This window comes from Cupressus sempervirens, chromosome 4 (genome assembly GCF_028749045.1).
Source record: "Cupressus sempervirens isolate cs-2001-9-10 chromosome 4, ASM2874904v1, whole genome shotgun sequence".
In the NCBI taxonomy this organism is placed as follows: Eukaryota; Viridiplantae; Streptophyta; class Pinopsida; order Cupressales; family Cupressaceae; genus Cupressus; species Cupressus sempervirens.
This window is the reverse complement of record NC_143121.1, coordinates 628,598,943-628,743,121: the sequence shown is the minus strand read 5'-3', so window position 1 is coordinate 628,743,121 and position 144,179 is coordinate 628,598,943. Positions and strand designations below refer to the sequence as shown.

Genomic DNA, 144,179 nt, shown 5'->3' with positions numbered 1-144,179 from the left:
GTTGTTAGACACTGACAAATTGAGAGAAGCAGTGTCAAGCCACCAGACTTTGATGCACAAAGCATCAGAGAGCCTAACATAGCTATTAGCCTTGTTGCTAGAGGTGATTGGCATGAAGGCTAATGTTTCTATGACCCATGGGATACTTAATACAACCCAAGAACCATTGCTTCAATGGAAGTAATCATTGAAATTCAAAATTGAAAGCTCAGTGAAGTATGAGCATGAGCTGAAGGATGTATATGATTTAGTGAAGAAAGTAATGGACAAGATATTCAAACATTTAAAGGTTATGTACATTGAATCATATTTCACCAATAATGGTTAGTTGGTAGACATCGAACAAATGAAGACTAAGTTTCTAGCATTAATTAAAGAGGCTACTAATCCATCTAATTTCCAAGTGGCAAAGATTCTGGTCACATGTTGATGGAGATTGTAGAACCTCAAAAGGAGGGAAAATTTAATTAGCTAACTCGTAATGATTTTTAGATTACAACTATTGACATAGGCATTCCATTACACTATTCTATGGTCAACATCTAGAAATCAACAAATGTGAAGACTAAGGATAAACTAGAGGAGTTAAGATATATATATATATATAAAAAAAAAAAGAGGTACTCAAACCCTCAAACAAGGAGTTGATGGATTACATCATAGTTGCACTTGGAAGTACCTCTACAAGCACATTTGACCCTAGTGTTGAGGAGAACACAAATTTACTACTTAAGCTACAACAAGAGAGGCAATTTGGTAAAATTGGTCATGTTTGGATTGATGAAATAAAGGCTCGAGGTCCCCTTCTCATTGAGAACCTTGGGAATATGTTGTTAGACACTGAAAAATTGAGAGAAGCAATGTCAAGCCACCAAACTTTGATGCACAAAGCATTAGAGAGCCTAACATAGCTATTGGCCTTGTTGCTAAAGGTGATTGACATGAAGACTAGTGTTGCTATGACCCACGGGATACTTAAGTCAAGCCAAGAACCATTGCTTCATTGGAAGTAATCATTGAAATTCAAAATTGAAAGCTTAGTGAAGTCTGAGAATGAGTTGAAGGATGTATATGATTTAGTAAAGAAAGTAATGGACAAGATATTCAAACATTTAAAGGTTCTATAGATTGAATCATATTTCACCAATAATGGTTAGTTGGTAGACATCAAATGAATGAAGACTAATTTTTTGGCATTCATTTTATTTTATTTTATTTTAAAAGAGGGGTAAACACTTTGACCTGGAGCTATGAACCAGTGAGGCCACAAACGGGGGACCTCATCTCCATGAGATTTGAACCTTGATGGCAAGGATAACAATGCAACAATGTAACCATCACAACATGTTGTATATGAGAAATATGTTAGAAAAGGAATACTAATATATTAAAAGAACAAAGAATTAACTAACAAAATTACTATAACATATAAGAGAGACCAAAAGAGAAACCCTCAAATGAGAATATGAGCCATGGAATGGCTCTCTCAATGAGATTATTCTCTTGATGTATGGATGAGTCTAATGGATTAGTTTGGTAGGATTATGGGATGTATGCTCAAGCTTCAAACTAGCTTCCATGGAGATTTTTGGGATTTTTGGTGTGGATGTATGAGATTGGTATAAAACTTGGTCTTAAAATGGCATTATAACTTTAGCTCAAAAGTTGTGATGAAATGGCTTGGGAGGGGATTCAATTTATAGGCTAAGGGCTTGAGGGATGGAGGGTTAAGATGCAAGGAGAGATGAAATCTTAAGGAGGGTTAGGATGCACTCAAAGGGGAGCACATGGATTGTGCTTGTTTAGCACCAATCAGGGAGTGACACATGTCACAAGGTAAGTGGATGGAGGCAAGGGGATGGATGAGTCAACAAAGGAGGCTCAAGAGATAATATCTTCATAAAGACCCTTCATAATGGCTTGTAAGAGCAATGAATGGGCTTGTGAGAGTCTTTATGGACTTTGTAAGAGCATTCATGGCTTAGTGGTTGGGATATTTTGGAGGGAGTTGAGATTGTTGACTTTGCTTGGCTTAGGAAAGTCTTAAGCTTACTTAGGGAATGTGACAAGGTTGGGGGGGGGGGGGGGGGGGATTAGAGGTGATTTAGGATTAGATTAGGCTTGTTAGAGATATGCAAGTGGATGGCATTCAATGAGGGTGGGTGAGTTAGTGGCTAAGCTTGGTTAGTATGGGTGGATGGGGTGGATTAGGCTAAAAAGTGGTTATTAGATTTGAGGGCTTTATTTATCAAATAGATTTATTTAATAAATGGAGATTTTGGAATTATATAGAAGAATAGGATTAATTGATAAATAATAGGTTATTTGATTTATCAATTAGGACTATAGATGATTAATTAAATTAATCAGCTAGGGGATGGCAAATGATTAATTAAATAGGAATTTAATTAATGATGCCTTTAGAGATAACTAAATAGGATTACCAAAGCAGTGTAATCAAATTTAGGTGTCTACATTTTGCCCCTCTTTGACATAGTGTTGAGACAACACTATTTCAAAGAAGTTCGAATGAAGAAGATATGAGGAAGATGTTTTAGCAACAAGGTTGCCCCAGTCTCGGATAAGAAGAGGAGAAACTAGACGTAGAGATGCCCCCTCATGAAGGCAGCGGGGAGAGAAAGCGAGGCTCGATGGCTTCTTGAAAAATACAAGAATTTGGGATGAGAGGATGAAGAGTGGCTTAAGAGAAGAGGCTAAATTAGCTCAAATTCTCACTATGGGAGAATGATAAAGGGGAAAATCAGAGGCACAAGAGTAAATAAGCGTAAGACTTTCAGGATTGGGGGGGGGATGAAGGAGCGGAGTGCTATAAAAAGGAATCCAAGATAGGAAGATGGGTGAGGGGATTATAAAGCTAATGCAACAGGATTTCAAAGAGTCAGATTGGTGGAAGATGGGTTTCGAAGATCCCTAGGACTAGGATTGTGGATCTCGAAAGATGAGGCTTGGTGGATTGATTGGATTGGTGGATCCCTAAGACTAGGATTGTGGATCCCTAAAGCTAAAAGTGAAGATTGATTCAAAGAGATATGGATGCATAAGCTGGGGGAGGAGCGATAGATGTTGGAGATGGATGGAGGATAATGGAGATGAAGGGAGTCCATTGAAGCTTTTTGAGCAGGGGGATACTTCAAAGAGAAGTACCACCATGTAGTTGAGCACTAGATTTGCTATAGGACTATTGGTTAATTGCCAAGGTTACCAAGAACATCAAGGCCTTTTCACCAACCGTCCAGAGGACTGACAAACTGACTCAAAACAAACACGCAAGGATTGCCCCAACATCACACATGAATCTCAAAAGAATCATAGTGGAACCGACACTAGGTAACCCACAAGCAGAAAAGAAAAACAAACAAAAGACTTGATCAAGACCTTACGCCCAGATTGCCCCATTCACAGTATACCATGATATGGAAGATCGTGGCAACTTTGGGGAGGGAACAAAAAGATTGTTTGGAAAAGATACTTCAAGACCGAGCGTGCCAAAATGTATATGAGAAATATGTTAGCAAAGGAATACTAATCTATTAAAAGAACAAAGCATTAACTAACAAAATTACTATAACATATAAGAGAGACCGAAAGAGAAATCCTCAAATGAGAATATGAGCCATGGAATGGCTCTCTCAATGAGATTATTCTCTTGATGTATGGATGAGTCTAATGGATTAGTTTGGTAGGATTATTAGATGTATGCTCAAGCTTCAAACTAGCTTCAATGGAGATTTTTTGGATTTTTGGTGTGATGTATGAGATTGGTATAAAATTTGGTCTTAAAATGGCATTATAACTTTAGCTCAAAAGTTGTGATGAAATGGCTTGGGAGGGGATTCAATTTATAGGCTAAGGGCTTGAGGGATGGAGGGTTAAGATGCAAGGAGAGATGAAAGCTTAAGGAGGGTTAGGATGCACTCAAAGGGGAGCACATGGATTGTGCTTGTTTAGCACCAATCAGGGAGTGACACATGTCACAAGGTGAGTGGATGGAGGCAAGGGGATGGATGAGTCAACAAAGTAGGCTCAAGGGATAATATCTTCATAAAGACCCTTCATAATGGCTTGTAAGAGCAATGAATGGGCTTGTAAGAGTCTTTATGGACTTTGTAAGAGCATTCATGGCTTAGTGGTTGGGATATTTTGGAGGGAGTTGAGATTGTTGACTTTGCTTGGCTTAGGAAAGTCTTAAGCTTACTTAGGGAATGTGACAAGGTTAGGGGGGGGATTAGAGGTGATTTCGGATTAGATTAGGCTTGTTAGAGATATGCAAGTGGATGGCATTCAATGAGGGTGGGTGAGTTAGTGGCTAAGCTTGGTTAGTATGGGTGGATGGGGTGGATTAGGCTAAAAAGGGGGTTTAGGATAGTTTAGGGGTTATTAGATTTGAGCGCTTTATTTATCAAATAGATTTATTTAATAAATGGGGATTTTGGAATTAGATAGAAGAATAGGATTAATTGATAAATAATAGGTTATTTGATTTATCAATTAGGACTATAGATGATTAATTAAATTAATCAGCTAGGGGATGGCAAAGGATTAATTAAATAGGAATTTAATTAATGATGCCTTTAGATATAACTAAATAGGATTACCAAAGTGGTGTAATCAAATTTAGGTTTCTACACATGCCACTATTGGCAATTTTTTGGCATTCATTGAAGAAGCTACTGATCCATCAAATTTCCAAGTGGCAAAGATTATGGAACTCTCAGCAGTGGATTGCATTATGAAGCATGCAACAGAGAAGCTTTAATCAAAGATCTCCAGAGTTGAAGAATAGATAGAAATGCATGATTATTGGATGATTAGAGCTGACAACATTCTCATTCCAAGTGTCAATGAGCTAAAGAGTGTAACTAATGCAATGAAGGCATCTAGAGCCAAGGTTGTAACTCCAAAGAAAAATTAATGCTTTGACAAAAGATTACACTCTCCCTACAAACATATGACAAGTGTCACCTCTATCTCTCTCTAATAAATTGTATCCATATTTGGCATTCTCCTCATAGGCTAAAGTTTTGTAATGGATGACATATCCAGTCAATCCTATTTTTAGAATGTTCAAAGATTCTCTATTGAGTAATCATGAAATGTAACTGGCCAATTCCAAAAGGGCCTATAAATGTAACTTTTTGAAAAGTAAATAACATAGAAAAAGTTTTTGATGTGGGCAAACCCCTATAGTTGGGATTACTGTGTGAGACTCTATGTCTATGTTTTGATTATGTCATTCATGTTAGTCTAGTTTTAGTTCTTGTATGATTGTTGGAATGAAATTTGTTGTTGATAAAAAAATGTGGGATTGCAAATGATCTGGGTTTTGTTTCTTTCTTTTCAGTGATTATAAGCTTTATTTTGCTTATTTATAGTATTATCTCATTCCCTCTATTTTATAAAAGTTAGTTCAGGTGGATCTTCATGGCTGTGTGGGAAGTCCAGGATTTGGTCAATGTAAGCCACTAAGTGAGAAGCAAACGATTGTTGTGCAACCTTGTTAACTTGTGCAATCTGGGCATTGCTTAGTTAATCACCCTCTCTTTTCTTATGCAAAATGCATTATTAGTTAGTGTTCCATTGTTGCATCTTGCATTCAGTAAGTAGGGTAGATTGCATTTAGGAATTGGAAAATTGAAAATGACTAATGTATATTCATAGTTGTGGAGCTTTGTGAGTCAACATTTGAAAACCACCTGGGTTGTTTAAAGTCTTTAGGCAATCCTGTCATACTTCTTCTGCTCTCTGGTCAAGAGCATACCCCTAAACCTTGTTGATCTACTAAAAACAATATTCATTGCAAATCTTTGCATATGAGGGAGTTGTACCTTTTCAATTCAGGGGTCCTTGATAGAATACCTACATTGACCCATTTTGTTGTTAACTACTTTGTTTTTCACCAAATTGGGGACTTTAAGAGTCAAGGTATAAACCAAACCAAGGAAGACGAACTGTTAACCAACACATTCTAATCTATAAAATTTTTTTTCATAAAATTATACTCAATTCATTAAATGAGTACAATGATATTTTAAATCAATAAGTGTAAGTAGTATTATATATATTATCAACAATATCTAAACTATAACGACAAGTACAAGCCACTATGTGGCACTTGTTAATATATTTATATAGGCTTCCGCCTTTTGTTGAAAAAATAAATATTGTGTATACATTTATTTTTATTTAATTTTTATTTTGTTCGTATATTAACTTAAACCAAACTTCATTTGTAATAATAGGTTTACAAAATAACTAATAAATTTACTAATTTAATAATATTAACTAAATAATTAATAAATTTATTTTTATTAATAAAAACTCATAAAGTAATTAAATGATTAGTAAAATTATTCTTACGAATAAAAAATTCAATCTTAATCTTTTATACAAATAGATTACATATACAAAAATGAAACAAAAGCCTACAACACAAAGCGAGTCTACTTGAGTTTAATAAATAATACTAATTAATCACAACACACAATAATGATTAGTCTTGGACCGATAAAAAAAATAATGATTAGTCTTGGATTTGGTCTCTTACCTATCAATATATAAGCTGATAGGCTTCCTTGTGTGGGAGGTTCTACTCTAAATATTGAATTTTTTTCATATTATGTTTTATTTGTATTTATCCTTCGTAAATTTTTTAAAATAATTTTTTTACTCATATACTAAATTGAATTTAAATAAATATTAATTATTAATCTATTTAAAATATTATTAAAAATTAAAATTATTAATAATCTAATTTATTCATCCAAAAGCATACAATTATTAATTAAGCCGATAGGCTTCTCCTATGGAGCAATAACTCTAAAATAGATTTTTTTTTTGGTCTCATGTACAGTCAGTTGTCTCACGCAATTAATAGGCAACTAAGTCACTACATGTTGTTAAATGATTCTCCACATCATGTGTTGTTAATTGATTAAAGCTATAAAGGTCGTTTGTTTTTTACCTATTCCTTTTTATATCATTTTTTTCACTTTTTTTTCACTCTTCCGATAATTCCTGTGAAACATCGAGGACGCATAATTTTTTTCCATTATTTTCCTAGTAGCCAGCTATTGACATGTGTTGAGAATGTGCTATGTCAGGTGCTCTTAGTCATTGGATGTGCGTGGGATCATCTTACAGGTCTACCCTAAATTTGGTGCCAAGTCGACGTTACTAGATATTTTTTCGATGGAAAGGAAGTCGTCAACGTGATTATTCAAGTAAACTCACTCCAAAAAAATGTCATTAAAATCAGATACCATAGACTATTGGAAAAGAAACCACCTAGATGCAATGGAGCATAGTCATTTAATGCAGAGTCCAAGGCAGATGAAGAGGTCCAAGAAAATATGTGGCCCCACACAGAGATGCATTGCCTAAATTGCCGCCAAAATAGCACACATGTTGTGTGGAAGGAAGGAACCACAATGTTGAACATGTGGTCTCCAAATCACCTAGAGCTGATTGGGTGGAGGCAACCAAATAGATGGAGAAGTTAGTGCCAAAAAGTGTGGCACTAACTAAGGAATAAATCACTAACTCGCTCCAAATAAAAAATGGCAAACAAGACAACGAATCTGCATTTGCAATGGGCTCCAAGAAATGATCTATTTTTCTTTAATGAAAAGATATATTAATGGAGAAGGCACTATATAAAAAATAGAATTCAACAAGTCCCACAAAGGAAGTCGTTAAGGTGATCAGTGCCACGTGAATGGAGTAGGCGCTATATAAAAAACTGAATTGAACAAGTCCAATTGCAAAATCCCCTACTATTGAAAGGGTATGAACGTAAGAATCTGGATATGTTTAGGGGCTAGACATATGACTCGGACCCCTGATTGTCCTCGAGTGTGTACTTCTTGAAGAGTTAGGTTTAGTTATTCTTTTGTTCGTGATAATACACTAACGTGGATCAATCTTAACATGGATCTGATGGCTTCAAATTGTTGTTGACAAGAGTAGAGTTTATGTAGAGGTTTAGTGCAGGAATGCCCCTACAGATGAACTGTCGAGTGTTGTCTTCATTCCTTACCCAGAAACATCATGGTGAACATCTCCTTGTGATTGAGATGAGGTACTCATAGTTGAAGGCTTTAGTATTCAAATTGAACTCAAATTCTTATGCCGCTATGGCCAGCGAGTTCAATTTGAATATGGTCCAAATTATCTTGCATTTTTATAGCAATATTGAATATTGAATATGGTCTAACTACAAATAACTAGCCCACATGAGAACTATCCTACTGTAGTCTGCATGTGCAAAAGCTAGGATGTTTGACCTGTCACCAAAGTATGTCTTCAAGTAAATAGTATAAATACAAACAATAGCGACCCAGTTTAGTTAGTATAGCAGTCTACCTCAATATTTTCATACAATCATTTCCAAAAACTTATACTTTGCAATTATTGCACTGATATCTAATATGTTGCTTTATTTCATCCTTTTTTTGCAATTTAGTTTAATAACAACTTATGTGTTGTCCTTTTTAAAAAATATTTGCTATGAATACTGTATTTTTAGTTTATATAGGCTGGAGAATACCTGCTCACTTTCCATTAGTCCTCTTGCTATCTCTTGTGCTTGAACTCTAGATAGTTGAGCAAAGCTTCCAAATGAAACATACAAAACAAAACTTTTAGGGTTTGAATCCAGCCATGGTAGGCAATTAGATTCTGACTATAGGCAAGTAATGATCTCAAACTTTCTATGGAGAATTCATGTTGTTTACCTTCTCCTTCAAAGTAAATTGAGCATAGTAAGGGACCAATCAAGCAAAAGAGAGGAGATTCTTCTACAATGACATCATTTGCTTGGCTTTCAAGTTCATAGACCATGTTTCTTACAACCCATGCAACTTCCTCCATAATAGGTATTTGTTGCAAAATAAGCTAATGCATAGGATTTGATGGGTTTCTTGATTGGATATCATATGGGAAATCTTCTGGGTAGATTGGGGTGATACCTGGGATGTAATCTATCATTTCTGTTAATGCAATCAGTAAAATTAGTACAATTTTTTAAACTTGAAAATGGGTTCACCATGTAGATATTTTAACTGGAATTTTTTTATCTTGTTTTATTTTCTTCACGCAATCGGTTCTTGCTTTTGATTGTTTAGTTTAATTGTTGCCTTATTTTTCTGTGCAATCAACAGGTATAACTCGAATCAAATAGGTGAAAGTATAAACTGGCATTCTAATTGCTTGTGGTTGGCGAAAACTCATTTTTATTACGGTAAGCATTATCTATTATTATATTGTTTGTATACGTGTTTGATTGTACAATGTTTTATTTATTTGTTGGCTCCTATTGTTGTCATCCATTTCTAAGGTTGTGAGATAGTGTGTTTGTACCTTAAACAACATCTGTTTATAACGAATACCTCTATGTTTAAGTAGCAGCTTAAACTTGAAATGCATAGACACCGTAGAAAATGTTTAAATTTAGGTTTGAACCATTTATTCCTCTGGTTGCTGACATGATTCTTGAGGCTAGTTAAATAGAATATAAGCTATAATACTTTTGTTTTTTTTATTTTCCATCAAAATCTCATTTTAAGTATCAAAATTGCCGATATGAATCTTGCCAAAGTAACCAAACATCATATTGATTAGGGTGCACTCTAGGGTTCATTTTTTAGCATACACCTATTCCATTTCATTAAGTTAATTCCCAATTACTACTTTGTGACCTCGCCATCCACATATTTTGAAGAGTTTGAGCTAGGTTAAGCATGATAATATAATGAAAAATAGCATGTACCATGATTTTGAGCAGTCAGATGGAAAAGTAGCAATTTTTCCTTTGTTTGCCACTATATTTCCTATTTTCTAAAACACACACACACAAACACACACATAATAATTTTAACATATTTTGGTAATAACCGTAACTTGCCTCCCTTTTCTCTTTGAAACCAAATGCATCACACTATTTATTGTCTTTGGAATACATTTATATTATAATATATTTTTTAACAATTGGTATTTACTAAATAATTATAATTATGACATGAAATATAATACAATGTTTATAAATTTATTTATTTAATGCTTAATGGGTTTGAAATGTAGATTATTAATTATTATTTTATGCTACATTTAATTATCATTATGTCCTCAACTAATGACCCACAATTTACAGTTGTATTTATTTATAATTTATTTTTATTTTTGATAGGTATAATTGTTTTTATTTCATCAAGTATAATTTAAATTTTTTATTAGTATAATCATTTTTCTTTTATCAAGTATAAGATTATTTTTCCCTCGTAAATTAAATGGATTATACTTATGAACAGTAAATTTTTTACTTATATTTTTTAAAATTTATAGCTAATTACTAAATTTCATATTTCAGTTGACAATGGTAGATTTTGCACCTTATAAATAGGAAGCAAGGTTGGTTAGGCATGTTTATCCTCATATCCTAGGTTCACTAAATTTTTTAAATTACAACATTTGAAATTGTGGATTAGAAGTAGGTATCTCAAAAATGCTATAATTTCATTGTTCAATTTTTTTTTTCATATACATCTATATATAATTTAATTTATTTTTTATTATAGTTATGTATATATTGCACTTCATCAACCCAAAATATTGTACAATTTATTTTCTATCATATTTTTAACATAGCAATTATTTTATAGGTCATGGCACATAATCCACTTCAAGACCAAATTATTGATATATCAAGTAGCATAAGTATTCCACATTCATCATCTACTTCAAACTCATCCATCAACTATGAAGGGTCTCTAGAAATAGAGATTGAGAACTATGCAAGTTCAATTAATTAGTCTTTTGATATTAATGTTCAACAACTGAAAGTTATATGTTGAAATACATGTGATGTCAAAGAAAGCAAAGTTTTGGCTATACACGAGATGCTAGAAAAAATATGTGCCCATTATGATATATTTACTGGATTCTATACTTTTCTGAGAGAAATGCACGCTGATGAATTCTATGAACAAAGCAATGCTTCATTCATTCGTCGTGTGTTCTAGAACTACCTCAACCACACTTAACTATTTGTTATGGATTTTAGACCCTATGTAGCCTTGAAATAGACGTTGGACATTGTAGAACTCATGACATGTTTTGGATATTCACTTCTAAATGTTGTAATTTTTTTACCTACTTGAATGTCCTATTTCACTTCTTACATCTTCTATAAAATCTATGTGTACACACTTTATAAAGAATGTAATTTGATAACTAGAGACACTTAGTCAAGTGTGACATATATAATTTATTTCCAAAATTTTTTTTTAAAAACCTCCTTTGTCAAAAGCTTTCATTATTTATACATTGTTTTTCTCACATTATGACAATTTGAACAAATTTTCATTACCTAAACAACCTACGTGAGTACACCCTATCAATATAGATGAATATGGCAAGTGGTAGCTACTTGTTGTACTTAAATAAAATGTAATAATATATTATATTATTTTGCATTTCTAAACTTTGAAAACTAGAAAGTAAATAATACTCTTCATTTAATACTATAGTTTTTATCTATTACAAAATAGTATTTTCTATTTTCTATTTTTTTTAATAGAATTATCATATTTGTAAGAAGTTGCATTTATCTCTATCCCTCATTGTATATTCTCCATAATAAAATTGGTATACTCAAAAAAATACAAGCATTATTTATTTATTTTTTATTGGTAAACAGCCTTAGCCTTGATTAATTTTATTAAATCAAAACTTAGAAATACAAGCAATTCCCCATTCTGACGAGCACTAGTAGGAAAGAACGGGGAAAGAAAACCTCCAGTCTTGCCCAGGATCGAAGTCCTATATTATACATTAGTAAAAGGGGCATACCCCAATTATTACATCATAATGGTGTCAAAAGACGATATCTTTATCTTTCTTGAGGAGTTCCAAAAGATTGGAGAAAATTACAATCTAAAATTTGCCAACAAGTCACCACATCCAACAACACATTAGGGGTTAGAGATAAACATAATCCTTAACACCTCTTTGTAAGACCAGAGGGAGCTTATTTCATTAAATATTTAAGTTAAGAAATTTTAAGGAATTGAATAATTAATTGATTAACTAATTTCATTATAATTATCAATCATGTTGGGGTAAAAGCACAAAGCTCTGTCACCGTTTGTGATATCTTGTACCATTTCGGCCGAAATGCTTTTGACCGTAACGATTTCGGCCATAACGACTCTGACTGTACACACGTGGCGGTTACGCGCGCCTACGTGGCGTGTACCATTTCGACTGAAACCTGTTCGGCCGAAAGGGTTCCAACTGAAACTCCGAGCCGGTATAAAACCCGCCGCAAACCTCTAGCGGCTATCATTATTACTGTTGCGGTTCCTGAATGTTTGGAGAGCGGGTTAAGGGTTTCGACCGTAACTGGTTAGTGGGTTTTTCCTCCCCATTTTTTAATAGTTTTTTAATGTATTTTTTGATTAATAGATGGTAATCGTACTTAAAATAGTTGTTTTTGACGTATTTTGTGAGTGAAATGCTTAAAATTATTATTTTTTTAATATGTTTAAATTATTTAAATTATTTTAGATTATTTTAGAATGGTATTTAAATTAATTTGTTAGCAAAAATGTAGTTAAACATGAGATAAAAATGTAGAAAAAGATTAATTAAAAGTGTAGAAAAACATTAAGTTAAAATATAGAAAAATATTAGGAAAAACATTAGGTTAAAATATAGAAAAACATTAGTTAAAAGTGTAGAAAAACATTAGGTTAAAATATAGAAAAACATTAGGTTAAAATATAGAAAAACATTAGGAAAAACATTAGGTTAAAATTTAGAAAAACATTAGGAAAAACATTAGGTTAAAATATAGAAAAATATTAGGTTATGAGGTAAACATGTAGAAAAATATTAGTAAAAAATGTAGCAAACCTTTAGGGGACATTATTCAGTTTCTAACATAACCTGATGGATCTAGAGGTGAAACAATAATATCTTATGGTGAAATTAATTTTGACATTAAATACACCTTCTAACATAACCTTATATTAACTAAAATCATAACCCATACCACATTCTAACCATAACATAGGCCCTCTACTAACCAAATGAACCACACTTAGATATTGACGATGTTCATTTTAACAACTAGTTATTGTTAGGTAATAATGATTCTTACATTACCAAATGACACATAACGACCTCATGATACATTTTTAGATATTTTTATCCATATATATGTTAAGGGGACCTAGGGACTCCTACTAGGTCATTACGTCTGTTATAGGTTGTAATAGGTATTCATATGTTTACTAGCACATAATAGGTATTGTCAGGTAATAATGAGTCTTACATTACCAAACAACACATTACTTGATCACTTATGTCAACTGCATTTTTCAATACGCTATCCATACATGTGTGTCTTAAGGGGACATAGAAGTCATAATAGGTCATACTATTTTTTATAGGTTCTAATAAGTCTTAATATGTATTATTAGGATATAATAGGTCTTATTAGGTAATGATGATTCTTACATTACCAAATGACACATAACGACCTCTTCATATGTTTACTAGCACATAATAGGTATTATCAGGTAATAATGAGTCTTACATTACCAAACAACACATTAAGATCACTTATGTCAACTGCATTTTTCAATACGTTATCCATACATGTGTGTCTTAAGGGGACATAGGAGTCGTAATAGGTCATACTATTTTTTTTAGGTTCTAATAAGTCTTAATATGTATTATTAGGATATAATAGGTCTTATTAGGTAATGATGATTCTTACATTATCAAATGACACATAACGACCTCATGATACATTTCTAGGTATTTTTATCCATATAAGGGGACCTAGGGACTCCTACTAGGTCATTACGTCTGTTATAGGTTGTAATAGGTATTCATATGTTTACTAGCACATAATAGACTGACCTTACTATCAACCTTAATAAAACTATATCCCATTTACTTTATTAACATTCTTAACTCTAATTCAAACTACTAAATTAAGTCATGAGTTCTAAATTGTAAACTAACATTTGCTAACTAAACTCATTTACATATCTAGTAACAAATTTTTCTATCCCTATGTCCTAACTCTCATCTACACTCCCCATAATCATCAAAGCATTTACATCAAAATTTAGATTTTAGTCAAGAATTATATTTTTTTATTGCATGTATGTACATGTGTACACTTAGTTATCATTTAATCAAGAAATTTTATTTTATTTTTATTGTATATACATGTACATGTACGAATATTTATTTTTCACATTTGCATGAGCACGTTACAATGTACATTAGATATGGTCTCTAAGATAATTTGTTTTAAAATACATATGTATGTTACATGATTGTTCATTTAGCACCATACATTTAATGTTGTGTATTTATATGTACATGTGTTTCAAATTAAATTTAACTTTTAATTATTTTAATTTAAATAGACTTGTATGTTTATATTTGTATATATATGCATGTGCAGATCTCTAATTATTTATCACTCAGATTGTAGCTTCACATTCATATTCTCATATTTATTTTCATATATACATTATGGCATCTGGTTCTGGGGATCGTGCTCCTACATCCTCAGGGGATGCCAGTGTTCGTGGTGGGGGTCAAAGTGCTGAGTCTGGTACAACACGTAGATCAACCTCCTCCACCCATGATAGACAGCAGTTATTTAGAGATACAGTGGTGAGATTATCTCGTGCTATGCAGGTTTTGGATACCTCGCTTTCCTCTTCTACCACCCTCCCTAATAGGGAGAAGTTCATAGCGATGCGAGAGGAGTTATTTCATATGATTCAGACAGTTGAATCATACAACCCTTTTGATGATATGAGCATTGAGACATTTTATTCTTCTTTATCTCACAGTGTCACTGGCACTATGAAGTACACACAGATTGACACTGAGGTTTCCACCGGCATGGTGAAAACCATGTTTCCATCTTATGCAGATCGTCGCAGAGTCAGAGGCTACTCTGCGACGAAGTGTACTAATCCACTCGTCACACCATTGATTTATCCTCGTTGGTTGGCTACTCATCATAGATGGCCACAGAAGGATGAGTTCCCCCTATATTTCTGCAAACAATTGTTTGCAAAATTTCATTTACACTATGATGTTGACGATACAGATTATCCAGGGCATGTTGGGCAGGGTCAAGGGAGACTTTCTGACAGATTTAGACCTGCGGACACTCATGCGCCCATTAACAAACAGGCAATGGTGGGTCCAAACCTTTTGGTTATGCCGAGAGGTCCACAGATGGCTACTGTAGGTGAGAGTGTTCCTAATGACACAATTAGGACACAAATTTTTTTGAGCATCGCCACCATCGCCACATAGTTAGACGAGATTTCTTTTGATCGATGTAGTCGATATATGCTACAGTCTCGAGGTACCGCTCCCACAGCTGCATCATCTAGCACACCTGTTGATGATGATTATTGAGTTGCAGACATACCTTCTCTTATAGACATTTCTGCAGTCTTAGAGGTGGATGCATTGCATCGTTTGGCATCATATTTAGCATCTAATCTTTTAGATGCATATCAAGCATTATCTACACTCTCAGGGATTCCACTTTGTGACATGAGTTCTCAGAGTAGACATATTTTGTCATGTACAGCAGTCCTAGAGGATTCACAGAGGCAGGAGGACATTCCTGCACCTTCTACTACTCCTACTGCTACACAGGCCCAGGCTACAGCACCAGCCCTAGCTACTCAGGACCCTACAACACCCCCCCCTACTCAGGATCTCAGTGGCACCATACAGCCTGGTCAAAATACTTCCATGCTTTCAGATCAGGGCTGCACTATTGACTTGGATGCTGATACTATTTTTTCATTACATGATTCAGATATCAGTCAGATCGGCAGAGCATTACATAATGCTACGGTAAATATCTCTATATGTTTAGATTTATTTTTATTATAGTAAATAATATGTCTATATGTTTAAATTAATGTATATGTGTGTGTTTGTGTATGTGTTATAGGGTTTGAGTGATAGTATGTTACATTTTGCTGATCTGCAGACACCGACAGATCCTACATGTCGTGAGTCCCAGGTATGTTACAATTTATATATATATATATATATATATTTGATTTATATACATGTAGATCTTGATATAATTTGTCTGTACACATAATTAAATGGTTCACTTGTTATCATTTGACACAGGGTTCAGATGCAGTTGATAGACCCTTTTGGGGACAAGGCCCAGGATTAGGAGGGGGGATGTAGCTGATTAGATCATATGTGGCCTTTTATTTTATTACACACATGTTATGTCTAGATACATATTTATATGGACAGTTTGATGTTTTATATGTTATTTCCATATGCATACATTTTATATCCAGACACTTTGATGTCTTATATGTTATTTTTAGATACATGGTTTATATGGACACTTTGATGTTTTATATGTTATTTCTAGATACGTGTTTATATCATGGACACTAAATGATGTTTTATATGTTATTTCCAGATAGATGTTTATATGGAGATTTTGATGTTTTATATATGTTATTTCCAGACATTTGATCTACATGATCTATTTTTATACATTTGATATGGGTACATTATATTCTCCAGATATATGCACATGTATGTTATTGATCTTTTAATGTAGACGTCTATTTTATTGATCTTTTGATGTCTTCATCTTTTATGTAACTTATGTATGTGTTATGCACATGTTTCTATATGTTATTCATATTTTCAATATTCAAGTTTACATGTATATGTATAGTTATTCATCTTAATGCCTTAACCTAAGTGTAATTAACTATATAATTTTAATGGTCGATGTACATAACAATATAACATATATTTAATGACATGTCTTAATTAACTGTATAATTAACTATATTTAGTCTAATTATATTTAATGTAGATCATGTATTAACTATATTTAATGACATGCCTTAATTAACTATAATTAACTATATTTAACCTAATTAACTATAACTAACTATATTTAATCTAATTATATTTAATGTCTTAATAATTAACTCTATTTAATGACATGCCTTAATTAACTATAATTAACTATATTTAACCTTTAAATTAACTATATTTAATCTAATTATATTTAATGTCTTAGTAATTAACTCTATTTAATGACTTAATTAACTGTATTTAATGACATACATTCTTAATTAACTATAATTAATAGCATTTAATCAATAAAATATAATGTACATAGAATATGTAACATAGTTCATATAACATATACATGTAAGAACATAACGATTATATACAAACATAAAGAATGTATCATATAAGAACATATAAAGATTATATGTACATACAAATACATACAAATACTAAAAAGGTTGTCTTAAGGGGAGGTCCTAAGAGACCTGCTCTTAAATGAGATATCCATGTCAAATTTAAATAAAAATAACAATATATGTCTAATTTTGCATATGCAAGATAAATGATCCAATGTACAAAAATTTATAAAACAAATATCCTATCAATATTAAATATGAAAGTATAAGAGCTATACAGGCATAACTCAACTAGAGCTCCACAATAAGTACATAGGTAAACTAGAGCTCCACAAACAATGTATTTTTAGGATCCTCTCTACTTTTTATTATCTCTAGAATTTTTTCATGTTCTTCAATAGGCAATTTCCACTTTTGATTTCCACGACGTCCTTTTCTTTGTACTACTTCAAATTGTAATTTGGTTGCTATAACATGGTTACTGTAGTGTAAAACCTTTTCTCCAGGCTTGTATTCAATGAATTCAATACCACTACCAATTACCCTTGTTTGTTGATAACATGTTCCTTCAATAACAACTGATCCAATTGGATATGACTGTTCATCAGCATCTATAGTTCCTTCTAGCAACTTGTGTTTTGCTTTTGTGCATCTTAAAAGATAATAGTCCACATTTTTTGCATTATCTGGTAAGGCTTGAACTACAAAAATATCTCCTGCATGTATATAAAAAGATAAATATAAATTAATTTTAAAACAAATATACATGTATATTAATTTATATATATGTATATATGCACACAAACCTGCCACAACTAAATCAGAAATGCGCTCATAATCAGCTGAATATACAAGATCATGAATGTCAATGTCAATGTCAACATCTTCAAAAGGAGGCTTTCTAACTATCTCCTTCAAATCCCAATGTGAAACATATCCATTCCCAATATTTTCACATGCACTCACTACATTGTCCTTAATGCAGTCATCACAAAAACATGTTTTCTCTCTTACTTTAAGTACTGGAGGTTTATGGTTTCCTGTATTCATCACTTGATGTAAACTTCTAATTCCAGGAATCGTTTGACAATTGTAAGGATTAGATCGATCTATATCTGTTACAAATACAAAAACTAATTGTCATATTTCAAAATAAATATTTAATTAAAAACTCAACTTGATTTGAAAAAGACATTAAAAATAAATATAACTTAGTTCACCTTTCACCTCCCAAAAGTAACGCTTATTGTATTCAGTATCTCGAGTAGCAAAATGAACTTTGCACCATTCAACAATTTGATTTGCGCTCTCTATCCTATTCCCTATATGTACATAAAATATGCATGTATATATAAAATTTAAAATATATGCTATTAGAGTATTAAACATGTACATTTAAAAATGCATATATTTACCTGCAAGTTCATGTTGTCGAAGCGCACGTTTTATACATGCTCCTGCTCCATCATGCTCCCCTTTTTCGTGTCCACTTTCAAAGAAATTCCATAAAAACTTAACATCGGTTCTAGCATGTTGCATTGCTAACCAATTAAATTGTTTTGCAGATTTGAATTGTCCTGTGAACGTGAAACATGATAAGTATCTACAATTATCCAAGTACATATATCAAATAGAAATAGACATGTCCAAATAAATACAAGTTAAAATAAAGTTAAATAAATGTGTAACTATTTCATGTATACTAACCTGCACATCCATCAGACCAAATCCAGTGCTTTGAAACATTTATTCCATGATTTCTGAGATCTTCAGAGAACATTGCAAAACAATGAGCCACATAACTCCTGTCATGAACTTTATCATCACTAATATAGAAATGAACCTCTTTGATGATGATGCGTTCATTTTCATCCAATCTTTCTATCTGATCCACCTCAAATTGTGCATGTCTATAGGTCACTTGCACAAATATTGCAACTTGTTCAGAATGATAATATTGGCTTTGGAGCTCTGTATGAGGTGCATATGTATAATTCTCAAAAAAATCTACAATTGAAAGTATAAAACCAAGTGGAAAACAATTTTTGGAATCACGAAACTGTTTAGCTTGCCATCGTGCACCATGACAATGTTGGATATGTGGATATATCAATGGATAGAACTTGGCCATGAACTCATCATAATGCAATTCACTCTCCTTCAATACAATTTTTCTGGATTCATCCCCTCTATTATTTTGGTATGTCTCATATTCATATCTCATCCATGAAACTGGTGTGGATTCATTAATATTCTCAACTTGCATGATTTCAAAAAATTTGTGTAAATCTGCACAATCTTCACACTAATTTTTGATGCATTGCACTTTGAATTCATCTGAATCTTCTAATTTATCACATAATATGGACCTCACAAATTGTGTTGTACTACTAGGGATGACCAAATTAGGATCAAGTATTGCCATAACTTTTTTAAATGATTGCAAGTGTAGACCGAATTCAACATGATTTCTACAACAACAAGTTGCTCGCATCTTATTTATGCATACAAAGGAAGGACGTAAACTCTCTAACATTCTCTAACATATTTTGACATTTGAAAATTCTTGTTTGAATGCTTCAAAAAGTTCACTTTGAGTTATATCTATGAAATGTTTTGGATGTTCAATTTTGGCCCCTGTTTCTTGATCTTTAATTTGTATAGTATCACGCCTGTTGGAAGAAACATGAGAATGTGTGGTCCAAAATTCAATAACTTGTCTTTTTACTTCTTTAGAAATCCTGTCTTTTCAAGGAACTCTACAAATATTCACATAGTTATTCTCAATGTTATCATCTAGCATATTTCTCCTCTTGATGTATCTCTGGACAGTTCTTCTAGATATATGTAGTACATCATAAATTGCACGTACCTATTTTCTATGTGTCAATTTTTTACTAGATATAGTAGTCATCAATGCTCTACGTGCATTACTCAAATCACCTCCTCAAGTTGTGTTGTCAAATTTGTTATAAGCATTTTGCAAATTTTCAACTATTGTTTATTAATATTATGGGCATGGCTTTTCTTGTTATCAACACCCAACAACTCTAAAACAGGTCTCATATCTCTTCTCCTAAATAACTTGACAAATAATTGTGCCTGTCCAAATATACTTTTATCCTTGAAATATTCATCCCACATGTTCTGACAATGCTTTTTGATAGTGTTATCATTTATCATATCTTTAGATGGAATTTGGTTAAAAAGTAGTTCTTCGTCCAAATCCATCAAATTTTTTATGCTTTCTAATTTGTCTCTATCAATAGAACTGCCAATTTCTTCCTCTTCATTACTTTCATTTTCTTCATGAATCTCATCATGTTCAGGACTTTCAGTAGGTTGGTTTTGAGCATGTTTTGTATGGCCTTTCATTTTGTCATCTCTTTTTCTATCATATTTCCTTGATCTTTTCCTTTTACTACCCATTGAATATTTCAATCTATAGAAAAAAAATTTAAAAAATTAGATTTCACTAAATATCAACTAATGGTTCAATATATAATACATAAAAATAAAAATAATTAGAAGAGAAAAAAAGCACCTTCAAAATATTCGATCCTTTGCAATATTGATTAAATCCGCAAAACAGTTGTTGAAAATTGCTTCAAAAATAATTGTTTTTTGCAAATCTTCTTCCAATTTTCGTTGTCCCTATATATTTAATTTTTAAAAAAAGGGAAAAAAAAAAAAAATTTATATCAAATAGTCACATTATCCGCTAGCGGTTTGTCATGCCGACAGGCATTTTGGCCGAAACAGTTTCGGTCGAAACTGTTACGGCCGAAACAGCCTATGTGGCAGCCAAATAAGCGAAAATTAGAACTTCTGTAAACATCTCACTTTGAAGGCCAATTTGACCTACTAAATTGAAGTATTTTTTAAAACTAAAAATATACTTTTGTAGTTCTCGGAGTCACGATTATGATTGTATAATTTTTTTAAAGTTTTGATTATGAATAATATGTTATAATTTGAAAATATTACAAGTAGGTATCTTAAGATTCAGGAAGATGTCTATTCAAAAATAAGAAAAAAAATAGTAAATCATGTTAAAAAATTAAAAAAAAATTATGGTACACTAGAGGAGAGAGTCTTCTTCAAGAATATGTAATTTTTTTAAAAAAATATGTAAATTTGATGGAAAAAGTTTGACGGGTGAAAAAAATTATCTATTTCTGATAACTTTGACTTTGACCAGTTATAACTTCAAAAATATTAGCCGAATTTCAATTTTTCTTTTTCGGTGCACCAGGTATACATGTTAACTCTAACATATTCCAAAATCAAACCAAAATATGAACATTTGCATATATTTGTTTGACGGGAAAAAAACTCTATATTTTTAGTATTTTTTTAAAATTAAAAAATACACTTAAAAATTTTAAAAATAAATAAAATTTTCACTCAATTTTTTTAAAAAAAATTATAGACATAAACTTCATCCAATTTTACACATTTCATTAGTTTACATCATCTTCAAATTCTAAGCACAAATGCTACTTTTATTTCGTTAAAGTTGAAGACTTTAAATTTTGATATCACTTCTCCTTTATAAAAGGTGACACAGGTTTGTGCTTTTACCCGTTGAAATTTGGTAGGTTATAATTACAGATTATGAAAATTAATGATTAAATTAGGAGTTTAGGTTTAGGAATCATTAAAGCTTAATATGAGTAATACTGGTGATAACTATAAAGAAGATAGTTATCAATACAAAATTAAATAAATTTAAAAATTGAATCCAGGGGGAGCAAATCGAGAAAGGGTGCCAGAAAAATGAGAACACTCAAGTCATAATGTAGGAGTGATAAGAGAGCCAAAACGAAGGGTGTGGTAAAAGTAGTACTCGTACTCTGTTTATCGATTTAATTAAATGCTTGAAACTTAGTGCATCAATATACAAAAACCAGATAATTAAAGAATTGAGATAAACCAAAATTAATCTGGAAGCTTAACTAGAAGAGCCAAAATGATATCTAGATCAAAACTGAAGCCAAATGCATATAATGAGGCTAGATTATAGATTTAAAACGATTTTCATTAATATATAGATAGATATATATAGAAACAAAAGTTACACTATTTCATATTGATAGGGACACTATATTTAAAATGTGCCTTGTATACTGATTTTGATCGAAATTAAAGGCGGAAAGACTATCTACAGTGGTATCCACACTAATGGTATAACGTTAATAACCAAAATTTTAGGTCTCAGTTTTATACAAAATGACCCAACTTACATATATTTATCATATTTTCATAAAAACCATAATAATTTCCATAGCTTCATGTAGAGAGGTAGCCTTAGATCCTGGGGGAAACTCAAAAGTCGATCTTCCCCTACAAGTCTTGTCATAATTTGACAAACATAATTCTATGTCCTCCAAGTTATTGAGGTCTACATCTGGATGAATGTAAGCATCATATGCCCTTAGGTAATTGATGAGCCAGTCCCTACCTAGGTCTTCGATGATTCTCCTCCATCTTAATAGAAAGTTGATACTTGATTCCATTCGCGGCCATTCCCGGAGGAACTGAACATTGTCCCTAATTACTAGGCATGTTCACCTTGGGCTTCTGCCAATTTCAGGGCTACCCACTTCAAATTCCATATAGGCTTCAGGGAGAGGGATATGAAGCCTTTATTCAATGTTTGCAACTGCATTTTCTAGCCCAACTAACCAACAGGGATCGAAAATGTTTTGGGTGAGCCTAATAATATCCCATTTTTCTACTCCAACCCTAGCCAAACAACCTACCCAGAGCCCTACAATGTCATTTTTGGTCCTCCATGAGTATTCATAACTAAAAGTACCCTCTCCTAAAGCCCGATTGACTGCAACACGACTCATATCATCTATGAGCCGAAGGAGCCGATTCCATCTTTCTTGTTTAATTGGCCCACAGAACACCATGGTAGGATTGTCATAAGCATGGAATAGACTTATATTGAAATCCATAAAACCTAGCCCAAACCGCTACCTATCTCAGAGGTGAAATCAATTTGCAAGCTAAGATGAATTGTGAGTGAGTCCCAATTTCACTTATAAATATGTGAAGGCAAAAATTTGGGATGCCTAATAACGGCGATGGTGTTCTAATGATTAATATGATTCCTCTCAAATTCATCATTTAAAGGATAATATTACTCGAGTGAAAGATTTTTCTCAAATTTGGTACTCTGTCCAATACGTATGAAATCACTTCACACGCAGGAAATAAAGGGAAAGGAATTATACCATAATCAATGATGATTAACGGATATGATTAAAAGTTTAGGTATTAAAACCATCAGTGCCTAAATTGGCTAATTTATCAGCCTCCTTGTTGCCTTCTTTGTAAATATGTGCATATCTTACTTCTTCAAATATTGAAAGGGATTTGATGATAGTTTCTAATTTGGAATTTAAGACCCAATTTGGGGTTGCTCCTTTTTTGAGAGCGTTAATTATAATTTGGGAGTCTCCTTCTATTATAAGTTTCTTAATTTTAAGTTTAATACATAGTTTGATTCCCTCTTCTATTGCTTCGATTTTGGCAATATTCTTTGATGCCATATCTAAGGATTTTGATCTTTTTATAATCCACTCTCCTGATTCATCCCTTAAGATACATCCAATTTCAGCTTTGCCTAGGTTTCCTTTTGAAGCCCCATCAAAATTCAGCTTCTTCCATCTTGGCGGGGGGGTTCCCATTTACATGTTTGTCTAGCTAGGTCGTTCTTCTTTTTGTAATACACGGGGGGGGGGGGGGGGGGGGGGGGGGTTGATTAAAAGAGGCCATCATTTTTTGATTTCTGCATCCCATTCAGAGAAGGATCCTTCTTCTCTTGGTCTCTTCTTGAGATCACTATTCATAACTTCTGAAATTGCCACTTCTATTTTCTCATAAAGAGCTTGCTCAGAAAGACATTGGTTTAAGAAAATTTGGTGATTTCGTTCTTTCCAAATTTCCCATAAAGCAATTGTTGAGGTGATATTCCAAAGCTTACCATAGATTTTCTTTGGATCATCTTTAGGCCAGCCTAATAAGTGGTCAACCCATTTGCCTACTAATGGGGAGGACCAAGATAATTTACTTTGGAGCCACCTCCAACATTCTTGAGAATATTTTCATGCATATAATAGATGTTCTGCATTTTCTTCTTCTTCTTTGCAAAGAATACACCTCGAGGGCCCTTTGAATCCCATTTTCTGGATTCTATCTGTTGTTAGTATTCTCTTTTGCATGGTTGCCTAGAGAAACATTACTGCTTTAGGATGACCAGCTGGATCCCAGCATAGGTTCATGGGGAGGGTACTGATTTCCCATTTCTGCATTTGTGATCATTCTATATCCTTTTTTAAGTTTGTATGTCCCATCTTTTGATGCAGCCCAAATTAACTTATCCTCCCTATCTTTAAATGTAATAGTTTGATTCTTTAGAGTGTTTTCTAATTTCTCTTTATCCTCCTAGTTAATGCCACAATTTGATAACGATTTCCATTTCCATATCTTACCCATGTCTGAGTCAATTTCCTCTATATAATCTCTTACCTTTGTTCCTCATAAAGTTTTTAGGAGAGATATTGCTTCTAAAGACAAGTCCATCCCAATCAGAGGGGAATTTCCATTCCAAGAATCTTCCTAGAACAGTGCTTCATCTCCATTTCCTATGTCCCAAGTTAGGTATTTGGAAATTAGACTTCAGTTATTCATAAGGAAATTCCAACCTGCAGATCCTTTTGGGGGGGAATTTAATTCTGAATAGTGAAGTTTTGTCTAAGGAGTTAAGATATTTATTAAATAATATTTTAGCCCATTTCCTATCCCTTTCTTGATAAAGTCTCCAAACTTGTTTGGCACCTAATGCTTCATTCTGCCATTCTAAATTTTTTATTCCTAATCCACCAAATTCTTTTGGTTTGCAAATTTTACTCCAGTTGATTGAGGTTGCTTTTTTCTTGTCCTCTAATCCTTTCCAGAAGAAGTTGCATAGTTTACTTTCCAATTCAGTGTTGATATTTTTGGGAAAATGTGAGCAAGAAAGTTGGTAAGATGGGATAGCTGCTAGGACTGCTTTGATCTTTGTTGTTCTCCCTGCCTTTGTTAACTATCTTCCTTTCCAAGATTCAATTTGGTTATCAATTTTCCTGAGGATATGATCCCATCCTACGTTAGAATGACTGCTCTTGTCAAGGTAGATCCCTAGGTATCTGAATGGTAATTCGTCTTTTTTGAATCCTAATTTCTGACAGATTTGATCTTCAACTTTTATATCAGTATTTAGGAAAAAGATTTCTAATTTCTCAACATTGATCATTTGCCCGAAAGCTTTTGTATATGTCTCCAGGATGTTTTTTATATGGTCTACCTCTTGCAAGGTGCTAATTCCAACAAGTATAGTATCATCAACAAATTGTTGGTGGGTAGTGTTGTCAACTCCATTCATGACTTTCACCCCTTTAATTTTACTTTCCTCTTGTACTGCCTTGATTGCTCTTCTAAATGCCCACGTCATAATTATGAACAGGAATGAGGAGATCGGGTCTCCTTGTTTGATGCCCCTTGAGATATTAAAGAAATCTTCCAGGGTTCCATTAATGAGAATTGAAATTTTGGGGTTGACATACATTGAAAAACAATGTTGATCCATTGTTTAGAGAAGCCAAATGCCTCTAAGCTTTTATAGAGAAATCTCCAATCTACCTTATCATATGCTTTCTGGATATCTAGTTTAAGCAACATACAGGCTTCCTTATTTTTAATTGCCAAATGAATAGTTTCCTGTATAATCGAGATGCCATCTAATATAGATCTACTAGGGATAAATCTGGTTTGTTCTTCCAAAATGAGTTTACGGAGGAAACTTCTTAGACGATTAGCTAGGATTTTTGAGAACACTTTATATATAGTGTTACATAAAACAATAGGCTTGAAATCCTCGGGCACTACACTTTCATTCTTTTTGGGAATGAGAGTAAGAAATGTATGATTAATTTCTGTTAAAATTGATCCTCTGTTACATGTGGCTTCTAAGGCTCTCCACAACTCCTCTCTTAGAATGTCCCCACATTGTTGAAAAAAGAAGGCTTGGAAGCCATCTGGACCTAGTGATTTATCCGGGTTCATACTGAAGAGTGCATATTTCACCTCTAAAAGGGTAAAGGGTTCATTAAGGAATTTATTATCCTCCTCTGAGATCAACTTGGGAATGTGTTTTAACATCTCATCTTGGCTATATTTGTTTGATGAGTCAAAATTATTGAGCGTATCATAGAAATACTTGATGTGTATCTGTAATTTCCTCTGGATTTTCATTTTGCTCCCCCTCTAAATTCTTCATTTTGGAAATTTTTATATAATTTCTATTGTTAATAGTGCTATCATGAAAATTTTTTGTATTTCAATCCCTTTCTTGGAGCCATTTTTCTCTAGACTTTTTTCTCTAGAATATTTCTTGTTTAGCCAGAATTTCTTCATGTTTTAAAAGGTACTCTTTTTCTAATTGGTAAGATTCATTATTCATTCCTTTCAAGAGGATCTCTTTATTTAATTTACTCATTTTTTCTTCAATTTCAAGTTCTTCTTTAAAAATATTTTTAAAATGTAGGTTATTCCATTTTAAGATATTTTTTTTTATACTTTTCAGTTTGGAGACCAGACAAAACATTTTTGAACCCTCAAACTATTCCTCCTACCACCAATCTCTAATCTGGTCCATAAAAGCTTTATCCGTAAACCACATTTTCTCGCATTTAAAGGGGTTTCTGCTAGGTTTTATCTGCTCTTTGATTTCCATTTTCACTAGGAAGTGGTCTGATCCGGCCATTGGTATATATTTTCTCATTTATTAGATTATCCATACTGAGTTCTCCTTTTAGAAGAAATCTATCCAGTCTTTTTGCTATATAACAAAATCCTTTCGTTTGATTATTCCAAGTGTAGATGCCATTCTTTGTTTTGATATCCATAAGAGAGTATTTTTGGATCCACTTTTTAAAATCTTCCATAGCTTTGCTTATTTGATTACTCCCTTCCTTTTTTTCTTCCTTGCTTAAGACTGCATTAAAGTCTCCTCCTACAATGACTGTTTCTTGGGGCAAAGAATTAATAAAGGTACTGATCTCATTCCAGACTACAAGCTTGTCTTCTATAGGTGTCGGTCCGTAAACATTAATTATAACTGCTTGCAAGTTAGATTTTGTACTAACAACTCTAACTCCCATCCAATCTATTTGTGACGAGAGTAATTCAACATTGATTTGTTGAGAATTCCATATTATACCAAGTCCTCCTAAGGCACCCTATGACTGCTGGAATTTTGATTTCCATTTTCCTAATTTCTGACTCTTTTTTATTCCTTCTTCTTTGTTTAATTTAGTTTCTTGTAATAATGTAATATCTTAATCAAATAAAGTGAGATTACGCTTTAGCAAGTGTTTTTTGCTAGAGGCGTTAAGGCCCCTAGCATTCCAAGTTGTGATTTTCATTGCTCCTTGGGAAGGAACTTCCCCTTCCCACTGTAAAGTATATCAAAAATCTTTGTCTGATCCTTGACTTGCCCTGCAGCCTCTCTAAGTTCTTTTAGTGATTTCCTGCCACGTTTCTACTTTGATTTTTCACAAATTGGTGTTTTCATTCCTTCCTTATTCATTGCTATACCAATTTTTTCAAGGTCTTACTCTTCTAATACCTTTTCTACGATAGCAGAGACCTTGCCCTCTTGGTTTTCTTCCAAGATGATTTCCTTGATTAACTTTTTGTTGATTTGTTGGTCCTTGCCTTTTAATACCTCAGCCTCTTTGTAGCAATCTTTTTTGATAGGACTCTCCATTGACTCACTCCCCCAAATTTTTTCTATGTTTGTTGAATGTAATGATTCTCTTAAGGTTGATCTAGTGTTCTTTGTTTCTATTGCAAACATATATTTTCCATCATTAGGTGTTTGCCAAAACTTATAACTTTTCTTTTTCCCTTTCTTCCTGATGCTTATATTGCCCCACTAGGCAAAGTCTGCAGGTGGGATGATAACCACTTGCTCTTTTACTCCCTCTTGAGTAGCCTCTTCTTGCAATATTTCTAAATCTTGTTCTACTCTTCTTTCTAACCTTTGCTCCTTTTGTCTTGGTTCATTAGTTCCAATATGGTCAAATTCGTCCTCCTGCCTCTAATCCTTATTCTGACTTGCACAAATTCTTGATGTTTCCCCTATTTCTATGATTTGAATCCTCTTCCCTTAATGTTCCTTATGTATTTCTTCTACTAATAGACTTTGATCAATTAAGTCATTTTGAATCAAGAGAGTTTCATGGAGGAGCTTGTTTAATTTGATGATATTCAAGTCCATTTCTTCAATGACTTCTTTTTCCAACTGATAGTCCTTACATTTCTTGAATTTATTAAGTGAATGCTGGTAGCTAATATTATCCTTCCACTCTGTTTCCTTTGATCTATCCAAATCCTTCCCATTATTTATTGGTTATGTTTTGCTCTCTATAGATCCTTTTTTCAGGAATGTTTGTTGCTACTTCTTCATTCAGATCTTCTTTGAGGTTTGAAGTTTTTATTATAGCCTCATCCTTCCTTTCTAATTTTTGCCTGGTCTCCTTTTTGTGGTTATATGGTCTTTGATGTTGTTTTTAATACAAGATTTTGAGAAGTTTGCATCTAACATTTTAATAATTTCTCCTGCATATTCTTCAAAGGTTAAATTGTATATAGATCTATTTGTGATGATCTTCTTACTGACTGGATTGTTTTGGTCAGTTTTAACCAAAACCCTAATTTTGTTGGTTTTATTTAGAATATCTTCAAATCCAATTATAGTTCCTAATGAGTTACCAATTTTTTTAACAGTGGCCTCCTCCATTAATTCTGACGGGATTTCTGTGCTCTCCATCCATTTGATAGTTTCTATATTTTTAATATGATTTTTGTTAAAGTTTGGTTTCCATCTTAAAAATTTAATATGATGCCCTTTATAGAAGAGAAGATCTATTTTCAAAATTTCCTCTTTATCCTGTGCATTTCGACATAAAATGAACCAAAATTTATCTGCAAATGAGTTAAGAGTACTTACCTTGTCACCCCAAATCTTAGAAATGATGCGTACTAGCCTAGAACTTTTTCTTGACAAACCATTCCAATACATGTAGATGCCCTTGTCCTCATAATCTATCCACTTTCTTTCACTATATGAATTGTTGATGATTACTTTGTCACAGTTTGCACTCTTATCTAAGAAACTTCACTTTGACCTTTCTACTATTCTTCCTTTGGATGTTGTTTGATCTATCTTCTAATGCGGCGAGATATAAACTGATTTTTCTTTATTAGAGTTTTTAATTCACAAATTCCTGTCATGTGATTGTTTTGATGGAGCCATGGTATTTTTGGGGAAATTTCCCAGAACCCGTCCTAGGGGGATAGCATTAGCTTCAAAAATCCATCGTGGTCTTTCTGGTTGCTCCTTCTGATTGAGATTTTTTCCTAACTTGAAGCTAGGGTTAGTCTCTGGTTTTGACGCATATTTGGTTTGACAATAGAAGACTTTTTGTTTCTAGATTTTTTCTCCCATTCCTTCTTGTTCATGCCGAATTTGGGGCCACTTTCTTCTTCTATGCACAGACTGCCAGCCATCTTTTTTGTGGATCTGAATGTTGCAAATTTCCAAGTTTCATCTAGTATGTTGCCTAATGAATGATTCAAATTTGTTTTGATCTACATCGCGAGTTTCTCCTTGATCTAAGTGTCATTGTGAAAGGGCTTCATATTTGTTTTTAATCACTAGAGGAGGCTACAGATAAGTCTTCTACTGATGTGCAATGAATCTTGAAATGGGGCAACTAAGTTTTGATTGAAATTTCACTTTTTTTTGCCATTATAGCAAAGCAAAGCTATTTAAATTTCTTTTTTTTAATTTAAATACAAGCATTATTATTACTTATTAGATCATTCAAAATAATACTCTTTACACCTTATTTTTTTGTACCATTCAAATTAATTAGTCTATCCTTTTATTTTGTCATAATTCTTTGTTCTTTGTGGTTGTTTTATAATTTGCTTAATTGAAGTCTTCATTTTTTAAAAATAATTACATGACTACATTAGTTATAAGTTAAAGTACATTTATTCCATGCCAAATTTGGATATTTATTAAACATTTTATTAATGGTTTGTCAATTTATTTGCTTTTTAATTATTTCTTTACAAACAAATACTATTAAGCTAATCTATCATAGCCCAATTTTTGCAAATGTTTTTCCATTTATTTCTATTATCTAACTTTGTTTTCTCTCTTGTTGTATTGTAGGATTTACTCTACCTATCATTTACATGTTCTACATCATACTTTCATCTACTTGTTGCTTGAAGGTGCCTCTTTATATCTTTTGCTCTGCTTTTTCCTTACAAATTACGTGAGCCCAACTTATTAATTATTTATTTTACCTGTTTGCACAAGGAATAATTGTCCAATAGTTTTCAAACATGTTATTAAATATATGACACCCTACAATTTTTCTATTGCCTTTCCTTTCATAGTCTTCTACTTATACAATACTATTGCTTGTGGTTCTATGTTCAAACAAACATCTATTCCTTGCTTTACATTTTTTCTTTTATGCTCTTTAGTATATAATTTATTTTTTCTATCTATTCTAAACAAAGCTTAACACCTCTCAACTAATAAGATGCTATTTATGAAACCATTTAGTTATGGCTTCATCTCTCACAAAAGATGTTATTAAATTTCTCAATAGTCACAACTTAGACATGCATCCATTTCTTCGAGTGTTTTTGCTTGCACGAATTGGTCAGACAACTCAATCAACAACTAGATACAAGTTGTAGTTCTCTGATGGGATCCACTTACAAAAAGCAACCTTGCCAAGCAAATATACTAGCCTTGTCACAATAGGATAGATTCAAAAGGGCACTATTATCCAACTTATTGCATATACTATTCAAACCATTTGTTCATCAAGGTAAACCATCTATTGTCTAAATATTCTTACAATAAACTATTTTTTTTCCATCCAAGTACAACATATACTTAATATACATTTCTTCTCCTTTCTGTAGGTGGATTGTAGTTTCCAAATTATTGGTCTCCTCGGCAACACATGAAATAATTGGTGACCCCACCTTGTACTACAAAGAACCCGAGAAACTTGTAGAAAAGGAACAACCTTCTTCAGTTACATTCACAAATGCAAAAGAAATTCTAGCATCCGTTCCATGTACTCCTCCAAATTTGATGTTTGGATTGCATGCATCCCTAATTAAAAAATCTCCCCCCATTACTTTTTCTCCTATCTGAAGCTTGAATCCATTCCAACCAGAATGGATGATACAAGGTCGTGTTACTGCAAAGAAGGAGATCCACCACTTCAAAAAAAATAAAGGAAATGGGCACATGTTTAGTTTTGATATGATAGATAAAGAAATAACTGAAGTTCGTGTCACTTGCTTCAATGAACTAGCTAACCTCCATTTCCAAAAGATTCAACCTGGAAGTGTGTATACATTGTTTCGTGGTACTATCAAGTCAGCAAACAAATTTTATAATAAGCTTAATAGTGATATAGAAATCATGTTGAATGATGATTCCAGGGTCAACCATTGTGAAGATGACCACTTGATTCCAACACTGCTATTCTCATTTACAAACATTATAGATATCCTGTCTTATAATGTTAATACTTCTCTAAATATTATTGGAATAGTTATATGTGTTGATCCTTTCGATACAATGAAATGAAAAAATGATGCAACTGAGGTCTTTAGGTGAAGTGTCAAACTTATAGATATGTCTTTGTCCACAATAATTGTTACTTTGTGGGGTAAAACAACCCAAATTAAAGGTAGTCAACTGCAAGAAATGTATCATCTGCAAAAGGTTACTGTTCTTACCATAAAAAAATTGCTGCATCGCTGAATACAATGGTAAGGTGGTGAATACATTGGCAACATCACAATTGTTTATCAATCTTGATATCGAAGAGACAAAGCAACTACAATCTTGGTTCACATCAAATGGCCTAGATATCCTCATTCCCCAAAGTGACTTTGTAGGGCCATCCACCATCTTAAAACAAAATACCATCTCATCTATCACTAAAGATCCTTCACACACATTACAACCTCTACATTGCATTGTTAGAGCAACCTTGGTTTTTATTAAGACCAAAACTACTTGCTATCCAGCTTGTCCCAATGAGATTGGGGGTAAACAATGCAAAAAAAGAGTAGAACAAAATGTTGATGAACATTGGTCTTGTTCAAAGTGTCTACTTACTTTTTCAGAATGCAACTATAGCTATGTTCTTCAAGTAAAGATTGAAGTCCCCATAGGTGGTCTTTGGGCAACAACATTTGATGAGGCTGCAACTAAACTCGTTGGGATGCTTGGAAAGGAACTGTATATGCTACAATTCAACCATGAAAATGAACATTTTGTTGAGTTCGTCATTAAAAATCTGTAGTACCTTCAATACCATTTTACCCTATCAAACCACATGGAAACTTACAACAATGAAACACGTTTGAAACAAACTATTGAGGATGTGACAAATTTTGGTTTCGCTGATGAAATCAACTTTTTACTACAAGGTATTTTATCCTTTTGTCTTTTGAGTGATGCCTAACATCTTAATCTTATATACCTATATATGTACCTCTTTACTTATTTCTTCTTCCATACTCTCTTTATTTTGTTTACTTCTTTCTGCACTATTTATGTACAGGGTTTCAAGGCCCCTTCAAAACTTGTTCCATACACTTGATATAGAGATAACACTTTATTTATGGTTATATTAAAGCATCGAATGTAGCTACTACTTACCTTGTATACATATGTGTGAGTCCTTTTAATAAATTATTTCATCTTTTCTGTCCACACACTTTGAAATACTTAATATTCATACTTGTTATGTTTAACTTTATGATTTTGCTTCTTTTTTTTGGTTTACAATTATAAATGTTGTATACAAACCAATTCAATCTACAAACACATAGATTACTACTATAACCTTAATTTTACAATTCTTAGTAGAATATTTTCTCATTTTAATGGATAACTACACATGATTAATTGTAACACAGTATACCTCGCAATGAAATTAACAACTAATTTTGTTGCTACCATACATGTTTCTACACTTTTATATTGTATTAAGGATAAGAGTTATTGATTACATGTATTGTATCTTTTATGGAGTACATAAAATTGACTCAAATGTACATGATTCCAATGGATGGCCAAACTTAACTAGCCTTGTTGATCTTCGATCACGTGAAAGAAGTAGGTTGTATTATGCTAGCCATAGAGCTGAGATTAGTGCGCGACGTAGGATCCATCATGCATCTTCCTCCACTGCCTCACTTGTTCATACACTCTAGTCCTACTCCCGTCCTTCTACTACCACCCCACATCAATTAGCCAATCCACCCATTCCAACACTACTTCCATCACAAACCCCACCACTTCCAGTTTCAAATGTGCAAACTTCTAAAAGCCTTTCACACTTCAATAGCCCCATTCAACTACATACACGTAAGAGAAGTCATTTGTATTATGCTCATCATAGAGAGGAAATTAGTGCTCGCTGAAAACTCCAATGCATGCAACGACTCCACCATACATCAAATCAACCACTTTGTTTGTCTACAGAAGCTCTTCCAACCAACCATGCCATCCCTTCATGTACCCCCTTTCAGACAAACCTTTCACAACACAGGCCTCCCCATCCACTCCCACTTAACAATATGGATTACAATTTGTCATCTTCCTTCTTAGACACTACCAAGTCATTTAGAACTAGGCTAGATGTATTGTCCAACTTACACATGTGTCATATATGTAATGAGCGCTACTCAGGTATGCTTGTGCACTCCTCACACAAAGACATAGCTTGTAGAAAATGAATTGCTAAGAAAGGTCTTCATTGCTTCTCACTTGCAAACAATATGGACCCACTTGAACAACCAAATGTTCTTAAAGTTCTCACACAAGTAGAAGAGATGCTCATTGCACGTGTTAATCCAATATTACAAGTAACACATGCCCATGGTGGACAATACAAATATAGTGGTCATACAATTAGCTTCCCCAAGATATAAAACTCATTGCAAAAACATTGTCACATAGGCTCCACGAATTGGATGTTTTAATAGTACGTAAGTTGAATTCACATGGGAAGGCTTATAATTGTTATGTCAATAAAAGTCATGTCACAATGCGCTCCAATACAAAATCAAATATGACCCTTATTACAATGATGTTATAATTGATGAGAGCACATTATCGCTATTGCCAGATACTACTACTGACATATCTAAAATGCTTCGCTCATTACATAGTGAACATAAAGAGCCACATTCAACCAACAATGACCTTGAAAGTGTACCAATTGATCATGAACAAAACACACAAAATTCTACTTCATTTATAATCATTCTACCAAATAAACAACGTGAGTTGCAAATCATTAAGGAATCATTGCACCTCAACCATGAACCTAGCACCAAACTCGATTGGCCCCACATCAGTTCAATGGCAATTAATGAGAACACGACTGAGGGATTGTTTGACATGGCATTTCCAACTCTATTCCCAAATGGAACAACATAACTCATGCAACCACAAGCAAGAGATGTGAAACTTCATGAATATGCTCTACACCTTATGCATTATCATGACAACAGGTTCAGTCAACACCCACAATTTACATACTTCCTCCTTAACCTTATGATGCGCCATTGTAGCCAAGCTCTAGCATCAATGTTTATTAAATGCAAAATTGATGATAATATACCTACCACTATAGAAAATCTTCAGTCCCACTTAACAAACGTGCCCAATTGTCAATTAGCTAAAGAACTAATGCATTTTGGATCCACCTTGCGAGGTACATGCTCATGTTGGAATAAACACCACACAAATCTAATAGATCTTATTACCCAAATAGATACTCCCACATTGTTCTTCACTTTAAGCGCAACTGACACCAAATGGCCTGACCTACATGCAATCTTATATCCAGACATAGCATTTACCAACCTAAACAACAAACATCACATACATAATGTCATTAGGAACCCCCATTCAACAACATTATACCTACATCAACATTTTACAATCTTTTGTGAAGAAGTCATCGAGAAACTAATGGGGGCAACCAATTATTGGTACCGATATGAGTGGAAAAATTGTGGGTCTTCTCACATTCATGGGTTTATTTGGCTAAAAAATGCACCCAATATGGATTCATTGGATTGGGGTAATCCAGATGAAGTAAAAAAGGCCAAAGAAATTTTCAACCAATATGTCACTGCTTGGAACCCTCAAGGCAAATGTGATATTGAAAATGTTATTCATAGGGCCCCAATTGACAATCTATGCTTGCACAACACACATGCAATAAATGCAACTAATCCACACATTGACTATGACGAATTGGTTAATCATGTACAATGACACACTAAATGCACTGAATGGACTTGCCTATGAAAAAAATGCCACCAACTAGAATGTAGGTATAAAGCACTTTGGAAAGAATGTGATGAGTCACAATTGATATGTGATGACTCAGGTCGCAAGTCACATGTGCCTACACTCAATGATGATAGGGTTAACATACATAATCCACAAATGCTCTCTATTTGGAGGGCAAACATTGATTGTCAACCAGTCATGTCACTTCTTCTTGTTCTCAAATACATTGCCAAATATGCTTCTAAAGCAGAGAAGAAATCTAAGAGTTGCGTAAATATGCTATCAAGGATATGTTTAGATGCTAATGAACAAGATAATGCCATCAAAGCATACCAAAAATTCATGGCCAAAATTGTTTCAGAGCGTGATATCAATGCACAAGAAACATGCCACATGCTACAAAAACTTCCTCTTGTCATTTGCAACCGACATTTCATATCACTTAATGTTGGAAAAAAAATATTTCATTGCATTAAACCAACTATAGATGGACATGAGATACAATCTACCTACATAAAAGCCTACATACAACGCCCATCACACTTAGAGAAAATTTCACTCATTGAGTTTGCTAGATCATATACATATTCAACCAATCATAAAGGGTGCAAATGGCATCATAGAGATGACAAAGCAATTGTTCAAGTCTACCCAAAATTTTATATGGTTCCACCTGAAGACTCTGACAATTTTGAACTATTTTGTTGGAATGAGCTTCTTTTGTACAAATATTTTCATTCACTCACAACAGATATAGGTCTTGCAAAAGAAGAAATCATTTCTCACTAGAAGGCCATGTCATTGCAAAAATACAATGTTTGGCATATTGATCGCAAAGAACAAACTGAAAATGACTTGGGAGAAGATATCGAAAGTGAGGATGAGCCATCTCTACAAGACCCACCCCAATTGCACGAGTGGGAACTTATTTCAAATATGTCTCATTCCAATAATTTCAACTTTAATGAACTTGACTTGTTGGGTAAATGTGATTTTAACAAGAACCACAACTGGGAAGGTCACAATCTTCCTTCACAATTGCACGAAGATGCAAACCATTTTGTTCCTAGAACTATGATATCTCAACAAGCTAATCTGCCACCAAAACATGAGTACAATTACCACTACGAGTTGTCACCTAAACAAAAATTGACCCTTCAACTAATTTTAGACCATTCCATTGCGAATAGTCATATTGAATCTTTGTAAGTGCTCTTGCAAGGAACAACATGAACATGAAAGTCACATCTAATCAATTGCATACGCACATCTGTTCAAAATAAATCCCCACATGACTTAACTCCTATCCTCGTTCTTGCACCAACTGGAATAGCCACATTTAATATACATTCAACAACTATACATGCAACCCTTAAGATACAAATTAGAGAAATGAAACCACTAGAAGGACAAACATTAACAACTTACCAAGAAGAAATGAAAAACATCAAATATATTTTGATCGATAATGAAGGTACGCTCTGATACCACTGACGAAGGGCTACACCACCCTTACCAAATCACAACCAAGAAATGCCACAATATGAAGACAAGAGATGACAAAATGCTTCAAACAATTTTATTGAAAATTCAATAACAATTACAATAACATTTCTGCTAGATCTCTCAAGATCCAATCCAAGCCCAAGCTAGTCCAGATCCACACTCTGGTAGAAACCTCCAAGATCTCAAATTGTGCTCGCAAGCCACCAAGCAACCTCCTTGTTTGTAAACCACAACCACTAGCTCTTCTCCAACCTTATCCAAGATCCAAGTGTAAACTGCCTCGCATTTGATGCTCTGTCTACACACTCACAACTCCATCACAATCCTGCTGTAAACTGCCTCACATTTGGCGCTCTGTCCACAGACTCAGGAAAACTCACTCTTCACTTCCTCCTTCTCTTTCACACCTTGAAGCCTTCCAAGCTTTCCAAGCTTCACCTTCCACAACTTTCACCTTTCCAAGCTTTCCTTCCAAAGCTTCTACTTCCCGAGCTTCTCCTTCTCAAGCTTCTCCTTCTCGAGCTTCCACTTCTCAAGCTTTCACCTTCTTCTTGAGCTTGATTAGAAATGCTCATATGCCTTGCTTAAATAGGCACTTACCACCCAATACATGACTTATCCACAACCTTTTAGAATTCCTCCACAACCTTCTACAACTTCCATAACCTTCTACAATATCCACAACTTTCTACAATATTCATAACTTTCTAGAATTCTACCCACACACCTCGATAAATGGAATGACAACCATTTATTTTTTATTTTTTCTATTATGCCACCTATGAACCTCGAAAATAGAAATCCCCTTTTCCTTTCTTTTCTCCTTTTTCCATTTATTTTATTTTTTATTATTTCTCCTCTAATTTTCGTCACTTTCTCTCTCCTCCACAATTTTTTTTTCCAATAATTTTCCCATGCAAGATGCTCCTGCATCAATCGATGAGATGAGTTTCATAGGCCCAAAATTGTTACTTAAAATTGATTCGAGGTTACGCGAGGCATTTCCCCACCAACAACACATTCCTTTTGGGGGTCTATCTATAATTCTAATTGGTGATTTTGCACAGCTTCCTCCTGTTATGGACAAACCTATTTATGTAGCACAAACAATAGCTCAAAATCTTTGGCTCAAATTTAATATCATTGTAACATTACAAACAATATTTAGACAAGATGGTGGTGACCCAACACAAATAAAGTTTCGTCATGCACTAAAAAACATGCACAATGCTGAACCATTCAAGGATGATTGGAAATTACTAATGACACACACAAACACACACCTTCCACCAACTGAGCAAGCAGACTTCAACCAAGCAATACATTTGTTTGCTACAAATGAACTAGTTGCTATACATAATAAACAAAAACTCAAACAACTAAATGCACCTATTGCACTCTGTGTAGTTGTAAATACTCAACGTAATAATGCTAAAACATATACATATGACCAACTCTCACAAGAAGTACTCATATGTAAATTCCAACGTGTCATGCTTACCACAAACCTATGGATACAAGGTGACCTTGTCAATGGATCCCTTGGTGAAGTTAAGGACATTGTATATGCCCCATCCTCTAAGCCTCCTTAGTTGCCAACATATGTTACTGTCACATTTGATAGCTACAATGGGCCTCCATGGGATGTCAACAACCCAAAAACCATACCAATCCATCCAATTATCCAAGGCAATCGTACCCAACTACCACTAACCACTACTTGGGCTATCACAATACACAAATCACGAGGCCTAACTTTAGAACATGCCACAATTGATATAGATAAAATTGAAAGACAAGGCCTCACCTTTACAGCCATATCAAGGGTCAAATCCCTACAAGGCCTTCGAATTGAACCTGCCTTCTCATTTGAGCGCTTTTGCAAAATGAAAAAAAACCCCTACAATATTATTAGAAAGAAAGAAGAAACTCGATTGTCCTTGTTCTCACTTTGACAAGGCACTTTTTTGTATTCATTTCCTTCTATACACTTTTAAAAAAAAAATTACCTTATCTAAGAATTTCATTTGTTTGATTATATTTTTGTTTACTTCTCTTTTATAGGTTCACTATATGCAACAAAGAGACGACAAAACTTAGATTGACTTGTCATATAGATGATATATAAATGTAATACGGGATATCCTACAAGTAATACCCATACAAATACATTGTACTGTCAAATTTGGCTGACTTACTATTACTTAAAAATAATGCTTCTATCGAATATCATGCATGTTTCAAATGGCAGTTTACGATTATGTTATAGTTACTATTTAGGTCCACACATACATTTCTTGGTAAACATTTATATCAAACATTGTGCATGCTTCAAATAATTTTTTTTCATTTTATTGTATACTACTCTTCTAAAATACCATTGTTGTTATGCACTATTGAACCACACTAAAAATCATATTTTTTTGAAAAATAATATTATTTATCATCAGGAAAATAATGTTTAACCCTTTACTATACTATGCAATTTCATACAATGGTAAATTTCTTAAATTACGCTATGACTTATCCCTTGAACCTCTCCCAAGTAGAAGTGCTAGTATAATTTAAATTACAAATCTAAAATTACTTATTGCACCCTAATGTAATCACAATTTAAATACCTGCTAATTTCGAGTGGACGGCGGCAAATTTCGGGCCGTTTTCCCCACTCTTGGAGCATAAACAAAACTAGAACAGCAGCTTATCGTGCACTAAAGAAATGGCGAGGGAATGATATTTCCATTAATTTAGTGCCCAAATACGTTGCCCCTAATGGAGTTACACCGGATTGCAAAGAAAAGCTGCAATAGGGGCGGTGGAGGAATTTCTCTCGGCCCGCGTCCACAGAATAACAACATTGAGGATGCATTGGAATCGCTGCTTGAGAGCTCAGAAAACAATCTTTTAGCAGAGTCTTTGGAGCGACTCATGGAAAAAAGGGTCACAGATGTTGAGAAGAATGCCCTTTTAGAGAAGTCGGTAGATTTCGGGCAGCGCCTCCAGGAAGCAGCTAATAGATTGACTCGACAACGATCCGCTGAGCATAATTCCCTCGTTTGGCCGCTTGCTCACGATCTCACTGTCAAGGTACACGTTGCGGTGTTGCCTAACTTTAATATTTTTATCCTTTTGATTCAACTGCTAAATCGTGGGAAGCTAATGTTCAGTCAGGATTTCGCATTGAGCACACTTTTCCGAGTCTTTAGTTGAATTCCTTGAAGTGTTTGTCTTTTTCGTTGGATTTTGACATTAACTTATTATTATTCTTACCATTAATTGTTTTTCTAGTTGAATTCTTAATATATATATATATATATATATATTCCCTGGCGATTCTCGTTTTGGTTTATGGACTGACTTAATTGCAGTGCATGTTAACTTTCCTAGCATTGCGGATGCGCTCATTGCGCTGGATTTCTGGTCCGAGGTTACATTGTTGTTGTCATCTATTACATTACAACTTCATAGACATAAATGTTTAGATGAAATTATCACAGGTTAATAGAGAGAAAATGTGAGTAGCTTAGGTTAGTAACATGGTTACACTTGACTAATGATAATGAGGTTGGTGATGTTCTGATTGACAAGGTACAGCTATAGGTGGAGTTTAGATTTATTTTTATTTTGCCTACCTTGCCCAGTACATATGCATAAAGCTCAGTTAGTTGCTAAATTCTTGGTTAAGTCAGCACTTGTGTTGAAACCTTGGTTTCCTGCTTTTGACCACTTCTCGGCTATATTTTATGTTCCCTTTGTTTGTGTTAGATTACTAAATCTTCCATTGGATGGACTTCAATTTGAGAGCTATCAATAACAGGGTGGACTCTTTTATCTTCGGGATCTGAATTTCTTTTTCATTGTACGTTTGCATTGATCCTGGTTGAGATGGATTATATGAGTGGGACCGATAGATGGGTATGAGTATTGTTTGAAGTTGAAGTATTTGCTGTTTTGAAGGGGCAGGTTCTTGTTATTGAGATATCAGAATATTGGAAGTGTAACAATATAGGGTTCACCAAAATGTACATAAAAATAAATTATCCTTTAGTGGTTCACCAAAATGTAGATACAAATAAATTTTCCGCTAGAGCTTATTTTGGTTTATTCTAATCTATGATGTGTTCATTCCATTATTGAATCTTTTTCACTTTAAATGGCAATAACTTATGTACATTCAGATCTATTCTAAGAAAATGAAACAACAAGAGCTGATAATTTTAATGAAGTTATAATAAATTAGGAAAAGGGATATGAAATTGTGTGTTTTTCATTGTTTGGGGCTAATTTTGTGTTGGCACATAATAAGAATATGCACACGAGGTGGTCTGGAAGGGTTTTGGACTGTTAAAGTGACTTGGAATCTGAGAAGTGCCAGTGACCTCGAGGTCACTCACTTGACCTTTAATAGGTGTTGGTGTCTTTGTATTTGAATGCTCTGCAACTTTTATAAGTTTCTTGCCTTAATATTACCTTCAATCCTAGTTACCAGGAGACCAGTGTCCAATCCCCTGAAATGCGTCTCAAATACGGAGAGTTCTCTAGTATTGGAGATGGCTCTGGAAACATCTCAACATGCAGTGTTCTTCTAGCCAAAGTCTTCTGCCATTTCCAAAGTCTCCCATCCAGAAATTTACCATTCATGCCAGAAAACTTAAGGGATAAGGTGTTATAGAAAAACTCTGATTCTTATCCTGTATCATTGCCCTTTCAAAATCATTATTATTTGTCTGTTAGGAATGATAATGATAGCCACTATAGTCTTCTGATTGATCTCCTCAGTTGCCTATTGAGAAATACTTGTCATTGGTGTCCAGTTATTTCACTTTTTGTAGTGCCGTGATTTCCCACCACTATTATTAATGCCAATAGGCATTCTACAATGGCAGAAACGTGGAGTGTGATAGTGTGAGCGTGTTAATGTTAACAATTATATTTTTAGCTTAAATTTGACAACCATCTGCACATCAAAATTTCAATATTTATTATAAACATAATATACTTTCAAAAATAATTTAATATACATTACATAGAAATTAAAAATAAAGATACTAGTTGCTAAAATTATAAGTTTTGAAGGAAAAAAAAAAAAAAAAAACAAAACTCAGTCCAATATCTATCGACATTTCTTTAAATAGATCTATTTAAGATATCTATAATAGTTTTATCATAGTAATGAGAATTGCTGCGATTCGATTCAAGCCAAAAGATTTTTTGTGAATCTGTGAATTGAATTAGCGATAAAGGGTCAAGCCAAAAGATTTTTTGTGAATCTGTGAATTGAATTAGCGATAAAGGGTCAATGAAGTAAGTTACTCACTAAATTTCAAGGGTTTTTAAATTTGCTGATTCATGGCCGATTCAATTTCGATTCATGGCCGATTCGCGATTCAATTCGTATTATGGAAGTAATTGGTAAAATACTTGCTTGTTATTAACAGAGACCAAGAGGTCAATTTATATAAAAGAATAAAGCGATGTTTCCTTAGGAAACTATCAAAAAGAATAGAAATATTCTATTCTAACAGATAAAGCTAAAAAAGTGAAAGCTAACTAAAGCTAACTAGATATTTACAATAGATAACCATTAACTAATAATAGACGACTTATCTATTATTGTAATACCCTCCCTTAATGGTTAATCTATCCAGAACACCAAGCTGTCCTCTGAATTTGACAAACTTATCAGGACCAAGAGGCTTGGTGAGAATGTCTGCAGTCTGATCTGTGGTAGGAACATACTGCAGATCAATAGTCCTGTCTTCAACCAACTGTCGTATGTAATGACAATGAACATCCACATGCTTGGTTCGTTCATGGAAGACTGGATTCCGTGCTAACTTGATAACGCCTTCGTTATCAACAAATAGAGTGGTCGGTCCTGCTGGTGACATCTGCATATCCCCAAGCATCCGACAAAGCCAAACAACTTCACATCCTACCTTAACAGTCCGTCTGTATTCAGCCTCTGTAGAAGAGAGAGAAACTGCTTGTTGCTTCTTGCTGGTCCATGTGACTGCACCGGATCCCAAATTGAACACATATCCAGATGTTGACTTTTTATCATCAACAGAGCTTGCCCAATCTAAATCTGCGAACCCACTGAGTTTAGGATTAGAACTTCGAGAGTACAAAAGTCCATAATCTGAAGTGCCCTTCACATAACGAAGCACACACTTTGCTGCCATCCAATGATCAGCCTTAGGAGCTGTCATAAAGCGTGAAATATAGCTGACTGTGAAGCTAATATTAGGCCTAGTAGCAGAGAGGTAGATGAGGCTACCTACTAGTTGCCTGTATGTAGTATCATCAACAGAAGGAGAATCAGACTTTGCTGATAACTTGAGACCTTTCTCCATAGGTGTAGATGTAGGTTTGCAATCCTGCATTCGGAATTTGTCTAACAAGGCCTTGGCATATTTGGACTGAGAGATGAATATACCAGAAGATTGTTGCCAAACTTCAACACCTAGGCAATAATGCATGAGCTCAAGGTCAGTCATATCAAAAGACTGGCATAAGTTCTGTTTGATTCCCTGAATCAAAGATGCCGAACTATCAGTGATGATTAGATCATCCACATAGATAACCAGAAGGATGATGTTACTGTCAGTAGTCTTGATGTACAAATTTGAGTTTGAAGAACTCCTCTTGAAGCCTTGATCACTGAGATACTTATCAATCTTGATGTATCATGCCCGAGGGGCCTGCTTCAAACCATAGAGAGCTTTTACTAATTTGAGAACCTGATGGTCTTTACTAGCAACCTTGAAACCAGGAGGCTGCGTCATGTAGACCTCTTCATGGAGATCACCATTTAGGAAAGCACTCTTTACATCCATCTGATGGACCTTCCAGCCAATCTGTGTTGCCATGGCTAGGACTAATCTGATGGTGCTCATCTTTGTAGTAGGAGCAAAGGTCTCCTCATAATCAATGCCCTGACGCTGAGAAAAGCACTTTGCCACTAAACGAGCTTTGTACTTATCCAAAGTACCATCTAATTTGTATTTGATTTTGTAGACCCATTTGTAGCCAATGGGTTTCTTCATCGGTGGAAGATCAGAAATGACCCAAGTGTTGTTCTTCAGTAGGCTCTGGTGTTCAGATGTCATGGCCTGTTCCCACTCTGGAATTCCTTTAGCCTCAGAATATGTTTGAGGTTCAAACACACTGTGAATGTTGCCCATAAGAGCAAAGTTAACGGAATCTGTAGTATTGCTTTTTTTCCGAGTAGTTCTCCCATCTACGAGCTCATCATCATGAAGATCAGCAAGTGTCTTAGCCCACCACTTAGTCCGGATAGGAGGACCAACAATAGTACTAGGAGATGCTTGATCAGCAGGATCCGCATTAGAAGAAGCTGGTCAAACTCAGGTGAAGCATCTTCAAAACAAGGTGATCCTGCAGGAGAAGCCGGAGGAGTCTGTACAGGTATCACTGGAATAACTGGAGTTGCAGGAGATATTGGAGCCCTCCCATTAGGTGGACCTAATGTAAGCCGAACTCCCAAATCATGAGCCTGCATAGGCTGGTCTGCTGGATCAGGAACAGGAGAAATAGGTATGAATGGTCCTCGCTGCTCATCAAAGACTACATAACGGCTGTATATAAGATGAGATGTCTCAACATCAATCAGGCGGTAGGCTTTGTGAAGACTGCTATATCCAACAAGCATTAATTTTCAACTCTTGGCATCCAACTTGTTGTGTAAAGCATCAGGGATCCAAACAAAAGCAAGAGAGCCAAAAACCTTCAAGTGACTGATTTTGGGCTTGTGACCTGACGAGGCCTCTTCCGGAGTTTTACCTTTGACCGCCACTGTGGGTGACCGGTTCAACAGATAAACTGCAGTGTTAACTGCTTCTGCCCAAAACTGCTTCGAGACATCTCTGTGTTCGAGCATGGAATGAGCCATCTCGGTGATTGTCCTGTTTTGACGTTCAACTACACTGTTCTGTTGTGGCGTGTGGGGTGTGGTGAACTGGCGTTGGATGCCATGTGTATCCAAGAAGCTGGAGAAAACATTAGAACAAAATTCCCCCCCATTGTTTGATCTAAGAGTAATAATAGATTTCCCAGACTCTTTTTCAACTAAGGGTTTAAACTTCTGAAATATAGTAAATGCATCGGATTTCTTTTTAATGAAATACACCCACATTTTTCTATTGAAATCATCTACAAACAACAAAAAATACCTGTACCCAAGAATAGAAGGAGTGGCCATAGGGCCACAAATATCAGCATGAACAAGCTGAAGTACTGGAGAAGCTCGCCAAGAATCGCCATTGGGGAAAGGTGTGCGATGTTGCTTCCCAGCCTGACATGTGTCACAAACTCCAAGGTGTTGAGTTTGAATCTCTGGCAAACCAAGAACAAGCTCATCCCGAGCAAGTTGTGAGAGATAATGCACATTTAAGTGCCCATATCGCTGATGCCAAAGTGTGCTTATGGAAGATCGCCGAGCAGCCATAGCTAAGTCTTGAGAATCATCAGAATCAGGAAAAGACCATGATTCTCAAGACCAACTGCACCAGTAGACTTAGTTGCCCGATCAATGATGGTGCACTGATGTGAACTGAAGGTGACTGCCAAGTGTGGAGAATGTCGCAGCAACTAACTGACTGAGAGTAGATTTAGTTCCATCCCTGGAACGTAGTACACATCAAGGAATGTGAGATTCCTCCCAACAGATTGAATCTGAATGTTGCCTTTATTGACAACCGTGTACTCTTCTCCGCCACCAAAAATAACAAAATCTAAATAAGGCTGGTAGTCAGTAAACCAGTCTCTGTGGTGAGTGAAATGTCGAGAGGCACCTGAATCAATGTACCAGGCAGACGACTTCACATGATCTGCAGGTCTCTTAGCCATAAAGGCATAAAAAGCAAATTCTGCCTGCTCAGTGTGCTCTGCACTGTTCGCTTTGGGTTGCGAACCGAATTGCTTAGACTGGGCAGCTAAGCGTTTTCGACATTCAACCTTCATGTGACCAAACTTGTGATAGTAGTTGCATTGAATGTTCTTCTTTTTGGTACCATTGGATGTTGGAGCAGAAGACTTTTGTGGAGATGGTTGCTGAAACTTGCCCTTATCCTTTTGAAAGGATTTCGCAGCAAAGGCTTTCTCAGTAGAGGTAGAATTGGAGCTACTACCGAACTGTTGTTTCCACCGATCTTGCTGAAGCAACAGGGTGCAGAGATCAGTGAACTTTAGATCAACACCAGTAGATGTGATGTTGAGAGTCTCGATAAAATGCTCATAGGATTTTGGTAAACTTCGAAGAGTGATTACCACAATATCCTCTTCCTCCATCTTGCGACCAATGGCAAGTAGCTGATCACGGATTTCTTGAATCCGATTCAGGTGTGCTTGGAGCGTGGTCCACTCATCCATGACAATAGAAAACAGAGTGTTTTTCAGAAAGAAGGCTCCGCTCTTGTTAGAAGTCTCATGAAGACCTTTGAGGTGTGTCCAGATTTTGGCAGCTGTCTTGCTGGATGGAATTTGAGAAAGCTGATCATCAGCCACAGATAACTTGAGAAGCATTACTGCCTCTTGGTTATTCAGATCCCATGTATCTTGATCAGGACCTGGAGAAGTCGGATGCTTCGTAACACCTAGAACAAGTTGATCGATGTTCCGATATTCAAAGATTGTGATGATGCGTTGCTTCCAGGTTCCATAATTGCGACCATTGAATTTGGAGTTATGCTCGAGTAGAATATTTGTCAGAGATGCCATGGTACGTCTTTCAATGAAAATTTGTGAAGGCACGTTATTTGAGGCAAAAATATGGAAGACCCAGAAGAATCAAAGAGTGACCCAGAAGAGAGCTCGAAAAACCCAGAAGGAATATACTGTTGTTTTTTGAATCCGCTAGCTCGAAAATCGAGGCACAAAAAACGAGGCACCTAGAAAAAACAGACAACCCAGTTGAGCTCTCGAAAAACCCACCAAGAATCTGCAAACAAAAAAATTTTCTGACCCCAAAAATTAGGGTTTCGAGCCAAAAAACCAGTCGGCAGATTTGAAGGTCAAAGCAACAAGAAAATGGTGTTTGCAGGTCTGAAAAAGACAATTTTGATCAGAACAGGGGCGTTTTTGCCTGAGATAGCATAGGCAAAGAGATTTTAGCGTAAAAAATTGTGATTTCACCCTCAAAAACACTATTCCTTGACTGCAGAAAAACAAATGCCAAAACTGAAACCCTAGCTCGCGATTTTCAGATATGATGAGGATCCAAGTTGTAGAAAAACAACCTCCAGATCTGCGATTTTCAGCAGCTGAAAAATGACAGCGAACACACAAATTCTTCAAAAAATGGAAAACCCTAGATGAGTTTTTGAGAAATCGCAGAAAAAATTCTGAAAATTTTGAAGCAAATAATTTCAAAAAAAAATTATAGAATTTTTGAAAAAACTTCGAGTATTAGCTCTGATACCATATTACGGAAGTAATTGGTAAAATACTTGCTTGTTATTAACAAAGACCAAGAGGTCAATTTATACAAAAGAATAAAGCGATGTTTCCTTAGGAAACTATCAAAAAAAGAATAGAAATATTCTATTCTAACAGATAAAGCTAAAAAAGTGAACGCTAACTAAAGCTAACTAGATATTTGCAATAGATAACCATTAACTAATAATAGACGACTTATCTATTATTGTAATAATTCGGCCTTGCTGATTCCGATCCGATTCTGATTCTCGTTACTTAGAGTTTTATAGAGGTCACCAGAATGGTAATAAGAGGTCTTTGCATAATACAATTAAACTGTTGGAAACAATGATGTCATTATCTCCAGCCTTCTCAAATATCTGATAGAGACACATCCATGCAAACCTTTTCCACTCTCAGAAGAGTAGTATTAAATATCTCATAACCAGGCATCTCATATCCTTTGATTGTGTATAAAGCATCAAACTATTAATGTTTTGAGTTTCAATGTAATGATAGTCTAATATGAAATATGTAGTGTGAGTTTTCAACTCTAACTCATTCAACTCAATGATATTTGACTTGTATATATTAAAAATTTAAAGTTAATGTTAAGCTTTCCCTCTGTTCTTGTTTTCAAAGTTCTATGTCATGCTATTTTCTGGAAGTTATTGATTTATGTTAAAAAAATTGGTGTCTCCATGTACATGTCTCCTATTTTTGCAAATTAGCTACACTGGCATCAGTACTAGTCTCCGAGTACCCTCATCTCTTGGTACCTTGCCTTCAACATTCTGCATGCAGAATCAGGAAATCTTCATTCAAAATGCTGCAATATAAGCAGGAAATCTTCATTTAAAATGCTGCAATATAAGCCTGAATGTAAACTGCCTTATGGTTAGCCTCAAAGTAGCAATGGTATTGGGAGTGTTTGATTCTTAAGTGAGTGGTGTTGTGGTGTGTCAAGGAGTCGTAGAAAAAGAGATATATAAGACATCCCTTAGAATCTAGTTTGTGATAGTGAGTGGGGGAACAGGATAATGATGTTCAAAGGTATGCCAATGGAGGAGATGCTCTTAGGATGGCAAAAGCTTTAGGATGTAGTTAGGTTTGTCATGGAAAAATGTATCAGAAAACTTAGCATAAGAGGGGCAAGAGAGTGTTTGAGTAATAGAACAAGAAGAGTGTGCAAGAAGGCTCTCCAAATTGGAAAGGATACATGATGTTGTTTTGAACCCTATCTCTGCATCAATTGGTAGCAAAGCTGTTAAGATATGATAGCGTCGGTCAGAATTCAAGGATATACCAGCATGTCAACTATATGCACATGTGTGTACATGTATGTATACCAGTTCACCATGTGAGCTGATATACATGCAGACACACACATATGCATAGACATTAAAATTATCTTGCCGAGATCATCCTTGTATTGAACTGATATTATCATTATCAAACTAAGTTTGTAAATCTGAGCAATCAGATTATATCTATCTCTGAGCAATCAGATTATATCTATCTCTTGGGTCAGGCAGTAAATCCCTAATCAAGATCTATTGAATGACAATCATATGGGATCGAGTAATGATCCTCTGTATTCAGATCAGAAGCTTTAATGTTGAAATTGGCTTAGCAAATAATCATGCCCGATAGCCATAGGGTCTCTTGATAATTTGTTTGGTGACTAGTCATACCCGATAACCTTTGGGTTTGTTTGCTAATTAAGTTTATGCCTTCGTGTCTCTTCAAAGTGATATGTAGTTGAACAGTCACAACTGCTCCTTATATGCCTCTTGATTGCAATATATAAGATGACCGATCACAAGAGATAGACTATTGAAACTCATAAATGATTCTATCTCTTCAGATTGGGACTTCTAATCAGTGATCAAATTATATATTCAGACCTGGCAAATAGTTATCAGTATTGAATTTATTCATATCCATTCTATATTGATTATCACCTGCAGAGATCCATTACATTTGCGGAGATCCTTCATTATTTAACAAGAGCTGGTCTGGGCAAGAGAGTTTGGTGTTTGTGTTTATGCAGGTTGAAGTGAGAACCTGGTTGCTAAAGGCTAGGTAGAGGAAAAGAGAAGAGACCTAGGTGAGGCAAAGACAAGTGGAATTCAACCTGGCTGGCTAAAGACCAGGTAGAGGAAAAGAGAAGAGACCTAGGTGAGGAAAAGACAAGAGAAAGCAAGGTCAAGGGATTTTCTTGAATAGAAGATGGATTTGTTTAAGTGGTACCCGCAGGCCGAGGGTTCACAAAAGAAGAAGTAAGAAGAAAAAAAGAGGAAGAGGAAAGAGGAAATGATGAGGCAAATAGAGTTTGAGAAAGAGATAAGGGATCTGAGGAAAACTGCAGAAGAGATGAAGAGGAGGATGGAAGATGTGATGGAGCAGTTGCTCAAAAGAGCACTCAACTGGCACTTGACAATGAAGAAGACAGTTGTATGGCCTATTCAAATGCTCATGCAAAAGAGAAAACAAATGAAAACGTTAGAACCAAATGTGAAGACAAGAACCTTTGATGGAAAAAGTTAATGATCAAACAAAGGAAGATGGAGAAGATATAGACATTACGGCCTTAACTAAATAAGAGGATGCTAGGACAACACAGTGGGAGGATGAATTCCTTATGAAGTCTCAAGATGTGTTTAAGATGCATGATGGTATTGTGGTTGGGTTGATGCTTGGTCCATTGGTTTCAAGAGAGGATAAAGGGCAGTCATTCTCTGCCATTTCAGAGGTTTGTGCACCTTATTAAACAGAGGTAATTGGAGTAGACAACATGAGAAAAGACATGAAGACCATTAATGAAGAACTCATACTTGCATTGCAATGAGAAAAGGCTAAGAAAGACAACTATTACTTCTTTGTTGAAATAGCAATTTTATGGAGGGAACAAACCAATTCAAATTGAAATGAGGACAAGGTGTCAAGGAAGAGATTGGGATGCATTAATGCATGAAGGATCAATTTCCAAGTGATAAGTTGATCGGAAGGCTAGTTTGCTTTGACAAGTTGAAACCAAATGTGAAAATGGAGATTAATTGGAGCTGTTTCAAAGAGGACAAGAGGTAGTGCATGGAGGGCATTAAGGAGGAACAAATAGAGGATGAAGACTTGTTACTTTACTAAATCCAAGAGGGTTTGGAATTTCTTTTGTTTGGGAGTATGGTGTTGGGCCACCTAGCCTTATTTCATGAATATTTTTGTTGAAGTTTGCAACACAAGCACTCAGGATCAACCAACAGACGAAATCATCTTCTTATAATCAAGGATAGCAAGAAAATAATTGTTGTATTACTCAAAAGTAAAAGTATTACAAATTGCAAGATCACATAATCACAAGATGGATTACAACAGAGAGATCCATTGCTATAAGGGTCCGTTTGGTTCATGGAAGACGATTGGAGGATGGATTCCTTATGAAGTCTCAAGATGTGTTTAAGAAATGCATGAAGGATCAATTTCCAAGTGATAAGAAGATCGGAAGGTTAGTTTGCTTTGACAAGTTGAAACCAAATGTGAAAACGAAGATTAATTGGAGCTGTTTCAAAGAGGACATGAGGTAGTGCATGGAGGGCATTAAGGAGGAACAAATAGAGGATGAAGACTTGTTACTTTACTAAATCCAAGAGGGTTTGGAATTTCTTTTGTTTGGGAGTATGGTGTTGGGCTACCTAGCCTTATTTCATGAATATTTTTGTTGAAGTTTGCAACACAAGCACTCAGGATCAACCAACAGACGAAATCATCTTCGTATAATCAAGGATAGCAAAAAAGTAATTGTTGTATTACTCAAAAGTAAAAGGATTACAAATTGCAAGATCACATAATCACAAGATGGATTACAATTAAGAGATCCATTGCTATAAGGGTCCGTTTGGTTCATGGAAGACGATAGGATTTGGTTTTTTCATAATCTGGATTTGAAATTTTTTGTATTTGTTTCAAACTTGGCAAAATGGAATTTAGAATAGTGGACTTCTAATCTTGTCTCAAAACTAGGTTATCAGACTTCCCACTAGCAACTGGGACTTCCCACTAGCAACTGGGAACTGAAAATCAAAACCTAGTTACACTTTTTGAGGTGTGTAAAAAAAAAAGATTGGACTATTTTTTGGAGTCTGCCTGCAACTCCAAACTTTGAATGAATTGTACTACAACATTTTTTACCTAGGTCCGTGTTGGAGCAAAAATCGCAGGTATACCCTACAATATTTTAATTTATTAAGGTTTAGAAAGGATGAGTAGTATTACATGATTTACTTCTCTCTGTAAATTTTATGAGTCTTGATTTCAATTGGCAATGTTTTTAAAAATTTAATATGTTTTTTCTCGTATGTTCTATCAAATCAGAGATCTTTTATAATTTTCGTGATCTTGGCTAGATACTAGATTGCAACCAAACCCTGATTAAAATTTTTGAGGGTTTTGAGAGTTGTAGTAGCAGGGCGCGGGAGAATATCTTATATCCTTTCATAAGTTTATCAAATTTAATCGTTTATTATTAATGTGATTTCATAATCTTCTAATGTGTGACCTTGTGCTCCACTATGGCGCTAAAGATTGCTTTCGTTGTCACCTGCAACAAGCCCCAAATGGATGCTACACAAGTTTCTATTTTACCATTACCAGATTTATTTGTATTTTATCACTTAGTTGAAATAGTTATTTTCATTTTACTTATGTCTTTGATTCCAAATTTAAGCCCACAGGATTAGAAATTGCTCAGAGCACATTATTAGGAATGAAGTAGAGGAATCATGCGGAAAAAAGAGTTAAAAATGAGAAAGATGCAAATCTGTGAGAGATATATTGTCTGATTCTGAATTTAAACTATTTCATGTGAATGATGTTAGAGATTAGATTCTGCATTTAAGCCATTACATCTGAACGATGTTACATGTCTAATTTTTAATTTTGTTTTCAAAGCATTGCATGATTGTGTGTTCAAACCATTGCATGATTCTATGTTCTAATTCCAATTCCAATTTGAGGAACCAAACACATAAAACTGTATATTCCCACTCATCTTCCGAGCGAAACAAATGGTTCAAGTAAAATTCCAAAAATAGGAATGAAGATTTGTAAAACCTTGATTTGGCTAAATTGAGTTTTGTAGAAATCTTGATTTCTACAATTCCACGAACCAAACGGACCCTAATAGAAAACAATAATGCTAAAAAAAAACAAAATCCAATCTAAAAATAGCAAACTAGAGCTCGATATGCAAATCAAAGGTGCACGATTTGCACAATATGCAAACTAGAGTCTAACTAAAGTAGACTGAGCAAAATGTAGATTCAAAAAAACTAAGTGAACTTAAGCCAGAGCATGAATGTGCTTTAATTATGCATATTAGTATGCATGAGAATATTCTCTAGCACGTGTATAATAATTAAAGCAACATATGCAAGTATGCCTAAAGCAACGAGTATGCATGCTCTAACAATGTTCAAATAATGAATTTTGACGTTTTGAGTCATTTTGAATGTAATGAGATCATAATAGAGTGTGTGAGTTAATGTGGGTCATTAATGTGGGTCCTTTGCTTTTAAACTGTTTCTTCGCTGTTACAGAGGTCTGTGCAGCCATGTACGGTAAGGTGATGTTTTGAAACTAATTATGCTTGATAGAGAAGTGAGTCATCTTCTTTTTGCATCAAGTTTGAGCGAATTTAATTAAGCTTGGGAAGAGTTATAGTAGTTTTTCTGAAAACAGTTCCTGAGCAAGGGTTTTAAGGGTTCAAATACAAGATTGTGGATTTATAGCACTTTCTACCAGTAGAAGTTCTTGCAATCTGGTTGATTGAAGGCTTAGAGAGTGTAGTTCATATTGTAGGATGACTTGCAAGAGTGAAAATTGTTGTTTGCAGTCACAACAATGATGCCGTAGTTTGCTGACCCTGCATTTCTGGCCTATTTAACTTAACTGTGATGAGGGTTTTTAAAAATGAGTAAAGAATGATCTTCTAAACTCATGCAAATGGGTGATTCAGCGTATTTGGGATCTAATTCAACCTCTGGAGTGCAAATTCAATATCTGTGTTTAAGGTTTCTAATGGATGCATTGTAAAAGTGGGCTAATGAGCCCCCATGTACAAATCACCAGTGCTCATTTGGTGGATGTGTTCCAGACCATCTATATCTTTATTTTGCTTACGTTTTAGAACACCCAAATGGGTATTTGAATACATGTTTAGTTTGTGATTATCTGCCCTGCCTTGGAAGTTGTGCCTCATTCTGTCATCTGCAAGGGCTAGTAGAGAATAAGGTAGGTTGAGGGTGTATTGAGGGGTTTGATGAAGTCAATGTTCTTGAGAGTTGCCAAGGGTGTATAGACGTTGTATTTGATTGATCTAAGATGTTCCCTAAGTGGGTTGATCCTTGTGAAACATTGAGCCCTTAATTGGTGTTTGTCACCTATGAGGTATAGTAAACTTGTGAAGGGGAAAATTTGGAATTTTTGAAGTCTCATGGTGAAGGGTTGCTTGAAAATGAACCTATAAGAAGAATCGTTATCCATTTTGAAGCCTTGAATTGACAAGGGTCTGTCCTTGAGAGATAAGTGTTCTGCATGGCTGCTTGTTTGGGTTAAGGGAAAGTTATGGGCCCATTATTGTGAAAAATGCCTCCATGGTGTTGACCTGAACCCTACCTCTGCATCAGTACTAATGTCAAAGTTAAATACATATATTTAATCAATACGATATTGATATTCATCTTCATGCGACATTGATTTCACAATAGTTGACCATTATTTGGAAATTAATAGCATGTGATGTTCTAATTGATATACCTATTTATTTCCTCTGTTTCCATTGGTTATGTCTTGTAGAGCAGATCTTATTTGCATATCACTCTTAATGCATTAGCTGCAAGCTTTTCACTACCATTAAAGTATCCTTTGTGAGTTTCTCCAACACCATAAATTATTTATAGACCTTAAAATATACCAAGTTGGGGAGCTTGTTTGTTTATGCAATAGAAAAAATTTGAGGGACTTTATAGCAGAGTAACGTGACCCTCCCGAGTCATAATGACCCGTGACTCGCGAGCGGCAAGTCAATTGGCGTGACTTGTGTGACTCGCGTGACTCGGGAGTCACGTGGTGACTCACCTGACTTGGCCTAGCTTGACCCGGCCGTGGCAGGCAGAAAATCGGGTGGTTAAAATGATATTTTTTGCAAAGTTTTTAAATGTTTTTTTTGTTCTTCCTCACTCTTATAACCCTAAAAGGGCTCCCATAACACTCTATTGTGAGAAGAAGAAAGAGAGAGAGAGGTAGAAGAGAAATAGAGTTTCCTTGTTTTGCAACTAGCTGAAAGGAAGAGGAGAAAAGCTTGCATTTGTGACATTGGAGCTTGCATTTAGATCATCAAGGAGTTTATAGGAGCTCTTCTCAACACTTTCCAAAGCATTTGAAAGAGGTAAGAGTTGATTTTTTAGATTTTGATGATTTTTTTCTCTATGTTTATGAGTTTTTTGCATGAATTTTTTTTTTTTGTTTATGAGTTTTTTTATACTTTAGATCTTTTTAAGATACAATGCTTAAATGGTAATATTTGGTCTAAAATGTCTTATTGCAGCAACCTTTACATTTTTCCTTACTCATAATGGCTCTTGGAAGTAAAAAACCCAAGCTCTCTAAAGGCAATAAAAAAGATGAGTGTTGGAAGTTCACCATAGACTTTTCGGGTAGAACTAGAACTCAAACAAAATGCCTATTTTGCAAAACCATTAATAGTGGGGGGATAAATAGATTGAAATACCATATTGTTGGCATACGTGGTCATGATGCTGAGCCTTGTAGACTTGCAACTGTTGAGGCTCAACATTTTTGTTATGTAGCCTTGCAAAAATATGAACAAGAAAAGGAAAAAAAAAAAAAAACAATTAGAAGATTTAGCTCAGATTGGGTCTAGTTCCCTTCCACGCTCATCTGGAAATGTTTTTGAGTCAGTAGGTTGTGTTGGAGAAGGTTCTTCCCTTCCCCCCTATCGTCCTAGTGCTTCTGCTAGTCGTACTTCTTCTACATCTATGCCTTGCACTGCTGGTGGTGCTACTGCTACGGCTGCTGCCCCTTCTAGTAGTACTGGGCCTACTGGCTTTACCTTTCGTCCTAGAGTCAGAAAATCTAGGTTGCACAACTTTTTTTTACCGCGTACCACTCTTGGTGCACAACCCTCACTTGAGAGCTTGGGCTGGAATAGGGAGGTACATGAAACTGGAATAAGAGCAATTTGCAAGTTTTGGTTTTTCTGCAACATTCCATTTATAGCAACCAGGTACTTCAACTTCATTTATATTTGATTGTTTTACATTTTAAGTTTTAAAATTTAAATTCAATTTTATACTTTTAAGTTTTAACGTGATGTTGAAAATTTGAAATATGCTAATTAAAATGTTTTTATAAATGTAATAGGACTCCTTATTGGTAGGGGATGATTGATGCAGTTTCCATCTATGGTGCGGGGTTCAATGCCCCAACTAAAGATGAGTTGAGTGACCCCCTCTTACTAGATATGGTTGAGGAGATGAAACTTGAGTTGGAGGACCATAAAAAAATTTGGAGCCAAAAGGGGTGTACTATTATGACGGATGGATGGACAGATAGGAGGAATAGGACCCTCCTAAATTTTCTTGTTTCTAGCGGAGGTAATTCATCATCCTCTACTTTTTGTCAATTGAAGTCTAAAATTTAATGTATTATTGAATAACGAAAATTTTGTTTTATTGACTATTGATTCTTGGATGATAATTATTTTGTTTAATTTTCACTTTCAGGATCCACTATGTTTTTGAGGTCTATAAATGCTTCCTCACATGTGAAAAATGCAAAATTCTTATGTGAGACTATTGAGGAGGTCATAAGGGAGGTGGGGGAAGACAATGTTGTCCGAGTGGTCACTGATAATGTAGCTAATTATGTTGTTGAAGGTAAAATTTTAACTTCTAACTTTCTAAGTTCTACTTCTAAAAGAATTGTTTTAGTTTTTCATTAAATTTTGAAAAATGAAATTTTTTTAATACATCAAAATTTTTCATTGTTTACTAACTAATTTAAAATTGTTGCAGGAAAACTTTTGATGGAGAGACCCAAAAATCATTTGGACTCCCATGTGTGGCCCATTGCATCGACCTCATGTTAGAGGATATTGGCAAGTTTGCATGGGTGAAATCATGTGTTACCAAGGCCAAAATTCTTTGTAAGTTCATCTATAATCATGCCTTGGTCCTCAGCACTATGAGGCAATACACGAAGGGAAAGGAGTTGGCTCGTCCTAGTATCACAAGATTTGCGTCTAATTTTATCACACTAAAATCCTTGCTGACTGCAAGGTTAGATTTGAGGTGCATGTTTGTTGGTCTAGAATGGAGTTCCTCCTCCTTTGCCACCAACCCTGCAGGGATAGATGCAACAAAATGCATTTATGATGATGAAGGTTTTTGGGAGCCATGTTCGATGATTGTGGAGGTAATTTAAATTTTAAATTTTAAAAGCTTAAGTCTTAAAATTTTATAAATTAATTTATCTCATACATATTTTTGTTTTATTTTCATTGTGCAACTTTGCAAAGTTTCATCATTCACTAAATTGTTTTGTAGATCACTGAGGCCCTTGTAGCCCTCCTACGAGTTGCTGATGGTGAGAAGCCCTCTATGGGCTACATTTATGAGGGCATGGATAGGGTCAAGGAGGCTATTAAGGCCAAATATGTAGGAGTTGAGGAAAACTATGGCCCTATTTGGGACATAATTGATAGGAGATGGCAAAATCAGCTTTATAAGCCCATCCACCCAGCAGCCTATTACTTCAATCCGGCATACCGTTTCCATGATGATTTCAAGGCAGATGAGGAGGTTCTTAGTGGCCTATAAACAATGATATCAAAGATGTCCCCTAATCCCACAGATATATTGCTTGAGATGCCTATAATAATGCATCAGGGCCTATTTTTTAAAGTCAAATTTGCAAAGAAGGTCGTACAAAATTGCAGTCAGGTAAAAATTGCAACTTGATGATAATTCTTATACAATCTAGTTTCTAAATTTCTAGCTTTAAACTTTAAAGTTCAAATTTTGAAATGAGACTAATATTTTTTTGTTTTCCTTTTTTCAAAATTCAGATAGATGGTGGCAAATGTTTGGGCCTTCAACCAAAAACCTTTAGCAAATCACCATCCGTATTTTGAGCCAGCCAAGTAGCGCTTTTGGATGTGAGCGCAACTGGAGCATGTTCGAGCACATCCACTCGAAGAGGCATAACAGGTTGTCTGTGCAGAAAATGAATAGGCTAGTCTTTGTGCATTACAACCTGCTCATTAGGATCAAGGAGATTTTGGATGTGACACCTCTCCGATTACTCTAGAGGAGGTTGATCCAGAGTTTGAGTGGATCACTCAGGCTACTGATCCTGTCTTTGATGATGAGGACCTAAAGTGGCTTGACTAGGCAGATAGAGAGGGCTAGGCTAAGGCTGTGGCTATGGCAGCAGAGGACTAGAGAGCTCCAGTTGTTCCTAGTGGCACCTCACAGGCATTGGCAGAGCTAGAGACTACAGTTGATCCTAGAGGCACCTCACAGGCTGATGCTATGGCTACTCAGACATCCAGGACCTACCTTAGACGCCTTACTAAGAGGCATTTTATAGATTATACTGAGCCTGAGGTTGAGGTTGAGGTTGGGGATGAGGATGAGGATGATGATGATGATGATGACAACGATGAGGATGATGATGAGGATGAGGATGACGATGAGGACTCCGACTAGGAGCCATAGCTATAGTCTTGTTTTAACTTTTTGTTTAACTTAATATATGATCAGAATTTGGAACATTTGATGATGACTATTGATTCATTGAATCTTGATGTGTTGGATTTATCATTTCATAATACATATACATTTTGATGGGTTGCAAAGATTTATCATTTTATATATGATTTTATGTTTTACTTTTATAATATTTCCTTCAGCTACTGTTTAAACTTTAAACTTTAATTACTAGTAATATTGTATTTAGCAATTTACCTTTGTAGTATTGTACTTATGTAATCGATGTATGTTTGACTTTTAAAGTTTAAAGTTTTAAGTATGTGCATTATGATCAAATTATTTTCTATTTAATGATGTTGTTGTGTCTTTATGCTTTATTCAATAATGGGTGCATGGAATGTTCTTTAAATCCTATAAAATCTCTAAATTTCGAGATTTTTTCACTTTGCCGAGTCACCGCTGAGTCATTTCCGAGTTCGAGCCGGGTCACGAGTCAAGTTACCCTTGCCGAGTCCGAGCTGGGTCCGAGTCAGGTTACTTTGCTTTATAGTGATTGGACATGATAGATGAACTTTTCGTTGGTTTTAGATTTAGTGTTAGTTGAACTTAATCATTTGTGGGCCGAAAGAGAAATGATATGCACTCCTCACAATGCAATTAAGCTGATAATTACACCATTCGTTTTGCAAAAACTGGTGCTCACAACTATTGGTAGCCATCACACGTTTTCTGCTCTACTCTGTGAAAACTACAATCGAGAGGCCTATTATCACATAAAAACAAGTCTTTGATCCTACCGCTACAAATGTGTTGGTGAACAGATTTGTCTTCTCACAAATATTCTTTTCAGTTGACTCTATTACCCTTTTGAAGACAATTTAAGTTCACTACAGTTGGGTAAGCATATGTTTATTGCTTCCCTCTGAATTGCATAAGGTACAACTCCCTTGTTAGATTTACAATGAATCCCTATTCTAAACAAACATGTATGCTTTTAACCGGAAAGTATAAAGGCAGCGTTACTTATTTTTAGATAAGCGATTTCGTAAGGGTAATCTTGAAACAGTGATAAGAACTTTGAGAAAGAACAAAGTTTTTCAAGTTTTTATGAAAATCATTAAAATGCACCACTAAAATAGGACAGTTCAGCTTCAAGCATGAATATATTCAAAATGACAAGATAGTTCAGCATATGAAATCAAATATTCTCAAAGAAATATCCCATTCATCGACATGAACACAAAAGATTCAAATCGTGGCACTATCTTGTATTATTATCAAAGTTGAAAGCGTAAGATAATTTCATTCATAACATGTAGATTGTATAAGATTCAACTTGTCCAAGAAAAACAAAGAAAAAACCACTAGTTAAAAACCGATATCGCCTTTTCCCCAATATCTACATCTAACCCCTAACTAAGTTTAGTTCACCATATATAATAGTTTAAAATCATCATCAGGTCTCCTTGAAAACCCAACCTCCTAGTGATAGTTAAGATAGTTATAAAAACTAACAGTGTGTGGAGGACACCTGTCCCCAATGTTTGAACATATCAAGAAATATAAAACAAAGCCAAATTAAATGGGCGAATCTCTTCGTGCTTCTTCAGATTAATCATCTTCTCCGATGGTCTCACATGTCAACTTCTAGTTCTTGTACGCGTTCACCAACTCCTCAACGACACCTGTGCTTGGGTTCTTCAAACTCAATATCCTCATCTCCTAGATGTCCCTATCCCATCGAATCTTTAGAATATGGTCCGCATAAGTGGGAAGATGAATTGTACAATCCTGAGTTATTTCTGAACCCAAGGCTAAATAGTTTGAGTTGCTTTCCTCACACAATAACTTCATTATGCTGAGACAGATAAGAAATTACAATCCTGAGTGTTAGTTTGCAACAACAATAACAATGTATGTTCTTCTCTTGCAATGAGTGTTGAAGCACTCGTACAATCAAAACTTACTAAAGACAGGTCAAAAAGATTCCAAAAGCTCAATCTCAAGGTTTGTGGTCTTCCACAGTTGGCACAAAACCCAATTGCAACAGCTAGTACTTTTCCTTGCAAGTACCTTGGTCTTTTATGGATCATTCTTGACAAAGCTTGGTTTGGTGACCCCTCTTTGATTCTCTGATACAAATCTACTGCTGATTGCCTTTGTGCCCTCAAGGTAAGATATAAGCTTTTCTTGTTACTTTTTAAGGTGTTTCTTGATGACAACTTGACCGAAATGTAGATTGCTGAATTTAAACAGTCTAGGATCCTGTATGTGAAGCTAGAAAAAATGGTAAATAGGGAATTATTTGTAATCTCAAAGTTGTCATCAAGGACTTCTTCCCTCCCGGCTAGTCAAAAAGCCACCTAGAGGTTACCAAATGACAATTACTAAGCTGCGGATGTGTGGGAGCTCTGTGGATTTTGACCTTGTGATTAACTACTGGAACGGTATAGCTCTTTCTAGTCTTCACTGGTGCTATATTTAGATGCTCTAGGTAGCTCGGATATCCTATCTTACTGAGACTTTTGTCTCCTTCCTCGCATTCCAATATTCTAGTGGTTTTTTCTTTGTTGGATAGAGACTAAATTCCTTGGTGTTTTCATGGCTTTGGTAATGTGGGATGCTTAGTTTAGTATAATATTGGGAGTCAGGTTTTTGTACTCTATTCTGACACTTGTGCTAGATTTATGTGGGGCTAGGTACGTCGTACTACCGATCATCTTAGGGATCTCATTGCAATTTGTTACTTCCCTTGGCCTCCTTTTTCTATGCCATACACAACAACATTTATGGGGACTCGTACAATGATCTTTTTGGCAAGATCATTCAGTTTGCCGCTAATGGTGACCTCATTCTCGAGGACTTCAATGCCCATACTCAGATCGGTCAAACTTCACTTCATAACAGAGTTTCTAATTCTTTTTGTACCGAGGACATTGAGTTTGGCATGTCTAGCCTATGTAAGATCCTCAACTAACTCTATGGGCCCACTCACCAAGTATGGTAGACATCTTCTTCAACTTTGTGAGTCCTTCACCCTTGTAATATGTGATGGGTTCTAGTGCTTTTCGGGATCTCATGCCTTTACCTGTAGAGCTCATGGTGGTGGGGCTAGTGTTGTTAACTATGTGTTAGCATCTTAGTTCTACATCCCCTTCATTTATCGATTTTCCATCACTCCTCTCCCCTTATCCGACCACTCTCTCCTTTGCCTCTCCATCTCCTGCACCAGTTCCTCGTAGCCTCCGCCTCCCCTTGCCTCCCAACTTCTCTTGCCCCCTCCATTCACCCCCTCGCCATACCCTTCTCCATCTTAAGAATGGCAATCCTAAGCTCTTCTCCTTGCATCTTAGACGACTTCTTCTAACAAATTCCTGCCCTTCCCATTTTCGTGCCTGTGCCTGCTTCTCTTGCCTCCTCACTTACATCTAGGAGGCTACCCTGTTGTCCTTCGCACATTCGCTTGTACCCTTCAATCCTAAGCCTAGACGTTCTTGGCCTATGAGCCATTGGTATGATTTAGACTTTAAGGCTTTCCATTCTCACCTTTGCCATGCCTTCACCCACCAACACCCCTACTTTCTCTCCTTGCGACTATCCTATTGCCTCCTCTACAACAAGAAGCTTTGGTTCATTTCCCATTGTAAATTCGCCCTTTGCTCCTCCTCCACTCTCCTAAGTCCTTCTGGCATACCTTGTTCCCCCACCACTCCACTCTCAAGCTCATCTTGGGCACCTTATTCTTGACCTTTCCTTTCTGTACGATATCCTTAGCTAACCTCTCGTACATCCCGCCTTCACCCTCTTGTCATCTTTTTACTTGCTCAACTGTCTTGGAGTCTATCAGATAAATGAGTACTAGCAGAGGTGCTGATGGGGAGGACTTTTGGTTTGGGTTCTTTAAGCTAAGCCCTTCAACTATGTGGTTTGCTTGGGATCCCCTCCTTGGTCCCACCATCTCATTCATCCGAACCACAAGGTGGGTCCGACTACTAATCCTGGTTAATACAAAACTACTATGACTAGTCACACCTTCACAAAGTTGTATGCTACGACCCTCAATACCCTTCTTTCTAGAGAGCTGAATCGGTGCTAGGCCAGGGCTAGAGGGCATGTGGGTTTCAGAGAGGATCATTAGCCTATGTGATCGAACCCCATATTTTTTGCAAAATAGGACCTCCATTTGAGACACTCCTTTGAAACGTATTATAGGACAAACATTATATGGCATGGATTTCATCATCTTTTCCATCAACTTGATAGAATCTTCACCCAAAATCAAACGATGCTTTCTTTGAGAGCGAAGATTGCTTGTGCTAAAGGGTTTATTTTTGAGATTGTTTGACCCTTGAATTTTGAATTATATAGGTCTGAGAAGAATTAACAACAATAAAAATAAGAGTTAACTTACTGATTAGAAGCAACAAGAATGGATAGTTCAGATATCTACAGTAAACTTCCTTAGGCATACCATATGCAAAGACAATCAATGTCTTATGAATTGAGTGGAGGTACAAATTAGGGAAGCAACTTCATTCTCAAGAATTAACACATAGCACAATATGGTGACCACGACAAATGAATGTCCAACAAGCATACAGTAATACTCAATGAATACATTCTAGTCATTTTAGTTATGTTATTTTTATTCAGGTTCACTCCTAGCAATGCATATTCCATCCTTTACTCCTGTGTACCTATTTGAAGGGATTCCAAATGCAGTATCATAAAACAAGATTACTTTGTTCAACCAACAGGTACAAATAAGAAGTTCATGTATGGAGAAGGACCTACAAACAATTCAGATTATTCCCACAACGAATAATGATGGTGTCAGGAGTTTTCAGCATAGGAGTGTGACTATCATTGAACTCTTGGGAGTTTATATTCAATTGTTCCCTGCAGAGATAACATTTCAAGAAGTAGCAATGACTACTATTTTATATTTAATCTCCAATAAGCGTTTAAATCAACATCAATGATGTTTAGATACGAAGGAATGAGATTGCATATAAAAAGTAATATGCACTGGACCATCAAGAGTCTTTGTATGTCGAAGGAAAATCAACATTATAAGTGTGACAACTACAGTTGAAAGCAGTACACGTGAGTGCTTTCAAGAAACCTCTGTCCCCATGGAAGGCAATTCTTCTTCATGACTGCGGAAAGACAAGATATATATGTGCATCACAAACATTACAAAATACCATTAAGAGGTGATAAATTTGGGATTCAAGATAAGGACACGACAATCTATTTGACTATTGCAAAAGTGTATACTGCAAATTTTGATTTAAATAATTTGTCGTAACATTTTAGATTAGAAAAAACTCAGATGCAAATGATTATGTTATGGTCACTTGTTGTCCAACAAATAGAATCTGTACACGCCACAGTCAATCAAGAACAAATTTATCGAATTGCTAACGCAAACAATGCCCAGCCTGGCAGTTATTATAAGTGCCCCTATTTATTGCACAATAAGTCTATGGATGTGTAAATGCCAAATATTATCAATAGCAACACTTTCTCAAGATTCCTCTTGGGTTTTTTAGAGTTCGTTCCCACAATCTCCGCAATTAGATTGATCACTTTTTGGATAGAGGTTACAGTATTTGTAAGTTGTGTACTCTTAGTGAGGTGGAGTCTGTGGAGCACTTTATTCTTCACTATCCTATTTATTATGAGATTATAGGTAGGTTTCTATTGCTTCTTTTGAAAGTCTTGCTCCATCTCATCCTTCTTCAGGTACACAGACCAATGTTGTATGGCCCTTTATTTCAGGAGACTACTTGCTTGCAGGATCACACCTTTCAATGCACCCAACGTCCCCTTTAGATCAACCATTACCTCTTTCTCCTTCAAGATGGTTTGCGATACGAAAAGGCACTTGGACTCGCCTTCCTAGCCTAGATCTGTGAGACCCAGGAGATCCTATTCTCAGAGATCTAGTTCCAGCTCCATCTCTACTACCTCCTCTAGTTTGAGACACCTTCATAGATAGAGACAACAACACCACCGACATCGACATGGCTCCACTACTACATCCATGAACTATCCCTTTGTTAGGGTTTTTTTCTCTGCCTCTTTGGTTCCTACATTTGCTTGACATGGTGGGGTTGTCTTCTCGCCCCTTCCACCCCTGGGCTTGTTAGGGTCTTTGCGTGTTCTTTCTTTTCTCTTTTTCTTATTGTTTCTAGTCATTGTTTTATGCTGCTACTGTTGGGTTTCTTTCTTGTTGTTCCCTTAGTCCCTTTGAGCTGTTTTGTGGTCACTTTTTGGACATTAATAAATTTATGTTGCATTTCCCTATTTTTTTTACAAAATATTGATGTTTCTCTTTTCCACATTGTGATTTCACAGTTTCATCCCTTACTTCAAACATGAATTGGTAAAACATCTCAACTTACATAAGGATTGAAGGGGATACTTGAACTGGAGGTGGATTTCCTAAAGGAACTACTCCTCAAACATGGTTTTTGCAATTGGGATTCAATCCTTAGAAAATATCTTCATTTGACATCTCAACGTAGGAATTCCTAAGTCAATTAACCCATTCCCAAACAGCTAGGAGACTAAGAGATCCAAAGAATGTTGCCAGGCTAACGACAATGAAGCTAAACACTAAGTTACTAAGACAAAAAGTTAGGTGGTCCTCATTTGCAATGGAGTGTGTGTGTATGACACAATAAGCTGGAAGGTTATTAAATATTAAGGTTGCAAAGAGGGGCTAATGGACTTGTAAGAAGCAATAAAATGGAGAACGTGTATAGAGTGATGTTATACAGAATAAATGAAGCAAATGGAAGGAACTTGCATCTTTTAGAAAACAAAAAGAAAGTAGAACATTATTAAATGCTGTGGGAATATAAAAGAAGGTATCAATAAATTAGAAACTTACAGAATTTTTAGAAGCTACAAAGACTTCTAAATAAACTATAACATTTTACATAAATGTAATTGAATATCAAATGATAAATGGACATTAACAGAGAAAAATAACTTTAAATCTTAGAGATTGATAAAGAAGCCTCAAAGCGACAAAGAATTTCGTTGTTTAAACTTCCAAAATATCAGCTGTTGAGCATTATTACAAGAACCAAGTGGCCTCCTAGAAGAATTATTTTTGGTTGCATAGAATGTGCTCCCAGAAACCTTGAAGAAAATAGAAAAATAATTGATAAGAGTATAATGCAAACAGGAACAATGTTGACACGAAATCAATAGGAAGACAAAGGTAGAAAACAGAAAGCCATCAAAACAAAAAATGCTGCCAATGATAGCTGTTTAGAAAGATCAATTAAACTATGGCTAACAGAAGCATAAGAAATGAATAGTAAATAGAAAGAGTTTATCCTGTCATTAGGTGCAAGGAAGAAGGCTCAAGAAACAGGTAGAATGAACCCTAATTTATGCTAAGAAGATGGACATTAAATTGACTGCAATACATAGACTAGAAATTACAGGGGTGGCGTTTTCTCATTCGATGGTGATTGGTTGTGTTCTTGAATGCATAGGATCTCAAAATGTAGGGGATGAGTTGGAAACGACAGAGTGAGTTTGGCCCGTCTTTGTTAACACGCTAATGAAGGGTTTCAGGCTGAAAATTAGGCTAAATGAGTCCTAAAATATGGAAGGAGTAGTAGACACTAAAATGTGTGCAAAAATGTAGAATGAAATATGTGAAGAATGCAATTTTCAACTGCACATATACGAGAGAAACCAGTTCTAATGACATAAACTGAAATATCTAGAACAGGTCATGGCTTTTGAAGAGCTCTCTTGTTCAGGCATCACACATACTAAAGAATGGTATTTCCTCATTCTTGACCAATGGTGTTCCAGTTTATCCACAACATTACATCTGAAGGTTGGCATCTGGAGTTTGACTGTGTCAAGGACTTTTTGAAAAGATCTTTCTGTAAATATGTGAAAATTTTCTTTATGATCATCATTTGATGCATGTCCTCGAGAGTTTGTCGGCTCTTTTTTAAATTTCACTCCTCACTATCTTTCAATCCAGACAAACACAGAGCAATTGCAGATCAAGAATTTAGTTGAGGAAAAATGAGAGATAAATTTAGGAGGTGAAAAAAAATATGGCCAAGTTAAAACCATAAGAATTTCGATCATTTCAAAAGAGCTGAGTATATCTGAAGATTATATACCCTAAAAATCTGTTTGCGTTCTCTCTATTGCTAGCTACCCTTTACATATGAGGCTTTGGTACACTTCAGCTTGCTGCTACAGACTTTTGGCATGAATAATGATGAGTGGAGTGTTAACTAGAAACAGTAATGAACATACTGCCCTACCTTTTTTTGGACATGTATGATCCTGACACACTTCTTTGAGCCTTTCAATTTGACTTTCAGCAGACTAGATGGTTTCCCTAGTCCCCATAAATTTCAGACAAGGCAAGAGGCTTTGCTCTTTGTTTGCTTTCACTTTTTTAATTATAATATATCACAAGTGCAATCATTAATCCTGTTTTCATGGCTGTATGTTTCATCTGAAACTTCCAGATCAGTAAAAAATATCTTCAGTGGAAACATCTTAATGCGTGGTTTTCTTGTTGTTACTTTCCATTGGTGGTTGAATGTCGTGGAATACCGTCATTGCCTTTATTTTGTTCATAGATTCATTTGTGTATGAGCATTTCCCTATAAAGATTCTCACAGGGAAACTTCCATGCTTTTAGTTGTTTTGAAAGTCCATTTCAATTTTCAAAATTTTAAAGTAAAAATGCATTGTATGGTCTGATTTGTGCCAATTAAATGATTCATTTTTTTTGGTTTCATATTCTTGCTTTTTTGGTGAATTGTAAAGCACGAGGCTAAACTTTGTTCATGCTTTTATGTGATTTGAAGGTCTTTTCAATGTTGGGAACACAAACCCTCTGTTATGCTGCAGCAACTTGTAAATTGTTTTCTAAGTCGGCCATGGATCCTGCATGCTATGCAGATATAGATTTGACATCGGGTGATTTCAAGATAATTAATGATGCAACTATTTTAAAGATGGTACAACGTGCTGGTTTATGTTTCCAGTGAGTTATTATTTTTGAAACTTGCCTATTAGTAAATTAAAAGGAAAACACAACTATTTTTACTAATTTTTGCTATGTTAGTATGAATAAGGTCATGTGAGATGCCCCTTTTTGTTATCTTAGTTTTTTTCTGATTTGTTTTTGATATTTCCTGAATTTTGACAACCAGAATTAACTGGAAGATTAGATAAAAAATGAAAAAGAGTGGCTGGATATGTTTGAGCAACTCTTCAAATACTGAAATACCATTTCATAGGATTAATCTAAGTCTAATTTTAACAACTGTGATTGCTACATGTCTGGTATAAACCCTAGGTCACAATATAATCTTGTATCTAAATTGCGTCAAAATAAAGGGCCAGCTTACAGCTCTAAGTGGGAAAAACATTAAAATTTCAGAATTTTGATAAATCAAACTCATTGAAGGGCATCATGTTGAGTTCGTTGAATCCCCCCTTAAATGAGGAATGACTGCTGGTAACAATCAGATCCAGTCTATCTGCACTCAGCCCTAGTATTTGTGATATTTAATGATAATGCACAAACTTGTGATCAGATCTGGGGGTGTACCAAACTCTAGACCTGACATATGCATGCTATTATCACTGTTTTCTGCAATTATTCTTGCTTATGAACTGGTAAGAGCATATGATCCCCTTGTGTGGTGTTGTAATTGAAAAATTCAGTGACACATTGCTGCTGGAGATGATTTTAGGCAGCTTTAAGTAAATAAGGCATGTAATGTGCAGTGTGGCGATGAGAATCAAACCTCTGGATCACCCACCTCAAGGCTTCAAGATCTCCAGAAGCATTGGAATTGGGCAGGTTCAATTTCTCTGTAGCTCCACCAAATGTTTCCTTATGGAGAGTTCTAGGTCTGTATGGCTCTCAGATCTCATCTAAAGCATGCACTGGGCCTAAAACTGAGTTTTATGACCTTCCTGGCTGGTAGTGCCAGATCTGATTCTGAAATTGTTGCCTATTTGCAAACTTTGTCTCGATGCCAGGCCTTAAAAAGGGGCACAATAATCTTAGATTTGTCAAATTGCAGTTATGGGAAAGGATCAAATATCAGGGCTGAGGTTCTACCTTTCAACTACAAGAATTTTTTGACCCTGCAGAGTGAGTAATAGAGTTGCAGCAGTCAAACAGTTTGTCAAATGTGTCTCTTGCATGGTGCGTCTTTCCATTTTATACTGTCCTGCAAAATAGTTTAAATAGGCACAAAGTAGGTGCCAATAGTTAACTATAAATACTAACTATTAAATGAGTCTTTTACTCTGAACGATTCTCCACTATAGGCCTCTCCCTCCCATTTTTCTAGTCCTTTAGAGGATGTTTTGTTGATGCACCTAATGAGATGTTCCTGATGTGAGTATTTATGACGATGATGGTATTGATCTTGTTGTCACTGTCACTCCATCTTCTCCTCCACCTACACCTAGTAGACTATTATGGTCTTGCATATTCTTCAGGATTCTGCCTCCAGCCTCCTGGTGGTGTTTTTTAGTGGCTCTTCCTTTATGTTTCTTGGTTGTTTGCTTTTCCTTGGGCACTGTTTGGTGTGTAAATTTTCTGCAAATTCTATGGCAAAATCAGAGATTAGATTCAACCTTCTTTCTCTCCTTTCTAGCTTGCTGTAAATAACTTCAAAGTATTGTCTTGAATTAAATTAGAAATATAAATCTGAAACTGTCTTTTCTTCTGCAAGTTGTAGATGGGCAGTATTGACTAAGGAGCAGACTTCATTGTGTTCTTGTGTGCTTTTAGACTTCAACCATACCCATTATAAATAGAGAGATCCCTTCCAAAACATACTTTAACTCATCACTAGAAGTCGGCGACTTTTCCATGAAACAAGTTTTAATAATAACTTAACACAAAAGAGTTTTAGTTAAATCCAAACTAGTTCTAAGGATAGACGCCAATATACCTAAGAGGATAATTCAAAGACAATGGATCAATCTATATCATGTAAGAACAGATCAGACTGATCTGTTATCAGATCAGTAGGATTACAAGTTACATAATTAACACTCCCTCTTAACTTGATAATCATACTGAGAGATATCATAGCTAGCAACATCAATAAAGATGAACAAGCAAGAATTAATACTCTATATCTATTTGAATCTTCTTAGCATGTGGTATCATAGAATACATGATACAATGTCATATTACTAAACGTGTGATATGACAAATCACTGCTAGTAGTGATAACAATATTGCAAAGAATACAATATACAAGATAAATTTGAAGAATAATTTAAGTTCTTCATTTATCCAAGTTGTGACTCATAGATATTGGTATTCCTATATCACAACATGATCCTAAGTTAAGATCTACCAGAACACAGGATAAACTTTGGAAAAAATTTCTTTCTTTATCCAGATTGTGATATATAGACATAGCAATGTCTATATCACAATGTGATCTTGAACTCATCTAGATTCTATAGTAGAACTCTACTGTTTAGCACATTATTTAAGAGATCGTCATCTCTCATAATGTCTTTTATGCAAGTGTTCATTATCTCAAAGATCGTCACCTCTTAAATAGTGAATGCAAATGATGGAGCCCATAACAGTCAATAGCCTGACAATAAAATTATTTTATTAATAATTTAAAGAATACAAATGGACTATAGTTCAACCATACCAAGTCTTCTCCTGAAGTGGTCTATCTTCACTCTAGATAGAGGTTTGGTGAATATGTTGCTGTCTGATCTGCAGTGCAAATGTATTCTAGTTTTACAGTATTCCTGTCTTCCATATCTCTTACATAATGGTAAGGCATTTCAATATGCTTGGACCTGTTTTGAAAAACTGGATTCACCGAAAGCTTGATGGAACTTTGATTATCACAATGAATAATCATAGGATTCATGGCTTGCCCAAATAATCCAACAAGTAACTTCCTTAGCCAGACTGCTTCTCGAGAGGCCATCACTGCTGTAATGTATTCGGCTTCTGTGGAGTTTTGAGCTACTGAAGACTGCTTTTTGCATATCCAAGATATCATTGCTGATCCTTAACTGAAACAACATCCTGAAGTACTTTTCTTGTCTTTAACACTTCCACCCCAATCTGAGTCAGTGAGTCCATGCAAATCTAAGCCAACTTTCTCATATTTGAGCCCAAGATTAAGAGTGCCTCGTAAGTATTTTATAATGTGTTTGACTGCAACTAGGTGAATCTCCTTTGGCTCACACATAAATTGACTTAAGGCATTAACAACATAGGAGATATCAGGTCTTGTATTTACCAAGTACATAAAGGACCCAATCATCTGTCTATAGAGAGTAGCATCTATGGAAGGTGATTCGGCTGCTACTTTTTTAAGTTTATGTAGATTAGTCTCCATAGGAGAAGACATATACTTGCAATTCCACATTCCAAATCTCTTCAAAATATTTGATGTATACTTCCCTTGATTAAGTATAATATTGTCAGAATTCTGCCGTACTTCCAGTCCTAGGAAGTAATGAAAGAGTCCTAATTCTTTCATCTCAAATTCTCTAATTAGATCTTTCTTGCATTGATCTATGAGATGATCATCATCTGTTATAAGTAAATCATCAACATACAGTATCAAAATTACCATATCATCTTTATCTCTTTTATAATATAAATTTGGATTGGCTTCATTTTTGGAGAATCCTAAGCCGGTGAGTTACTTATCAATTCTTTCATACCAAGCCCTTGGAGCCTGCTTAAGCCCGTAGAGATCTTTCTTGAGCCTACAAACAAAAACGTTAGGATCATGAGTTTCAAATCTTTCAGGTTGCTCCAAATATACTTTTTCTGTAATCTTTCCATTTAGGAATGTTGTTTTTACATCCATCTGATGTACTTTCCATCCCTTCGATGCTGCAATGGCTAGGATTGCTCTTATAGAGGTATATTTGACAACAGGAGCAAAAGTTTCTTCATAATCAATCCCTTCTTTCTGAGAGAATCCTCTAGCTACCAATTTGGCTTTATATTTCTCAATGCTATCATCAGCAAAATGCTTTATTTTAAGTATCCACTTGGAAGAAACAACAGATTTTCCTTTAGGTCTTGGAACAATTTTTCAAACATCAATCTTCATAATAGATTGGTATTCCTCTGTCATAGCTTCTTTCCAAGCTGTATGTTTAATAGTATCTAAAGGATTGGTTGGTTTTGTTTTGGACAAATCATTCATGTTTGTTGTAGAACTCAATGTTACCCCAAGGTGGGGGTGTGGCGGTGTGGGCGAACAAGTTTTGGGAGTGGGGAAAATGGCCTCAATTTGGGGACGGTAGGGGGACGGCGGGGGTGCGGCAGTGGGGTGCGGAAGGGGGAGGGGGAGGTGATTGCATAATATATAATATTAATGATTGAAAATTCTAATTATGAAATAATACTTTAATATATTATATAACATACCAAATATAGTTGAATAGAAAAAATTGAAATGTGATTCACAAACCATTTGTTCAAACTTGAAACTTGAAACTTCATAACCGTTGCCAATGACAATTTAACAAATTAACTTAGTTCAAGATGCAAAATTCAAAATTCATTGTTCAAATATGAATATCATATATGATATATCATAAAGATGCTCATGATGACAATGAGCTGAGTAGCATGAAACAACGAAATGAAATAATGTATCGTAGCCATATCAAAGTGAGTACAATTAACAAAATGACAAAATGTCAATAATGAGAATGGAATCATCCCAAGTGCTCTCTAAGCATGCATAAAAAAACAAATTAAAAAAGAAAAGAAATTTTTTTTTTTTAAAAACTATTTGGGCCATTCGGCCGGCCACACCTTGCGAGCACCCTGCAAGCACCCCTGCACCCGAGCATCCGTTACCCACCCGAGCACCCGCGAACCATCCGGGTGCTTGACCGGTGCGACCAAGGTGCGATGGCGCATTTTTATCCAATGGGGGTACTCGGGTGTGTGACGCACCCACACCGAGTGCTTTAGGTTTTTGACTCGGGTGCGCGCACCTGGGTTACATTGGTATAACTAGAAAATCTTTTGGGTCTTTTGCTTTCTCTAACTGTTCTAGAAGGTGCAGCAAAGTCTTGTGCTTCCTCAATTGTTTTAATAGCCCAAAGTGGTCTTTTCTTTGAATTTTGAGTTTCTCCAAAATTTAGATTTTGAATTTCATCTTCAATTTCTTCTGTGTTCTCCCTCTGAGACTCAGACTTAGTATTTCTTTCAGAACTAGGTAGAGGAGAAGGTTCTTTAGAACTTAGGGCTCTTTTGAATGCTAGATTTTCTTCAAAAATTACATCCCTACTAAGTTCAATACTTTCCTGTCCAGGTATGAAAATCCTATATGGTTTAGATGTTTCACTATACCCTACAAAAATACCTTTCCTCCTGGAGGGTTCTAACTTAGTTCTCTTTTCTTTTGGAACATGGATATATACAGGGCACCCAAAGATGCTAAGATGACTTATATTGGGTTTAACCTTAGTAAAGACTTTTTCGGGAGTTTTATCTCTAAGGTGGGAGTGAGGGCTTTTGTTTTGAGTATAGACAATAGTACAAGAGGCTTCTGCCCAAAGATAATATTCTAAATTTTGATCAAATATATAGCTCTAGCAGCTTCTATAATTGTTCTATTCTTTCTTTCCGCTACCCAATTTTGTTCTGGATTATAAGGAACGATGTATTCCCTCTTAATTCCTATTTCTTTACAAAACCTTTTAAACAAACCTGGGGTGTATTCCCCTCCATTATTAGTCTAAGAGTTTTAATTTTATGTCCTGATAAGTTTTCAGTTAATGTTTTGAATTTTTCAAATCTCTTTAGGATTTCTTTTGATTCTTTGCATTTTAAGAAGTAAATCCATGTTTTCTTAGAGAAGTCATCTATGAACAAAATATAGTACCAAAATCCTCCAAGAGAAGGAACAGGCATAGGTCCACATAAATTTGAATGAATTAATTTCAAAACATTATTTGTTTTTCTAGTGCTATCATGAAATGGACTTTTGGTGTTCTTACCCAGAGCGCACTCTTTGCATATGCTTAAGTGGTCTTTATTTAGTTTAGGTAAACCAGTAACCATCTTCTCCATGGTTGATAAGTTTTTGATTCCTAATCTTCTGTGCCATATTTCATTTATGTTTGCAGCTTCATGAATCAAGACTTGAATAGGTCGACTAGATTCTGAATTTAATTCATACAAATATCCTTTTCTTTGACCAATCAACTTCGCTTTCTTAATTAAGGAGTTCTTTGCCCAAGTTATTACTTTACCATCCACGAATGCAACATTATGCCCATCATTTTCAAGTGTTATAACCGAGATTAGATTTCTTTTTATTCCTGGTACGTAGAGTACTCCTTTGAGGAGAAGAGAATTTCCTGATTTTAGTTTCAAGGTGCAGTTTCCAATTCCTTCGACGAAATGTGCTGAATTATCACCAATGGCGACTTCACCATTAACCTTTTTTAATATAGAGTCTAGTGCTTCTTTGTATCCTGTTATATGTCTAGAAGATCCACTATCAATTACCCATGCTTTACTTGAGATTTCATTTGATAGTGATGAATACAATACAGGATTCTCCGGATCATAGTTATCTTCTTCCCTAGTAATATTTGTACAGTTCACCTGTTGCTTAGAATTTTTAGGACAATTAAATCTATAGTGTCCAAACTTTTCACATTTGAAACACTTTATTTTGGATAGATCTTTCTTGAGTTTCCCATTCTATTGATTTCCCTTTTTCTTCTTGAAATGCTTCTTCTTGCCCTTATAGGAGTTTGTATTAAGAACATGAAGTTCTTCATCTTTTGTTTTCAGTTTCCCTCCTTTCTTTAGTTTTCTGGATTCTTTTTGAAGACAATCTCCCTTAAGTCTGTTAAAGTCAGGAAGTTTATTTCTGGCACTTATTCCTTGTGCAAAAGTTTCCCATGAATCTGGTAATCCATCTGTAGCCATTAGTGTTAGTGCCATATCACTAATGATGGTTCCTATACTTGAAAGTTCATCTCTTATGCTGGCAACCCTTAGGAAGTAAGAATTCATTGATTCTCCTTTCTTTATTTGTATGTGATTTAGTTGCCTTTTCAGTGCAAGAACTCTAGTTGTATTGTTGACCTCATATGCATTTCGTAATGCATTCATCATCTCAAATGATGTCTGATGTTTTGTTAGCATAGGTACAATATCATTCTTTACTTCATCTAATATGCTCTGAATGACTTCTATTTCCTTCACTCTAGATAGATTTATGAGGTTCAACTGGAGGTTGTTTGGATGCTGAATCAACAAATTGTTTTACATCATTTTCTTCAAGAATCATTATGCTTCTGAATTTCCAGGCATCAAAGTGTTCTTTCCCATCAAACCTGTCGTCGGGTCTGATTGTGTATGCCATTGAAGATAGGAGATAGATGCTAGATATATATAAGGTTTGATTACTTAAATTTGCAGAGCCTAGGTTCGACTACTAGAGCTCTGATACCATGTAAATTTTTTGCAAATTCTATGACTAAATCAGAGATTAGATTCGACCTTCTTTCTCTCCTTTCTAGCTTGCTGTAAATAACTTCAAAGTATTGTCTTGAATTAAATTAGAAATATAAATCTGAAATTGTCTTTTCTTTTGCAAGTTGTATATGGGCAGTACTGACTAAGGAGTAGGCTTTATTGTGTTCTTATGTGCTCTTACGCTTCAACCAAACCCATTATAAATAGAGAGATCTAGGGACATGTCCCTTCCAAAACATACTTTAACTCATCCATAGAAGTCGACGACTTTTCCATGAAACGACAAGATTAATTATAACTTAACAAAAAAGAGTTTTAGTTAAATCCAAACTAGTTCTAAGGATAGATGCCGATATCCCTAAGAGGATAATGCAAAGACTTTGGATCAATCTAGATCATGTATGAACAAATTAGATTGATTTGTTATCAGATCAGTAGGATTACCAGTTCCAGGATTAACATGGTGTTCCTTTTGCTGGCTGTTTCTTGGTTGTAACTCTCAGTCCCTTAGACCCTTTGGTGATCTCTAGTTGGACATTAATAAATTATCTTATCTTATCTTGTTGGTGATCCCACAACAACACACTGTGCTGGTTCCCACACTATAAGGTATCATTTTTTGAGTCATGCAGTTTCTAGTTCTACTAATTGTAACGCCCCACCAGGAACCCAAAAGAAATTAACCTAAAGTTTCACCAAGTTTGCCAAACATTTTTTTTGAAAGATAATAACTTAACAACAACAGATATAATATAGTGGAAGCAATAACATACACATAAACACATACCATAAAACAGATTACATCTCTTAAGGGTCCCATGACGTTGAATCACATTTAAGTTTATTAATATTAAATCTAACACAACAATTTCACATCATGGAATAACTATAAGTATGAATCCATTTAAATAATATACAATTACAGGATGCCATTTGGTAATAATCAGAATGCACAATCATCCACTGTACAAGTCACACGGTATGAAAGACTGAAAGAATATATATCATAAAACAAATTACATCATCTTGTAAGATCTATGAAATAAAATACCATACAATAGGTAAAACCATCCATCATAGTACACATGAATAGAATGAAAGGAAATGCTGAACAGGGAACTCCAACCACGACATCGAACTGTTAGAGCTCAATGGTAGATGTAAAAAAGCACTACCACCCGACCTCATGATAACCCAAAAAGGGTCTCCCATCGCGCTGAGGAGATAGTCTCAAGCCCCAAACAAGATAACAATTCCAAAAGTCAAAATCAACATCTAGGTCAAGGAAACTCTGAAAGCAATCTAACTCAAGGGTACCAAGACACAAGTATCAACTAATCCTAGAGGCAACATGGATACGTAGGAAATCTACGATGCAAGTGGGCAAGTGTCATCACATGAGCCAACTCTAAGGTTACCTTGTTAGCCACTATGGACTCCAAACCCCCTAGTGTCTCTATGTGGCATCAATATCCTTTTGTACAAACAAGGCATACTAACAAGTTAGCTCTAAGGTTACCCTGGCAGTCTTTTAATACTCCGAATCCCCTAGTGGCTTTCTGTGGTACCAATATCTTATTAATTCATTTTAAACCCATTTAATGAAATGTTATCACTTTTTAAAATAACGTAAAATGGGATACCCAACAGCCTCTTTAGGGCCTCGACCTCCATTGCAAGCCACTTCCCAATATGACATACAAATAACCTACCCTAAGCTCAACAAAAGAAAAAGATCTCAAATGACCATAAACCACACATCAGTTCTTAAACAAGCAACTGAAACGTACTAAAATATTACTGATCATAATCACAGATTCCACCAATACGATCATCCTAATAGGACTGATCCCAAAATCAAGTACACATAAACCAAATCCACGTCATAGCAGGACATCACCGAGAACAAATCACATAATCACCTGTCCTATACAAGCCACTAGGAAGCAATCCAAAGATAACTGATCGAAGACTCAAAAGGTTATACTAGAAAAGTCACACCATTCACTTCAGTCCCACACAAGAAACTAGAAAGCACATCAAAACATCTGAGCGAACTCATCATAGCACACACATGACACATCACCATGGTCGGGTATAAAAGATCGTAATAAAACATCATCATGACATCACAGAACAAATCCCCAAGCCTCTGGTAAACATTCAGATTGGTAAAAAAACTAAGTCAACCCCAAAACCATAACAGTAAACCACACGTCATAAAGAGTACATACAATGTAACTTTCTCAATACATTAGGTTTTGAAAACACAAAGGTTTAATTTTCACTATGGTTTTAAGCTTTCATTTTCATTTCCAAATATTGCAGTTCATAATGTTTTTGATCTCAATCAGGGTTTCAGTTTCCATTTATCTAGTTGCCAGATTTGCTAAGGTTTCCGAGTTCGCTAGAATCTTAGACGATTCAACAATTCATATAAAGTTGTTTAAACATTGTGTCATAGTTCAGTTCGTTATAAAAACATAAGAGTTCAGTAAACATACACATTACAGTTTTCATCTTTTCAAAATATTATATTTGTTAAGGGTTTCTGAGTTTACAAAATCTAAAAAGGACTTAACAATTCATAAAGAAGTCATTTAAATATAAAATCTCATTGTTTTATAAAAATGAACTATAAATTTAACAACACCAAAAACCATTGAGATTCTACAATTAAAATTTATAATTATAAAAATACACTATTAATTCAATTTAAAATAAGTTTTTTTTACAACTTCATAATTAAATATTATTATTAAATATTTATTAACTTATATTATTAATACTAATAATTATTTAATTAATAATAAAATAATATATATATAGTATATTATTTATTAATAATAATGATTATTAAATAAAATAAAATAATAATAATAATAAACTTATTAATAATAATATTAATAACATTAATAATATTAAATAATCTAAAAATAATAATATAAATATAAAAAAAAAAAAAACATAAAACAAAAATGCGATTGCTTTTATCGCGAGCCCCAAAATTGGGGTGTGGCCAAAGCCGCGTTGCCCAATGTAGCGCACCTGTCCTTTGGACAGCCGACGACCCCTCCAAACTTTATATTAATATTTAAAAAAAAATATGATTTATATAAAAAACATAAAATATGACAGCAGCCCTTTCTCAATTCAAATTGTAGTTTGTACTTAAAAAGGTAATTTTCAATAGCATTTATTTTAAAGATAATATAAATTTTCTTTTATCAATTCACTTATTAGATCTGAAAGGAGATATATATATAAACAACTAATAACTCTAATATTCCTTTTGTTTTTCAAATCCCAATCCGAATACAATCAACTAAATATGAGTTCCCCAAAATTAACAATTACGGGTTTTCAAAAGCTGAAATTCATTCACAATCGTCTTTGAAGACAAGGAACGATTGATTCACCAACAAGGGTTTCAATTCTGTTCACATACAGAGGTTTCTCAAATGAAGAACGATAGAATCACATATAAGGGTTTAAAATTCAATTCAATTTTGAAAATAGGTTCGCAAACAAGAAGAAGGCAGAGAAATCAAGAACGGGCAACTACTGCACAAACCCACAAGATCCTACTTGGATCTGATGCTAAAACAACGAATGCACAAAACACGCAAGAATTTCCTTCCTTTGGAAAACCCTTTTCTCCAAAATCGGCTCCTCCAAAACTCGGTTATTGCAAAATGAGCTCTAGATCTTTGATAAAGAGTTCTCCCCTAAAGTTAGGGCTTCGATTGTGCAATCACACGAGAAGACTCGTTGATCTTTATCTTTTATTATTTTATTATATTTTAATATTCATGCACAACCTTTTTGCTATTTGATTAAAATATCTTTATTAAATTAATTCCTTTCTCTCTTTAATTAATTTGCGAGGCGTTTTTGGTAATATATTTATTAATTTAATTAGTAACTTTATTTAGAGTTTAATATTAAAATTAAACTCCTAAATAATTATCATTAAATTAAATAAATATAATTACGCCAAAATTAGAACTTTAATAAATCTATAAATTTAATTCTTTTATTTAATTAATTTCTCAATTAATCAAATATAATTAAATATTGAATTTTCTTTATAAAATTTTCATTAAATTAAATTATTAAATACTCTTTTAATTTGATTTAATTATAATAGAAAATCATCATAGACCCACAAAATCAAATACGACAACTCAACTGAAGACAAAAAACGTAATCAAACTCCAGGGTCAAAATCACAAATTCTCGTCATTTGACTAATTCGGAAGGGTAAACAACTCAGATACTTGTCCTACTTCCTAGGACAATTGGCTTAGGGTTAGGATTCAGACTCGAGAGTTATCTTCCCACTTATACCTTTGAGATACTGCAATAGGGTACGCTCATCCCGGCAATTTAGGGAAGTCGATACCTGGTACTTGCAATCTGCATAAAATCCATGCTATTCTAAACTAAACAGGCAATGACAGGAAGTGGTACATCGTGTAGATCCCTACTAGCAAGTGATTACAACTCCCTCCCTTAACCACATCAGGAACGTCAATCATAAAGTATGGGGTACGTAACCATAGAAACTGCATACAAATCATTCCTCTAACTAACATCATGAAATAATTGAAAGTCACTAAATGAACATATATATCATCATTGAAATAGTCGTGAAATAATTGAAATAACTAAATAACTCGTCACATAAATAAATTGAGTATGAAGTGACATATAATCAAATCCGATAACCAAGTACCGATAGTCATAAAACATAATCATAGAATAGGCTTAAAAGAATCCGGTAAAACAAATCTAAAAAGTCAACTAGAGGTAGGCATTACATCCACTCCCCCAAGACTTAGGCTTACTCCTGGAAATCTATAAGAATGATAAAACTAAACTAGGGGTAGGCATTACACTAATCCTCAAAAGTATTTAAAAAGATAGAAAAGAAAATTAAAATGAGGAAAAGAGAAGCGACAATGGCCAAGGAAAACTTCGTCAACTGATCATCAAATATTCAAGAATCTCTTCCCAATTTGATTTACCTGATGCCTCAAATAACAAGATCTTACAGTTTTTCTTGTAATAAAACACAACATTTGAGTTCTAGAGTAATTAAATAGGCTTAATCTGCTGAATCAGGTATATAGTTATTAGCCAAAAGAACTACCGAAAAGAAGACTCCCCTATGCATATAACTGAAACAAAATGCTGTATTACATGATTTTTCTAGTTCACATAACAATATAAATCAAGCTGTTCAGAAGTTTCAGTTCTCGCCGTATGTTTCCCACTCCCAGTGGCCTAGTGCGGGAGATACTAGACAAATACTCATTGGATCTTACTTCTTCAATGTCTGAGTTCCTGTCACTGTTGAAGTAGATTTGCATGTCATGCTTCTCCTTCTCTTCAGGTTTGTTTGCTTCTTTCTTATTGTTCTTGTTGTGGAATTCCATAAGTTCTTTATGGAATGTAGGATTAATTTCCGTGTTATATGCCCAACCTCTTGCCCGTTGACTGTCACAATGCCGTCTCCCAACAGGTTCAATGCCTGTCACAATGCCGTTGCATTTGAATTCTCCATTGTGACTGTCACCTGCATTGCAACAATAATGTATTTGAGTCATTTATTAGACTTCAAGGTGCCCTTCTTACCAAATTAAATTTCTCATTATTTCAAGCTTTCAAATTGAACCAAAGAACTTTAGTAGAAAGTGACAATGAAAACACATTATACAACTCAATATTTTTCACATAACCAATTATAATATTTATTGATATCCCAATTAATCAGACCAGTCCATTAATTGCTCATTTTTGAAGACATCTTTAAAACTTTTGATACTCATTAATTGCACTTTTATTTTTATTGATAATAGGCTTGTGCCTTGATTTTATTAATATTGTAAATATTTTTACATTTTATTCGTGTTCAAAGTGTAGGTACCTCGGGAAAATGAACGGGGTAAGAAAACCCCTGGTCTCGCTTTGGACAAATGTCCTGTATACAAAAAATACAACTGCCTCACACCTTATATGAGATCTTTAAGAAGGCAAACATTCTTTTACAAGAAAAGTTGAGAAATGTCCCTTTTGGGATGCTTACATCTACATTTTTGAGCTTTGATTACGAGCTCTGAGAAGACTGCTGTCCTTAATGCAGTCTTCTAAGTGAGGGTTTTGTGAATGACTGGTTAAATAAGCATGGCTGATCAAGTGAGTGTGAAAATCCTTTGATCTGAAACGTAATGTAAGACTATTTCATGGTTTGGAAATTTGGGGAGTTGACTTGTTTGTAGTTGCTTTGTAAAAGACAGCTAATTAGGCCTAGTTTGAGGGGTGCAAGGTAATGGTCCGGGCAGATGGTCCAAAGGAGTCATCTAGTTTTGAAGTATTTAATAGGATTCCCAAAATGGTATCTAGAAGTATAGTTTATTTGGTTGATGTTTTGGAAAAGTTTGAAGTAAAATTGAGATTACCCGTTTTGTAGGGCTACTAAGAATAGGCCTAGTTGCTGGCCGGATAAGTGTTTGGTGTTTGACCTGTTGAAGAGAGTAAGTACAGACCTTTGTATTATGATGGCTGGGATGTGTTGGGACCCTTGAAGGTGTTGGAATAAGCCATTGAATTTGGGAACCATAAAGTAGTGGTTTGGTGTAGCTTTGTGAAGGAGGGAAACCAAGTAAGTCTAAAGGTTTTGAAGCCTTAGTTGTGTCAATCAGTTGGATCATTTTAGAAATTGTTTGGGATTCAGGTTGCTCCTCATCTTATTGGTATCAAAGATACTAACAGATCCTTGAAGGGATAAGTGAGTAGGTACTCGTGTTGAAAATTGGGTGTAGGGGTGAAGATGCCTCCAAAGAACCAAATGGCTAGGGAAATTTAAAAGATGAGAGAAGCTATGGAGCAAGGGATAGAGAGTTGAGGGTCAATAGGAAACAAGAAAGACAAGGAGGAGGTTGTAGAGGCAGTGCAGATAGAGGTAGGGGCAACAAAACCAACAATGAAGGACAAGGATAAGGAAGTAATGACAGAGGTAAGGAACCAATTTTTGGTTAGAGAAGAGGATATAGAGGTGGAGGAAGATTTGGTTCAGGTAGAGGTACAAGGGTGTTCATAGGCAGGTGTTTCGCATGCAATGAGGTAGGGCACACATTAGTTAAGTGTCCACTGAATGATAAAAGTGGTAGGAGGGTTGAGAAAAAAGTTCAGTCAGTACGAAAAGAGGGCTAAGAAGTCAGGGCCCATGGTGGTGTATATCTTTGTTTTTGACTAAGTTTAAAGATTGCTGGAGAGATGACGATGTTTATAAGGGACCACAGTAACAAGTGCAATAGGAGGTATTCATTTATAGAACCCAATGCAAGAGTCAAGGTAAGAAATGCAAGATGATTATTGATTTAGTTATGCGGGTTTTAACTACATGTGAGCCGAGTCAGGCCTGACGAGTTTTCATGACCTGACCATGTAACCCGATGGGTCATGAGCCATGACCTGCATGACTCACAAAGCCTGTGGGTCATGCCATGACCCACTGTGTCCATAGGTCATGATCTGGGCTGTGGCAGCCACAAGTTGCCAATTAAAAATTTAAAAATCACCACTAACTTTTTTTTTTTGCATATGCATTCTAATTTGCCCTAAATGGATTTCTAGTTGCTTGTTATGAGAATTAGAGAGAAAAGTGAGAGGGAGGAAAAAGAGAAGCCATATGCTTGCAACCAGCAGTGAGGAAGAACATCAAGGAGACTTTAAATCACATTGGGGAAGCAATAGGTTTGCATTGAGAGCCTCAAAGAGTCCATTGCAAGACTTCTCAACTCATTTGAAAGAGTTAAGTGTTAAATTTTGTAGATTTCGTAGGTTTTACCTTTTTTGTATATTTGCTGATTTTTCATTTATTTTTTATTTTTTCAACTTTCCAAATCTTGAATGTTTTCAATTAAAATGTAAAGTGCACACTTCCATGAGAGAAGTAGAGCAATAGAAAACCCTTGATTTTATTAAGGAAAAAAATGTAAACATATATTTTGCTGATTTTTCTATAATACATTATACGATGCACAAATTTGGCTTTTTCCCTAATTTTGTCTTATTGCAACAGCCTTCAAGTTTTGAAAACAGTATTTCTTATTCTTCTCAATGCCTCCAAAGTGTGAATCTTGGAATATACTGAAGAGTTTCCAAGTAGACAAAAAAAACCAAACAAAATGCATGTTTTGTAAAGAAACTTTTCATGGTGGCATTAATAGGCTTAAAAACCATATTGCCGACATGCTTGGCAATGATGCTGAGCTATGTTTATTGGCAACTCCTGAGGCAATTCGATTCTGTAATGTCTGGTTAGAAAAGCATGCAAAAGATAAAGAAACTAAAAATAAGCAACAAGAAGAGATAAACGCTATTGGCTTCCATTCATCTATAGCCACAACGATATCTGCATCCACATCTGTAGGCTATGTTGGAAAGGGTTCTTCCATGCCTCCCTTTTGCCCTAGTATTAGTGCTAGTACTTATACTGCTGGTCCTTATAATGGCACTATTATCCTTGGCCCTAGAGTTCAGAAATTGAAATTGGACTGTTGCTTTGTGCCACAGACTACTGTTGGTACGCAACCCTTGCTTGAGCACATGGGTTGGAACAAGGAGGTCCATGATGCTACAAAAAAAACAAATTTGCACGTTTTGTTACTTTTGCAACATTCCATTTGTTGCAGCCAGACAATTCTATTTGATTTGATTGCTTTACATTTAAAATTTATAGTTTTGAAGTTGAAGTTTGCTTTGTCTTGTTAGGATTTCTTAGACAAAAAATAACAATTACATGCAAATATACCCAATATGACAAAGGAATAAAGCACTCATAAACGAAACATAGACACAAAGATATAACGTGATTCACTCAATCTTTGGCAATGTCCCACCAAACAAAGAGTCCAATGTTATTATCCAGTAAATTCGACTTGTTACCGTCTTCAATCTCCCTTACAACTCAATACCACTACAAGTGTTGGATACAATTGTTCAATTGTGTGTTGTCTTTGATGTCACACAAATATCATACCAGTCATTAGATAGTGTCTACCGAGCTCAGAAGGTCAGCAAGGCAAATGATAGTGTCTACCGAGCTCAGAAGGTCAGCAAAGCAAAGGATAGTGTCTACCGAGCTCAGAAGGTCAGCAAGGCAAAGAACAATGTTTACCGAGCTTTCAAGGTAATCAAAGAAATTTAGTTCTTATTGAGCTCACTCGGTAATCGAAGAAAATGTGACAAAAACAGTTCTTATCGAGTTCACTCGGTCATCAAAGGTAATTTGGAAGAAGCAGTTCTTACCGAGGGATTTAGTTCTTACCGAGAAAGCTCGGTAGACAAAGGATTTTAAGGATATTGCAATGTTAACCGAGCCAAGATGGTTAACTCAGAAAATTTCTAGAAGCAGTATTTACGAAGCAGGGTCGGCCAGTAAAGGATTTCATTGTTTTATGAGATAATGTTTATTTGTTCAGAGTAATATTTGTAGCCGACTGATGTACGGTTTATTGGTAAATGTAACATGTAAATGGGCTGACTTGACAATCTGAATGGTATAAGTAAGAGGTCAAGTTGCGAATTCTAAAATGTATGAAAAAAAAAAATGTGGAATTAATGTGATATGAAGACTGATTGTTGTGGAAGCAGATTTGAAGGATGATCAGAGATCATTGAGGAGCAGCAGAGCCATATTTGATCAAGGAGTATCTAATGATGCTGAACAGAGACCTGTAACCAACAAATTTAGTTGCATCTTGTTCAGGTCAATTCATTGTTGCTTTTTAGCCATCGTAGCAGTGATTTCAAATCTCTTAACAGAGTTGGTTTAATAGCTATTTTGTAAATCCTCTAACAAGGTGACATTTCAGTTGAATTGTTCTAAAGACCTCTAGCAAGGCCACTCCTAACAGGGTGATTAAATCCTCTAATAGGGTCACACCTAATAGTGTGTATTGTAACTTTTAACAGGGTTGGCTCCTAATAGGGCTCACTTTAGAAGAGTGAAAAATTGGTGACTAGTTACTTGGTGGTTTTTCCCATATTGGGTTTTCACGTTAAATCTGGTGTCTCTTGTGTTCACTTTATTTTCAGTTACATGCATGAATGCTTGAAAAGAAAGTAATAGTTTAATTTACCAAGTTACAGCATTTGTTTACCAAGTATAAGCTCAGTAACTAGATCTTTAAGACATCTAAAGGATTTGTGGATTAATTTTTGTTAGTAACTAATTCACCCCCCTCTCAGTTACTCTATCTTTAATCCCAACAATTGGTATTAGAGCTTTTGGTGCTTATAGGAAAAGATTTCAAGGATCTAAGTTAAAGATCAGGATGTCTTACAAAAGGGAAATTCCAAGACTTAACAGGGACAACTTCTCAGCATGGCAAGGATTGATGAGGCTTCATCTGGCTTCTATTGGTGATACAGGGCTGAAGTACCTTGATGAAAAATATGAAGTACCTTCTGGTACATTATCTGTCAATGATATTGCTGAAAAGAAGACTCACAATAACATGATGATAGATATAGCATCTGCTCTGAGTTATGAAGAATTTGATGACACCAAGGATTGCAAAACTGCCTTTGAAATGTGGAACAAGCTGAAAGAAATCTATGGAGGAAATGATAATGTGAGAAGAGCCAAAGCAGAAAGTTTGAGAGGACAATTTGATCAAATGAGGATGAGAGAGGATGAAAACATTGCAAAGTATGTTGAAAGAGTTAAAGCATGTGTTAGTGCAATCAAAGCATCTGGAGGAGATATCAGTGAGGAGACAGTTATAAGTAAAATTCTTAGAACTCTACTTCCTATTTATGCAATCAGAGTCTCTGCAATTCAAGAAAGGAGATGTGAGGCAAATCATAAAATAAATTTAGAGGCCATAGTTGGAAGATTGACTGCATTTGAGCTAGACAACTATGACAATTATGTTCTAGCTGCCAAGAACGTTGAATCAACATTTGAAAGCAAACTTTCACTCAAAGAAAAAAGAAAAAAGATGAAGGATCCACAATCAGACAGTGATGAAGAATCAGAACAAAGTTCAGACAGTGATCTTGAGGTGGTTGAAGCTCTACTAGCAAGAAAATATTCAAGAGGCAAAGGGAAATACAAAGGTAAGGTTTCTCTAATTTGTTTCTTTTGTGAAGAAATTGGACATATTGCTGCTAGGTGCCCAAATAAGCAGAACAAAGATGAGAAGAAAGGTCACAAATACAATGGCAAGAAAGACTTAAAATCATTCAAGGATAAAGGTAAGAAAACATGTTTTATGGCAAAAGATTCTAATGATTTTGATGATGAAGAAGAAGATGAAATTGTCTACATTGCTATAAAAAATGAATCTGATAATGATGAGGAAATGGCACTAATTTCTCATATGAGCAGAAATGATACATGGATTATAGATAGTGGTTGTTCTCATCACATGACTAGTGATAAAACTAAGTTTGAATATTGTGAAGACTATGATGGTGGCAGTGTAAGATTTGGTAACAATGAACCTTGTTGTATAAGAGGAAAAGAAAGAATCTCACTAACCAAGGAACTTATATGTGATAATGCATATTGGATAGAAGAACTAAAGCACAATTTGTTGAGTGTGGCATAGCTACTCAATAATGGATTCAAAGTAGAATTTATGCATGGAAAAGCAAGATTGTTGGATGGCAAAGGAAAGCTGATTGGATTAGGCACTCAAACAAAAGGTAACTTATTTTATCTTGAACTTGGTGAATGTTCATGTTTCATTGCTCAAATTGAAGAAAGCTGGTTATGGCATAGGAGGTTGTGTCATGTAAACTTTGACAATTTAATAAAAATCAGTAAATTCAGGAAAGTAAGAGGTATTCCTACCATAAAGAAATCTGAGGTTGGTCTATGCAAAAATTGTCAAATTGGTAAAATGGGAAAGACTAGTTTTAAAAGCAAGAACTATCAGATTGGAGAAGTTCTAGAAATTGTGCATACTGATTTGTGTGGACCTATTGGCATTGAAAGTTATACTGGTGAAAAATTCTTCATTCTATTTGTTGATGATTATTCAAGAATGATGACTGTCATGTATCTTAGAGAGAAATCAGAAGCATTTGAAAAGTTCAAATGGTATTTGGCCAGAGTAAAAAATGAAACAGGCAAAAGATTGAAATGCTTAAGGTTTGACAGAGATGGTGAATTCATTTCACATGAGTTCAATAACTTTTGCATTGAAAGAGGAATCAAAAGATAGGTTTCAGCACCTAGAACTCCTGAACAAAATGGAATAGCAGAAAGAAGGAATAGATCTATAGTGGATTGTGCAAGAACTTTAATGATTGAGAAAGACATTGCTATCAAATACTGGAAGGAAGCTATCAGCACTGCAGTTCATACCTTGAACTGAGTACAGCTGAAAAAAGACTCCTTCAAAACACCCTATGAGTTGTGGTATGGCTACAAACTCAATATAAGTTATCTAAAAGTATTTGGAAGCAAATGTTACATTTTGAAAGAATCTAGAAAAGGTAAATTGGATGTAAAAAGTGATGAAGGAATATTTTTGGGATACTTTTGCAAAAGCAAAGCATATAGATGTTTGAACTTATCTACTCACAAAGTTATAGAAAGTGCACATGTGAAAGTTGATGAGTTTGCAGAAAGAACAGAAGAAGAAAGCAAAAAGGAACCCGAAGACTATAGAAGATTTGTTTACATTGAACCTGATACAATGCCAAGTATACCTATTACTCAAGAATCCTCAACTCCAGAGTCTTCAGTTATCGAGTCAGAGGAAGTTCAAACCGAGCTAATACCTCCAGAGCTGCAAGAACCCAAGTTGCAAACAGAAGCTACCGAGTTAGCATTTATCGAACCCGAGCAACTAGAATCAGAATCAGAAGTTGAGACACAGAAGGATAACAATGCAAGTCATTCAAAAGGCAAGGAGCTCGTGTTAGCCAAGTATGTCAGAAAGCATCATGCACTAGATCAGATCATTGGTGATAAATCAGAAGGAACAATGACAAGAAGTAAGTTGAAAGGCACTTGTTTACTTGCTGATTTTGAACCTAGAAATGTCAAAGATACACTAGACAATGAAAGTTGGATTGAAGTTATGAATGAAGAAATAGAACAAATAGAGAAAAACAAAACATGGACTCTTGTACCTAGACCAAAAGACAAGAATGTGATTGGAACAAAGTGGGTATTCAGAAACAAACTAAATGAAGATGGTAAGGTATCAAGGAACAAAGCTAGACTAGTATGCAAGGGATACTCTCAAGAAGAAGGTGTAGACTATGGAGAAACCTTTGCTCCTGTTGCAAGATTGGAAGGTGTCAGAACCTTACTTGCATATGCTGCATTCAAAGGATACAAAGTTTATCAGATGGATGTCAAGTCAGCATTTCTCAATGGCATATTGGAGGAAGAGGTTTACATTGAGCAGCCTGAAGGTTTTGTTGATTCAGACAAGAAGGACATGGTCTGCAAATTGCATAAAGCATTATATGGTCTGAAACAAGCCCTTGGAGCATGGTATGAAATATTGCATAACTATCTTATTCAGATTGGTTTTCAAAGAACTAATGACAACAGCAGTTTGTACATAAAGGAAGGACCAGATAAGAAGATTGTTTTGGCAGAAATATTTGTAGATGATACTTTGTTTACAGGAAATGATGATCTTTGCAAAGAATTTTCAGAACAAATGAACAAGGAATTTGAAATGTCAATGTTTGGTGAAATAAAAATCTTTGTTGGTCTTCAAATTCAGCAGAATAAGAATGACATTTATATCACTCAATCTAAATACATTAAGGAGATACTGAAAAAGTTTGGTATGGAAGACTGCAAACCAGTTGCGACTCCTATGTGTACTGGATTAAAACTGACAAAGGATGATGAATCAAGGGAAGTGGATCAGACATTGTATAGATCTATGATTGGAAAGTTGCAATATGTAGTGCACACAAGACCAGACATTGCCATTGCAGTAGGGATTGTAGCAAGATTCTCAGCAAAACCAAAAGAAAATCACATGATGGCAATCAAAAGGATCATGAGATACTTAAAAGGAATTGAAGATTATGGATTATGGTATAAACTTGGAGGAAAACTGGATTTAAAGGTGTTCATTGATGCAGATTGGGTAGGAAATATTGATGACAGAAAGAGCACAAGTGGAGGAGCTTTCTTTCTCGGAAAAAGGTTGGTTTCTTGGACAAGCAAAAAGCAGAATTGTACATCTCAATCCACAACAAAGGCTGAATATGTTGCAGCAGCAGTAAATTGCTCAAACATTGTGTGGTTTAAACAATTATTGAAAGGTATGAAGCAAGAAATCATAGAACCAGTTGTTATGTTTTGTGATAACACAAGTGCAATTAACATCTCCAAGAATCCAGTGATGCATTCAAATATCACTTTGTTAGAGAATTGGTGCAAGAAAAGGAAATAAGATTGGAATATGTGCATACAAAGGAACAAATTGCTGACATATTCACAAAGCCTTTACCTAAGGATGCATTCTTGTATCTAAGAGGTAAGTTAGGGGTCATTCCCCTATTTGAAGCTCACTAAAATACAGTTTTAGTGATGCATCAACAGGAACAGAATTGAAAATCTATCAGTTGATGCAGCAAACCAATGAAGATATTGCATATGAATCAGTACATTAGGTACCATGTTATTCAGTTGTTTTGAGTTGTCTTTGGCATGTGTTGTTAAAGAGGGAGAATATATCTGTCTGAAATTTGCAAATAATAAGAATTTGTGTAAGAGGGAGAGATTATTATGAAAGAGGGAGTTTTGTATTCTATCATTAAAAGAGTTGTTTTCAAATTTCATTCTGCTATGACATGTGTTGCCATCAATGCCAAAGAGGGAGATTGTTGGATACAATTGTTCAATTGTGTGTTGTCTTTGATGTCACACAAATATCATACTAGTCATCAGATAGTGTCTATCGAGCTCAGAAGGTCAGCAAGGCAAAGGATAGTGTCTACCGAGCTCAGAAGGTCAGCAAGGCAAAGGATCGTGTCTACTGAGCTCAAAAGATCAGCAAGGCAAAGGACTGTGTCTACCGAGCTTTCAAGGTAATCAAAGAAATTTAGTTCTTACCGAGCTCACTCGGTAATCGAAGAAAATGTGATAGAAACAGTTCTTACCGAGTTCACTCGGTCATCAAAGGCAATTTGGAAGAAGCAGTTCTTACCGAGGGATTCAGTTCTTACTGAGCAAACTCGGCAGCCAAAGGATTTTAAGGATATTGCAATGTTAACGGAGTCAAGATGGTTAACTCAGGAAATTTTCAGAAGCAGTATTTACCAAGTAGGGTCGGCCAATAAAGGATTTCATTGTTTTATGAGATAACGTTTATTTATTCAGAGTAATATCTGTAGCCAACTGATGTATGGTTTATTGGTAAATGTAACATGTAAATGGGCCAACTTGACAATCTGAATGGTATAAGTTGCGAATTCTAAAATGTATGAAAAAAAAAAAGTGGAATTAATGTGATATGAAGACTGATTGTTGTGGAAGTAGATTTGAAGGATGATCAGAGATCATTGAGGAGCAACAGAGCCATATTTGATCAAGGAGGATCTAATGATGTTGAACAGAGACCTGTAACCAGCAAATTCAGTCGCATTTTGTTCAGGTCAATTCATTGTTGCTTTCTAACCATTGTAGCAGTGATTTCAAATCTCTTAACAGAGTTGGTTTAACAGCCATTTTGTAAATCTTCTAACAAGGTGATAGTTCAATTGAATTGTTCTAAAGACCTCTAGCCAGGCTGCTCCTAACAGGGTGATTAAATCCTCTAACAGGGTCACACCTAACAGTGTGTATTGTAACTTTTAACAGGGTTGGCTCCTAATCGGGCTCACTTCAGAAGAGTGAAAAATTGGTGACTAGTTACTTGGTGGTTTTTCCCATATTGGGTTTCCACTTTAAATCTGGTGTCTCTTGTGTTCACTTTATTTTCAGTTACATGCATGAATGCTTAAAAAGAAAGTAATAGTTTAATTTACCAAGTTACAACATTTGTTTACCGAGTATAAGCAGTAACTAGATCTTTAAGACATCTAAGGGATTTGTGGATTAATTTTTGTTAGTAACTGATTCACCCCGCCTCTCAGTTACTCTATCTTTAATCCCAACATACAAGAAGTTATATACCCTCTTTAGAAAAACCCTAACCCTAATCCTAAGCCAAAATATGAAATATTGGCTTAACAAGTTAACCCGAAACATACTTGGCAAGTCGACCTTGGGAAATGGTTGACAAGCCAACTTGAAAATGCTTGAGGAGTTCTCGATTTTTAAATTTTTAAATTTTAAATTTTAATTTTTTTTTAATGAAAACTGTATACAGTACTTGCCAAATCAGTCTCCACAAATCAACATGTCTAGTGATTAATCATAATCTATTTGTGACATGCCCTTATTGGCAAGGCATGATAGTTGTCATAACCATTTGTGGGGTAGGCTTCAAATCCCCTATTGATGTTGAGCTAAGTGAGCCTCTCTTGTTAGAAATGGTTAATGATATGAAACTTGAGCTAGAGGACCATAGATAGTCTTGAAACCAAAATGGTTGCACCATCATGACATATGGTCGGACAGATAGGAGGAATAAGATGCTCCTAAATTTTAGTATTACCAGTGGAGGTGATTGATCATTCTACCATCCTAAATGCAGTGAATAATTTAATTTATATTTTGATTTGCCAATTGATCCATGAAATTGATAATTAGTTTGCTTTACTTTTAGGATCCGTACTATTCTTGTAGTTTATTGATGCTTCCTCACATGTGAAGAATGCCACAAACTTATGTGAGGTTATTGAGGAAGTTATACATGAGGTGGGGGAAGAAAATGTGGTGCAGGTGGTGACAAATAATGCAACGAGTTATGTTGTTGCAGGTAAACTTTTAGCTTTTGAATCTTTGATTAAGAGGCATATTTGATTTTATGCAAGATTTTCTTAACACGTCTAAAATTCTATTTAATTAAAAATTGCTGTAGGTAAACTTTTGATGGAGAGGCGCCCCAAAAGATTTGGTCTCCATGTGCGGTTCATTGCCTTGACCTCATGTTAGAGGATATAAGTAAGTTGGAATGGGTCAAATCATGTGTTGGTAAGGCCAAATAGATTTGTAAGTTTATTTGCAATCATGCATTGGTCCTTACCATGATGAGGCAATACACAAGGCAAAAGGAGTTGGCTTGTGTTGGTATCATGAGGTTTGCCTCGAATTTTCTCACACTAAAATCCTTGTTGAAATCAAATGCAACTTTGAGACACATGTTCGTTGGTGAGGAGTAGACTGCCTCAACCCATGCTACGACCACTACAGGGAATGGTGTAGTAGATTGTATTTTTGATGAGTGGATTTTGGACCTTTGGTGTAGAGATCATAGAGGTAAATATACTTTTGTTTTGTTTGTATCTTTTGCAATTTGCCTTATTTTAAATTTTTAATGCACACTCGTGACCTAAGTGTTTCTTATTAACATTATATGTAGGCCACTAATCCCCTCGTAGTTCTACTACGAGTTGTCGACGGGGAGAAGTCCTCTATGAGCTACATATATGAGGGCATGGATAGGGCCAACGAGGCCATTAGATCCAAGTATGCATGAGTTGAGGATAAGTATGGCCCCTTTTGAGAGATCATTGATAGAAGATGGCAAAACCAACTTTACAAGCCCTTTCATACAACTTATTTCCTCAATCCATCATTTTTTTTCCTTGATAACTTTGAGGTGGATGAGGAGGTTCTTAGTGGCATATACATGATGCAAAAGATGACTAGCACATCTATAGTGCAAGAGATAGATGCATATTATTATCAACAAGGGGTGATTTTCATAAGCAAGATGCTCAAACAGAATTGCAGCCAGGTAGAAATATATGTTAAACTTAAGATTCTTAAGTTTATGACTTATGCATTTTGATTTATGATCTATCCTTAAAATTGGAAATGGTGCTGATTTTTTCTTTTCCTTATTTTATATAGATGGTGGCACATGTTTGGGTCTACAACCCCAAACCTTAAAAAACTTGCCATCTGTATTTTGAGTTAGCCATGCGGCGCTTCTGGATGTGAGTGCAATTGGTCTATACTAGTGTTCTACGTGAACACATCCCTTATGGTTTTAGGGTCGTACACATCTTGGGGAAGAAACGAGGATGTGGGGATGGATTTTTGCTGTCCCCTTTTTGCAAACTTCAAAGATGTCCTTGAAACAACCAAATTTTTTTGTACGAAACTTGGGTAAAGGCAAAACACCTCCCAAAATTAAAAAAATTTTTTTTTTTGCTGATCGCGTGGGTCCCTAGTTATCATAAAGACATAACAAAAATATGCAAACAATACTTGGTCCTTTAAAACACTAAAACACTAACTCTTCTACTCAATTTTAGATCTGACATACTTGCTAAGAGGAAGGAAAAAAATAGAGCATCAACAATTGCGAGAAAAAATTGCATTTAGTATCTACTATTTACTATTTTAGTTGGACTTCTCTTTATTTCATTTTGATTTCATTCATGATACTTGGAGCCTTTAGGCATTTTGATGTTTGCTATATAATATATATGCATGTTATATTGTAATAATGGAAGTACTTAGTATATGTCATTTGATAATTTTTAATGTATTGATCTTCTAAAATGTTTATGGTGAATGGTTTATCAATGTTTTGATATTCATATTTGAATTCTGTTCCTATATTTAAAAAAAATATGTTTTTAATTGCCGTCCCCTGAGGTCTCGTCTCCTAAATTTTGGCTTTGACCCGTACTTGTACCGGAAACACATCCACGTCCCCTAAAACGTCCCCATCTGGAAACTTTGTGGAGCATAGGTCTATATTCGAGTACATCCCCTCAAAGAGGCATAATAGACTATCTGCAGAGAGGTTGAATGATCTCGTCTTCGTTCATTACAACCCTTGTCTTAGGACCAGACATTTTGGACACTAACTCTTTCTCCAATCACTTTAGCAACGATTGATCCAAAGTTCGACTGGCTCATTGAGTCTACCGATCCTGTCTCCATTGAGGAGCATGAGTGGGTTGACCAGGCAGATAGGCTGAGGTTGTGGATATACCAAAGGAGGAAGATAGAGCATGATCAGCTGCCACTGCAGCTGATGTTGATCAGAGTGGCACTTCACAAGGAAAGATTGTGGCTTGCCAGTCACGTAGGACCTACCTCAGATGCATTTGTAGGAAGCAAACAAACTACTTTGAGGTTGAGCTGAGCTAGAGCTTGAGCCATAAACTTGTTTTTGTTTACAGTTTACACATGATTGAAAACATTTGATGTCATGGATTTTATCTAAGTTACCGATTCTGGTACTGGTTCTGATGTTGGTGCAGGGTTCTGATTCGCGGATGCGTGATTTTTTTTATAGAGATTTTGGAAGCGTTTATATATATATATATATATTTTAATTTTAAAAGTATACACACACACACACACACACACACACTATAATTCTGTGTGATTAAAACATTATTATATAATGCTGGTATAACTATCTCAGCAATCACACCCAGTAAATATTATGAAAGGTATTCTGAAATGAGGGAAGATCATTTTGGATCAAGAGAGCATCGGTGCAGAACCCAAGTGCATCCACACATCTGTGCGCACCAGCACCAACATCCGGGGCAAACCTGAGGGCACAGGTATTTAAGGATTTTATAGACATCTGATAATATTTATAATTCTGCATATCAATGTTTTCTATTTCTTTCACCTACAATTTACGTTTATACTTATGTGATGGATGCATGTTTATCCATGTGATCAAATGAGCTTCTATTTGATGATTTTATAGCATTTTAAAGATTTATTCAATAATGGGTGCTTGAAACAAGTTTTATATTGTGAAAAATCTTTGTTTTATCATTTTGTGGAGTCATAGCTGAGTCGTGGAGTCACGGCTCAAGTCGACCTTGCTGAGTTGTAGGTGAATCTGAGCCATGGAACTCTGCTTGGGACCAACATCATTCTTATTTTTGAAGGAAAAGTCATCATGAACAGGCATTTTCTCTGTACCATTAATGTTGATGTGGGTATTTGCTTGGGCGTTTTCACCAGTGTGTGCTATGTTATTCATTTGCCTGGGATTTAGCAGAGTCAAGGCAGTCATCACCAAACCTCGAACCAAACTGACACAGTACCTGGACGTGGCTCAAACCAGACCCAGGTCTGGCCATAAAACTGTCAAACTCAGTAGCTTAGCTTAAACTGTATTATTTATTTCTAGTAATTTTCTGTCCTTCAATTGAAAAGCCATTGCATTATGCTGCCTGAATTGAACTTAAAACTGCCTCAATAGAGTCATTATTGTTCCAAATTGAATTAAGTTGTAGAAATTTGATATTTCATGTTCTTGTTTTATGAAGCTATTGAGATGCTATGGTGTGCCAAGGCACAAAACAGGGAACTCTTATAACATGAATTCTGAGTATTTCTGATGCAAAAATTTTTAAATATGAAATAATATGAAATTTTAGATACACAGTGAAGACTTAATGAAATAAGAACAGAACATGAAATTTTTAAACTGCCCCCATTTTCCTTTTGGACCAAATAAATTCAAACTCATGGAAGCTGAAAATCTTACTAGAATCCATCTTCTCAAACACATTTTGCCCATACAATATTTGTTCATCATAATCAATGGGCACTAACTAATTTAAAAAATATGAAAGTAGAGAAGGAATAGGTGAGCATAGTTGCATTTTATGGGAACAATTTGGCAAGCAAAAATATAAGATATGACATAGTGCTGGCCAAGACTCATCAATAACTTGTAAAGGAGCCTAGAATGGACTAAATGTGAATCTAAGACATTTAACACCGGTAGATTAGGAAATATTATTTTATTAGTGGTTTCTTAGATAAAGAGTTGCACTTGGGAATACACAACTATTGTGGGAGAGCTATAAAGAATGGTTGTTTGGAGTTTAGAACTGTTTTTAGTGTGCGTGCTTTACATATACATGTATCTATGTTCATGTGTGTGTGCTAGAAGCAGAATACTCTGATGCTTTAACAAGATGATGTTAATAGTTCATAGTTGCCCTCCATCTTTTTTATTAGCAATTTCCTCATCATGAATTGCTTGCAAATAAAAGATTTTTATCTACCATAACCTTGGAGTACACATGATTATTAGGTCTCTAAGGCTTGGGATTTCAGGATCTGCAGATGCCTTGGATAGTCCTTGGCTCTATAGGAATTACAAGGAAGCTAGGGGCGCATCCATGTTAACAAGGTCATGCCTTGATATACTTATTTCAGAAAATGGTATGGTTGGGTAAGTTATGATTCAAAGTTCTCTGATTTGCATTTCTTTGTAGTACATATGAATATCTGCTTAGCTGATTTCAACTGATATTTCAGGTCACTGCTAAAGACTCTTCACTTATTCAATGTTTATGAAATAGATAACGTTGCTCTGTGTACTGCATTATATTCCTGTCCATCTCTCTGTGACCTGGAACTTGTGAAGCTGTAAGTACACTAGTAAAGTCTTTTTTTCTAGTTATTTACACTGTTGACATTAGAAGAAGCATTGGAACAAATTTTGCATCTAATGATTGTCTTACTCTGTCGTTATGTTTTAAAACAACTTTTCTGAATACATTTTAGTTGCTTCAAGGGAAGCGTCTAATGGAAACTGATGATTTTTGTTACAGCAATGTTCAACTCAAGTCAGTTTTATCTTGCCTAAGCTCTCGCTGTCACTTTTTGGAACGATTATGCTTTCAATCAAGAAAGATGGGTATGTAGTACTGGTCTTCTTTTCTGCATAAAATTCTGTGACTCTTCTTTTTCCATTTCTTCGTTAATCATGGTTTTAGTTCACTATTTGTATTTTGCAGTCAAAATTGAAGGTCTGAGAAGTCATACTTGTATCCAGTTCCTTACTGGCTGCCCAAAAATTTCGTCACTGTCACTGAAAGGTTTTAAGCTGAAAGATCAGGAATTGGATATGCTTCTTAAGGTGACTGACTTTTCTGTTAATTATATCTGCACTAACAAGAATGGCGAGTGGTTCATACGAAGACCAGCTCATTCTTTTTTAGAGTTTTGTAACCCTCTCTGGCTTTTTAAATTTGTAGGGATTTTGCAGTTTGAAGTTTGTGGATTTTTCCACAGCATCCAATGTTACTGGAACATTTCTCAGGTTTTTTGTTCTTGCAAGCCTGTTTTGTGTTATAGTTTTTCGTTTGTAACAAGAATTAATTTAAGGATAAATTTTACTACACACACTTCTGTAGAATTAAATTTATGAAAGGGTCGATTTTACCATAAAGTAAAATTCTTTTATAAAATTATAATGCCATTTAGTTGACTGGTTTACAGGAGTCTCGTTCACACTGGAAATGAACTGCAATTAGAAATGCTCATTCTGCGAGATTGCATGCATTTGAAAGAAGTGGGTGGTTATGTAATGTTTTTTTGGAATCTATTTCCTTGCCTGATTGATACTCCATATAAGCTAAGTTAGGCTGTTTTGAAGCATCTTAAGGCATTTTTTCGTGTTGTCTATGCAGGTGGAAGTTGATACATTTATATTTGCTTTGTGTGCTGGAGAGTGTAAATATCTTCAGTATCTAGTGAGCAAGTTTGTTTCTATGGAATTAGTCATTTTCATGGTTCTTATCCTCTCTGAGTTCACTAAGGGCAATTGTTTGGTGTTCAGAAGTTTGGCTTTATATTTCATTCTGTAATATATCTTTTAGGAGTACTTTCTAGTGTGTGCCATTCTTTGTTCTGAAACAGGATATATCAAACAAGAATGGCCTGGCTGTAGCTGACCGGTTCGGAAGGCATACACATCCTAGGTATTTCACAGGCTACTCAGTATTTTCAGGTAAAAGTTCTTTGTATTGTGACAGAGCAATTGATATCATGTGTTTCTTTTATAGTGTGGAGGGGATTGCACAGCTTCGGTCAGAAAGGCCCCAATTTCATTTGGTAGCTGAATTTCCAGATGAAAAAAGGTTAAAATTGTTAATGCCTTATAGTTGCTCTGCTTTTGACCAGTGTGTTTTTAGTTGCTTGCTCATTTATGAATATAATTCATCCTTTTTTTAGACAAACCAGCTGCAGTGACACTGATTCTACGCCATCTAGCTCTAGTGATAGCGATGAGAGTGAAGCACTAGAATGGGAGACACCATCATCTATTTCAATGTCTGACTTTTCCTCTGAGAGCACCGACATCGGTGGTTCTAGCAGTGATGCTGATTAGAATGGTAGTAACGAGGACATCTTTATCAAAATTTTGCTCTTTATGATCTAGAGCTTGTAAATAATGACCAGTTAGTGGAATCCGCTTTGTGATGAATCAGGATGATCCTCCAGGTAAATTGTGAGAGCATCTAGAAGTTTTGATGAAAGGTCAAATAAATCTGCCGGGGGAAGGGATGATGAGTTATAAATGTAAATGCGAATCCATAAAACAATTTTTCTTTTCAATGTTAATAATGTTTTAGGGTGTTGATTATAGCCTTCACTTGACCATCGAGGAATGGAAAGCACGTAAAAAATAGCCATTGTAGTTCTCTAGTTAAATAGCAATTTTTCTATTACAACTTCCATTGAACGATAAAATATATTTGAGTCTTCTTGAATCTTTGGCAAACTTCAATGGTTTCTTATTCTTTTATACGTGAATATAATCTGGCAAATTGACATAAATGAGAAGATTAGACATTTATAGCACACTTGATATGATCTGGCACATTTACATAACTGAAGAGTTTTAGACATTTATATCACACCTTAGTTTTGATAAAAACTCTTCCGCTTTTTTCAATTATTAAGATTTCCCGGGTTTGTCGAAAAACAGAAGCAATAGCACTGTCGTTAGGGAAGATTCTTCAGTAATTTTTCAACAAAAATTCGAGATACCTTTTATTATTTCGCTGTTTATTTACTTATTCGTAAAGGTGAACTACAACAAAAGACAGCTCAATAAATATTGAATTGATTTAGATGCCTCCATGACCGCATACACTTGATTAATATGGGCTGCGTGCGAAGATTTAGGGTGTCAATACATGTATTGATACACAGTTGTGGAAGGGGTGGACAACTCTCAAAATGCCTAAATGCAATAACTGATCCATGGTTAGTTTGGTTAGTGTCTTTGTATCACAATACAATTAATGAAGGTACGATGCACGCTAGTTGATATTGCAAAGGCTGAGGGGGATTGAAAGTCACGGTAATTAACATATTCATTATATAAATCATTGAATACGCTATTGTTTTAAGCTCAAAGCCAATGTATCTCACAGATTTTGATTTGATTTGCATGCCAAAACACTTACTTAGGACAAGATACAATATACTTGTAAGTTGAGAGAATCCTAATGTGAGATGCAAAAGGGACTAACAAATTGAAGTTTATTGCTTCAGGGCAAGATATTGATTTGCAAATGCTGCCAAAACGACTCACTATATTCCAACAAGAAGAATGATGTGAATTGAAATGAATAAAGCCTCCAAACATGAAACTGTTCTTAAACCACTACGTCAAGTGATCAAAATTTGTTGCCTGAAAATTTTAGTATCCACTATCAATTTAAATGATGGCTATGAGAGTGCATCATAAATTGAATTTCCCACTTACTTTTTACCACATATGCTTCCTTGTACTTCACAATCAATCCATACTTAAATCATACAACACATGTTATATCAACTTATTCATCAAAACCTTCAATTATGTTGGTCATATGCATAATAAACATAATTTAAACAATGCTACCTTCAATTATGTTGGTCACATGCATAATAAATATAATTTAAACAATGCTGGCCATTGTAAGTAGTTGTAGCAAATGTGATTCTCTCCAAGAATCAAAGGGTACCCAAATATACCATAAAATGTCTTCCCAAGTCAATGCAAACAATATGTGTGCAAACCATACTCTAATGTTGGCATCAAACATACTTGTAGATAAAGAGCATAGCACATTAGTCTGTTGGTTTGAAAACCTTTTGCATTGCAAATAACTTAGTGTGAATCTTCATAGGTCATAGTAAGATCAATAACATCTTAACCTCCCATGTATATCTCACCAAAAAGAATATGATTCAATCGAGATAACCAAACACTTGAACATGAAACATAAACATTGCACATGTATACTAAATATGTCCTCCAATTCACCCAATTGGAAATACGATTGAAGAACAATTCAAAGCATTCTTTGGACCAATCTTGATTGATATTCACAATATCAACAAAGTCCAACTACAAACCATAACACCTAAACTAGTGGGGACTTAAAAACACAATAGTGCAAAATCCACATAACATAGACATTGTATCCATAACCACAAACCATAATCTTCAAGCGCGAAGGAATCTTAATCATCCCCCCATATAGACTTCAAATACTCATTTCCTGTGTATTCAAGCTTTGAATACCATCAACTTTTGGAGACAACATATACTTAACATCTTTCCTAGAGATGATAACAACATTTTGAACACTCATTGTCAGAACTACATGCATTAGGTAGCCATCTACACTCATCAAGTTGATATCAATGGAAATAGTAAACTCATATTGCTAACAATCTTCGCCTTTGTCATTAAGACTACACCAACTAAAACATTTTACAATTGTAATAGTCTTCTCCTTTGTCATCAATAGACAAGTTTGTCGCCAGAGGCAACAAAATGAAGACTACCAATAATCTCCCCTTTTGTCATTGATGACAACACTAACATTTCCACTTCTCTTCACCTTTCCCCTCTTGACATCGAAGACACATAACTTCAAGTAGCTTTCCAAAAACTCTTCCCTATTGGATATATTTATTTCATAGAGACCCTCTCCCAGGGATATATGTGTCAACCTTTGCAACATTTATTGCACACTACCTCTATACTCTCCTTAGGGACACATCACATCAATCAACTTTGAATTTCCCCTTGGAAAGATGCACCAATTCTATGCATCTATTATGAAGTAAGAGGGACAGTTACTTGTGACTTATGTTGGTGATACTCAAAAGAAGATTAAATATTTGCTATATGACCCTTTGCAACTAGTGCCAAAACAATATTATAACTAACACCCTCCAGAGTAGGTAAAAATAAAAACTACTTTCTATTCCTTTTCAAATAGCTACCACCACCTAAAAACTACTCCCGAAACTAAATTAATCTAATCTTTAGTTCATGGTTGGGGTAATAGAACACACTGCACTTTTCGAAGTTGTCTTAGCTAGCTACTTTGCACTCCATTCCTTGAAAGATTCCATGAAAGTTGTTAGGATCCGTTGACGAAGCACACCGGTAATTTTACCCTCTGTGGCACACCGACTTGTTTTTATGTGTTGCAAGGTGATATTTTCCCAAAACAACCAAGCAGTCAACCCTACTGATCTTGGTGAAGTCTTTGAGCACAATGTCTTTGGCATGCCTTTGATCCTTCATCTTTTCTTTTAGGGAGACAATTGCCTTCTCTGTCTTTCGATTTGTGGCTGGTGTATTTTCCATCATCTGTACATTGAAAACTTTGAGGGCATTATCCATGATTTCATGTATGGACTTAAACTCTTTTAAGAATTTTGTGAATTCTTCAATGCCTTCTTCAATGACCTTGTTCCGCCATCCCAAATTCAATTTAAGTGTGAATAGTATATTTTCACAGGCATTAGACACGAGCTTTTCAACCAAGAACCTATCCACATCATAAACTAGAACTTCATCTATTGCTGCTACTTGATCCTCTTACTCCTTTTTCTCTTTGCTCCAAGTCACAACCTCTATTTCTAGTTCTTTAGTTGATTTGTGTCCTGATAGATAAGCTTTCTCCAAATTTGAGAGATAGTTGAGTGCCTCCTTAGTTGAGTCCCTCCTTGGTGACCACATCAACCCATTCATCGCAAATTTTGGCCATTGTTCTATCTTTCTGAATCTAGTGAATGAGCTTCTAGTCTCTACAGATTTCACATTGATACTCAAAGGGATTTGCAACTGTGGCTTTGGTGATGGACTATGGGTTGCATGAATATACTCTGCCTTTTTTAACAGTTATTGCTTCAAATATCTCTTGTCCTTCCATCTTTCCATATTCAGTGGGTGATTGTCTTTTTGCTTGAATCAAAGACTTTCATATCCACAACATTTTTTGCTTTCCCTAGGTCAATCTTTTCTACCTAGAAATCTTGTGGTGTCAACTCTTCATTGGCTTTGTCCATGGTTAGATTGAAGATGTCCACCATCCAACACCCAATATCATCATCGACATCCATCATTGCCTCTACTTTAGGCTTTTTGCTTCTATGTGTCTTCCCAAGGTATTTATACACCACATCTCCAACCAACATAGATATAGGGACTATAATACATTTCTTAGACAAATCAAACCAGTTTGGGGCTTTGGAAATGCTCTTGCTTAGGGGAGTTTGAAAGTTTGCGGGGTTACCCAGTTCCAAGGGATTCTGCTCAACTACCTCCACTTGTTTACCCTTGGTGGCTCGACTTTCCTTCGGGTTGTCCATGATTGGCATTGCCACTTCATCTTTCTTGTTCTCAGGGGCTTCTAAGTCCATGATGACAAAAGGTTCTTTGGTAGGTTTGTTAATCTTCTTGCTCCTTGAATGTGTCACTCTTCTAGTTGGCTTTACGAGAATAGCTTGAAGCTCCATATGTCAAATCTCTATTTTTGGCTCTGGTCCACCTACAGGAGAAAGTTGTTCATCTTTGTCAGTACACATAGGTGGGTTCAATTTGTGGAGGTTTTAGGTTTTCTTTAGGTTCATCTCTAACACAATTTGCCTTCTCTACCCTCTTACTTCATGACCATTGTTCTATCCTGCTAATCACTTTTAAGGTTCTGACATGAATGCCGTATTCTTCTTTCTTATCCTGATCAATTTCAAGGATGGGCTCAGATTCCACCAGATCTTCATATTTAGGATTCATTACATTCTCATTTTCACCTTCTTCAACACCCTTGATGTCCATTTCTAGTTTGAGGGTTACTATTTTCCTTAAGGGAAACTTAGCCCACAATCTCTTTCTTAAATCATATTCATTAGCATAGTTTGCCCAATAATCTTATAGCTGAGGTTTATAACTAAAATTTGCATCTAGGCGATACTGATTGGTGGCAAAAATTTTACTATCAAAGTTACATCGGGACAAGTATGACCTTAAGTTCATGGTTCTTATTTTAGGTTTTAGACATGCTGAATCTTGGATGGTGTAGTTGTGGTAGCGATTGAGTTCTAGAGAAAAAATACATCTCGCTCCTCGCCTAGGCTTATACTTCTTATCTACATAGATCAATTGTCTACAAAACTCCACAAGTATATATTTGTCTAAGCAATACCTTTGTAGCCTCATTGGTTCTTTGTCAAATCCTCCAATTCTCACGTAGGTGAATCTTAGGAAATTGCATAGTGAAATTACCATAGACTGTGATCAACTCAATGACCTCTTTAAACATTCTTTGATTTTTTGTTCCTCTCAATTCAAGAACATGTCTGGCTAGAAACACATCTTGGACGCTTTACATTTTTTTGGGCTTCTATTCTTTTGTAGAAGGGGGTGATATTCAAAAATATTCATGTCTTCAATCCACAACTCATGTGGAAACCCTTTCCATTCTCTGCAACAAGCCAAAACCTAGAAGAGATATGAAGACATATAAAAGCTAGATACTTTAGCCAGTTGGGATAATTCTTCATGTAGTTTACCATATGTAATCTTGGCCCAGTCAACATACTTTCCAGCATCAAGAATAGCTTGAATGAAACTATATATCCAATCTTCCTAGAGAATATCATGTGGGTTTCCCTTTACTCTGTTCAACTGGGTGACCATATGCTGTAAGTCTTTGATTAGGTGGTCTTTCCTCAAAGACCTAGGAAGTCAAGAGCCCCCTGTTTCTAGTTTCAACATCTAGTTCTTAGCTATGATGTTGTTGAAGACTTTCTTATTTTTATCAAATTCTGCCTCGACCTTGGGAAAGGTCCAATCTCCATAGGTTTTTGCAAAAGGAATTCTTAAGGCTTCCAGTAGTATTCATCTGTTGATATGTACTAATACATCACCAGAGAAAGTATGAATGAACCCACCTTCTTTATCATATCTATTTTGGCATTCCATAACCAATTCAAGGCATGGTGTTACCTCTAGGAATCGTGTGACATCTTGTAACCCACTTTCAACAATTTTAGCGGCCATGGACTTTGCTTCTACCCACAAAATCTATTTACTAATTCCTCAATATCTTCTTCTACTAGGACTGTATATCTCATAATTATGAGGCAATGGGTTATGGGTGAAGGATGATTTCCTTTGGGGGTTTTTAATTTAGAGGAAGACATGACTGAAATACAAGGACATCAAAGATAAAGCGAAAGACAAATGTAGAATACCTAGAAAATACATGCAAGCTTCAAAATTGAAAAATACTAGGAGCATTTGCTGAAAACTCACCATTACTTCTACACCCACCTTCTAGAAGAAGCAAATTTACCTTTGTCTCTCCTCATCTTGTTCGTGACAATTAAGAAATTTTGCACACAGGTTGAAGAAAAATTGAAAAAGAAATGATTTTAATGTAAGCTATTTGCTTTGGCTATCGTACCATCATTTTAGGAAACTTGCTTGAATTAAATATCACTCATTCCTTAATTAAAAACAAAGTAACATTTTGCACACACTTTCTCATTACTCTATTACTTTCATAACCATATGTATGTCACTTGTATTTTCAATCATTATATCAAAAAGGTGTTGCATGAGGTTGGCTTGTGTCATTGCAATATGACATATTGCATGTTCAAACCTCAAAATTTGAAACATAAAAGTTCAAGCTCAATATTCAATATGCTATAAAAATTAGGACTAACAATACATGATAAGGATTCACAAGTGACTAAGTGAAGTGCGGGCTTTGAACTTTGAACCAAAAGTTCTTAAGGTTCAAGTTCAAGGTTTGATGAGAGGATATCCATAGTGTAGGGAAGAAATTCCTTGACACATCATGAATACTAGGAAAAGATGCAGCCAATTTTGAATTTTGAACCATCAGGTTCAAGATTCAAGGTTCAACCTACAAGATTCATGCCGCATTTAAAGAATGTAAGGATGTTGACAACAAACTACTTAGGAAAAACAACCAATTGAATTTTAAACCTTGAACTGAAAAGGTTCAAGACACACAATTGACCATGACCAAATTTTATGTAGGGTGAGAGTTTTGAAGAGTAATCCCAAAGCATACAATAAGTGGCTTTGACTGCAGACTAGGATTGTGAGGGACTAAGATGGAACTTAGAATCTATGGTTTCACATACACACACACACACACACACATGACAAACTAAAAAGAAACAACAAAACTCCCTAACTCTAAAACACAACAAAAAACTATGCAAGGGAAAACAATGCATCACAATTGATAGACTTTAAGATCCTGTTCGTTGAAGGACAATGGTAGCTCCATTCCATCAAGATACCTCAATTTGGAAGAATTGGGTCCAAGTGTCCTACTAATTTCAAAAGGCCCTTTCCACAGTGATTCAAACTTTGCTTGAGCTCCTTGAGGTTCCCTTTGCTTGTCCTAGAGATAAAAAAATATCATTCTTCATAAATTTCCTTGGCCTAGTCCCGTAGTAAAAAATCTTAGCCATATAATACACCACACTCTAACTTTCTTCTTCAATTTTGGTTAGGTAGACGATTCTCTTCTCCAAGGAGCTATAAAAAACTTCATCTTTTATCACTTTCTGCAATTTAACTAAATAAAACTCAAGTGGTAGAGATAATTGATCTTCTATGCCATATACCAACTCGAAAAGTGTCATCCCAATAGCTCTCTTAGATGATGTCCGATTAGCCCCTAACACTTCCTATAATCTTTTGTGCCAATCCTTTGCACTATCACTGACCAACTTCTTCATTATAGAGATGATATTCTTGTTGATGGATTCATCCTGTACTTTCCCTTGTGGGAAGTAATTTGAATAATGTAAAAGTTGAATCTCATAATCATAACATACAATTTTCAGGTCACGTCAAGAGAAGTTCTATGCATTATCAATCACTATTTTTATTGGTACTCCAAATATGATGCGAATGTTCTCCTTTAGGAAAGCACCCAATATTTGAGAGGTGGTTCTCTTAACTAGGATGACCTCGACCCATTTAGTGAAGTAGTTGGTAGCCGTCAAGATGTGAGTATTTTTTGCATTGGATGAGATGTTTAGGGGTCCTATGAAGTTTAATCCCCATTTCCTAAGTGATTCTTCTATGATGACAAATTTTAATGGGAGGGCTGCTAATCAAGGTTTATCTACAAATAATTTACATATTTTACATTGACCTACCCATTTGTAATCATCCTAAAACATCCCCAACCAGTACTATCGATTTATGATGATCTTGAATGCCATAATAGTATATAAATAGTGACCCCACAAGCTTCATCATGGAAGACTTGTGGAAACTACTTCTATTGGTCTTCATCAACACACCTGAGAAAAATTCCATCCAAACCCTTCTTGTATAATACATTATCTAGTACTACGTACTTTGTAGATTTGAGTCTTAGAGTTCTTGTCTTTTTACTAGATAAATGATTAGGGTACTCATCATATATAAGATAATACATGATATTTGAAAACCAAGCATCTTTTAACCCTACCAATGACACTAGTAGACTTCTCTCCTCTTTAGATTCTTTATTTTCTGCCATCATTTTGCATAGGCCTTGGCCTCACACTAACTTGGTGGAGTTGTTTTGTAAATTGAACCCTTACACTCGTGCCACCCAGAGAGCTCAGTTATTCATGGCTACTTCTGCTTGAGTGAGAATGATTTTAATGACATTGGGAACATAGACCATGGAGTAAGAATGGAGGATATAATAACAAAATTGTTTCACTTTTTGTACCATTGAGAAGGCCTGTTTGTCTATGAATGAATACCTCAGCTTGTGCTTCTTCATGTTGAGAATTGTGTCTCAACCTTGCAAGCTCTTTTTCTGGAAAACTCTAGAATTTTTTTAAGAAAATTCTAGAATTTGTTTGTGGTAGTTTTCCACATGTTTATAAGTTGGAAAAAGGTGTATGAGTTGTTAAAAATGTGTCTAGTCTCTAGAACAATGTAGAAGGGATATTTTTAGAGTGTAAACAACTCATTATATGACTTTTATGAAAGTCTAAACCAGAGGATAAAATTATGGATGAAAATGGTATTCTTGGAGTTACAAGTTACAAGTGGGTAACATGTGGCATTGTTGTTTTGCCCATGGTTTTGTAAAACCACAAATGGTTTCCAAGTGGAAAATCACTATAAAAGGAGGGCTTGGGGAGGTGTTTGAATCATTGAGTTCAGTTTGCAAGAATGATGCTAGAAGGAGTATCTCTTTGAGTCCAAGTCTGAGTTCAAGTTGTGGTGATGTGCTCCTGTAAGAACTTACATTGCAAGTGTATTGTAATCTTCCACAATTGAGAATACATTGTGCGGGTTTTGGAGGGTGGGTTTTTCTCTCGAAAGGGTTTCCCCATAGTAATTATTGTGTTATGAGTTCATTGTTATTTTGATTATGTTATTATACATTTCTTGAGATCTCTGCAATAGTTAGTCAAATTTTCATAATCGTCCTCTCAAGCTTAGTGTAGGAAGCAATTCCATGCTCCTTTTCTTCCTTACAAGTGGTATTAGAGCTTGGCCAATTTTGGTTCTATTTCTTGGGTACAGGGTTTTTTGAGCTAATCAAGGTTTGAGTGGGAGCTTTTGTAGAGGTTTTTATTTCTATGTTGTAGGATTGCAAAATGGCAAGCACATCAGGGAGGATTGATTTAGAAAATTTTTCTGGCACAAACTTTGAAATGTGGAAGTTGAAGATGGAAGATCTATTGATTGATCGGGATCTATGGGATACAGTTGATGAAAAGAAGCTGAGGCTGACAGATCCAACTTTAGCCGCAAAGTATGATGTGAGAAACAAAAAAGCTAAAAGTCTCATCAGATTGTGTCTTGCAGACTTGATTATGATTAATTTCCATGAAGAACCTACTGCAAAGAAACTTTGGAAGAAGCTAAATGAGATCTATCAAGCGAAATCACTTGTGAACAAGATTTTCTTGAGGCATAAGTTGTATTCCTTCAGAATGGAAGAAGGTGGATAGATTTCTAAGCATCTTGAAAGTTTTAATATGTTGGTGACTTAGTTGATCTCAGTTGGGGTGTCGATGGATGAAGAAGTAAGGTGCCAAATATTGCTATGTTTGTTGCCAGAATCATGGGACAACCTTGTCATGGCCATAGGGAGCACTTCAGTCATCTTGAAGATGGAGGACACTGTTGGTTCTCTACTTTCTAAAGAGATTAGAAGGAAGATTTTTCTGAATGCCAAAGAGGCTTTGAGTGTTTGAGAAAGATCAAAGGAAAGAGGCAAGAGTGAGAAGCAACATGGCCATTCTAAGTCCAAGAATAAGGGGAGATCAAAATCTCGTGGTAAGTCCAAGGCGACTTGCTAGAATTGTGGCAAACCTGGACACTTCGAAGAGGACTGCAAAGAGGAAAAGAAAAAGAAACAAGATTTTGATTTTGAGTTCGAGAAGGAAGATGCAAATGCTTTCATCACAGCCTTGGCCACTCATGCAATTGACAATGCATGGTTGATAGACTCAGGTGCATCTTTTCACATGACTCCTAATAGAAATTGGTTTAGTAAATATGAAAAGTTTGATGGTGGTAAGGTGTATTTGGGTGATAACTCAGTTTTTGATATTGTTGGTCATGGAAGTACTTGTGTGAAATTTTCTGATGGTAGAATTAGAAGATTTGATGGTGTCTTGCATATCCCGAGACTAGTGAGGAATTTTTTTATCTATTAGTAAACTAATAGATGCAGGTGTGCATGTACAATTTTTTGAAGCAGGTGTGGAAATGGTGAAAGGTGCTATGGTAATAGCAAGAGGAACCAGATTGGGTACATTGTACTAGCTTGATGCATGCATGGTTAAGTTCAATAGCACTTTTGATAAGACTGTGTAGAGGACTACTTTGTTGGAAAAGGAGAGGGTTTCTCTTTCAATAGATGGTCATGGTTTTTGGGTACCCAAGGGTGCTCTATCTACTGAATCAAAGTTATGTGCAGAGAAGGCTATGTTATGGCACCAGAGACTCAGCCACATAGGTGAGAAAGGTCTATGAACCTTAAAAAATAGAAACCTTGTTGATGGGTTGCATGACTACAATCTTGATTTTGATTTTTGTGAGCATTGTATCTATGGTAAACAAAACTGTGTTTAGTTTTACTCAAGTTCTAATAAGTCCTCATGTATTTTGGATCTAATCCATTTGGATGGATTTGGTCCAGTTGATGTTCCTTCTATTGGTAGATCAATTTGTTATTTTTCTTTCATTGATGATTTTAGTAGAACATGGGTTTATTTTCTTAGAAGTAAAGCTAAAGTTTTTAGTCATTTCAAAGAATTTAAAGCAATGGTTGAGTTGTAGACTAGAAAGAAGATAAAGTGTTTGAGAACTGATAATGGTGGTTAATATTGCTCTAATAATTTTGACACATTTTGTAAATATTGTGGTATTAAAAGAGAGAAGAGAACTCTATATTCTCCATAGCAAAATGGAGTTGCAGAAAGAATGAACAAGACCTTGATAGAGAAGGCTAGGAGTATGCTGAATGGAGCTGGACTGGAACAAAAGTTTTGGGTTGAAGTTGTAGCTATTGCTTGCTACCTAATAAATAGGTCTCCTACATTAGCTCTTTCTGATAAGACACCAATGGAAGCGTGGTCGGGCCACAAGCCTTCACTTAGACATCTGAGAGTTTTTGGTTGTGAGGCATATGCTCATGTGCCAAAGGAGAAGTGGACAAAATTGGACAACAAAGCTATCAAATGTATCTTCATCGGATATAGTTATGGTGTGAAAGGATACAAGTTTTGGAATCCCGTTGCACAAAATGTATTTTATTCTAGCAGTGTTATTTTCAGAGAAACTGAGCCTTCTTTTGTTACATTGCAACCAGAATAGATAAAAGAAAAGAAAGATGTGATTCAACTTCTTGCTACACTAAAGAAAGTTGAATCAAGGCCCTTAGAAATACAAGTTGTTGAAGAGAGCTCTACGAGTTCTGAATCATCAGAGGAAGAGGGAGAAACTAATCATGAACCTGAACTTGAACCTGAACCGGATCTTGTTCGAAGGTCTAGTAGACAAAGGAAAGCACCAAAAAGGTATGGATATTCTCCTGATGATTGGAGGTGTATATTTGCTTTGAATGCTAATATTGATGAACCAAAATCTGTAGAAGAGGCTCTTGGTATGAATGATTTAGAGTCTTGGAAGATAGCCATGGAAGAAGAGATGGCAACTCTTAAGAGGAATGACACATGGGACCTTGTACCATTGCCTAAAGGATGAAAACCTATTGGTTGTAAATGGGTGTTCAAAAGGAAGATGGGTTTAGATGGAAGCATTGAGAAGTATAAAGCACGATTGGTTGCAAAAGGTTACTCCCAAGTTGTAGGAATTGATTATGGTGAAATTTTTTCTCATGTAGCAAAAATGACATCTATTCAATTTTTACTTTCTATTGTAGTAGTTTATGATCTAGAAGTTGAGCAAATGGATGTGAAGACAACTTTCCTTCATGGAGATTTGGAGGAAGGAATTTATATGACACAACCAGAGCACTTTGTGGTGAAAGGTAAAAGTCATTTGGTCTGTAAATTGAAGAAATCCTTGTATAGTCTAAAACAAATTTCTAGGATGTGGTACTAGAAGTTTGGTACATATGTATTGAGTTTGGGATTTGTGTGATCCAAATTTGATCACTGTATATACTACAAGTCTGATAGTGATTATTTCTTGGTTATAGCCTTATATGTTGATGACATGTTGTTTATTGGAAAAGGAAAAGGTTTGATTGTAGAATTAAAATCTCATCTCTCAGTAAAGTTTGAAATAAAAGATCTTGGTGCATCAAGGTACATTCTGGGCATGGAGATTATAAGAGATAGACAAAATAGAAAGCTTTGGCTAGGTTAGAGTAAGTATGTTGGAACTATTCTAAGAAGATTCAATATGCAGGATTCCAGACCATTGAGTGTTCCTGTTACTATGGGAACAAAGCTTGTAGCTCATAGTGTCCTTCATCCCCATTGGAGATGGTAGAGATGAGTTGAGTACCATATCAGAGTGCTGTTGGAAGTTTGATGTATGCTATGGTCTGTACAAGACCAGACATTGCCCAAGCAGTTCGAGTACTTTCCCGTTATATGTCCAATCCAGGAAGAGCACATTGGGATGCAGTAAAAAGAGTTTTCAAATACTTGTGGGGTACCTCAGAGTACTCTATATGTTTTTATGGAACATGATATGAGCATTCCCTAGATATTCAAGGCTATGTGGATTCAAATTGGGTCGATGATGTTCATAGTAGAAGATCCACCAGTGCATATGTGTTTACATTATTTAGTGGTGCAATCAGTTGGATGAGCAAGCGACAAGCTGTGGTCACTTTGTCCACTACAGAGGTAGAGTATATGGCAACTACTCATGCCTGCAAAGAAGCTATCTAACTAAAGAGACTGTGTTCAAACATAGATTTCAAACAGGGTATAGTGATAGTTAGAGTGCAATTTTCCTAGCAAAGAACCCGACATTTCATGCCAGGACCAAGCACATTGATGTAAAATATCATTTTGTGAGAGATATGGTCGAGGACAACAAGGTGAAGCTAGAGAAGGTGGGGACTTTAGTGAATGTTTCTGATGTATTTACTAAATCCGTGAGCACAGAGAAGTTCAGATGGTACTTGAAGTCTATGGGCCTCTTTGCCCCTAACAATTAAGTCCATGAAACTGTGGACCCTCATACTCTTGGAAGGTGTTTGACAAGTGGGAGAATGTTAAGAATTGTGTCTCAACCTTGCAAGCTCTTTTTCTGAAAAAATTTAGAAAATTGTAGCCAAAAAAATCTAGATTTTTTTTAGAAAATTCTAGAATTTGTTTGTGGTAGTTTTCCATATGTTTATGAGTTGGAAAAAAGGTGTATGATTTGTTAAAAATGTATCTAGTCTCTAGAACAATGTAGAAGGGCTATTTTTAGAATGTAAATAACTCATTATATGACTTTTATGGGGGTCTAAACTAGAGGAAAAAATTATGGACAAAAAATGGTATTCTTGGAGTTACAAATTACAAGTGGGTAACATGTGGCATCGTTGTTTTACCCATGGTTTTGGTCCATGGTTATGTAAAATCACAAATGGTTTCGAAGTGGCAAATCACTATAAAAGGAGGGCTTGGGGGGGTGTTTGAATCATCGAGTTCAATTTGCAAGATTGGTGCTAGAAGGAGTATCTCTATGAGTCTAAGTCCAAGTTCAAGTTGTGGTGATGCACTCCTATAAGAACTTGCATTTCAAGTGTATTGTAATCTTCTAGATTTGAGAATACATTGTGCAGGTTTTGGAGGGTGGGGTTTTTCTCTCGGAAGGGTTTCCCATGATAATCATCGTGTTATGAGTTCATTATTATTTTGATTATGTTACTATGCATTTCTTGAGATCTCTGCAATAGTTAGTCAAATTTACATAATCGTCCTCTCAAGATTAGTGTAGGAAGTGATTCCATGCTCCTTTGCTTCCTTACACTTCAAAGGCACACTCATAAAAGAGATCTAGACTTCTTCACCTTCATTATTTTTCTATAGTAGCACAACTAACATAGTATGTTCAATGGCATATAAATCACAAAATATTTTCTATAATTAGGATGATCTAGAATTGGGACTTGAGTGATAATACTCTTTACTTCATCAATAGCCTTCACAACTTCCTCACTCCATTTGAAAGTCAAATTTTCACTTAAATTTTTTACAATGGTCCTAGTAGTCTTAGTGAAATTAGGCATAAACCTTCTTAAGAAATTAATTTTCTCAAAAACAGATGTAACCATTGCAGTTTGATGGTAGGCACACTTGTTGATTTTCTTCGACCCTTTCGGGATCAATCTTTATGCCCTCTCTTGACACAAGGTGCCCAAGTAGTTTACCTTCTCTAATGTAAAACATGGTTTTTTTTCTGGATTCAAGGATATATTGTGATCCCTACACCTTTGGATAGCCATCCTTAAATCACACATATGCTTCTTCCTTCTCTTCAAAATTTTTGTCATTTCATCTAAATATATCACAATCACTTTATAAAGAAAATCCTTAAAGGATGAGTTCATTTCAAACTGAAAAGTGGCACCTTCATTTATGAGTCCAAAAGGCATTCAATTGTACACAAAGGTGCCCTAGGGAGTAGTAAAATTTGTCTTGTATTTCTCTTGAGGAGCCATGCTAATTTGAGCCTACAACAATTTGTAAGATGTGATCCATGTTCGATAGAGAAAGTTGTCCTTTAATCTTGCTTGATTCAAGTTCTTGAAATCAATACAAATCCTGATTCTCCATTCTTTTTATGTACATGCACTATGTTAGTAACCCATGTGGAGTGGTGGATGGGGTAGATTATACATTTTTTCAACATTTTATCCATTTTTCTAAAAATTATATCTACTACCTTTGAGTTGTAGTTCCTCAACTTATGTCTAAAAAGGGATGCACTAGGCTTTAATGGAATCTGGTGTTTAAATTGGCCCTGTCTGAAATCTTTCAGGTCTTCATAAGACCAAGCAAACACATCTCTGAATTTCTTCAACAACTTAGAGAACCTCTCCTTCTCGATCGAACCACAATAGTTTCCCAAATTTACCAAATTTGGATTGTCAAGTCACTTCAAATGTTAATCTTCTCACATTCACTAGATTGGCCCTCTTCTCTTCATGTGATTTTGCCAACAAAATGACCCCATCTGACAAAGAGCGTCTTTAATTTCCCTAGCCCTTTTGGAATGAGATTTCCCTTAAATTGAATAACTCCATCATTTTCTTCTATACAAGGATCTAAGAAGAAATCTTGACATTCTGAATCTGAACCTTGAAAGAAGACATAAGAAAACTTCTTAACCCCTTGTAAGAATGTGATTACATGCACATCATTGCTAAATACTTACCAAAAGGTAGATTTTTTGGGCACAGTTGGCAATGATCAACTCTATGGTATAATGACCTTCTTGGAAGTAAAGATGAAGTATTAATAAGGTTCCTAACCCTACTACTGCATTTGTTCTAGTATTAAATTCTTTGGGCATTTCTTCTATGTAAAATGCATCAAACCCTTCTAATTTTTCCCATACTCTGTTTATATATGTAATCACCCAGAAATGGTCATCTAGACTATGAGCTCCCTTTCTATCATTTTTTCTTAATTTATCCATCCACACATCTTTTGCCTCTTGAACACCACCATTGATCTTTCTTAGGTAAGATTCTTGTGCACATGGATCACTCGAGGCTCATTTTTCACCCTTGATTTTGCCTCTTATTCCTTATCATCCATTTCTCTTTAAAAGGAGGTTCTCTCCTCACTCTCTCATCTCTTACACTCTCATGTTATTATTATGCTATAGGTTTTCTAGGAGCTTTGGATTAGTTGGAGCATTCTTACTTGCATTCTTACTTGCATTCTTAGCTTAGTCTTGATTTTAGTTGCATCATGACAAACTTTTTAGCTTAGATTTCCTTTATGCTCTAGCTTAGCTCACATAGCTTAACTAAGTGGTTTTGTAACTCTTCATACTTGTTATCTTATTCTTGTATTTCATTCTAGTATAGCTTTCATTTCCATGTAGTAGCTTAGATCTTGCACCTCTCATTTAGCTTACATTTCTCTCAATTCTTGGATATTGGCATTCTTGCCTCTACTCTTTGAATCTTCCATTGTATGATGCACCTTTCAAGGGTTTATTTAGATAGGTTTATTTGAGAGGCACCATCTCATAGCTCTTGCACGTCATAGATAGGAAGAACTGAGTCACTATTCAATTTTCCTAATCTATTGGATCCCTTGGATAGAATATCTTAAAGAAGTGTGTCCAAATTTTTGACATACATTTGTGGCACCTTCCATGGGGATGAACATATTTGTTTATCTTTTTTTTTCCCCCTATTTTGGGTCACTTTTTGCACTTATAGGTTCAGATTATGTTTTTGCAACTAGAAGTATTGTGTGATACTTTATTTGTGATTGTATGCTATTTTTTTGCATTGGAATATGATACAAAGCCAAATTTTCTATCCTACTAGTATTCTGTAGTTTATTATAGTACTTTCCTGAAAGTGTTGTACTACTATGATATAGAGTATCATATAGGGCAAAATTATTGCCTTGGTATACTAGGAAGTATTGTACACCTCTGTATTAGCCATAAGTATCACTCTGTCTATTTCATTTTCACATTTTGGATTTTAGATTTTATTTTTCATTTATAAGCTTTTAATTTCAGGTTTGTTAGCTTCCTAATTGTGGTTTTGTAGGATTATGTTGGATTTCATTGATCATTTTGACACCTTGTACTTTTTTTTTGTAGGGACCTATCTACTTTCTTGCCTTGCTAATAAAAAAATGCAAAAACAAAAGGACTACTAACATTTTTTGTAGGGCTACCCAAGAAAAAAAAAAAATCTTTTTAATGTGTCTTTCTGTTTCATCTCATTTTGTTTGCATCTACTAGTTGCTTACATTTTTATAGGCACTTTAAAACTATTAATAAGGTTCCATTGTTGATATGAGAGTATGCTCTTCACCTTCTTGGTGAATAATAAATATTGACTTATCTTTGGTTCAAGAAAGTGGGTGGCATATTCCACTCTCTAGTGGTCTTAATTAATCTGCTTGGTGTGTTTGGGGGAAGCATTGGGAAATATGAGAGTGTTCTCTTCACGTCTTGGTGAATCAAAAATATTGACCTCTATAGTGTGGATCCATTTTGTTCAATCTCATAGTGAGATTTTACCTTTAGAGGGCCTTCTATTGGTGAATAGATACCAATAAGAATGACTTGAAGTGGGAATAAGAAAAATCCAACTAATCCAACCTAATATAATCAAAACCTCTCATCAAAGGTGAAACCCTTGAGGGGCATAACAATTGACTTCACTTAGTGATATTACTTGTGGGATTGTAGACATTAGGAAGTCACTAGGTGGGTATGCTTAAGGCAGTCTTGTGGTCATTAGGCCTCTGCCCCATATTGGATGCAAGAGGGGTGTTATGAACAAAACCTTTACTAGACACCTTAGGATTTAGAGGCCACCTTTTTTTTTTTTCACTAAATATATTGGTGCAAGGATTGATCCTAGTGGACTACCCAGATCACCCCAATATTTTACACTTACCATATGTATTCCTTTAGATGTAGGTAAAACATCTATGACAAAGCCAATATCTATTGTGGCCAACCACTTTGTGTGAGACAAAGGAGCATTGAGTGTGGGACAATGTATTAAGTAATGAGTCATGTACTTTAGGTAGATATTGATTTAATGTGTCTTTGAATGTGCTAGACCTATGGAAATCATTTGAACATACACAAATTGGTAGTTTCATAGGGTTTTTGGTTTTCAAACTTTCCAAGTGTTTGTATTGGAAAGGTTGCTTTGTCCCTTGTCCAATTGCTTTAAGACGCGTGTTTGTATCACAGTTGCTTTCAAAATATGCTATTTTTCTATCAAACTAAAACTAAATAGTGCTACAACAATCTTCTTGGTCATAAAACTTAATCAAATTGAGTCTTTTGAGCAAAAAAACTTCACAAGTTGTCTTTGCTATCATGTCATAGAAATACCATACGATACTTCTGGTTTTTGCAAAGTATCGTATTGCTTCATACAAAGTATCATATTGCTTCTTACAAAGTATCGTACTGCCTCTTGGAAAGTATTGTATTGGACTAAAGTGTAGTACTACTTCTTGCAAAGTATAGTATGATGTTTTTTTTTGTCCTACTATCATCTAACTTATCATATTGTCTCTTCCAATTGCTAAACTTTATTGGTATTTCTTCAAACTTGTTCTTCGCTGATCTAAGGTGTCTATACTTGGTCTACTCCTGTTCTTTGGTCTAAAATCTATAGGTTAGGGACTATTTTGGTTGAAATGATTACCTCAAACACTTGACTACATACTTGATTGGGAGATTTGTTCACTTATCTATCTTTGGCTACCTATCTATGGCTTTGATACTATCTCTTGAGTTGAGTCACTGGCACCATGCATTACTTGGGCACTTTTCTTAACAAGTCACTTTAATTTTTCCACTATCTTGGCAAGTGAATACTCTACCTCTCTAGTTTGGACATCAAATTATCTTGCATCACCTTATTATCTTATTCTAGTCTCCTTCATGCTTTACTTTCTATCTACCACTATGGGAATTGAATCTTTTTTCTTGCAAACCTCAACTAAGTCTAGATGATCTTGAGTTTTTTGATCTCTTTAGGGGATTGCAATGCCTATACACATAATACAACAAACAAGAAGAGACCAATGGCCTCACTTACTTTAGTCTTACTAAGGGCATGATAAAAGCATACTCTAAATGTGAAAAAATGGTAGAAGATAGCATGCCACCCTCAAATGAATCTCTCTTAAAGTCTTTACATACACATGGGTCATCTTCTTCAAGGTTTACATACTCTATTCTAAGACATCAATTGTCTTCATCTTTTGGATCTGAAGACCTCTCTAGAGAACAAGCAAGTGATATCTCCTTTGAGTCTATGTCACACTATCATGATGGACTTATCTTTGACAAAGATGATGATGAGGACTGATTCAGGGAGCTCCCCTTAATACCATAAACTCATAAGAGAAACATAGAAAAAAAAAAAAATGCTAGAACAAAATATGGACTTCTTATTTGCATCACAACTGCAAAATTATAGAATTCATAAGTATAATATGCTAACTCACATGGGCACCTTCATTACAACAATCTGCAAGACAAGCTGCCAACTATCACCTAGAGCTGTCCTAGACAATGTTCAGGCCTTTCTTAAATAGGTAGTTTTATGCCGCTCGAGAAGGTTCTAGATGCTCAAACTTAATACTTAGGGCTGATATACCCTAACAATACACATAGAGTCGACCAAGTACATCTTTGACAAATTATTTTAGAAATTTTGGTAGCCCAACTTCTAAGGGCCATAACTCACGAACTATTGCTCTAATTGGCTATTATAACCACTTTTCAATAATGCTATCTCCTAATCTACATACTTAGAACAATGCTAGTACCATTTCATCGAGTTTTTAGACCTCTTCTGGGCATTCTAAGGTCTCCAACAGTGAGCCTGAAGATTTTTCAAAAAAATTTACCACCGAAAATCTGCAGTAACTTCTCCGATACTTATGCTTGAGCAATGAGATTTTTATGGTAGGCTTACAACTCTAAAATGAACCTTCCTATAGAAAATGAGAACATTCCAAGCTCATATGATGAACTTATTAAAAATAGCAAGTTCCCATAAATAGTAACCACCCTGTCTACTAGTCCTTATTAAAACTAGAAAAGATTGAAATACAAATATTTTTGGGGTGATGCAAGATTGCTCTTACACCCAGGATGCTCCTGCATCAAGGACATGGATGCATGTTATGCACTTGAAGACCAACAAAATGATCCTAGACATACTTTTGAGAGGACTTTTAATATTTTAGGAGATTCTTATGATGTCATTTTGTAAACACTTCTTGGCACTAAGCTCATCACATTTCCTAAGTCTAGCTCATACAAAAATGCATTCTTGGATGTCCATTGTGCTTATCATCGATCTAACTAAAATAGTCCTTCATATTGCATGAAGTTGAAACATAAAGTCCAAGATCTTCTTGATGATGGGATTGCTGATGTTGGAACCCCTAATGACCCATGTGATGAGGATACTTCTCTTGAGAAAGATCATGTTGATGAACCTATGTATAGTGATAGCCTCCTTGATACCTTCACTTCTTCCAATACTCATAAACCTCTTTAAACTTCAAAGCTTTCCAACATGCCTCCATCAAACAAAGAACCTAATTCTCTTTGTAATGACTATACATACCCTAAAGGGATACCTCTAACTGAAACTCAAGCTAATCTTCACTTGGATGTAAACCTTCTCCATACTACTAAGACTGAATATTCTCAACCTTCATGCAATGCTATGTCTAGTCTAGCTAATCCTTCACTATATCTTCAAAATCCTATCATGTAAACCCCACATTATCCCCTTCCTTAGAAGTGGCTCCATGTCTAGAGGAATCTAAAAAATCAAAAGCTATATAATTCAAGGAAGATCAAGATCGAGGAACCTTTCATCTCCTTCAAGATGTCACATTTCCCTATCCTATGTCTCATCCATCTCCCAAGTATGATGAGGATACCACTTCCAATATTTCCATTTATCTTACTGAATATCATGAGAAAAGTGCCATGCCTATGTTATTTAAAGAAACTTGTCAAGATCAACCTATCCCCTCTTGTTCTACTTCTCCATATCCACTTTAAAATATGCTTTAAATGCTCTTGTTAAAGACATTTCTCCTATCAAAGTTACTCATTGAATCTATTGATGGTTTTGGCCATGTTACTCACTCTAAAGATGTTGATATCTCTACTCACTATCCATTTACATCTCCTAATCTATCCTTGGTCCTTATCCATCAAAGCTAAAGCCATAATATTTTCCATCTATCTTGGAAACTTATATTCCCCCATCTCCCATACCTTTCACTCATAGGTCATCATCCACTTCTCCCATCATACCTCAAGATCAAAAAAGAAACTCATCCTTGTGCTCATTTAAATCAATCATATCAACCTTATTCATCCACAAATCCCAAGTTTTTTGGAATCAATTTGGTTGTATAACATAAGAATCCATTGAAAAATGAAAATCATTATGTCCTATCTAATAGACATGTGAATGCAAAGAAAAAAATAACATTTAACAGACCACAAAGGTCCACTAACCAAAGAGTGAAATCAAAGCAAACATGGGTTCCTAAATCTATCATTGAAGAAATGCATTCTAAATAATCCAAAGGAAAATAAAAATCAAAAGCTATATGGATTTGCAAGCCTCTTTTAAAAATCTTAAATCCTTAAAATAAATCAAAGTTGACATTCAAGATTCCAAAGGCTTCCACTCCATCTTCTTTAAACATTTTCCTCAAAATATTCCAATCCACCTCCTTCCAAAAGTTTCCAACCATCTCCTACATCTAAACCTCAAGATTTTTCATCCATGATTCCTTCATCATTCCACCACCCTTCAAGGTTTGTGTCAATTTTTATCTTCCTCACCTTTTAACCTACTCTTATGCAATCTTTTCAAGCCTACACTTGCCTATTATCCATACTCCTAGCTTTCCAAGGCACAAAATCTTATCCTCCATATAGTTTTGTACTACCATCTCCTTTCTATCACCCTATAAACATATTTGAGCGTACCTTTAAGTTGTCTTGTCCTATCATGACACATCCTTGAAGAGGAGAATTATATAAAGAGAAAAAATCTTGAATTCTTTGAAAAAAATCAAAAAAATGAGAAAAAATATTGAAAAATGTGCCTTGGTGAAGATCTTGTTAATAGGCACCTTGGTAAAAAAAGTAAAGAGAAATAAATCCATTCCAGGGTGAAAACCACTTCTTTTTCCAACTTATATAAGTACCATGATGAAAATGATGTAAACATGTGTCATGTGTAATTCTGTCATCATCCATCTATCCCCTCTTTCACCTTTGATCTTAACAATGTTGCATTATTCATGAGCATTACTATCTTACCTATCATGATCTTGCTTATACAAAATTGTTCAGTCATAGATTCTATCTTGTGCTGCATGCTTGATATTCTATCCTATCACTATCCTAACCAATTGAATCCCTGGTCTTGATAAAAAAAAAATGATCTTAGAAGCCTCTTGACATGTCCATTTTTTTGGGCTATACACTTTCATGACACCATGTCATTAACCTATTTCTATCTTTGCGCATTAACTTTCATTTCTTACTTGCAACATGATTTGTATGGCTATTTTACCCTTTTCCTTAGCTTGGATAATCTTTTGGAGATGGTCCTTGAGGATCACATTCACTTGCTTCATGCACCATTGCTTATCCATCTTATCTACCATCTCGCTAATCCATCATGTCCTACTCCTTACTCAATATTGGAAAAAATGATGTGATCTTTCTTAAGAGCTAGTCAATCCTACCAAGTGGTAAAAACTTGGAAATAGGCACTACTTGAGACCCTTGCACTTATGTCTTTCATCATTTCACTTTGAACCCGAACCACTCATCTCTTTGCTTTTCATTTCCTAGATTGGAACTAACTCTTGTCTATATCCAGGGGTCACAAATTGAATAACTTAATGGGTCTCCTTGTTGCGTAGGCATTTCTTTGTAAGCTCTCTCAAATGACATTTTTCAACACTTTCTCTTAACATTGAGAAATTCTCATCTCTTATCAAAATACTTTACCTTGAGTCTATAATTTGGCTATAGTCTAGGATGTTGCGATATTTCTAACTAGTAGACTTGAATCCTAGGAAGATGGTCATGTGACTTTTACACATGCACTTAAACTAAACACTAGCTGAGCCTTGTTGACTTGATTTCCTTTGTGTGTTATCTATGATTATTTCTTTGCTGAGTGTTCCTTCCCTAATAGTTTCTCAAGGATGTCATGAACTAGAGGATTGGATTCATAGGGCATGTCTTCCTTTGATTTCTATCTATAGGTGTACTTTGTTAGATCTTAGGTGACTTGATATTTTTTCTTGACCCACTTAACACTTAGGATCTTAAAACATATGTCCTTGTCTATTTTTTTTAATTATGTGCTTATGCCCATCTTAATATTCTAAGTGTCGATGCAAGAATAATCTTGCTACACTAAACCTAGGGGATCTAACTACACCGTCATCTTGACTTTTATGTCTTTGATGCATAGGTTGGGTTCCCAAATACCTATCTAGTATAGATCATATTAATATCCCAATTATTAACAATAGTGATGATTACATGATCTTTCAATGTCCCACATTTTGGATTGATGATAAAAGTTAGGACCTACTTATATAACCCTAGCAATTTCACTTTGCATAATGGCTTGCATTCTAGGGTTCATTCTATCTTAGCCTACATTTGAGAGTTGAGAGAGTCTCTTTTATCTTTCATAGATGTGGTTGTTATCTATGTTCATCCTCTTGGTTCATCTCTATTAATTATTCATCATATTCTTTCTTTTCATGTCATAAAAAGGAGTTAATCTTATTAGCCTCTGTATGTACCCTTTTCAACCCACTTTTGACTTCATTTTTGAACTCTTTGTATTTTTGCAAAAAATGCATCATTACTTGATTTTGATTCCCTAGATCCATTTTCAGGATCAAAATAAAAATATGGGTTCATCTTGATGGTCCAAATTGTATTTTAAAAGTCTGCCTTCTTTTGCATAGTTGGCTGACCTTTTGAGGCTTAATCTTTGAAACTTCCTACAACAATCATAATTTCTTCACCATTTCTATTATCTTCCACTCTTTTTATTCATTTCATCTCAGTCCACCTTTCTATTGGAAACTACAATTTGAACAATTGTTATGTTGCCATTGATGTCAAACCTTATTGGTAAGACATTTGCTAACAATGCAGAGTCCCATATCAATTGATTGATGAAGAAGATTTGAAAAGAGAGATAACTAGATGAACTAGTGAAGTTGTTGAGTAAAGAGGAGCACACATGTTGGAATTACAATGGGCAATTGATTAGTTAGCCTTTGACAAGATAATGTATTGTTTAATCATTATATGAAGTAAAGCAGACAATTGAGTTGATGTATATAGGAGAGGACAAGAAGTTGAGTAAAAAATTAAGCTTACTAAGTGATAGTTTTACTAAGTCAAAAAAGTAGAAGATTAAGGAACTTAAGAGATAGCCGAGAAAACAATATCAATCGAGTGATAGTTATGGACGAGCAAGTTGAAGAAGAAAATGTAGCAGGGATTGAGTGTAGTGAAGACCGAGCAAGCCACTGAGCATAAGAACAAAGTGATGACTGAGTGTCAACAAAATAAAAAATTGTGAAAGAATCAAGTTTTGAGGCCGACATAGTTGAATTTTTAGATTGATCAAAATGTGTAAATGATAAGGATTGATGAGCTTGCGTAATGCATGAATTAATTTTTTTATGTGATCAAAGGAAAGGATTTAAAGAGAAACTTCTTGAAATGTCAAGAAAGGAGTAGAAGGACAAAATGATGGATAGATTCAATGAATCTTATTAAACTCTAAGATCTTCGATGATGTTTAAGAAACAAGAGATCATAAATACCTATTTAAGGAGGTATAAGGGATGTTTTGTAAGGTTGGTTCATTGTTGATTGGAGATTTTGTGAAGGACTTTTGAAGAATAGAGTAGCAGAGGAAAGGTGATAATATTGGTGAGGCGTGATTGCTTGAAGGGTTTCCAAGAAGAACAAAGATGGATAACATAATGAAGTCCAGTCAATGAACCAACAAATGAGCCAGATGGAGATATGAATTTACAAAGTGAGTTGTATCTTAATAGATCAAACCTAACTGTTACTTTATAACCATTGTGGTAGTAAAATACTTTAATCAAGGTTGACCAAACAGTCATTTGTAAATCATTTAATCAAGGTGATATTTTAATGTAGTGGTCTAAAGACCTCGATCCAAGCCACTTGTAATAGGGTGATTAAATCCTTTAACATGGTCACACTTGACTATTATAAATGCTTTAGAATAACTGAGAGGGGGGGTGAATCAGTTATTCAAGGTCCAAATGTCCTAATAAAACTTTTCACCAAGTAAAGTGAGCCCATTAAACTATTCATGCATCCAAGATTAAATTTTCCTACTTAGCAAGTTACTATAAAATCAACATGCAAGAATAACACATGAAGAATCAACGCATAACACAGTGATTTATGTGAAAACTCAATTTGAGAAAAACCATCAGTAATATGCTACTCAATTCTCACTCTTTTGAAGTGATGCCCTGTGAAAGGCCTACCTTGTTAAAGGCTACAACACATTGTTAAATGTGACCCGGTTAAAGGATTTCAACCACCCTATTAGAAGTGGGCATGGTTAGAGGACTTTAGAACATTCACTTGAAATGCCACCCTATCAAAGGATTTACAAATGGTTGTTAAACCAACTTAAGTCCATAGGAGTTTTACCCTAATTGATACAATTGTTAGAGAGTAACAACAAGGGCTTCTGATCTGATACAACTCACAACATAACTTGCAGATTTTAGATCTTAGTTCAACTCTCAAATTTGCCTGGCTTTCAAGCTCTACAACTTTGACAGCTTGTCCTCCTTTCAAGTTTCATCTTCTTGAGTTTTCATGCTCGATATACCAGTGCAATCTCCTATTGGGTCACCTATTGAAGTAGAGTCTCTGTACTCTATTCTTCCGCTCTCTCTCGATGCCTTCACCTTAACATCCTACCAACCACTTTACAACTTGGCAACTTAGCAACTCTTGCTTCTTGACCTGTAACTCCTTAAATAGAAGTTTGCAATTCTTTTCCCACTCTAATATTCTCACTTTTAATTTTAGTTTGAATGGATTAGGTAAGATTCAATGAATCTACCCCTTATCTTGTTCCTTTTAGAAACATCATAAAGAATCCTCCTGTATTCGCCCAAAAATGGTTTACCTAAAATTTTGTGCCACCAACTCATCATCCTTATCCTCCATCTAGTTCACAAAATTCAAGGTAACAAACTTTTCGGCTCAGATCTGGCAAATCTTTGACTTTTCCAATAATGCAATAGCTCGACACTTTTGAAATTCTGATACTCAACACATACTGTGTTACTTGGCACCTACTATGTTTTGCTGATGCTCAGAACCTACTGTGGGTTCACTTGGCATGACCTAAATTTTACTGATGTTCGACACCTATTATTTGCTCAACACTTGAGGTTGCTCGGCTCCTTCTGTTTCACTCAGCACACCCTAGATTATGCATTTTCTCGGCATGAATTAGCTTGCTTGACACCCACTAATGAACTTAGTCAATTTTTTATAGACAACTTTGTTATAACTTATTTTTCTAGAGTTTCTAAGTGTAGCCAACCTATGTATCTTCAAGTATATTATCAATACATCATTTTATCATTGTCTTAACTGATCCTTGTAATTCATTACAAAACCGTAACGCAACCTTTCCCTTAGGTGCTTTTGTTACATATTATTGATTAAATCCTCTTCATCAATCAACTATGTGATAGTACTTGGATCTTATAAGCAATTGTCATTCCAACAAATAGCAGGTTTGACATTAGTGACAAAACAATGATTGAAAATATTCTTTATCAACAACCCTTTTTTGCAAACAATCTCTCTTCTTCAATTATGATCTTTTCAATTAGATTCCATCACTGGCAATATGTTTTGTAACCTTTAATAGGGCTGGTTCTTAACCTAGATCACTTTACAAGAGTGAAAAGTGGTTGCATGTTACTTGGTGTTTTTTCCCAATTGAGTTTCCATTTTAAATCATGGTATCAAATATGTGTTAATGTTATTTTGATGATGCATTCTATTTACTAGTATTTTAGTTATGTTAGTTGACATATACAAAATAAAGAGCTAAGTGATAAATGAATAAGTTAAGTTGTTGATGAGTTACTATATTGTTTTAGTGGTTTTATGAGTTTTTATAAGTTATTTGAAGTAAAAGTTGAATTGGTACATCTAGACTCGAGGATAATTAATTCACCCTCGTCTTAGTTAATCTATAATTCTAACAATAACAATAAGAGATTTTGTGCTTGTAAGAAAATTTTGTAGGGATTTTAGCTAAAGATCAAGATGTACAAGAGAGAGGTACCTAAGCTGAAAAAAAAGAAATTCCTAGTATGACAATGATTGATGTGATTGAATCTATTTGGAGTTGGTGATTCTACACTAGACTACCTGGAAAATGAATACATTGAAGCTCCTAGACCCATGATAATTGAATAAATAGAGGAGGTGCAAGGGCATAATCAAATGATGATATATTTGACATCTTCCTTGAGTTGTGTTAAATTTGATGATGTAAAGGAGTGCACTAATGCAAAGAAAATGTGGGACAAGTTGGCACAAATCCATGGAGGAGACAAAAATGTGTTAAGGGCTAAAGGAGAAATTTTGAGAGGCAAGTTTGATGACATGAATGAAAGAAGGTGTAATGCCCCACTCGGGAACCCAAAAAAAAAATCCTAATACATTACAAAGTTTATTGAACATTGTTTTAAAAAAAAGTTTAAACATCAAAGTAACAATAATGTGGAAACAATATATACATACACATCAAGAATACATAATCAATTAAAAATATAGTTTCAATTCCTCAAGGGTTCCTTCACGTTGAGTCACATTTAAAAAAGTTCTATTAATAAGTTTAAGTCTTAATTACATTGTTTATAATCATAAAATGAATAAACATATACATAGTCATATAAGCAAATGAATAAGTACAACTAATAATATGAAAACACATCTAATGAATAACATCCATTGCACATGTCACAATTTATGTGAAAATAGATACAACTACATCAATATACAATACAATATTTCATAGGATCTCAAAACACATGATACATAGATACATCAAATGAATAGAAGTCTTCAAGATAATAGAAAGAATGATAATGGTACCACTGTATCAAGGAGCATCCAACATTTGTCAATCTAAGGGGGATCCAAATAGTAAGAATACACTACCTCCCGACTACGTGGTCACCTAATCAGGCTCCCACTCCCACCATGCAGGAGAGATAATGTAAGATCCATACATAGATAATAAAATTTTGAAATAATCCTAGGCAAGGAATCTTGATAGCCAAAACTACCTCAAAGGTAACACTTACTAATCAAGAAAATAAGATACTCCAAAAGGAAGAACACTAAATCTAATACCAACATCATGCATATACCAAGAATAGATTAAATAACCAAAATCATAGGATAAAGTCAATGAAAGATATCTACCTCAAGACAAAAGCCACATGCTGAAAGTACATTAACCGTAAATCACCAATCACCATCAATGAAAGTAAATAACCATATTAAATACATCCAACAACAAGTATACTACCAATAACAACACCAACAAAGACAAATCTAAAAAAAACTATAGAGGAGACTTAGGCTACATTCTAGGGAGTGTCATCACATGGTCAAACTACTTGAGTTACCTTGAAATGATCTCTTAATAGATTCCAAAACCTCAAGCGTTGAGTTACCCTCGACTAGTTACTCTAAACCTTAGACCCTTAATGTGACACATGCGAAACTAGAAAACCCTCTCAAGAAGATGAGGCAAACCATTCCTATTGTCATCCCATTCTCATCCTTAGTCTATACAAGCACTCAAGGCGTGGGTGGGGAAAATATCTCTAACTTACCTTTTTAGTGTGTTTCTCCAAAATATTAATTACTAGATTATCACTTATTACATAACTACAATAGGTTACCCTAGCATTGACCACTTGAGGTCCCAAACCCCTACTATAAGCCACTCCCAAGAATATGTACCTAGATAACCTTTCAAAAATCACAAACCACAAAAGTAATATTGATTGAATTTGGTTCCTTAACAAGCAACCTAAAAATAACATTGGTTCTTAAAACCCAAGTTCTCGTAAATGCTCAATAGCATAAAGTTCATAAAACATAAATATCAATTCAAATCATAAAGTTCATCATGACATCCCATCAAGTAATCATAAAAGAAATCTCAAAAAATGCCTCTAGTTCACATCCTAACTTGATCAACTAAACAACCCACAAAGAAAAACCATCATGAAAATAAACATCACAAGACTAAATAAAATATTAGAAAACACATACTTTTTAGCCACATGATTTAATTCCATCAATTTCTCTTGTTTAATTTGGGTCATAAGAATGTGTTTAGAAATAAAGTAAGAATATACATGTTAATATAAATTGTTATGCTAATATACTTATTTAAAATAATAAGTATTTAAATATCTAATCTTTTTGTCCATATCAAATATCATGCAATATTATCATGTTATTAATTTAAATAATCTTAAATCATAAATGATTTAATTAATAGCATAAATGTATATTATTTGATTAAATACTAATATAAATTTTATTTCTAAAATATTAATATGACTTCTATTTAACTCTAATATTAATATTTACTTTTCCTTTAATTCATCATGCAACTACAAATAAAATTATAAATTTAATTTAATTATTTATAATTTCTCTCATAAAGTGAAATAGTTATTAACTAAATGATTACAAAGTGAACTCTACCACAACTTCTCTTAAAATATAATAAAATTTTAAATATTTATTTATTTACTTCCCTCTTGCATTAATAATTATAAAATTATTTATATGCAACTAAGAATTTAATTAAACTTAAAATAATAACTAATACTAACATTCACATTATAACTAAATGGATAATATTTATTTTATTTTAGAAATTAATAAATTATTATTATTACTTTAAATAAATAAATCTGAAAATTAAACCATATAAAATAAAAATACAAATGTAAATAGTATTTTCGCATGTCTTTGATCTCTCAAATCATGCGTCTATATTATATTTAGTTTTCTATTTTTAGCATATTTATTTTCACATGCATGTAACCCTACTATACTTAGCTTTCTATTTTTAGCATAATTGTTTTCATATGCATAAAACCATACTATACTTAGCTTCTATTTTTAACATAATTATTTTAACATGCATATAACTATACTATACTTAGCTTCTATTTTTAGCATAACTATTTTCACATGCATGTAACCCTACTATACTTAGCTTTCTATTTTTAGCATAATTGTTTTCACATGCATGCAAAACATACTATACTTAGCTTCTTTTTTAAGCATAATTTTCACATCCATGCATAAGTTCGGTTAAAATATGCCTTCTTCTCAATTAATCTTTTTCATTTTCCAACAAATTTTACGATTAAATTATTTTAGATATGAGAATAATATTTTTCTATATTTAGAAAATTCATGATAATCTCATGGTTCTAATGAAAAATTTAAAGTTGAACCCTAACTGTTCAATTTATTATTTTTTTCCAATTTTTCATAATCAAATATTCCCTATATTATCTAAAAGGGTTTTAAAAGAATACAATCATAATAATTTTCTACAACTTTTTCATAATTTTCCTCAATCAAGTTTCTTGATTAATAAGTTTTCTTTTTCAAAATCTACAATATAATTCCTTATTGAACAATCAATACAGTAAATTAATAAGCAATATGCAAACACTTAGGAAGACACGAAGTAGATAGATCTTTCAATGAAATTCTACAATGGATTTTCAAACCCTACCTCAATACCATAGCTAAAATCTGAGACAATCTATGAATGCATACAAACTTTGACCCCTTGAAACTTTCAAAAATTCTTTTGATCCAATTCCAAATTTTGCTCCCCAAAACCTCTGTGTGTAGAAATGAGCTCGAATCTCTTAATAAAGAGTTTAACTCTACCTAGGGTTTCTAGCTTTTGAACATGTAAATACCTCTCCTTAAAATAAACTTTTATTATTTAATCCTTTCATGCACACTTAAAGAATATTTTAATTAAAATATTCTTTTATATTTTTCTTTTCTTCCAGTTTATTAATTAATGCAAGCACTAATTAAAGGGTAGTTTATTATTTAAATTAATAATAATAATCAAAGTTCATTGTTTAAATGCAAATCTAATTTAATTATTATTAAATAAATAATTATAATAAAGTAATATTAAATCTTTAATATTTTAACACTTCTTTTGTCCAACTTCTTAAATCAGACTTTTAAATTAAACCTTTTTAGTTGAAGTACATATTTAATTAATTTAAAATTGATTAAATATCATCATATTCTAATTTCTCTTTAATGATTTTTCTAAATTTAGACTATTAAATTAAGACTTTTAAATTTAAGCACATATTTAATTAGTTTTTAATTGATTAAATACTCTCATACTTTAATATTTTCTTTTTAATCAAATAATATTTAATAATTCTCAATATTATATGATTAACCAAACTATTATAATTAAATCATTTACAAAATAAATCACATAGCAAAATTCACATAAAAACAACATTACAAAAACAAACCAAAGCTCAAAATCAAACAACACAGACAGAGATAAACTCACGGGTTTGAAAAGGATGAAAAGTCAAATATATGTCCTCCTTCTTAGGACAAGTAATTAGGCTATGGCTGGGATTGGATCTAAACTTTATCTTCCCATTCTTACCATTGAGTTATTGTGATAGGGCACACTCATCCTGATAATTCAGGGAAGTTGATGCCTGGTACCTATATTCTATGTAAAAGATGAGCATGTACATGTATATAAATATATCTAAACTAAACAAGCAATGGTAGGGAGTGGTACATCGTATGAATACCAACTAGTAGGTGACTACAACCCTCTCCTTAACCACATCAAACACGTCAGACAGAAATATAAAATAAACATGCGCACCATACACATGCAAGTATGGGGTAAGTATCATAATAATTACAAGTCAAACATAAAATGCTCAGGTAAACAATACATCATTATGAATATGAAATAGTCATCATTAACAAAATCATCTCACATCCCTATGAAAGAAATCTTATTTATTAACTATGAATCATTATAACATCATTAATGCACTAGTAATCACAATCATTAAACAACACATGAAATATAGTCAACCAAGTAATCATCACTGATATATCACTAATCCAAGTTATGAAATAATATCATAAAACTATAAATCTAGTATCTTTAAAACTAATCAATACATAAAATTGGCCTAGAATAATTTGGCAATCATAACATAAAAGCAAACTATAGGTGGGCATTACAGAAGGAGAAACTATTGCATAGTATTATGAAATGAAAGAGGTTGTAAATGCTATTAGAGGAGTTTGAGCAGACATATTTGATGAGACTATGATAAGAAAGGTATTGAGGACTTTACTGTTTATCTATGTAATTAGAGTATCTTCAATTTAAGAACCGAGATGTACACCTGGTAATGATCTGACCTTGGATAGTCTAATTGGTAGACTCTCTACATTTGAATTGTTAAATTATGATAACTATACACCTTCTTATCTTGAATGTTCTTTCAAGTCTCAACTAACCCTTAATGGATCCAAAATAAAGAAGAAGAGTAAGCCTATGGGTAGTGACAGTAAATTAGATGAGGATCTTGATGAGTTAGAAGTATTATTGGCAAGAAGGCTACCAATAGGAAAAGACAAATACAAAGGTAAACTCCCTATTATCTATTTTACATATAACAAATTTAGTCATATTGTTGTAAGATGTATTGATAGAGATGAGAAAGAAGAAAGGAAAAATAAAAAATATAGAGGAAGGGGAGACAACAAAGGCAATCAAGGGAACAAAGACTACAAAGTAAAAGGTTTACATTGCTGAAGAAGATGGTTTTGATAACAATTTTGATGAAAATGATGAAGAAGTTGTTTATGTTGCAATGAAAGATGAAAATGATGAAGAAGTTGTTTATGTTGCAATGAAAGATGAAAATGATGAAGATGAGAAAACTTCTTTAATCTCACATGTGAATAAGAATGAAAAATGGATAATTGATAGTGGTTGAGGACTCACATCATATGACTAGGATATAAGTAAGTTTGAAAAGCTAGAACATTATAATGGAAGTAGTGTCAAGTTTGGAAATGGTGCACCATGTTATGTGAAAGGTAAAGGATCAATTATATTGAATGTTATGATTAGATATGACAATGCATATTGGGTTAAAGGTTTGGAACGTAATTTGTTGAGTGTGACATGGTTGAATAGTTGAGGCTACCACGCTGAATTCTAAAAAAAGAAAGCAAAGATTTGTGATGCTAGTAGTGAGCTAATTAGAAGTGGAGATCAAAGAAGAGGTAATTTGTTCTATCTAGACCTATTTTAAGATAGTTGTCTATTTGCACAATTTAAAGATATTTGGTTATGGCACAAGAGGTTATGTCATGTACACTTTGATGATTTGGTAAATATTAGTAAGATGAAAAGAGAGAGGATTACCAAGATTGAGAAAGCCTAATAGAGTGATGTGCAAACAATGTCAAATGGGAAAAATAACAAAGTCTATTTTCAAGAGCAAAACCTATTATTTGGATGATATTTTAGAGTTGGTTCATACTGATTTATGTGGTCCTATTGGAGTGAAAAGCTACTATGATGAATCAATACTTAAAAGTTTTGCCTCTTAAAACATATCACCAACATCCATCTCATAATTTAACATATAAACTAAAATAACTTAACATGCATCACATCCATAACAAAAAGTAAATAACACATAACACAATAAATTTGGTTATCCAACAACCCTCCAATGAGAAGGTAAAACTGGGGTGGGGATGACACCCACAAATCTTCACTACTCTAGTTGTAAAGTGTGGCCTATTATAATTACAATGTGTTTGATCATAATCTATGATATACCCTGTGAAAAGTCTACCCTATTAAAGGCTTACAAAGACTGTTGGGTCTCACCTTGTGTCATGCCCTAAATTTACGAGGCAAAACACAACCAACAATTTTTTTTTTGAAAGGTGAACTAAAGATAATAGGTGTAGTTCTAGAGTTGTTTTCCTTGAGAGGAAAACATTATGTATGTAATAATGAAACATAATTTCTACATTGTTGTTGTTATAATGGTTCCATAATTGTTTTTGTAAAGTATGCTTATGATTGTCCTAGGTAGAGGACTGCATCTCATTACATCTGAGGTCCCATTTGATCCTTAATGATTATAGTAGGACTATTTTGATGAAAAACTTGCACTCTATTCTTTCACAACTTTAGCCAGCTAGATGTTTGCAACTAGGTATTTTAAATCGTTTATCATTGATTCATTATCCAAATTCTATAATGTATTACTATTTAACAATCCTTTATTGTTTATCCTCCGCGATTCTATATAATGATACCTTCTAAATGAATATCCCTATTTTATTTTATAATATATATATAATTTATTTATTCTACTTCTATTACTCTGATTTATTATTTTTATTTTTCTCATATAATAACTTGACCTTCAATTTACTATTACTAATACTAACTATTATTCTAACATCCTTTTTAGATAGTACTAAGTTTATCTACAATCTAAATTCTTAACCTCATACATTATTTTTTGCCTCATTAAATTAGTAAAATAACCTACATAATAATTTAAATCATATATAAATATTTAATTTGAACTTACTTATTTAAATTAACACCCTAAGTTATATCTTGATAACCATATTCCATCTTAAATAATCCTATAATTATAAAAGAATAACACAACCTACTCACCTCCTAACCCTTTAGTTATATAATTAAGTATCTAGTCTAATCCAAAATAAAATTAAGATTATCAAATTTCTAACTTATTCAAAAGCTAATTTAAAAAGCTTTTGACCTAAGACAAATCTGACATCCCAACCATTAATACAATTTTCTTAAGTCACATAACTTCCCCTTTTTGTGCAAAGTCTCCCTCCCTCAAAACTCATGTACCTTGTTGTTCTTCCCAAGGTGAGGTGACAAAGTAAACAATCATGTCAAGTGGCAGTTTGAATCTCAAGGAAAATCAACTTAGGCATAAATTTTAGACTTGGAACACTTCCCAAGCCCTTGCTTACTCCTCCCTAGGCGTGGGTTAGTGGGGAAAGGATACGACTTAAACCATTTCACATTTCCCAAGTGGTAGATTCCTAGAGGAGGGATGTTGACAAATGTCAGAACAAGGTGCCATGATCATTACCTTTTTCCTAAGTCTAAGGTGCTGACAAGAGCAAGGATCTCTAGGTATATGAGTTTCCATAAAGTTTTAGTTTTGAAAACAAAAAAAGAGATAATATTCTTCATTTTGTTTGGGACAAGGGTGTGAAATTTATAATTTCTTTTATTTGGGTTTAATTCTAAATGAGGAATACACCTTAACTCATGTGGCTTCACTTGAGGTGGAGTATTTTGTGACATCCCAAGGTGAGATGACTTAGTCTAGGTGCCTAAGTAGGTTCCTAGGTTAGTTAATTATTATTATGTTTCCTTTTGTTCTAATGTGTTAATTTTTAATTGCATTTTCATAAAGGGATTTTGGGTATATGCTCTTGTAATATTTTATTACTCTATATTTTGGGGGAGGTATTATTTTCTTCCCCCATACATTTTCTAGAGAGGTAAAATGCATACCTACAACCTGCCTTTCTTCAAAGATTTGGAACTATGTATTTTTTTTCTCCTTCATGCTAATTCCTTTTAATCCTATCATATAAATTTAGTGAGTATGTTGATGATGTGATGGTGTTATCTTAGGACTTGAAACCCAAATGATCAAATTTTCAAACTCTCAAAATGAACTATTAAAGTATGGCAACTTTCTTCCATTTCATAACATATGTATTTACAATGCAACATCTATATTTTGAATTGATCAACTATATCTAAAATATTCTTCCACACAATATTTATGAAATATTTCTACCAAATAAATTACAAATAACATAAGAAGAAGGATCTTATTACATAACTTCATCCTAATACATCAAATATCATGATGAATATTTTCTTACAAGTAAAATATATATAACATCTCTCAATCTTTCCTTTCACAATTTCAAACAATAACAATGATAACAATTCTCTTTTACATCACAATGAAATCACAATGGGAGCTTGATATCACAATACATTTGAGATGTCATGACACATTTTTATCTCTTTACACACTTGATTTTTTTTCAACTTTGTCAAGGGTGAAACCCTAATATCTTCAAGGAATTCATCTTCACAAAACTTGCATACACACACAAACTAGGAACCATGGAGGCTCACTTCCCATCCTAGGCTTCTATGAAGCCACCCACCGAGTAGTGGAAACATGATCCAAACAAGGAACACACACACATTACTTGCTAATGCATGAAACACATCACAAAACACAAAAAAAATCCCTCCCATGGCATGCACATTGGTTCTCCATTGGAATCATTTTACATTGGGTCAAGGTGGACTCTTCAAAGAGGAGATGCCATAACCAAGTATAAATATCGTATTGCAATTGCATTTTGCCTCTCAAGGCCATCATAGAAATCTCCTCCTTCTTACACACAAAACCCCTTGTATCTTCCAAAACAACAAAGGTATATGGCTTCAATGGAGCCTATACTCCATGAAATAAAAAAAAAACTCCTCATCATGAGGTAAAATTTCTCAACTACAATGTTGAGCCCAACTAATCCCTTCACCCAAGGCTTCTCTTCCCTCCCAAGAGTGAGTGAAGCTTTCACACCCATGATTACATTCAAGATTAAAATCAAAAACAAGAAAATCAAGAAATCTACAAGAACACAATACACATTCACATTTCCACAACACAACACCAAAATCCACAATGCAAAGATTCACAATACAATGCATGCTCCCTTGACAAATTCTCCATACTTGCAGATTTATTTTGCAATACTAAAAGAAAGAATATGAACATGGTTTGAAACATCAGCCTTGGTCCAAGATAAAGGTAATGATAGTTTTTGTAGAGCTTCCTTAATCTCCCTCCAAAACCTAATTGTCTCTAAACTTAGAGAGTGGGTGAAAAACCCACTAATTTGTCACCACTCCTCTAAAAAGACTCTCTGCTAACCTTTTTTAGTAGGAACATCAAGCCCTCTATTTCTTCAATTGTTGCCCCTTCAAAATAAGAAATTTTGACCAAGTGGGATTGTGAGGGTACACTAATGGGGAAACCCCAAATTTCGAATTGGTTCAAGAGTGCATTGCTTAAGGGGTCCCCTAAGTTAGCTAAGCACTAAAATGGTTGAATTTTGGCCCTTAACATGTTATACTACCATATGGGTGGCTTATTTTCAATGAAATGACACTTTAGGGTCACATTTAGGCCACCCAAAATCCTTGACAAATTTGAATTCGAAAATTAATATGATGGTGACCCATCCTAACACTTTCTCCCAAGTGGGTGTACTTAAACATTTATTGAAAGAAAAGAAAACGACTAAGATTAAGTGACCTTATGACCAATACCCTAGATGACATGTCATCAACACATAGACAATTACAAGTGTCAAGTGACACATGAAAATACATTACACTTCACCATGACATGTCCCCAATGCATCTTTATGATTAAACATTTCCTCATACAAGCAAACTTACATTACGAAACAAAATACTTTCAAAACAAGGCTTTTGAATCTTCCAAAGATTCACCTTAGTTAACTATGTTCACATAGGTTTGGAACTTGTTCCCCCCCCCCACCCCCCCAAGAATTTCCATGATTCCACTTCCTGCACATTAAAATCAAGCATTAGTAGTCCAAGGAGGTCATATAAACTATATATCATAAATGCATAATTCAAATTTTACAAAATCCATATTAACAAAATTCAAATTAAATTCCCTTTCCTAATCATTTCAATTAAATCATTCAAGGTGTTAGAATCTCAAATATGCATATCATAAACCATCATAATAAATTTAACATCCATCTACATATCATAAGTCATCATATTCAATTTAACATTTATCTACATATCATAAATAATCATAATCCAATTAACATTTTGTATACATTATAATCTAACACTATCATCTCATAAAGCTGCATCCATATGTATTTGATCATTTCATACACAATTGTTAGAATTGGTTTAGAATAATTGAGAAGTGGGGGGGGGGGGTGTGAATCAATTATTCAAGGTCCAGATGTCCTATTCAAACTTTTCATTAAGTTTAGTGGATCCATTCAACCATTCATTCATCCAAGCTTTAATTTATCTAATCAACAAGTTACTATAAATCAACATGCAGGTATAACACATAAGAAATCAACACATGACACAGTGATTTGTGTGGAAACCCAATTTGGGAAAAACCACCAGTAACATGCTACTCAATTCTCACCCTTTTGAAGTGATGCCCTATGAAAGGCATACCCTATTAAAGGCTTACAAAACATTGTTAAAAGTGACCTTGTTAGAGGATTTAACCACCCTATTAGAAGTGGGCCTAGTTAAAGGACTTTAGAACATTCACTTGGAATGTCACCCTGTTAAAGGATTTACAAATGGCTATTAGGCCAACCTAATTCCATAGGATTTTTAGATCTAATACAATTGCTAGAGAGTATTAGAAAATCTTGACTTGACTACAACATACAACTTATCTTGTAGATCTCAGATCACTTCTCAACTCATACTCTTGCCTGGCCTTCAATCTCTGCAACTCTTGACAGCTTTCCCTCCTTTCAAGATTTGTCTCCTTGAGTCTCCATACTCAATGTACCAGTGCAATAATCTCTTCATGACCACTTGTAGAAGTAGAGCCTCTATGATCTTCCTTCTCCTAGATGTCACCTCCTTGATACCCTTTCAATCACTTTGCAGATTTGGCTCTTTAGCAGCAATAGTATCAGCAGCTCTTTGCTTCTTGGTATATGAATTCTTAAATAGATATCTTGGAGTTCCTTTTCTTGCTCAATTATTCCATTTTTTAAATTTTAGTTCATATGGATTAGGTAGGATTCATTGCATCTAACCCATATTTTGTTTCCTCTAAAAACTTCTTGATTAATCCTTTAGAATTTTCCCAAAAATGGTTTACATAGGATTCAATGCCAACAAATCATCATCCTTATCCTCCAACTCATTTACAAAATTCAATGCAACCACTATGTTAGCTTAGATTTGGTAAATCTTCATCTTTTGAAATAATGCAGCAACTCAACACTATTAAATACTGGTGCTTGACACATACTGTGTTACTCGGCATCAACTGTATTTTTCCTGATTCTTGACACCTAAAGATCACTCAACACCAAATGAAAATTTTCTGATGCTCAGCACCTGATCTTCACTCAGCACACACTAGAAATGTTTGTTACTCAGCTTCTACTAAGAATTTGCTCGGCTTCAACCAACTTTCTTGGCACCCACTAAAGATTTTAGTTTAAGCTTTGCAGTCAACCTTGTTACAACTTCTTCCTCCAATGTTTCTAAGTGTGACCAACCTCTGTATCTTTGAGTATGTCATCAATACATTACTTGACCATTGTCTTAACTAATCCTTGCACTTCATTACAACATCATAACTCAACCTTTCCTTTAGGTGCTTTTGTTACATCTTGTTGATCAAATCCTCTTCATCAATCAACTAAGTGATAGTACTTGGATCTTATAAGAAAAAAACATCCCTACAAATAGCAGGTTTGACATCAGCGACAGAACAATGATTGAAAACATTATTTTACAACAATCTCCCTCTTTGATTTTCAACAACAATGAGCTTTTCAATTAGATTTCCAACAATCTCCCTCTTTGGCATTGATGGAAAACCAAACTGATCAACCATCAGACTAAACCATTCAACCACAAGCTTACTAGGTTAGAACAGTAAGTCAAATGCCAAAAAGTGAATTGTAACATCACAACCCCTTCTTCTATTCTCATTTCACTTTTCCCTCTTTGCTATTGTATCCTTGTTCCATGTTCTCCCTTTGTATTGCCCATCTTTTGCTATTTTGATCAACCTCTAAAATTTCCCTCTATCTATCTTTATTTTAGTTGACTACTTCTCTTTTTTGATCCTTTATCTTCAATAATTGTTGATCAATTGTTTACTTCTCCCTCTTTGACAACAATGCCAAAGACATATTAGCATCTTAATATGCAAATGTAGCTCTTACAGGTTCATTTAATGTCTCCCTCTGTCACCTTGCTTGTGACTGATTTGGAATTTTAGCACTTCTACTACTTTAGGCATGGATCCCAAAGTAAACATTTTCTGCATCAATGTGTAAAATCTTCAAATTCAACTTATTTGATGCAGGGCATACTTGCTTTTTAATTCAAGTAGCCTTGGCTAAGGGTATCACCCCTAACTTACCTCTAAGATACTCAAAAGCATCTTTTGGTAGTGCTTTCATGAAGATATCAACAATCTATTCTTTTGAGCTAATGTATTCCATCTTCACTTGTTTGTCTTCCACTAGCTCTCTTACATAGTGATACTTGATTACAATATGGTTGGTTTCAGCATGCATTACTAGATTCTTTGATATGTTAACGACACTTGTATTATCACAATAAAGTATCACAGACCCAATTACCTCTTCCTTCATACCTTGCAACAAGTGTTTGATCCATACAATATTAGTGCAGTTTATAACAGCTGCCACATATTTAGCTTCAGTAGTAGACTATGAGGTGGAGCTTTGCTTTTTGCTTGTCCATGTAATCAATCTCTTTCCTAAGAAAAGTGCTCCTCCACTAGTGCTTTTTCTATCATCAATGTTACCTACCCAATCTGCATCAGTGTAAGCTTTCAACTCAAACTTCTCATTTCTCTTGTAGTACAAACCAAAGTCATCAGTTCCTTTTAGGTATCTCAATATTCTATTTATTGTCGTTAAGTGATTTTCTCTTGGATTTGTAGAAAATCTTGCTACTATTCCAATAGCTAATGCAATGTTTGGTCTACTATGTACAACATATTGTAGCTTGCTAATCATTGACCTATACAATGTCTGATTTACTTCAGCTAATTCATCATTCTTGGATAGCTTATGGCTTGTTACCATTGGTGTCCTGACTAGTTTTGAGTCTTCTAGCCCAAATGTCTTGAGTACTTCTTTGATGTATTTGGATTGGGTCACAAATATGCCATGCTTCAACTAATGTACTTGTAATCCAACAAAGAATTTGATCTCTCCAAACATTGACATCTCAAATTCATGCTTCATTTGATTAGCAAAATCTTTGCATAAAACATCTTTTCCTCCAAATATTATATCATCAACAAAGATTTCTGATATCAAAATGTCTTTACCTTCTTCAACTTTGATGTAAAAGTTTCTATTGTCATTTTTTCTTTCAAATCCTATTTTCATAAGATATTTGTGCAACCTTTCATACCATGCTCTTGGTGCTTGCTTCAATCCATAAAGTGCTTTGTGTAGCTTGCAGACCATGTCCTTGTTCTTCTCATCAACAAATCCCTCCGTTTGTTCTATGTAAACTTCCTCTTCTAGTATACCATTTAGAAAAGCAGATTTCACATCGATCTGGTAGACTTTAAAACCTTTGTATGCAGCATATGCAATTAATGTTCTTACTCCTTCCATTCTTGCAAGAGGGGAAAATGTTTATCCATAATCTAGTCCTTCTTGTGCATAGCCTTTGCGAACTAGTCTGGCTTTGTTTCTTGTTATCTCACCATTCTCATCAAGTTTGTTTCTAAACACCCATTTTGTATCAATCACATTCTTATTAGCTGGTCTAGGAACTAGAGGCCATGTTTTTTTCTTCTCAATCTGATCTATCTCTTCTTTCATGGCTTTATACCAGTCATCATATTGTAATGCATCTTTTACTGATTTGGGTTCAACCTTGCTTAGCAGACATGATTCATTTCTAAGCCTATTCCTTGTCATTGATCTGGTATCCTTGTCACCAATGATTTGATCTATAGGGTGATGTCTTCTTACATACTTGGCTAATCTGGGTTCAATCCTTCTTTCCATGTTTGATCCTTTAGCTTCACCGTAATTTCATTCCTCTTCTTTTGGCATTTCATTATTCCTTTCTTGCATACTATTTTTAGAATCGCAGTGTGCATTTTCTACATTCTGCAACTTAGCTTCTAAATGTAGCTTGACATTCACTAGTTGAGACTCGGTAGATACTGAAGTTTGTTGCTGATTCCCAACTTGATTTGCAACATTGTCTTCAACTGTCATTCCTTCATAGAAGTATACAAAGGATCTACAATCCTCTATTTCCTTTGACTCATCAACCTGAACTTCTGCATGCTCATCAAAATTTACATTTGCACTCTCCACAACTTTGTTAGTGTTAACATTCAAACACTTATATGCCTAACTTCTAGTGGAGTATCCAAGAAATATGGCTTCATCACTTTTTGCATCAAACTTTCCATTTCTAGTATCTTTTAGAATATAACATTTACAACCAAATACTTTGAAATGTTTAACATTAGATGAATGACCATACCATAATTCAAAAGGTGTTGCATTTGTACCTTTCTTGACTTGAACTCTATTTAGTGTATAAACTACAGTACTTAAAGCTTCTCTCCAGTAGTTTAGTGCAACATTTTTCTCCATCATCAAGGTTCTAGCATAGTCAATCACTGACCTATTCCTCCTTTCAACAATACTATTATGTGGTGGAGTTCTTGGTGCTGACATTTGTCTTTTTATACCTTTATCATTCCAGAATATTTCAAATTCTCTTGATGTGATCTCATCTCCCCTATCTGACCTTAGGTATTTCAGGTTCTTTCCTATTTCCTTCTCAACTCTAGTGAGATACCACTTGAACATTTGGAATGCATCAGATTTTTGTTTTGAGAACATAGTTGTCATCATCCTGGAATAGTCATCTACAAATAGCATTATGTATCTATCTCCTAGGTAGCTTTGCACTTATATTAGACCACATAAGTCTATATGAACTAACTCTAGTACTTCATTGGAAGTGTATGCTTTGCTTTTGAAACTAGACTTAGTCATCTTCCCTAGTTGACATTGTTTGCACATTGTGTTTTCAGGTTTCTTTAACTTGGGAAACCCTCTAACTTTGTTCTTCTTGCTAATGCTGATCATATTATCAAAATTAAAATGACACAACCTTTTATGCCACAACCACACATCATCAAGTCTAACAACAAGACATGTTGCATCTTCCATATCAAGATAAAATAGATTACTCCTAGTTTGTTCACCCTTTCCTATCTGATTTCCATCACTGTCATAGATCTTGGCAGTTTTTTTTTCAAATTCAACTTTGCAACCTACATTGCCTAACTGTGATACACTCAACAAGTTGTAGTTCAATCCTTCAACATAGTGTGCATTATCACATGAAATTTTCTTTGTAAGTTTGATAGAGCCTTTTCCTTTGATTTGATATGGGGCATCATTACCAAATCTAACACTATTTCCATCATATTGAGTAAAGGTAATGAACTTATTTTTGTCTCCTTTCATGTGATGTGAGCATCCACTATCTATGATCCACTTGTCATTATTGTTCACACAGGTAACGAATGCTATTGTTTCATCTTCATCTTTGTCTAATTCATCTTTCATGGATACATAGACTACTTCATCATCATTTTCATCAATGTCTTCTTCAACAATGTAGCATCTCTTGCCTTTCTCCTTGCTATCATCTTCTTTTTTGTTTCTAAAATTGTTTCCTTCTTTGTAGTTCTTCTTTTGTGGACATCTTGCAGCTATATGACCTACTTCATTGCAATTGAAACATATGATAGGGAGCTTACCTTTGAATTTTCCTTTTTGTCTATGGAATCTCCTAGCCAGCAGTGCTTCTAACTGTTCCACATCTTCCTCATCTGTGTTGCTATCACTAGATGCATGTTTTCCTTTTCTTCTCCTCTTGCTTGATGTGTCCTCTTTAGTATCTTTCATTGTCATCTTGGCCTTGAAAGCAGATTCAAGGTTCTCAAGTCTGTAGTTATCAAAATTGGATAACTCAAATGCAATTAGTCTTCCTACTATTCCTTCAAAGGTTAGTGTGTTCCCTTGTACGCACCTCAGCTCTTGGATGGTTGAAAATCTTATAGCATAGATAGGGAGCAGAGTTCTTAAGTATTTGCTAATTGCTATTTCTTCTTCCAATTCTCCACCTAGACTTCTTATTGCACTCACCACTTCTTTCATTCTTGCAGTGTACTGTGCAACATTTTCTCCTTCATCTATCTTCATGTCATCAAACTTTCCTCTTAGATTTTCTCTCTTTTCTCTGTAGACATTCTGATCTCCTCCATAGATATCTAATAAGGTTTTCCACATATTGAATGCAGTGTCACAGTCTTTGATGTCATCATATTTAGCATAGTTAAGTGCAGAGGCAATCTCCAACATTGCTTGGTTATGCTTCTTCTTTTTGTTCAAGTCATCTGCAGTGAGAGGTCTTGCTAGAGTTACATGTTCTATTCCAATTGAAGTTTGTGCATAGTCATCTATTGATCCAAGGTGCAATTTCATCAGACTCTGCCATGCAACAAAGTTGTCTTTGTTAAGCTTGGGAACTTCTCTCTTGGACATCTTGATCTTCCTGCTTCTATTACCTTAAAACCAAAATAGTAGATGGCTTTGATACCAATTGTTAGAATTTATTTAGAATAACTAAGAGGGGGGGGGGGGGGGTTGAATCAATTATTCAAGGTCCAGATGTCCTATTCAAAATTTTCACTAAGTATAGTGGATCTATTCAACTATTCATTCATCCAAGCTTTAATTTATCTAATGAGAAAGTTACTGTAAATCAACATGCACGTATAACACATAAGAAATCAACACATGAAACAATGATTTACATGGAAACCCAATTTGGGAAAAACTACCAGTAACATGCTACTCAATTCTAACCCTTCTAAAGTGATGCCCTGTGAAAGGCCTGCCCTATTAAAGGTTTACAAAACACTGTTAAATGTGACCTTATTAGAGGATTTAACCACCCTATTAGAAGTGGGCCTGGTTAAAGGACTTTAGAATATTCACTTTGAATGTCACCCTATTAAAGGATTTACAAATGGCTGTTAGGTCAACCTAAGTCCATAGAATTTTTAGATCTAATACAATTGCTAGAGAGTATTAGAAAATCTTGACTTTTCTACAAAATACAACTTATCTTACAGATCTTAGATCACTTCTTAGCTCATACCCTTGCCTGGCCTTCAATCTCTGCAACTCTTGACAACTTGCCCTCCTTTCAAGCTTTATCCCCTTGAGTCTCCATACTCAATGTACCAGTGCAATCATCTCTTCATGACCACTTGTAGAAGTAGAGTCTCTATGCTCTTCCTTATCCTAGATGTCACCTCCTTTACACCCTTTCAATCACTTCCCAGATTTGGCTCTTTAGCAGCAATAGTATCAACAACTCTTTGCTTCTTGGTCTATGACTTCTTAAATAAAAATCGTGGAGTTCCTTTTCTCGCTCAATTCTTCCATTTTTTTAATTTTAATTCATATGGATTAGGTAGGATTCATTGCATCTAACCCATATTATATTTCCTC

General features: G+C 34.8%; 2 protein-coding genes across 4 annotated transcripts; both read left to right on the top strand.

Annotated features, from left to right (window-relative positions):
- Positions 1-39,870: 39,870 nt before the first annotated feature.
- Positions 39,871-98,700, top strand: LOC149562798 (F-box protein At4g02760-like). 3 transcript variants are annotated; one of them, XM_089826258.1, is made up of 13 exons: positions 39,874-40,350; positions 67,361-67,539; positions 96,234-96,374; positions 96,461-96,571; positions 96,757-96,842; positions 96,943-97,064; positions 97,183-97,247; positions 97,427-97,499; positions 97,618-97,680; positions 97,847-97,908; positions 97,993-98,067; positions 98,162-98,322; positions 98,419-98,700. In XM_089826258.1, the coding sequence occupies exons 1-12, from the start codon at positions 40,036-40,038 to the stop codon at positions 98,316-98,318; spliced, it is 1,449 nt and encodes a 482-aa protein (XP_089682384.1). In that variant the 5' UTR covers positions 39,874-40,035; the 3' UTR covers positions 98,319-98,322; positions 98,419-98,700. The 3 variants fall into 3 exon arrangements, with proteins under 3 accessions (XP_089682385.1, XP_089682384.1, XP_089682383.1); XM_089826259.1 differs by having other exon boundaries at positions 39,871-40,350; positions 98,171-98,700; XM_089826257.1 differs by having other exon boundaries at positions 39,877-40,350; positions 98,162-98,700.
- LOC149562799 (uncharacterized) lies at positions 56,785-58,552 on the top strand. The gene is made up of 3 exons (XM_089826261.1): positions 56,785-57,192; positions 57,324-57,719; positions 57,845-58,552. The coding sequence occupies exons 1-2, from the start codon at positions 56,860-56,862 to the stop codon at positions 57,594-57,596; spliced, it is 606 nt and encodes a 201-aa protein (XP_089682387.1). The 5' UTR covers positions 56,785-56,859; the 3' UTR covers positions 57,597-57,719; positions 57,845-58,552.
- Positions 98,701-144,179: the final 45,479 nt, after the last annotated feature.

What these genes read in the sequence shown, in the direction of transcription:
- LOC149562798 (XM_089826258.1), top strand. Translation starts at nt 40,036, where the DNA reads ATGGAGTTACACCGGATTGCAAAGAAAAGCTGCAATAGGGGCGGTGGA. An exon ending in AATTGGATATGCTTCTTAAG is followed by an intron (nt 97,065 to 97,182) that starts GTGACTGACTTT and finishes TTAAATTTGTAG; the next exon opens with GGATTTTGCAGTTTGAAGTT. An exon ending in GTAAATATCTTCAGTATCTA is followed by an intron (nt 97,681 to 97,846) that starts GTGAGCAAGTTT and finishes GTTCTGAAACAG; the next exon opens with GATATATCAAACAAGAATGG.
- LOC149562799 (XM_089826261.1), top strand. Translation starts at nt 56,860, where the DNA reads ATGTTAGAGGATATTGGCAAGTTTGCATGGGTGAAATCATGTGTTACC. An exon ending in CATGTTCGATGATTGTGGAG is followed by an intron (nt 57,193 to 57,323) that starts GTAATTTAAATT and finishes ATTGTTTTGTAG; the next exon opens with ATCACTGAGGCCCTTGTAGC.